This window comes from Oncorhynchus mykiss, chromosome 4, assembly GCF_057628025.1.
Source record: "Oncorhynchus mykiss isolate SJ-2025 chromosome 4, ASM5762802v1, whole genome shotgun sequence".
Taxonomy (NCBI): domain Eukaryota; kingdom Metazoa; phylum Chordata; class Actinopteri; order Salmoniformes; family Salmonidae; genus Oncorhynchus; species Oncorhynchus mykiss.
The window spans coordinates 46,370,914-46,508,858 of NC_143025.1; the positions used below are offsets into that span (position 1 = coordinate 46,370,914).

Here is a 137,945-nt window from a genome sequence, read left to right on the forward strand (position 1 = left end):
TAGGGAGGTCATACAGGCACGTGGAGGCCACACACACTACTGAGCCTCATTTTGACTTGTTTTAAGGACATTACATCAAAGTTGGATCAGCCTGTAGTGTGGTTTTCCACTTAATTTTGAGTGTGACTCCAAATCCAGACCTCCATGATTGATAATTTTTGTGTGATTTTGTTGTCAGCACATTCAACTATGTAAAGAAAAAACTATTTAATAAGAATATTTCATTCATTCAGATCTACGATGTGTTATTTTAGTGTTCCCTTTATTTGTTTGAGCAGTATATATATATATATATATATATATATATATATATATATATATATCATATTTTACCTTTATTGAACTAGGCAAGTCAGTTAAGAACAATTTACAATGACAGCGTACCAAATGGCAACCATAGCATGGCAGCAACACATGACAACACAGCATGGTAGCAACACAACATGGTAGCAGCACAAAACATGGTACAAACATTATTGGGCACAGACAACAGCACAAAGGGCAAGAAGGTAGAGATAACAATACATCACACAAAGCAGCCACAACTGTCATTACGAGTGTCCATGATTGAGTCTTTGAATGAAGAGATGAAGATAAAACTGTCCAGTTTCAGTGTTTGTTGCAGCTCGTTCCAGTCGCTAGCTGCAGCAAAATGAAAAAACGAGTGACCCAGGGATGTGTGTGCTTTGGGGAACTTTAACAGAATGTGACTGGCAAAACAGGTGTTGTATGTGGAGGATGAGGGTTAGACAGAGGAGGGAGGGAAGGAGGAAGGAAGGAGTTTAAAGAATCCCACTGACCCCTGGGATGGCCCACTCCCCACAGTCTCTCCTAATGATGGACACAAACTGCAGAACTGGCAGTTTGGACACTGGGCGTGACACTTGCTGTCCAGCTGATTCTCTCTTCCACCTGTAGGGTGGTGACACATACAGTAGAGACAGGATAAACTACGGAGACTACAGTACGGAAATCTACCCCTAACTCCATAGGCCAGGGGTATTCAACTCTTACCCTACGAGGTCCGGAGACTGATGTTTTTTTGTTCTACCTGATAATTGCACACACCTGGTGTCCCTGGTCTAAATCAGTCCCTGATTAGAAGGGAACAGTGAAAAAATGCAATGGCACTAGCTTCAAGGTCCAGAGTTGAGTTTGAGGGTCATAGGCACTTCTGAGAGAGATGTAACCAATATGGTGAGGACTCCACATAGCCTTTCAGAGGGCACGGTCATGGTGGAGCTACCTGGGTTGGGGGCCATTCCATTTAAATTCCAGTCAATCCAGGAAGTACACTGAAATTCAATTTTTTTCCCCCAATACATTTCAATTTGGAACATTTATAATTTGGTTTACTTTCTGAATTGACCACAACCCTGGATACTACCATATTGCTTACACAAATGATCTTGCCTAGGGGGTAGGAGTGGCCAAAATTGGGCACAGGAGTTGGTTCGACTTTAAAGAGAGTTTGTGGGAAGGTTCGGGTTTAGTTATCTGAAAAGTATGTGCATAGTTTAAGAGTTGATGGAATAAAGTGGGAAAGTTACCTGGTAGCATACGGGTCTGCTGCGTGATTGGGTTCTCACCTAGAGGGAGCCAGGGGTTAGGTTACGTAAATTATTTAAAATTGATATGAGGTCATATTCATGTGGAACTCAGTAGCAAAACACTACTTTTATTTTATTTGACCTTTATTTAACAAGGCAAGTCAGTTAAGAAAAACATATTTTTTTTAATGACGGCCTAGGAACAGTGGGTTAACTGCCTGTTCAGGGGTAGAACGACAGATTTGTACCTTGTCAGCTCAGGGGTTTGAACTTGCAACCTTCCGGTTACTAGTCCAACATTCTAACCACTAGGCTACCCTACCGCCCTTACTTACCCAGCTAGCAATGAGGAAGCGGCCCTCTTCCAGGGAGCCGGAACTGATTGAGTCGGCCCGGAATCGGGTGTCGGACTCGGTCCAGAATCAAAATGAATGACTGCCCAGAATCGTTTCTGTCTACAGGAATTCAGCCGACTTTGCTGGCATCTTACCAGAATCCCCCCAGAAGCGGCCCGATGCAAATTTAAATAAATGTATACAAAATTACCCGATTTAGTCATTTTAAATATTACTATTATACTTTTTATACATACAAATTATACCCATCCACACACAAAAAAAAGTGTCAGAGGAAACACCATACACCTGGTGATCGTGCATGTTCCTGGCCCATCACAGCTTGATGTGACAAGGGCATCCCGGCCGGCGAAACTCTCCCCTAACTTGGACGATGCTGGACCAATTGTGCGTCACTTCATGTGTCTCCCGGTCGTGAGACAGATGGTTTTGGCATGTGTAGGGGAGATGGGTGGAAATCTTAGAACATAACAATGTCACTGAGGGAGAGAGGTTCATGTATAACGTTTACATTATGTCAGGATATGTTATTGTTAGCCCTCAGGGACCCTCTGGGAGGTGAAGAGACACTGTCTAGTATCAATAACCATGACAGCCTTGAGTTGGGGAGGAGTGAGCGCTTTGGGGTAAAGGTCACGATAGAACATACAATATATCACAAAAACAGTATGAGGGAGTGTGAGAGCGATGACACCAAATTTAACACACCTGCTCCCCATTCACACCTTAGACCTTGTAACACTAACGAGTCACATGACACCGGGGAGGGAAAATGGCTAATTGGGCCCAATTTGGACATTTTCACTTAGGGGTGTACTCACTTTTGTTGCCAGCGGTTTAGACATTAATGGCTGTGTGTTGAGTTATTTTGAGGGGACAGCAAATGTACACTGTTATACAAGCTGAACCCTCACTACTTTACATTGTAGCAAAGTGTCATTTCTTCAGTGTTGTCACATGAAAAGATATACTCAAATATTTACAAAAATGTGAGGGGTGTTCTCACTTTTGTGATGTACTGTATATAACTAAGGTTCTGTCTACCAACAGAGATCTATTGGCTGTTCAGATGTGGAGGAGGAGACTCAACCTAGGAGAAAGCGTTAAATATTAGTGCTTCTGTGAAATGTTGTTTGTCTGAATGCAGGTGTATCGACCCTTTGGGAAGAATTAAAATTGGTGAAGCTTTCCTAGTGTCCGTGGATTCATTTACTCTTAAAATTAGAACCTAACAAGATTACATCAGCATCAACAGTATTAATACCTGCTAAAACTGATTTTCTTGGGGATCTCCACAATTTGACCCAAAAATGGCATCCTTGGCATATTTGAATGCTGTTGATGTTGACCTGTGAAAGACCTGTGAAATAATACAACATTGTAATAATACTTAATAATCATTAATATCAACTAATCAGTTACAACCAAATGTCAGTAAAACAGATGACAAAATTAATTTGTAACCCTCTCTCTCTCTCACACCCGATGTCCTGATCGGCCCATACAGGCTTGATGAGCACAGACGTGGCAGTGTAGCTCACTGGGCTGTACTGAGGCCAGTCGGTCTTCCAGTCCACTTTGTCATCAGGCACTGGGAACTGCTGTGTCTCTGAGCAGGGGTACTTTGGTCATCTGGCCTTGCTATGAGGGGCTGAGGAGGGCATGGTGAAGACACTGGGCGGTAGCACACAGACTACAGGCACTGGTACTGAGGCTTTTACTAACTCTGGCAGAAAACTGGTCAGGAGAGCATGAGGCGAGAGGCCTGGGGAGGGAGAGAGAGATTTAATATCTAAAAGTAAAATTTGAAGTAACCTCAGCAATGTATGACAATAGTAACATAAAACAGAGAGGAGCTACAATGCAGACAACAAGGCAATAGTAGTCTATAGAAGGTGAAAAGAACAGAAACTACCTAATGATATGAAAATAATGATCTTAGGTCTCCAAAATTACTTCAGAATGATTCCATACCTGATTCCTGAAATGCAGAGGCAATATGGAAATCCTAAAAGGGTAAGTTCTATTTGAATCGGCCCAACCCAGTTTCGTCCCACTCGTACCAGTCAGTCAACACAGTACAGTCCTGTATACACACTGATAATGATGCAGTAACCAGGCAATACAGTCAAAGCCTGCTGCTGCGCACCGAATCGTGTAGGAATATTTCAGTGTTGTTGCGGACGGCGCATTCAGAAATAATTTTGAAGCTGCCTTTGCTCATGTGATTCGATGTTTAATTCAGTTGCAACACACTTTACAAAAGACTTGTCTAACTAACCTCAGAAAGACCACAGCCTGTCGTTTCTAATAGGAACAAATGAGTCATAGTGGGCAGAACAAGCAAGGAGGGGGGAAGAGCCAAGTAGGAGATAGGGAGATCCTATTGTTGTGTTCTAGCATGCATTTGCATATTTCTGTTAGGGAACATCTACTCTGTGAAGTGCGCGTGTGCAATAACTCAATTAGCCCTTGCACTCCTAAACAACGCGATTTAAAAAATCTTTGGCAAAGGGTAAAATATACTAAACTTAGTCCACTCTGTTTGTAGCAGATTGTAGTTTTGGAAACAGAAAACTGTATTGAATTCAAATGTTTCATCGATGAGAAAATTAGCATAACGTCTGTCAAAATCCATCTCGTTCCATCTTCTCCCACTGCCGGCCACTGGGCTTCCTATCATCACCATATGTGGTAGTGAGTGGAAACGCTACCCGGATGCTTCACACCTGAGGTCATCTGCCTTTGGCCTAAAGAGCAGGAACCTGGACTTCAAAGAAATTGAAAATACAGACATTGTCATCATACAAGAATCATGATATAGAAGAGATGGACCCACTGGTTGCCCTCTAGGTTACAGAGAGCTGGTAGTCCCATCCACCAAACTACCAGGTGTGGAGCAGGGAAGGGACTCAGAGGGTATGCTAATCAGAGTAGGTATGTCATCAGGAGCAACGTGCTCTCTGGATATTCAGGCGAGTGTCTGTTGACTATTGGGCGTTGCACCATGATCCTTGTCTCCTTCTGGTTCCTCCAGGTTCCTACCTGGTGTATCAGCATCCTCTCCTTTCGTTCCCTCCGGGCTCAATGGTCATTCAATCTCCCTTGGAGCTTTGGTGCAGTGGTTTAGATGGTACCACGTGGTGCTTCCTTCCACCTGGACGGCTGTTTGTGTTGCTAGGACCACCTTGTAGGGACCCTCTTGCCATGGCTCGTTCCACTTCCTTCGGAACACACGGATGTAGACCCAATCTCCTGGTATCACTTGACAGGGAACCTCTGGTCCTGGTTCAGGTTCTCACCCTTTTTCCTGGAGATAGATAACTTTATGTATGGCAGTTAGTTGTCTCATATGCTTTTAACTCTATTTCTAATTGTTCTAATGGGGGTCCTTTTTAAGCCTTCGCTGCTGTACTACCTGTTTTACTGTCTTTTGAATAAATGCTGATCCATTGTCTGAACTAATTTCTGTTGGTATTCCGAACCTAGGTATTACTTCTCTGGTCAAGAATTGTATCACTGTTCCTGATCCCTGAGCAGTTGAGGGTACTGCTTCTACCCATCTGCTGAATCTGTCTATGATAGCCAGCATGTATCTTTTGCCATTCACTGGTTTTATCATATCCACATAGTTCATTACTAGGTGTTGGAATGGTCCTTCTGGGACCAGTATATGGCCTATGGGTGTGGTTATCCCTATCCTCACATTGTTTTGAGCACAGAGCTCACAATTCGCTAATGCATCATCCACCATTGCCTGTAGGTATGGTGACCAGTAGCCTTGCTTTTTAATCCTTTTTATCACCTCCCCCGTTGCGCAATGGTCCAACCAATGCGCATCAGCAATAAGCAAATTAAGCAATATAGTAGGTGCCACTATGTCCCCTTCATGGGATCTCCAAAATCCCCTGTCATCTTTGGTTGCCCCTCTTTGGTGCCACATGGATTGCTCATACAGTCCGGCACATTCCTGCATCCTAATGATATCATCCGACCTGAGGTATTGATTCAAGGATAACCATCGGTGCTGTTAAAATTGAAATAGTGTATTTAGATGCCTTATCAACCGCATTGTTTCCCTTAACAACAAAGTAATTTCCTGTTTTATGTGCCTGGCATGTTACTATCGCTAGTCTGGTAGGATACATCAATGCCATCATTCATTTTACAATTTGTACGTGATGTTGTATGTGGGTACCATCACTTTTCTTAAAACCTCTTTGTTTCCACACAGCTCCAAATAAATTGCATACTCTGTGTACATAGGCTGAGTCAGTATATATATTTACTGAAATACCTTTCCCTTTAACGCATGCTGCAGTAAGAGCCATTAGTTCTGCCAACTGAGCTGAACATGGTTGTGGATAGTATTCTGTTTTTTCCTCTAAAAAATATTATCCCTGTTTTCTTACTACTGCATATCCTGCATGGTTACCAGTATAGTCTTTGTAACAGGAGCCATCTACAAAGTATTCTTCTAAACAAGTCCTTCTCTGTCCTGTCCAGAAAAGGCGTAGACTCAAGATCTGGTCTTAGTTTGGTAAATGTTAGAGATACTGCTACACAATCATGAGTAGTTCCTTCGAATTCCAATGGAATTCTTTCAGCTGGATGTACTGTATTACATCGTTAATATAGACATCTGAATAATTTAGCAGTGTCATGTATTCTAAAGTTCTTGAATTGGTTAATACACATTTTGTGAGGAGGAGGTGTGTGAGGAGTGTTACTTGATATCCCAGAGTTATGGTTGAAGCTTTATCATATGCATACTGCAATGCTGCCACTCCCTGATAACAAGGAGGATATCCCTGGGCAACAGAGTCCAGTTCAGTACTGTAGTAAGCAATGGGTTGCTTCCGCCTTCCACTACATGTATTCTGCATAAGTACCGCTGCTACATAACCATCGCACCTGTTTACTACATATAACAAAAATGGCTTTGTGTAGTCTTGAGCCGCTAAGGCTGGTGCTGTTTCAAATGCAACCAGCGCATCATTGTTCCAGTCGAGTTTAGCCCTGAGATTAAGCTGACCTGCTCCTTTCATTATTTCTCTCAATGGGGCAGTCTTCACTACATATTCTTCTATCCAGTCTGAGCTAAATCCAGTCATTCCTAAAAAGGTCATCATTTGAGCTACTGTTTGTGGCAAGGGTGCTTTACTGATTCCTTCCAGCTGTTCTGGTGCTATTGCCTTGGTTCCATGAGCTATAGTTCTTCCTAGGTACTCAACCTGAGGCTGGCAGTATTGAAGTTTTGTTTGAGACTTTGTCCTCCCTCTGCCAATCTGTTTAGCACTGAGAGGCATAATTTGGATTTATACATGTGTAAGTGGCTCCAGTATCTATCAACATAGGTGTGCCTCTGTTATTTATTTGAACCTGCAGCATAGGTTCTTGATCAGCGCTTGTGGTCATTATTGGAAACTGCCCCTCCCCTGTAGGATTCTCTGGGCACCCCTAGTATCCCTGATTAGGCCCCGCCCATGGGTTCCTTTAATCAAAATCGGGTATAGCGTTCCATATCTTTCAGGTTCTTTCATCTTCTTATCTCTCTTTCATCGTCATAGATCATGTCCCAAAAACTGGCTATATCTTCTTCACTTTCCCCCTCTTGTATCCTACATGCCCGTTCTCTCCGTTTCTTTTCATTTGCTCTATCCCTTTTTTCACTTAAGCATTTTTCTATATTTCTTATTTCTCCATCCACTCTGCTGTTTCTTGCTTCTATTTCAGTTACTATGTCTTCATCCAGTGAATCTTCATCTACATCCTTTTGAACCTTCCTTTTAGCTAAGGCCTTACTTAATCCTTCATAACAATTAAACTTTTCTGGGTTCCTTCCTGCACCTTGCTCAATCTCCCCTTTCCATATCCTTTCTTCACTCTAAAGGAAGTATAGAGGAAACAACCCCCTCATCCTCTAATTCCACTTCCCCTTTTATTTCCACTATACCAGACACCAGCAGGAATTGTCCATTGGTGGAGGTTCTGTAAACCATTCCACCTTCTTCCTGTCTGATTTTTCATTGTCTTTCTCTAACATTCCTCCTCTAGCTGTCTTTATACTTTTTAACAATTCCTCACCTTCTACTTTAAACATTTGTCACCTTGCTTTCTCTAGCTCTTTTATTTTTACTTTTCTTTCCTGTGTCCCTTGCTTTATGTTTTTTTCATTAGAGTTTCCATTTCCTCACACACTGAGACATCAAATGTTCCCTCTGGCCATTTAGTACCCATTTTCCTGGTGCCTTTTTCCCCCATTTCTTAGACATTTCTATTAGTTATTTTTTGCATAAGGGATGTCGAGCGCTCAGGATGTCTACTGCCGCTTTACTCATTATTACGTCCTGAGGGGGCTCTGTTGGTTCCATCTTCCAGCACCCCCGCTCCGGAGCCCATGGAGTTGGAAGGGGCTGCGCATAGGGAGGCTGGAGGAGGGGCCATCACATGGACCATCTGTGGCCGCAGAGGATGAATGGAGGTCTGAGCCTGTGCATTCACTATAGAGGTCTCAATCAAATCACGGTGAGGCACAGTTACCCGCTACCTTTTTTAAAAATGTTTTATTTATTTACATTTTACCCCAATTTCGTGGTATCCAATTGTTAGTAGCTACTATCTTGTCTCATCGCTACAACTCCCATACGGACTCGGGAGAGACGAAGGCTGAAAGTCATGCGTCCTCCGATACACAACCCAACCAAGCCGCACTGCTTCTTAACACAGCGCGCATCCAACCCGGAAGCCAGCCGCACCAATGTGTCGGAGGAAACACTGTGCACCTGGCAACCTTGGTTAGTGTGCACTGCGCCCGGCCCGCCACAGGAGTCGCTGGTGCGCGAGGAGACAAGGATATCCCTACCCGCCAAACCCTCCCTAACCCGGACGACGCTAGGGCAATTGTGCGTCACCCCACGGACCTCCCGGTTGTGGCCGGTTACGACAGAGCCTAGGCGCAAACCCAGAGTCTCTGGTGGCACAGCTGGCGCTGCAGTACAGCGCCCTTAAACACTGCGCCACCCGGGAGGCCCTACCCGCTACCTCTTATCGCCACAGCGATTGAGTCAATACATGGGGTGCGCTTCTTCATGAAACTGGATCTCAGGAGTGCGTATAACCTGGTGCATATCCGGGGGAGGGAGACGAGTGGAAGACAGCGTTTAGTACTACCTCAGGGCATTATGAGTACCTCGTCATGCCGTACGGGTCGATGAATGCTCCATCAGTTTTCCAATCCTTTGTAGACAAGATTTTCAGAGACCTGCACGGGCAGGGTGTAGTAGTGTATATCGATGACATTCTGATACACGCGCCGAGCATGTGTCCTTGGTGCGCAGGGTACTTGGACGGCTGTTGGAGCATGACCTGTACGTCAAGGCCAAGAAATGCCTGTTCTTTCAGCAGGCCGTCTCCTTCCTAGGGTATCGCATTTCCACATCAGGGGTGGAGATGGAGAGTGACCACATTGCAGCCATGCGTAATTGGACGACTCCCACCACGGTAAAGGAGGTGCAGCGATTTTTAGGGTATGCCAATTACTACCGGAGATTTATCCAGGGTTTTGGTCAGGTGGCTGCTCCAATTACCTCACTGCTGAAGAGGGCCCTGTAAGGTTGCAGTGGGCGGCTGAGGTGGACAGGGCTTTTGGCCAGCTAAGAGCTCTGTTTACTTCGGCTCCCGTGCTGGTCCATCCGGACCCCTCTTTGGCGTTCATAGTGGAGGTGGACACGTCCGAGGCTGGGATAGGAGCCGTGCTCCGCACCTGTGCTTTCTTCTCGAAGAAGCTCAGCCCGGTGGAGCGTAACTATGATGTGGGGGACCGGGAGCTGTTGGCTGTGGTTAAAGCGTTGAAGGCGTGGAGACATTGGCTTGAGGGGGCTAAACCCCCTTTCCTCATCTGAACTGACCACCGCAACCTGGAGTACATCCGGGCAGCGAGGAGACTGAATCCTCGTCAGGCAAGGTGGGCCATGTTCTTTACTCGTTTTGTGTTTACCCTGTCCTACAGACCAGGTTCCCAGAATATGAAGGCAGACGCACTGTCCCGGCTGTATGACACAGAGGAGCGGCCCATGGATCAGACTCCCATTCTCCCGGCCTCTTGCCTGGTAGGGCCGGTCATGTGGGAGCTGGACACGGACATTGAGCAGGCGTTGCGTACAGAGTCCGCACCCCTCCAGTGTCCCATCGGGCGTATGTACGTTCTGTCACCTGTCCGTGATCAGTTGATCTATTGGGCACACATCACCCTCCTCTGGTCATCTGGGGATCGGTCGGACGGTGCGCTGTCTGACTGGTAAGTACTGGTGGCCCACCTTGGCTAAGGATATGAGGGTTTATGTTTCCTCCTGCTCGGTGTGTGCCCAGTGTAAGGCTCCGAGACACCTGCCCAGAGGTAAGCTACACCCCTTACCCGTTCCACAACGACCTTGGTCACACCTGTTGGTGGATTTTTTTAACCGATCGTCCTCTTTAACAGGGAAACGCTACGATCCTGGTCGTTGTGGATCGTTTCTCTAAGTCCTGTCGTCTCCTCCCTCTGCCCGGTCTTTCTACGGCCCTACAGAGTGCGGAAGCCCTGTTTACTCACGTCTTCCGGCACTATGGGGTACCTGAGGATATAGTGTCTGATCGGGGTTCCCAGTTCACGTCGAGAGTCTGGAAGGCGTTCATGGAGTAACGGGCAGGTAGAGAGAGTCAACCAGGATGTGGGCAGGTTTCTGCGGTCCTATTGCCAGGACCGGCCAGCGGAGTGGGCGGTGTTCGTGCCCTGGGCTGAGATGGCGCAGAACTCGCTTCGCCACTCCTCCACTAACCTCTACCCCTTTCAGTGCATATTGGGGTACCAGTCGGTTCTGGCGCCGTGGCATCAGAGTCAGACTGAGGCTCCTGCAGTGGACGACTGGTTCAGGTGCGCGGAGGAGACATGGCAGGCCGCCCATGTTCACCTCCAGCGAGCCGCGCTGCGCCAAAAGACCAGTGTGGACCGTCACCGTAGTGAGACCACGGTGTTTGCACCGGGGGACCGGGTCTGGCTCTCGACCCAAAACCTGCCCCTCCGCCTGCCCTGCCGGAAGCTTGGTCCGCGGTTTGTGGGGCCTTTCAACGTCCTGAGGAGGGTGAACGAGGTGTGTTACAGATTACAGCTTCCCTCTGATTACTGTATTAACCCTTCGTTCCATGTGTCTCTCCTCAGGCCGGTGGTGGCTGGTCTGCTCCAGGAATCTGAGGTGCGGGAGGTTTCTCCACCCCTTCTGGACATCGAGGGGGCCCAGGCGTACTCCGTTCATTCCATCTTGGATTTGAGGCGTCGGGCAGGGGGCCTTCAGTACCTCGTGGAGTGGGAGGGGTACGGTCCGGAGGAGAGGTGCCGTGTACCGGTTGCGGATGTTTTAGACCCCGAACTGCTGCGGGAGTTTCACCGTCGCTGGCCGGATTGCCCTGCACCTCGCCCTCGGGTCGTCCCCGAGACCGTTTGGCGTCACCAGCTTTCTAGCCATCGCCGCTCCATTTTTCATATTTCCATTTGTTTTGTCTTGTTCCATACACACCTAGTTTTCATTTCCTAATCACACTGAATATATTTAGTCCTCTGTTCCCCTCCATGTCTTTGTGTGAAATTGTTTTATGTTATGTGGGTATGGTCACTTTTGTTCATGTTCCGTGTTTTGGGCACGTTTATGTACTTACATGTATGTGCATTCGTTTGGACCGGAATAAAAAGTGTGCCTGATTTCGCCTCCAGTACACACCCGTAACAGTCAGACTGTCACGTTCTGACCTCTATTTCCTTTGTTTTTGTATTTATTTAGTATGGTCAGGGCGTGAGTTGGGTGGGCAGTCTATGTTTGTTTTTCTATGTTTTGGGGCAGTTCTATGTTTTCGGCCTAGTATGGTTCTCAATCAGAGGCAGGTGTCATTAGTTGTCTCTGATTGAGAATCATACTTAGGTAGCCTGGGTTTCACTGTGTGTTTGTGGGTGATTGTTCCTGTCTTTGTGTAGTATTCACCAGATGGGCTGTATTAGGTTTTGAGTTCCCACGTTTCTTGTTTTTTCGTTAGTTTGTTCATGTATAGTGTCGTGAATAAAATACAATGAACAACCACCACGCTGCGCTTTGGTCCGCTTCTCCTCCTCCTACAGACGAACGCCGTTACAGAATCACCCACCACAACAGGACCAAGCGGTGTGGTAATGGGCAAAGGAAAAAGCAGCAGCAGGAGCAGCGCGAGGAGGTATGGACATGGGAGGACGAATTAGACGGAAGAGGACCCTGGGCTCAGCCAGGAGAATATCGCCGTCCCAAAGAAGAACTGGAGGCGGCGAAAGCGGAGAGGCGCTGGTATGAGGAGGCAGCGCGGCGTCGTGGATGGAAGCCCGGGAGTCAGCCCCAAAAATTTATTGGGGGGGGGCTAACAGGGAGTATGGCTACGCCAGGTAGGAGACCTGAGCCAACTTCCTGTGGTTACCGGGGGGCTAGAGAGACCGGGCAGGCACCGTGTTATGCTGTGGCGCGCACGGTGTCCCCAGTGCGGGTGCACAGCCCGGTGCGGTACATTCCAGCTCCGCGTATCGGCCGGGCTAGAGTGGGCATCGAGCCAAGTGCCATGAAGCCGGCTCTACGCATCTGGTCTCCAGTGCGTCTCCTTGGGCCGGCTTACATGGCACCAGCCTTGCGCACGGTGTCCCCGGTTCGCCTGCATAGCCCAGTGCGGGCTATTCCACCTCGCCGCACTGGCAGGGCGACCGGGACCATTCAACCGGGTAAGGTTGGGCAGGCTCGGTGCTCAAGAGCTCCAGTGCGCCTGCACGGCCCGGTCTATCCGTCACCACCTCCACACCCCAGCCCTCCGGTGGCAGCTCCCCGTACCAGGCTGTCTCTCCGGCCCATCCGTCCAGAGCCTTCCTCCTCTCCAGCGCTGCCGGAGTCTCCCGCCTCTCCGGCGCTACCAGAGCCTTCCTCCTCTCCAGCGCTGCCGGAGTCTCCCGTCTGTCCGGCGCCTCTGCCGGAGTCTCCCGTCTGTCCGGCGCCTCTGCCGGAGTCTCCCGTCTGTCCGGCGCCTCTGCCGGAGTCTCCCGTCTGTCCGGCGCCTCTGCCGGAGCCTCCCGCCTGTCCGGCGCCTCTGCCGGAGCCTCCCGCCTGTCCGGCGCCTCTGCCGGAGCCTCCCGCCTGTCCGGCGCCTCTGCCGGAGCCTCCCGCCTGTCCGGCGCCTCTGCCGGAGCCTCCCGCCTGTCCGGCGCCTCTGCCGGAGCCTCCCGCCTGTCCGGCGCCTCTGCCGGAGCCTCCCGCCTGTCCGGCGCCTCTGCCGGAGCCTCCCGCCTGTCCGGCGCCTCTGCCGGAGCTTCCCGTCTGCCCGGCGCCTCTGCCGGAGCTTCCCGTCTGCCCGGCGCCATCGGAGCTTCCCGTCTGCCCAACGCCATCGGAGCTTCCCGTCTGCCCAACGCCGCCAGCGCCGCCCGTCTGCCCAGCGCCGCCAGCGCCGCCCGTCTGCCCAGCGCCGCCAGCGCCGCCCGTCTGCCCAGCGCCGCCAGCGCCGCCCGTCAGCCAGGAGCCGCCAGTGCCGCCCGTCAGCCAGGGGCCGCCAGTGCCGCCCGTCAGCCAGGGGCCGCCAGTGCCGCCAGTCAGCCCAGCGCCGCCAGTCAACCAGGGGCCGCCAGTGCCGCCAGTCAGCCAGGGGCCGCCAGTCAGCCAGGGGCCGCCAGTGCCGCCAGTCAGCCAGGGGCCGCTAGAGCCCCTCCGCCCGGAGCAGCTGTCCCTCTGTCCCGAGCAGCTGTCCCTCTGTCCCGAGCAGCTGTCCCTCTGTCCCGAGCAGCTGTCCCTCTGTCCCGAGCAGCTGTCCCTCTGTCCCGAGAAGCTGCCCCTCTGTCCCAAGCAGCCCCTCTGTCCAGTGGGGTCATTGAGAGGGGTGGGCATGGTGAGTAAGCCACGGAGGCGGACAATAAGGCGGACTGAGACAATGGCGAAGTGGGGTCCGCGTCCCGCGCCAGAGCCGCCACCGCGGACAGACGCCCACCCAGACCCTCCCCTATAGGTCAAGGTTTTGCGGCCGGAGTCCGCACCTTTGGGGGGGGGTACTGTCACGTTCTGACCTCTATTTCCTTTGTTTTTGTATTTATTTAGTATGGTCAGGGCGTGAGTTGGGTGGGCAGTCTATGTTTGTTTTTCTATGTTTTGGGGCAGTTCTATGTTTTCGGCCTAGTATGGTTCTCAATCAGAGGCAGGTGTCATTAGTTGTCTCTGATTGAGAATCATACTTAGGTAGCCTGGGTTTCACTGTGTGTTTGTGGGTGATTGTTCCTGTCTTTGTGTAGTATTCACCAGATGGGCTGTATTAGGTTTTGAGTTCCCACGTTTCTTGTTTTTTCATTAGTTTGTTCATGTATAGTGTCGTGAATAAAATACAATGAACAACCACCACGCTGCGCTTTGGTCCGCTTCTCCTCCTCCTACAGACGAACGCCGTTACACAGACAGGTGCTAATGACCCAGAGTACATATATAGTGCACCAGTTTTGCTGTCTCCTTCTGAAATAATTGCCACATATGTACTGAAAAATTCACAATAATATAGAGCAGACCTAACTCACTCTATTAAATTAATCAAAACATGAACATTTTACATTTGGATAGAAATTCAAAAGGAAATGATCTTAACAGAGAAAAATGTCTTCCTGTGTGATACCTACATCCCCCCACTAGAATCCCCATACTTTAATGAAGACAGCTTCTCCATCCTGGATGGGGAAATCATTACTTTCCAGGCCCAGGGACATGTGCTAGTCTGTGGTGATCTAAATGTGAGAACCGGACAAGAACTTGACACCCTCAGCACACAGGGGGATAAACACCTGCCTGGAGGTGAAAGCATTCCCTCCCCCATATGCCCCCCTAGGCACAACTATGACAATAACCAACAAAAATGGGTCACAACTCCTGCAACTCTGTCATACACTGGGTATGTACAGTACATAGTCAATGGTAGGCATCGAGGGGACTCCTATGGTAGGTACACCTATAGCTCATCCCTTGGCAGTAGTACTGTAGACTACTTTATTATTAACCTCAACCCAGAGTCTCTCAGAGCAGTCACAGTCAGCCCACTGACACCCCTATCAGATCACAGCAAAATCACAGTCTACTTGAACAGAGCAATACTCAATCATGGAGCATCAAAGCCAAAGGAACTGAATAATATTAAGAAATGTTATAGATGGAAGGAATGTAAGAGAGAATACAGTATATGGCATGTGTTCAAAAGTGATTGGTGATCTATTTTTAGTATCACGAGTTTATTGACATCCTGTTCGGATGTTCTCTCGCTATTGAGTGAGTGCTTATGTAACATGATAGTGCAGCTGTTTTGGTTAAAGCAAATGTTTGCAATAAAAATGTCCTGGTGATTGATGTGTATGACCTTGTTGAACTGAAAGAAAATTTGAAACTGTTGGGAAATTTTGTAGAGAAGTTATGGATCTGCTGTGTATCTTGTAAACCCCTTGTATATGAAAAAGTAATTTCCGGGGTAGGTCTGCCAGAGTATAATTAAGACCTGTGAACACTACAAGCAACAAGTGAGATAAACTACAGTACATAAAACATGGCTCTGGACCAAATCTCTGCGTATTGTGTGTTTTTAAAAGCATGCACAGAGGGCAACTATTTTGTGCCTGTCTTTGGCCTCAGGTGGGGAGATTATTCCAACAAGCTTTCTCTAACCTTAACCGTGTTCTGAACACCTCCAAAGCAAAGGTCATGTGGTTCGGTAAGAAGAATGCCCCTCCTCCCACAGGTGAGCTTGAGGTAGTCACCTCATACAAGTACTTGGGAGTATGGCTAGACGGTGCACTGTCCTTCTCTCAGCACATATCAAAGCTGCAGGCTAAAGTTAAATCTAGATTTGGTTTCCTCTATTGTAATCGCTCCTCTTTCACCCCAGCTGTCAAACTAACCCTGATTCAGATGACCATCCTACCCATGCTAGATTACGGAGACATAATTTATAGATCGGCAGGTAAGAGTGCTCTCGAGTGGCTAGATGTTCTTTACCATTCTGCTATCAGATTTGCCACCAATGCTCCTTATAGGACACATCACTGCACTATATACTCCTGTAAACCGGTCATCTCTGAATACCCATCGCAAGACGAACTGGTTGATGCTTATTTATAAAAACCTCTTATGCCTCACCCCCCCTATCTGAGATATCTAGTGCAGCCCTCATTCTCCACATACAACACCCGTTCTGCCAGTCACACCCGTTCTGCCAGTCACATTCTGCTCGCTATCATCCAGACGGCGAGCTCAGTACAGGTGCATCAAAGCGGGGACAAAGAGACAGAAAAACAGCTTCCAACTCAAGGCCATCAGACTGTTCAACAGCCATCACTAACATTGAGTGGCTGCTGCAGACATACTGACTCAACTCTAGCCACTTTAATAATGGAAAAATGTATGTAATAAATGTATCACTAGCCACTTTAAACAATACCACTCTATATAATGTTTACATACCCTACATTACTCATCTCATGTGTATATACTGTACTCTATACCATCTACTGCATCTTGCCTATGCCGTTCGGCCATCACTCATTCATATATTTTTATGTACATATTCTTATTAATTCCTTTACACTTGTGTGTATAAGGTAGTTGTTGTGAAATTGTTAGGTTAGATTACTTGTTAGGTATTACTGCATGGTCGGAACTAGAAGCACAAGCATTTCGCTACACTCGCATTAACATCTGCTAACCATGTGTATGTGACAAATACATTTTGATTTGATTTGTATGCAGTTTATATTACAACTTCTTGTGTTTTGTCTAAATGATTGTTCTTTAGTAAATAGGACACTCAACAGTGTGTTAGTCCGAGAAACATTAACTAGTTTTATGTTTGTGAAACCTTGAAATGTACACAATGTGAAGTGATTTTGTAACCATAGTTTTGAATGGGTAATTGTATCAAATATGTATCATTGTATGTTTGAATTGGCGTTCAACATAAACTCTTTTCCTCCCTGTCTTGTAAACCCATTCTTGTAAGTTGGAGCTACTGTACAGGATTTTCTGTGGCTGCTGTACAGTTTTGAGCACTTGACAAGACGTTGACATTTCTGGGTATGTCTCACCTGTAACATAATAATACTAATGATTATGATAATAATAATATTCTATATTATTTTTTTAATAATAATACAAATCTGTCAATCAACCAAATGTATTTCTTAAAAGCCCTTTTTGCATCAGCAGTTGTCACAAAGTGTTTTACAGATACCCAGTCTAAAAATCTAAGACCCATCAATGCATATGCTGAAGCACAGCATCTAGGAAACACTCCCTAGAAGTCCTAAACCAAGGATTAAGACTAGAGAGGAACCATGCTCTGAGTGGACATTTAACTAGAGAGGAACCATGCTCCAAGGGCTGTGCTGAGTGGACGTTTAAGAGTACATGTGCCCCTTATTGTTATTCAAGATGTTCCAACGTCCGTAGATGACCATTAGGGTCAGATAATAAACAGGTGGCTATAGAGTGGGCAAAAGTTCATCACTCAGCAGTCAATGTCATGTCTTTTGTCTTTTTCATAGCCTGAGAGAGAGAGAGAGAGAGAGAGAGAGAGAGAGAGAGAGAGAGAGAGAGAGAGAGAGAGAGAGAGAGAGAGAGAGAGAAGATCTATAACATAAAGTTATCACATACGCACACTGTAATTATATTAATAATTTCCTCAAAATTGTCTTTCATAACTGTTGCAAAACATTGAAACGGTGTTAAATATTTTACTCTGGTATACATTGCGAGAGGTAGTAGAGAGAGAGAGTAATATTACCCGGGTAAGTGTGATAAATATGTCACGTTCTGACCTCTATTTCCTTTGTTTTTGTATTTATTTAGTATGGTCAGGGCGTGAGTTGGGTGGGCAGTCTATGTTTGTTTTTCTATGTTTTGGTCTAGTTCTATGTTCGGCCTGATATGGTTCTCAATCAGAGGCAGGTGTTCGTCATTGTCTCTGATTGGGAACCATATTTAGGTAGCCTGGGTTTCACTGTGTGTTTGTGGGTGATTGTTCCTGTTTTTGTGTTTGCACCAGACAGGGCTGTTTTGAGTTCTCACGTTTCTTGTTTTTTTCCGTTAGTTTGTTCATGTATAGTGTCGTCAATAAATACAATGAACAACCACCACGCTGCGCTTTGGTCCGCCTCTACTTCACAAGAAGAGAATCGTTACAGAATCACCCACCACAACAGGACCAAGCGGTGTGGTAATGGGCAAAGGAGAAAGCAGCAGCAGGAGCAGCGCGAGGAGGTATGGACATGGGAGGACGAATTAGACGGTAAAGGACCTTGGGCTCAGCCAGGAGAGTATCGCCGCCCCAAGGAAGAACGGGAGGCGGCGAAAGCGGAGAGGCGCTGGTATGAGGAGGCAGCGCGGCGTCGTGGATGGAAGCCCGGGAGTCAGCCCCAAAAATTTCTTGGGGGGGGGCTAACAGGGAGTATGGCTAAGCCAGGTAGGAGACCTGAGCCAACTTCCTGTGGTTACCGGTGGGCTAGAGAGACCGGGCAGGCACCGTGTTATGCTGTGGAGCGCACGGTGTCCCCAGTGCGGGTGCACAGCCCGGTGCGGTACATTCCAGCTCCGCGTATCGGCCGGGCTAGAGTGGGCATCGAGCCAAGTGCCATGAAGCCGGCTCTACGCATCTGGTCTCCAGTGCGTCTCCTTGGGCCGGCTTACATGGCACCAGCCTTGCGCACGGTGTCCCCGGTTCGCCTGCATAGCCCAGTGCGGGCTATTCCACCTCGCCGCACTGGCAGGGCGACCGGGACCATTCAACCGGGTAAGGTTGGGCAGGCTCGGTGCTCAAGAGCTCCAGTGCGCCTGCACGGCCCGGTCTATCCGTCACCACCTCCACACCCCAGCCCTCCGGTGGCAGCTCCCCGTACCAGGCTGTCTCTCCGGCCCATCCGTCCAGAGCCTTCCTCCTCTCCAGCGCTGCCGGAGCCTCCCGTCTGTCCGGCGCCTCTGCCGGAGCCTCCCGTCTGTCCGGCGCCTCTGCCGGAGCCTCCCGCCTGTCCGCCGCCTCTGCCGGAGCCTCCCGCCTGTCCGGCGCCTCTGCCGGAGCCTCCCGCCTGTCCGGCGCCTCTGCCGGAGCCTCCCGCCTGTCCGGCGCCTCTGCCGGAGCCTCCCGCCTGTCCGGCGCCGCTGCCGGAGCCTCCCGCCTGTCCGGCGCCGCTGCCGGAGCCTCCCGCCTGTCCGGCGCCGCTGCCGGAGCCTCCCGCCTGTCCGGCGCCGCTGCCGGAGCCTCCCGCCTGTCCGGCGCCGCTGCCGGAGCCTCCCGCCTGTCCGGCGCCGCTGCCGGAGCCTCCCGCCTGTCCGGCGCCGCTGCCGGAGCCTCCCGCCTGTCCGGCGCCGCTGCCGGAGCCTCCCGCCTGTCCGGCGCCGCTGCCGGAGCCTCCCGCCTGTCCGGCGCCTCTGCCGGAGCTTCGCGTCTGCCCGGCGCCTCTGCCAGAGCTTCGCGTCTGCCCGGCGCCATCGGAGCTTCCCGTCTGCCCAGCGCCGCCAGCGCCGCCCGTCTGCCCAGCGCCGCCAGCGCCGCCCGTCTGCCCAGCGCCGCCAGCGCCGCCCGTCTGCCCAGCGCCGCCAGCGCCGCCCGTCTGCCCAGCGCCGCCAGCGCCGCCCGTCTGCCCAGCGCCGCCAGCGCCGCCCGTCTGCCCAGCGCCGCCAGCGCCGCCCGTCTGCCCAGCGCCGCCAGCGCCGCCCGTCTGCCCAGCGCCGCCAGCGCCGCCCGTCTGCCCAGCGCCGCCAGCGCCGCCCGTCTGCCAGGGGCCGCCAGCGCCGCCCGTCAGCCAGGGGCCGCCAGCGCCGCCAGTCAGCCAGGGGCCGCCAGCGCCGCCAGTCAGCCAGGGGCCGCCAGTCAACCAGGGGCCACCAGTGCCGCCAGTCAGCCCAGCGCCAGCGCCGCCAGTCAGCCAGGGGCCGCCAGTGCCGCCAGTCAGCCAGGGGCCGCCAGTCAGCCAGGGGCCGCCAGTGCCGTCAGTCAGCCAGGGGCCGCTAGAGCCCCTCCGCCCGGAGCAGCTGTCCCTCTGTCCCGAGCAGCTGTCCCTCTGTCCCGAGCAGCTGTCCCTCTGTCCCGAGCAGCTGTCCCTCTGTCCCGAGCAGCTGTCCCTCTGTCCCGAGCAGCTGTCCCTCTGTCCCGAGCAGCTGCCCCTCTGTCCCAAGCAGCCCCTCTGTCCAGTGGGGTCATTGAGAGGGGTGGGCATGGTGAGTAAGCCACGGAGGCGGACAATAAGGCGGACTGAGACAATGGCGAGGTGGGGTCCGCGTCCCGCGCCAGAGCCGCCACCGCGGACAGACGCCCACCCAGACCCTCCCCTATAGGTCAAGGTTTTGCGGCCGGAGTCCGCACCTTTGGGGGGGGGTACTGTCACGTTCTGACCTCTATTTCCTTTGTTTTTGTATTTATTTAGTATGGTCAGGGCGTGAGTTGGGTGGGCAGTCTATGTTTGTTTTTCTATGTTTTGGTCTAGTTCTATGTTCGGCCTGATATGGTTCTCAATCAGAGGCAGGTGTTCGTCATTGTCTCTGATTGGGAACCATATTTAGGTAGCCTGGGTTTCACTGTGTGTTTGTGGGTGATTGTTCCTGTTTTTGTGTTTGCACCAGACAGGGCTGTTTTGAGTTCTCACGTTTCTTGTTTTTTTCCGTTAGTTTGTTCATGTATAGTGTCGTCAATAAATACAATGAACAACCACCACGCTGCGCTTTGGTCCGCCTCTACTTCACAAGAAGAGAATCGTTACAAAATAAAAACATATACCAATTTCATTTAAGTACCAAAAAACTGACAGCTGTGCCATATAAATTGCAAAATAGTTGGGAAGAGAATTTTGATGTACCCATTCCATGGCACATGGTTAATGAATTGATATGCAAAACAACACCAGATTCAAAACTTCAAATTTTTATATTTAAATTACTATACAAAATTATTGCAACCAATGGAATGTTATGGACATGGGTGATACAATCTTTCCAGCTCTGAAGAGTTTGCTATGAGGAGGCAGAGTAATTAGATCATTTATTTTGGCATTGTCCATATGTAACTCGTTTTTGCACACAGGTCCAGGAATGGATGAAGAATTGCAACATTTGCCTCGAACTAACACTGCAGAAAGCACTACTGGGTGATTCAATAATATAATAATTAATTTATCAAAAATCTTTATTTTTAATTTACAATCTGTAGAAGCTATGAGAATAGAAAGGTTCAGTACTTTTGTGAAACATCACAGCACAGTTGAAAAATATACGCCAAATAGAAATCCAAAATGGATGGTGTTAAGAGATCGATGGGAGGGGTTGAATGGAGCTGAAGGGTGGGACTAATAACAAGATAACCAATGTAAAACATACGGTGTCTAAATGTATGTAGGTTCAGAAATGTTGTGAAATACCACAGTTACAAATAGAAATCAAACTGGATGAACATCAGAAATAAAGGAAGGACTAAAAACAAACAAAATATAACTATTGTAAAATAGATTGTGTCTGTAAAATGTGTATAAGATGTATAAACTGAAGGTAGAAGCCTAAGTGTTATTGTTTATTAGTTTACTCCAATTGGGGGAAGGGTGGTAGGGTTTGTGGAGAATAATAAAGGTATATTCTAAAAAAAAGTGTGTTTATCTATATAGGTATGTGTATGTATATGTGTGTATATGTGTAATCGGTGCTGTACTGCACCGCTGTAACTCTGCGTTGTGTGTGGTTGATTGAGACTATAGACGTGGACTTTGGAGATCAGGTTGTTTTAATGAATCAGAATTCACTCTCTGCATCCTGCATCCAGAAGAAAATAAAACAGTTGTAGAGCACCTATGTTCTGCGAATCGTCGCCTCTTTCTCTCATAGTGCATCAAAATGATTTTAGAATACAAAAATTAGTACAGCCTCTCCTTACTATGCATCAACACATAACATATATTTTACATAGATAAAACCACATATCTGCATCCAAAAACAAAATAAAACATTTGTAGAGAATATATGTTCTGCGAATCGTCCCCTCTTTCTACAACATATGCACAATACAAGGGACTGGGATCATTTGAGGTGCTAGCCATTGTTCACACATACAATAAATGGCCTGCTAATACCTTAGCTAGCTTTTACCCACATGTTGAATACAGAATGTTAATTTCATCCTAAAAAGTACAAGTACGGCCTCCCGGGTGGCGCAGTGCAGCTGTGCCACCAGAGACTCTGGGTTCGTGCCCAGGCTCCTTCGTAACCGGCCGCGAAACTAGGCAAGTTAGTTAAGAACAAATTCTTATTTACAATGACGGCCTACCCCAGCCAAATCCTCCCCTAATCCAGATGACGCTAGGCCAATTGTGTGCCGCCCTATGGGACTCCCGATCAAGGCCGGTTGTGATACAGCCGGGATCGAACCAAGGTCTGTAGTAACATCTCTAGCACAGAGATGCAGTGCCTTAGACTGCTGCACCACTTGGGAGGCCCTAGGTGAATGCAATAAGTGTAAGTAACTCTGGATAAGAACGTCTGCTAAATGACTAACATGTAAATGTAAAATGGGTTGTAAAAATACATGAAACATGCCCTGGGTGTGGGGAAAATGAGGAAATAAAGGTTTTTATCACAATCAACATCACATTGGATCACTTTTAAATGCGGAAGACACATTTCAGTTGAATACATTCAGGTGGAACTGACTAGGTATCCCCTTAACGGAAGACACATTTCAGTTGAATGCATTCAGTTGCACAACTGACTAGGTATCCCCCTTTCCCTTTCCCTTTTATTTGGGTTCAGTTTAAATTGTTCTATTCAGCCTGCCATCCAGATGGTGGCAGTAACGCATAGTTGGGATGTCAACCGCTGCTAAAATTCCAAAGCAAAGAAGAACTAGAAACGAATTCATTTACACAGTCTGGAGGGGGGCATTGAACGACTCGTATTCATCCGTCAACGAAACGAACCAAGGAAATATATTTAACAGTCCTATCAACCTGAAGTCATTTTTAGAGTTGCGCCAGGCCCCCTCCCAAATATTGACTGAAAATAGTAGATTTCTAGACTGAATCATGGCGGATTCGAGCAACAGTGCTGCTTCGACTGGAGCTACAGGCTCGAATACTGGTGCCGCCGGGGCTGTTGAGCCGGAGCGAGCTACTGGAGCTGCGGGGATCAAGCCCGTGTTGGAGATGGTAAAGGGGCAGAACTTTGACGTTGGACCCCGCTATGTCAACCTCTCGTACATCGGGGAAGGGGCCTATGGAATGGTTTGGTAAGAGAAAATAAACAATGTTCGCCGTAAAAACGTTGCCTTCAGTATTTATATATATATTTTAAACAAGCCAGCTAAGCTTCGCCTGAAGGCGTTGGCTAGCTCACTGCCTCCTCATATCGCCTAATAATTGACATATTGACAACTAACGTTATCTGGATGTAAACGCACAAGTCTGCACATACCCTTGTTGTGTATTCAATTGCACTTAACGTTACCACTGGTAGTGAAACTATTTATACGTAGTTAACTGGCTAGCTAGCAACAGATTGACAGCGTTTGGCTCACTTAGCTAGCTAACGTTACAGTAGTTAGGCTTGTAGGTAGTTACTAGCTAGCTACGCTGTGTGGTTTTACTATGTTTTGATGCCCACCTATTGTATCCCAGTAACGTGCATAATTGCATAAAACGAACAAGCTAGTTTCTACAAGACAAAGCATACGTCATTTGTAGTACATTGGGGCAAACAACGCTAGCAATCTAGCTAGTTTGCAAACTAACTAGCTATATTATAACCGCAACGCAGGCTAACTTGCTAGCTAAAAACGTTATCTTACAATTAGCTACCTAACTAGCTAAGTCGCTAATAGGCGTGGTTATTATGAGGCTGCCAAAATCTTTTTCAATACAGGAAGTGGGATGAAGTGATTGCGCAGGTCTTTGTAATCTTGATACATTTAAACAGTCCATCGTTACTAGCTAGTTAGTTACCGGTAGCTAACTAAACAGTTCGTTGGTTAGTTAACCAACCTCACTGATCGTACCACTAGTTTTCTAATAGAAAATGTCTCGCGAGGCTTTCTGTGCAACGTTGCATAGTGCACAAGGTGGGCGAGAGAATTGTTTAATTAAGCAAGATCAAAGATTGAGTTTAGCACGATTTCAGATGTTTTTATTGGTCCTTTTATGGTAAAGGAAACCATACTTTACAGCTATATGCAGTATCAACATTTTATCTACGTCTTGTAGGTGTATGGATGTCAAGTCAGCAAGGCAAGTTTTGACTTGTGAGTCAGGGCAAGCATTTCTGGCCTTATCCAAGTTATCTAAACAATGGGAAAGTGTTACACCATTATTTCATACATGACATTTTTGACCAAATGCAGAACTTCCTAGGGCACGCCATAGCAAGCACACTCTGAATGTAATCAAAACCGTGTATAGACTGAATATTTATTTTTAATGGCTCAAGAATGGCTTTTACATTTCCTTGACAGTTGTATTTACTAAGTTGTCAATTAGAGCCTAACCTTTAATAATTCAATATGAGCCCCTCTTCTGCAATGGTTCCTCTGGTTGTCTCATTGTGCTCATGCTCACGTGTCAGTCATCACTGTGTCACTATTATAAAGAACTGCCATGTCATATGCAATGTGCTGGGCTTATTGTGCAGGTTGTAACTGGAGCCCTCTCTTCCCCATCTCTCCCCCACATCTTTCTCTCTCCCTGTCTCTCTCTTACATCCCATCTCTCCTACCTCTCCCCCATATGTCTCCCTCTATCTTCTCTCTCCTCCACCCCACGCAGCTCGGCCAATGACGGCATGACAGATTCTCGCGTCGCCATTAAGAAGATCAGTCCATTTGAGCATCAGACGTACTGTCAGCGCACACTGAGGGAGATCAAGATCCTGCTGCGGTTCCGCCATGAAAACATAATCGGCATCAACGACATCCTGAGGGCCCGCCGCATCGAGTGCATGAGGGACGTGTATTCTTTTACCCGGAAAGGGGGATACCTAGTCAGTTGTACAACTGAATACATTCAAATGAAATGTGTCTTCCACATTTAACCCAACCCATCTGAATCAGAGACAAATGGGGAAACTGGCTCTCTCTCTGTCTCTGTCTGACAACAGAATAGGCCTAATTTAAATAATAGTAATAAAAGAACCGAAATATGCAGGGAAGAGCATGCCCAGAGCTAATGGCTGAACAGTACCCGGATTGAAATTGGACTGGGAGAGAAGGCCAACGTTGTTATTATTATTATTATTATTATTTTTTACATCTGCTCCACCCACCTGCAAAATTACACAAGCATGGCTCCTCGCTCCACTCAGCTCACATGCTCTGGTGTGGTATTAAAAAAAGATTCAGCTTTTCTCCACTCATATAAAATGACGTAGTATTGCATGACATGGGTTTATCAAAGGCTATTTTTTTTCTCAGACCAGCAAATACCTTGATAGATTTATGCAATTCATCCAGGCTGTATCACAACCGGCCGTGATTGGGAGTCCCAATTGTTCCTAACTGACTTGCCTAGTTAAATAGAGGTAAATAAATTTTAAAAAATGCTTTTATTATAAAGTTTAAAAAACAGTTTCTGAAACTGCATAGCTAAGGCTCTAGTCTGTCCAAGGAGTGAGGGTAAATGGTATGCATTTTCTCTGCTATCTACCTTGTTTTAATTATTATTTTGGGTATAGGGGAGGGTCCAAAAAAATTACATTTGTGGGAGGGTCTGGTACAAATATATTTTACTGAAGGGGGGGCCATCCATTTTCATTTAAAAGTTGTCTGAGTTTTCTCCAAGTATCCCTCATTATAAATGTGCAGTCCCTAAATGTTTTGCATGAGTGCAGTATTTCCTTGTTCCTAGGTTGATGACTTAACCTTTGTTTTCAGTGTTATAATTCCCTGCAGAAGCATTGTAAAATAAGCAAATTCATTGGACCTGCGCTGAAGCGAAAATTACTGGAAGTAAATGTTAGCAATACAGGGGGGACTACGCGATATTATTATGGGTGTGTAAAGGCCTTTATGTTTACTAAAACTCCACCAAAAATTCACACTGAATACAGGGAATTGTTTACGGTCAGGTTTAAATGGATATGTGGTTGTTGACCCGTAGTGCCTGTAACTGTCATATTCCTCCTCGTCCTCTGTTGTCTCTTTAAATGGCGCCTCCTGCTGGTTCCCAGCTATATAGTGCTGAACCTTATGGAGACGGACCTTTTCAAGCCTAGATCTAACAGAATAACATGGGTTATGGTTGGGTCCCCCTCTGTTCGTTAGGCTCCTTAACCCCTTGTTTCCCAGCTACATAGTGCAGGACCTGATGGAGACAGATCTGTACAAGCTCCTGAAGACCCAGATGTTGAGCAACGACCACACCTGCTACTTCTTGTACCAGATCCTGAGAGGCCTGAAGTACATCCACTCTGCCAACGTGCTGCACCGTGACCTCAAGCCCTCCAACCTGCTCATCAACACCACCTGCGACCTCAAGGTAATGATAACCAGAATACTACTACTAACCCTATCTACAATACTACTACTGCTAACTCCAACACTATAACTAACCCCAACTGTAACCTTAAGGCATGGTTAGCTACCCATTGGTCTAAGATTGGGGCTGATATTTATAAAACGTTTCAGTATAAGTGCTGTTCTATGCCTTGTATTGCCTTGTCAATTCTTTTTTTATTTATGTAGCTAGGCAAGTCAATTAAGAACAAATTCTTATTTTACAATGACGGCCTACCCAGGCCAAATCCTCCCCAAATCAGGACAACGCTGGGCCAGTTGTGCGCCACCCTATGGGACTACAGATCACTGCCGGTTGTGATACAACCCTGGATCAAACCAGGGTCTGTAGTAACGCCTCTAGCACTGAGATGCAGTGCCTTTGACCGCTGCGCCACTTGGGAGCCTTAACTATTGCCTACCACTGGGCGCGAACTCGTGATACTCAGTGCCGAAGCGTGTTGCTCAGACCACTGTGCTACGGCAGTTCACTAATGGACAGGAGGCACCTGATCCTAGATCAGCACTTTTTCTCTGAGACACTTATGAATATGCCCATGTTTACCTTAGCTATCACCCAATCATAACCATTAGAGAGTGGGGAAATCTAACCTTGGACCAGTGGTTAGGGTCTAACCAAGGTGTGAAGAAAAGTATATACTCTATAACCAGAAGAGGGCGTTGTGAGGATTTGCTGGCATGAACAGGCCCGTATTTATTCCGCCGATTCTGTTGCAAATTGTTTCTTAAGTTGAAGCTTTGCATATGTGTGTCTACATGCTTCTCTGCGTGTTTTAACAAGCCTCTTCCGTCAGATCTGTGACTTTGGGCTGGCACGGATAGCTGACCCAGAGCATGACCACACAGGCTTCCTGACAGAGTATGTGGCTACGCGCTGGTACAGGGCTCCTGAGATCATGCTCAACTCCAAGGTGTGTGTGTGTGGACTGTGCATTGATTCCATGTCTGTGGACCATATTTTCTCTGTCAGGGCTACGCCTAGTCCTTTGTGTATGTGAATGAATGTGTTTGTACTAACTCCGTGTGTTATTCAGGGCTACTCCAAGTCCATTGATATCTGGTCAGTGGGCTGTATCCTGGCTGAGATGCTGTCCAACAGGCCCATCTTCCCTGGGAAGCACTACCTGGACCAGCTCAACCACATACTGGGTGAGAGACAGGTTGTGATCCAAATGGCAGCCTAATCCCTATCTAGTGCACTTCTTTTGACCAGAGCCTTATGGGCCCTAGTCAAAAGTAGTACAATATAAAGGGAATAGGGTGTGACACTCCCTCAAACCTTTGCATGACTTGCTGTGTGCTCTTTTCTGAAATACCCTTTGGAAATATCCTTGACTTTGGCGTCTGTCTGTGAGAAGGGTGGACATGCTGAACTTGCCTTATACACTGAACAAAAATAGATCCTCAGTATCTTGTCACGGTATATCTATGCATTCAAATTGCCATTGGTAAAATTAAATTGTGTTCGTTGTCTGTAGCTTTTGCCTGCCCATACCATAACACCACCGCCACCATGGGGTTGACATCCACAAACCACTCGCCCACACAACGGCATAGATTCTTGTCTGCCATCTTCCCGGTACAGTTGAAACCAGGATTCATTGGTGAAGAGCAAACTTCTCCAGCGTGCCAGTGGCCATTGAAGGTGTGCATTTGCCCACTGAACTCTGTTCTGACGCAGAACTGCAGTCAGGTCAAGACCCTGGTGAAGATGACAAGGACGCAGATTAGCTTCCCTGCGAAAGTTTCTGAGAGTTTGTGCAGAAATTCTTTGGTTGGGCAAACCCACAGTTTCATCAGCTGTCAGGGTGGCTGGTTTCAGACAATCCTGATTCTGGATTTGGAGGTCCTGTGCTGGCTTGCTTCCATGTGGTCTGCAGTTGTGAGACTGGTTGGACATACTGTCAAATTTTCTAAAACGACACGGTAGAGAAATTAACATTAAATTCTCTGGCAACAGCTCTGGTGGACATTCCTGCAGTCAGCATGACAATTGCATGCTCCCTCAACTTGAGACATCTGTGGCATCGTGTTGTGTGACAAAACTGCACATTTTAGAGGGGCCTTTTATTGCCCCCAGTGCAAGGTGCACCTGTGTAATGATGATAATTCTGTTTAATCAGCTTTTTGATATTCCACACCTATCAGATGGATGGATTATCTGGGCAAAGGAGAAATACTCACTTAACAGGGAAGTAAACAAATTTGTGCACAAATGGATCTCCTGAAACATGGGACTAACACTTCACATGTTGTGTTTATAATTTTCGTTCAGTATAAATGTTATATTTCCATTTTCAAAGCATTTCAACTGTTTGCTACCTTGCGTCCTGCTGAACATGTTTAAAGTGTGTGATTGGTTGTGCAGGGATCCTGGGCTCTCCCACTCCGGACGACCTGAACTGCATCATCAACATGAAGGCCAGGAACTACCTGCAGTCTCTGCCTGAGAAACCCAAGGTCCCCTGGAACAAGCTGTTCCCCAAGGCGGACAGCAAGGGTAGAATACACATATACACACATTATTACATTATAGTAATTTATCTTACCCAGAGTGACTTAGTTCGTGCATTCATCTTAGGGTCACTAGGTAAGATCGTTATTGTAAGTAAAACTGTTCTTCAATAAAGCAGCTATTAGCTAAGTCAGTGCAATGTTTAGTGCAAGAAAGGCAAGTACAACAGCATTGTTTCATTATTTTTCACACATGCATGTGTACACACCTTCCCATGCTAACACACACAAAATGCATACATTCACAGTTTTTGCTTGCATTTGCAAGCATTACATGCATACACACACACTCACACTTCCCTTTTCCTAGCTTCACTATTGGTCCCTGTTTTCCTACTCATGTGTGAGCTTATGGGAATACTGGCTTTTGGTACACCGAGTAGACTTCAACCTAGTTCAAATGGTAACATTAGGTGTCTCCTTCCCTTTCATGTTGGATTGTGGTATTTATGGATAATCTATTGATTTTGGGAAGAACTATCCATTTAAAGGTCATGAACAGTAAAAATCCTGTTTTTCATTCAATTTGGATGAAACAAGATCAAAGTATGTTGACCAAAGTATGAAAATGACTACATTGATCAAGTTTGATCATAAAGTTAGTGGTCCCCTCCCCCATGTCAAACACTTGGATTCATGAGGTGGGATTAGTAAGGGGATAGGGTGACATCACCCTAACTAATTGTAATACACCAATGGTAACATAATATTCCCTTACCTAATTTAAATAAGTATAGCCTTGTAACCAACATTGGCGAAGGGTGCCAAACTGTGACTGTTGGGTGTCAGCAAATATATAATACAAATTTTACACTTCATCTATGGCAAAGATGTTTGTTTCTCCTTTCATCTGTGTCTGGTGTTAGCTAGTTACTGGCTAGCTAGGTCTTCAGCCAGCTTGAAACAAAAGGGGGGAAGAGTCATTCAGTTGTCAACACATCCGTCAGTGTTGCTGTGAACCGCATCCCAAGAGACATGCCAAACATTGATGCAATTTCGATGTGCTTTGAGTTGCTTTGTGTCTCACAAAATTAGCTTGAGATGATTTTACTGCAACACGGCCCCACTGCATCCAAGTTGATTTACACACTACTGGTCAAAAGTTTTAGAACACCTACTCACTCAAGGGTTTTTCTTTGTTTTTACTATTTTCTACATTGTAGAATAGCGTTGAAGACATTAAAACTATGAAATAACAGATATGGTGTTTTAAAGCTTTTGACCGGTTGTGTAGGTCTTTCAAAGAGCTGTCAGTCAAGGCGAGTTCATGAATGTAAGCTCCCCGGCCCACTCAGTATGTCTTTTCAAACTTCCTGGTAGTTAGCCATGAGAGGGGGGGGATTCATTTTTCTCCGATGTCGAGCATTTCTATCCAAAACAAATATTATAGCTGAGTAACTCAAAAGGCTTTTACATGGGAATCAGAATGCCTGTTAAAGACCTTTTTAACAACACCCGTCTCTCCCTCCTCTCCTCCCTCTAGCTCTGGACCTGCTGGGCCGCATGTTGACCTTTAACCCTATCAAGCGCATCACGGTAGAGGAGGCCCTGGCTCATCCCTATCTGGAGCAGTACTACGACCCCACTGACGAGGTATGACAGCAGCAGGCCGCCCTCACATACACTAGTGCCCTCACATACTGTAGTGCCCTGTCCAGAAACCATCGAAGGCCCTTTACACATATGAAATTCATTACTCTGGTTCAATTTCCTGAAGCGTTTGAGAATTCTACAAAATATGTTTTGCTTTCACAACGCCTAGAAATAGACCACATTTTACATGCTAGCTTTCTAACGGTCAAAAAGTTCCACGCGGCTCACGCTGTCAAGTCACAATACCTGAAACTTTGGTCCTGGATTGGGGTCCCACTACTCACGCAGGTCCAGGATTTGTTTCAGCCATGGTTTGTTTGCGTTTTGCACATGCGTTATAGCGTGGATCAGTAGGGATGCGCATCTTTCCCTCTCAAGACATTTCGATGCGTATCTAGATACATGGGCTCTGATGCCATACAAGAACGATATATTTTAGTTTGAAGCGATTCAGTTTAGAGAACAAATTGATGTGATACGATTCGATACATTAACATTTGTTGAATAAACACATTTTCCATTCTAAATAGAAATCTGCCGCTGGATCTCATGAGCTGGGCTTCTCTGAGCTGTATGTATGTGAGCAAGCCTCGTTCAGCAGGTATAGCCAGTAGCTTACTTTTATTCCAGTAAAACACTATTTTCAACAGCATATAGATGATAATACCCTAGCAAATTAGTTGAGTTGTCACTCGACTATAGTAATAAAGCCTAATATCGCGCAAGCCATTTTGGCATTTGAATGCTGAAGGTGCAGATGTGCAAGATTCAGGACAGGCAGCCTACCTCGCGTTGGTCAGGGTGTCAAGGCTGGGCACAGTGTGCAGTTTGGTTAGGATACTGATAGGCGTGTAAAGTTTCAACAAACCCACTGTAGCATTGTACTTCTCATAACCCACTCTGGGCTAATGTGATGGGCTGTAACTGCTAAGTAGCTCTCTGTTGCCCTGGCAGTCCGTCCATACAGTATGTAGTAAGTGCAACACATTGGATAATTCATTGATGACTTCAGCTTGCTTATATAGAGTGGGTACTACTTGTTTGCTGAAATGGGTATGAGAGGGCGAAGTTCATAAGCACTTTCAAGAGGTGCTGAAAACACCCTATTCTTCTCAACCACTGAGAATGGGTGCATATTTGTGGCTATAAACATACCAATCGCTCTTGTAATTTCTTTGGCCTGGTCAGAATCCACTGAGAAGGGCTGTTTGCTCCAGTGGTAGGAATACTGGGGTGATGTCGGCCCGTCAAAATGAAATCCAATTTTGGTGCCATACACATTTAGCAGATGTTATTGTGGGTGTAGTGAAATGCATGCGCGCGCGCACACACACAGCAATAGTTAAATAGGATGGCATTGACCAGAGTACAGTAATATACATGTGACATGAGTAAAACAGTATGCAAACATTATTAAAGTGACCAGTGATTCCATGTCTATGTACATAGGGCCTCCAAGGTGCAGGGTTGAGTAACCGAGTGGTAGCCGGCTAGTTACAGTGGCTAAGTACTAGGTGGTGATACAGCCCGACAAGATGCATCTGTAAAAGTTTGTTAGGGTCTTAGGGGCCAAGCCACATTTTTTCCTGATGTTGATGATGGAGAATTCTCCTGGTTTATCGACCCCACCACTCGCCATTGTACAGAACTGGATCCTGGCTGCGTATCACAAAAGGACAGCAATTGAGATTTTATTTTGGATTAAAATGTTTGCATGAGCACTAGTTGTTTCAACGGAATAGTCTGAAATTGTTTTTTTTCCCCCCCGGCTCAGATTGACTCGAGGCATACAACATAACGTAGGCATAGCCTAAAGGCCTAGTGTTTTTATACATTTTCTTGAATTTATTTATTTGGGTTCACAGTGCGGACCGAAACGAGGTCCCCGTGCTGAACGGTTCGGTACGAGATTTTCAGAAGGTAGAAAGTAATATGAGCAACAACCAAAATGTGAATCGGCAATTCTGAACGTTTGAATCTATTTTCTTTCTGACGATGCGAGCTGCATTTGGATCGGTTTGTTGTCCGTGGACCGATGCAGTCGTATCTTAAAAATTTGAATCAGGGACTGATGCGTGTCATGAATAGTTACATCCCTACGGATCAGGGTACCAAACGCTCCAGGATCATATGTGAAAGCGCCCTAAGGTGTTATGATTTCATGTACTGTAGCCTATTTGTTGTATACTGTTATTACACTTAAGAAAGTATACTTAGCAAAAATATAAACGCGCCATGCAACAATTTCAATGACTATATTGAGATACAGTTCATATAAGGAAATCAGACAAATTAAATAAATTCATTAGGCCCTAATCTATGGATTAAACATGACTGGGCAGGGGTGCAGCTATGGGTGGGCCTGGGAGGCCATAGGCCCACCCCCTGGGGAACCAGTCCCAGCAAATCAGAATGAGTTTTTCTGAACAAAGGGGCTTTATTACAGAGAAATACTCCTCAGTTTCATCAGCTGTCGTAGCTTTTGCCTGCCCATACCATAACCCCACCGCCAACATGGGGCCCTCTGTTGACATCCTCAAACCACTCGCCCACACAACGCCATAAACTCTGTCTGCCATCTGCCCGGTACAGTTGAAACCAGGATTCATCTGTGAAGAGCACACTTCTCCAGCGTGCCAGTGGCCATCGATGGTGAGCATTTGCCCACTGAAATTGGTTATGACAATGAACTGCGGTCAGGTCAAGACGTGGTTGAGGACAGCGAGCACACAGATGCGTTTCCCTGAGACTGTTTCTTCCTTGTGCTAACCCATAGTTTCATCAGCTGTCCGGGTGGCTGGTTTCAGATGATCCCGCTGGTGAAGAAACCGGCTGTGGAGGTCTCAGGCTGGCATGGTTACACGTGATCTGCAGTTGTGAGGCCGGTTGGTCATACTGCCAAATTCTCTATAGTGACGGAGGGGGCTTGTGCTAGAGAAATTAACATTCAATTCTCTGGCAACCGCTCTGATGGACACTCCTGCAGTCAGCATGCCAATTGCACGCTACCTCAACTTGAGACATGTGACATTGTGTTGTGACACAACTGCACATTTTAGTGGCCTTTTAATGTCCCCAGCACAAGGTGCACCTGTGTAATGATCATTCTGTTTAATCAGCTTCTTGATATACCACACCTGTCAGGTGGATGGCAAAGGAGAAATGCTCCCTAACAGGGATGTAAACTAATTTGTGCACAACATTTGAAAGAAATAAGCTTTTTGTGCGTATGGAAAATTCTGGGATCTTTCATTTCAGCTCATGAAACATGGGACCAACTTTACATTTTGCATTTCTACTTTTGTTCAGTGTAGTATTTTCATTGTGTGTGTGTAGCCTGTAGCAGAGGAGCCGTTCACCTTCACCATGGAGCTGGATGACCTGCCTAAGGAGAAGCTGAAGGAGCTCATCTTTGAAGAGACGCTCCGCTTCCAGGCCACCTACCAGGGCTCCTGAGACATAGAGGTACACACGCATACATACACTCACATCGCTCCATAACGCTTACTAGAGCTTTGAAAAAGATAGGTGGGCATTCCGCTCACACATGAAGACACTTTTAGCTGTGACGTTTTTTCTTTTGTCATTTTCCTCTCCTGTTCATGTGTTTCAGCGTTGAAGACAAGTGACAAAGCGAGTCTTGAAACAGGAAGACTCCAAACGACAAGATACAAAAACAACATATATACAGCATACAAAAAAAAAGGACCAGAAACATTTAACAGTTAGTATTTTCTTATATATATATTTTTATTTCTATCGCGGGGAAGTTGTTTTTTTTGGTGGGGGGACTGTTGTCTACTTAAAGGAAAGATTCACCCATTTTTGAATGTTATTTTGTTTATGTGCATCTCAGCGACGTTCTATTGATTCCTGGGTTATTTCATGTGTATCCTGAGCTATTGCCAATCAACCAGGCAGAAATTCGGATGGTATGTCGTAGCATTGTGATAAAGACACTCTCACTACACTGTAAGTTAATAGGAATTTGACTGTTATATCGCAAAAAACATCTATAATATGTCAGATTTGGAATACTGGCTGATGTCACATGGGAGGTTGTCTTCTCTCGAATGAGCCATTGATCATATTTTGGGGATTATTCCTACCTCGAAATGTGTAATTAAACAGAGGGTCCACCACATTTCTCCTATTTGTCTGCTCTTTAAGTTGATGATGCATTTCATGGTTCCATTGCGTATGTCAGACTCTGCTCTGCGAGGCACATCGAGCTGCAGGTTAAACATGGTGAGATTGTAGACTCCTAAATTGATAGTGATGTTTGTTTAGGCAATTTTACAACTAACTATTTTACATGCTGATATTGACTCTGGTGTTATTTTGTGTAGCTACATTTTGCTTGCCAGCCAGCCCATAAAGAGGGCATTGGATTGTGGGTTCCATTTTCACATGTTGCCACCAACCTTATTATAACAACAAAATGAAACATTTGTTCACAAATATATTGTTCTTACATTGACACTGTAAATTATAGGAATTAGTGGTTTTGGGTGGATATTTTCTTTAAGTACTACTGTGCTCATTTTAACCACCACCAGGATACTCTTCCCTCTATCTCTTCTTTAACTGCTTTCTGTGAGGAGTGTGTACTGTTTAAAAAGCAAGACCTTAATCTTACCCCCGTCTGACCGACTCCATTTTACCACTCTTCCCTGTGAGCCTTTGTTCTTTTTTCCCCTCTCTGTAAATCTGTGCTCTTTCTCTCCATCTCTTTCTCACTAGCCACAGTATGTGTTACTGTATTAACCAACACCTTAACTGTCTGTCTTGCTCCATGGAATTGTTGTTTGAGAAAAAAAGAGAAAGAAAAGATGGATGGGCGCCGGTTATATGTGTACATACATGGTTTTGTTTGAGTGATCTCGTGGCGGTTTGGTTTGTACACCATTATTTGAATGTTTATGATCAGTCAGGAGTCGTATTTGTATGTTTTGAAGTTTATATTTGACAATAATTTAATGGTTTTATTGGGGGGTGATTTTTAGACATTCTTTACTTGCAAAAACAAACATTCTATGTTTTACTGGCATGTTGAAGTTTTATATTTCGTTGTCTTTTCTTTAGAAATGATGTATGTTGTTCATCTAAATGAACATGCATACATTCTTGAAATGTACAAAAGTGGCAAAGGGAGAGTGGGATGGAGGCATGGAGAGACGAGAAATGGCTTGAATGGTCTTTGTACTGTAACCCACAGCTGGCTTTCTCTATCCACACATAAAGAGGACTTCAGAGTTTTCAGATAGAAATGCATGACCTAGAACAGGCAGGATTACCCCACATCTTAGACATGCTGATGTGATTTCCCTATTCTTTCTGTGCTAGTCTCTGACTCACTAACACCGATCAGCGACATGCCACAGACCCTCACCGGTCCTTAAATGGGAGGTTAAGAAAAAAACTCCAATCTTTGTTGGAGGGGTACCTATAGTATGTTTCTTTTTGCCCAAAACCAAATTCAACTTGAAATCAGCCTCCATATTAGAAAATGTTAAGTTCTCTGCCTGTTTGCCATTCCTCCCCCTCTCCTCCCTTTATGTGTCTGGTATCGTTTCAGGGAGGACAGTGATCTGTAAATACTGTTCATTTATTTAGTTGTGGAGGGTCACAGGCAGAATCAGCAGATTTCCGGCTGACATATACTTCAAGCTTGTGTTAAACTGATAATGGTTGCCACGGTTACTGTGTCTATGGTAATTAGTGGCTGATTTGCTCTTTGTTTTATGGTGATTGTTGCTCAGAGCTTAACGCATCGCTGTCAGATCCCAGAATGTCACATTTTCCACTCGCATCTAACAGTGGACTGCTCCATTTTGCCATAGCACATCCTCAGCCCCTCAGAAGCTATAAGCCTCTATTCATTGGTAGAAGTGGCCCTACTTTCAGATCTGGGATCAGTTTAGCCTCTCCTAATCCTTACATTTAGTCAATAGAGGAGGCGGAGAGTAAATCTGAGGCCAGGTCTGTGTTCAGTACATTCTGGAACGTTCAATTGAACGCAAGCAATGCTGTACTGAACGACCAGTTGATAAACAGGGAGGGGTTGGGTAACGCTGTCAGCATGGCTACTGCCCTTTTTAAAACGCTGTCAGTTATGAGCAAACACACATCAAAGTGTGTTCAAGAATGTTTTTGGGAAACGTGTCGGTCAGCACAAACCGTTCCGCAACGTAGCAAATGTTAAAGCGAACTGAACGCACCTCTGATCGATCAGTGCATATGTGCAGTATCATCCATTCCACATCCCTCGATTACCAGCCATGCTATACTCAAAGGGCTTTCCCTCTCAGGTCCCACCCACCTTACATTTATCTTGCTTCTGATTGGCTGAGACCTCCCAAACCACATCCCAGGTTGTGCTGCCATTTGTTGACTCATTTCTTTTTCTCTTATTTCCTCCTGTACATTTTTTTTTTCTCCTCTCTCGAACTAATTCCCCATCATGGCTAGAAATTACAGCAGATCCGATTTAAAGGTGAGGAGCCTTTCTTGAGTGACATCTGTCAGTCATGTTGGGGGAAGAGGGGTTACTTGCGTCAGCCATGTCAATCATCTCAATCACCGCACCTGCACTTTGCCACAGTAACCAAACTTTTTCCCCTTCTGTTTTTTTCTTTCTTGTTTTATTTTTTAACTGTTTCTCTTAAGTCAAGACATTGGCCTACTCTTTTGCGGTTACTTACATTTCTTCTTTTTCCTCCCTCTAATCTGCTTGCTTTTCTGGGCAGATTTTTCATGGAAGCTCACTGGAGCTCGTCACACTTTTTATTGAGTGTGTGCGTGTCAAGTGTCTTAACACACGTTTGCGGTGTCCCACCCTGGTCTGCACTGTTTCATGTGTGTGTGTATAGTCTGTGGTTGAAACACAGCAGAAACTACTCCAATCGACAGGATGTATGCATGTTTCTCTGCGTCTGTGTTTTATTGTTTTGAAACGCACTCCAGAGGCTTTCCCCTTACTTGTATCTGCATGTTTGGATTCTTGTGACTGTCTGTCGTTCTCTGACCAAAAGCTGCTTTACTATCCCCCAACCCCTTTTTACCCCCCTCCCACCAGCGACACGACCCAACTGACCGCCAGTCTCATCGGAGGACCATGCGAATGAACCAACGGGACCATGTTTGCAATACGCAATCACTCACTTTTTCACAGACACACGCATACACACATCCTTGCACACCACATATGCACACGCACGCAATACATGAATAAAACATGCATAGTCAGGCAGGTTTCTAAATAATGTCCTTTTTTAATTAAATGGCTGTTCTTATTATTGTTATAGTGAGTTGTTTATTTTTTTTATACAAGGGAGTTTTTTTTGTTTTTTATTTCTCTTTTTTGTTTCACTTATGGTTGTGCTATAACTAGTAGTGTTTTCACAGATATGAGCTATTGAGGGTTATCGTCTATGAGTATTATGAATTAAACAATTATATACATATAATAAATACAATTCCTGATACTGGTGAACTGTCTGGTTTTCTTTGTCTTATGGTCTGCCCTTGATGGTGGTACTGAATGGCAGTGTGGACAGCGTTCTAGAAATATCTTAGGATAACAGTGAATTTACCAGTAATATTCGCTGTTAACGTGTCACAACCGGCTAAAAAAAGAGTAATCTCCTCCCTCCTGTTCCAAGCCAAGTTGTCTGTCCTTTTCCTCCTTGGCATGTCTCTGCATGGGTTTGGTATTCTCCCACAGGGCTCAACCTCTGTTTACTTCATCAAGGTTTGGGAATACGTAAAGCACGACTTTAGTTTAATAGCTAATGCAGGTTTGGGTGACCGACTGCATTTGCTATACTGGTTGGTTACAGAAGGCAAAGGGCACTAGAACGTCTTACAATTTGCAGTACCTGCTTAAACTGGACCTTGGATGTGTGTGTGTGTGTGTGTGTGTGGCCTTGTCAGTTGAGGAAGGAATGCTATACTGGGGAGTGAACAATTACTTTTCCCTCTGGCATACATGCTATGCTTTTGCTTCTCTCCGAATATCTAGTTTCTCGTTTGCTACCTTTCAGCATTTGTATTGGTGTAAACAATGCTGTGCTATACAGTATTCTGCTGAAGTTGCATGCCTGCTTGTGAAAGTGCATTTACATCTATTCTTTGTTAAGTACACAATGTCTATGTGTGTGTTTGCGCCCGTGTGTGATTAAAAATGAGTTTACATACCCATCCTTTGTTAAAAGGTTCCTGACGGCATCGAAACCTGCCATGTATCAACGCTTGCTGACACGCTCTTTAACAGCCTATAGTGGTAGCTTTCTCTCATATCTGTTGCTAGAGGTAGCACCCATAATGTTATCATTACATTCATATTCCCACCCATAAATGCATGTTATTTGAGGTTTGCTTTTAATGTATTTTATAGCCGCACTTCGTGTAGGATAGTTCCATTTACATGATTACCTTATCACACACACAGTGAAAGAGAGCGTGAGTTTGTGTCACAAAAGGTAGTAACGCCTGAGAGAAGAACAATATATGCCACAGGGAAGGGAAAAAGAGGGGAAAGAGAGGTGTGGGAGGCCAGCTCCTACTGACGGACTAGTATTAACTGTAATTTTATGACTTCGTGTGGGTCCCAGTTACTCAGTGAGGGGGAACGGTAAAAAGGGAGAGTGCGAAGGAGATAGGGTTGACTACAAACAGAACCCATGGAGGGAAAGAGAGGAGCGTTGGGTGAGGTTATGAGTAAGAGTTTTGCTAAGCATTCGAGTGCAAGTTATGGGAGTAGGACCTTGTGGCACTTCCTTCGGATGCCTCCTTAGGTTGTACCAGTTTTTCAAGTCCTGTTTTTTTTTTTTTTTACTGTATGAAAGTTGTTACAACATTGTTGTAGGCTGAGAGGTGACCAATGGACTGACAGAGAGAGAAACCGAGTGATCAGAATAAAAGTAGGAGTAGTAAAGTGGAAGATAGAAAGAGAGAAGATAATTGTGTGAAAAAGAGTCAAGTGAAGTTTATAATATGACCAGATCAATTGAGTGTCTTTAGATGCACTTGAAGAGGATTTGGAGTGGTTTCTACATTGGCTGTTAGTTACCTATGTTATGAAGCAGCACGGTGGGCGATAGCTGAAAATATTTTATTACAACTTAAGGGACTCATATCTGGCAGGTTATTTTCCATCAGTACACAGCCTGACACTTGTAGGTGTTCTATTCATTTATTGTTAGAGTATCTAGGAGGATCCAAAGGCCTTTTGATACTGCGCCTAATTGCCTTCGGACACTTTTGAGGACCGTTTGCTGAGGAGAATTGATTATGGCCAGTTTCCTGTACTTTATCCTTCCGGCCCTAGGGGGCTACACCCTGACGTCGCTCTACCTGTTGAAGAACCCTCAGATCCTCCACAAGAAGAAACGGGCTGCCTTCCACTGCACCCACATCTCACACAGAGGAGGTAAGGAAGGAACGGTGGAGGGATGTGGTAGTTAACGTGCTGTTTCACTTTTCATCTGTAATCATTGATGTGAATGGACTGGACAAGTGAAAGTGGGATGTTTGGAGCCTGTGGTGTAGCTGCATGCAGGAATGCTGAGTGTCTATTGATTTGACCCAGAGTCACACTATATCTGGATAAATATTTGGCTCTGATTTGAACTATCCTGTTATTTCAAGTCAGTGGGGATCAAGGAAAAGCAGGCTAGAGAGCGAGAGTCTTGGAGCTGGATATGACAGTGATGTTCTCTGCTTTTCTGATCTGTCTTGGCAGGAAGCGGCGAGAGGATAGAGAGCACCATGGAGGCCTTCACACAGTAAGTGACCAACCCTAACCAAACCTGGCTTCAGATCAGTTACAGTGCGTATCATAAGTATTCACCCCCATTCGATTGCTTCACATTTGATTGTGTTACAAAGTGGTATTAAAATGGATTTAATTGTATTTTTGTTCAACAATCTACCTAAAGTCAATACATGTTAGAAACACCTTTGGCAGCATTTACAGATGTGATTCTGTTTGGGTAAGTCGCAGACGGCGATTTTTAAGTCTCGCCATAGATTTTCAAGCAGATTCAGTCAAAACTGTAAGTAGGCCACTCAAGAACATTCACTCATTGGAGGCTGCTCATAATGAGTCAATGGAGTGGTAACCACATGGAGTGGTAACCACATCTTTAATGTGTTTGATACCATTCCATTTACTCCATTCCAGACATTATTATGAGCCGTCCTCCCATCAAAGTTTATTTGTCATGTGAAATGAAACTTACAAGCCCTAACCAACAGTGCAATTTAAGTTTAAAAAAATAGGTATTAGGTAAACAATAAATAAGTAAAGAAATAAAAAACAGTAAAATTACAGTAGTGAGGCTATATACAGGTGGTACCGGTACAGAGTCGGGCTAATTGAGGTAATATCTACATGTGGGTATTGTTAAAGTGACTATACATAGATGATAAACAGAGAGTAGCAACAGAGTATAAGAGGGGTTGGGGGGGGTCTTGAATGGCAGGACACAATGCAAATAGTCCGGGTAGCCATTTGATTACCTGTTCAGGAGTCTTATGGCTTGGGGGTAAAAGCTGTTGAGAAGCCTTTTGGTTGTAGACTTGGCGCTCCGGTACCTACCGCTTGCAATGCAGTAGCAGAGAGAACATTCTGACTGTGGTGGCTGGGGTCTTTGACAATTTTTAGGGCCTTCATCTGACACCGCCTGGTGTAGAGGTCCTGGATGGTAGGCAGCTTAGCCCTAGTGATGTACTGAGCCGTGCGCACTACCGTCTGTGGTACTTTGAGGTCGGAGGCCGAGCAGCTGCTCTCGATGTTGCAGCTGTAGAACATTTTGAGGATCTGAGGACCAAAGCCAAATCTTTTCGGTCTCCTGAGGGGAATAGGTTTTGTTGTGCCCTCTTCATGACAGTTTTTGTGTGTTTGGACCATTCTAGTTTGTTGGTGATGTGGATACCAAAGAACTTGATGCTCTCACCCTGCCACACCACAGCCCCATCAATGAGAGTGGGGTGTGCTCGGTCCTCCTTTTCCTGTAGTCCACAATCATCTCCTTTGTCTTGATTACGTTGAGGGATAGGTTGTTATTCTGGCACCACCCTGCCAGGTCTCTGACCTCCTCCCTATAGGTTGTCTTGTCGGTGATCAGGCCTACCACTTGTCGTCTGCAAATGTAATGATGGTGTTGGAGTTGTGCCTGGCCATGCAGTCGTGGGTGAACAGGGAGTACAGGAGGGGACTGAGTACACACCCCTGAGGGGCTCCTGTGTTAAGGATCAGCGTGGCAGATGTGTTGCTACCTACCCTCATCACCCGGGGGCGGCCCGTCAGGAAGTCCAGGATCCAGTTGCAGAGGGAGGTGTTTAGTCCCAGGATCCTTAGCTTAGTGATGAGCTTTGTGGGCACTATGGTGTTGAACGCTGAGCTGTAGTCAATGAATAGCATTCTCACGTAGGTGTTCCTTTTGTCTTGGTGGAAAAGAAAAGTGTGGAGTGAAATAGAGATTGCATCATCTGTGGATCTGTTTGAGCGGTATGCAAATTGGAGTGGGTCTAGAGTTTCTGGGATGATAATAATAGTGAGCCATGACCAGCCTTTCAAAGCACTTCATGGCTATGGACGTGAGTGCTACCGGTCTGTGGTCATTTAGGCAGGGTACCTTAGTGGCAGGTTACCTTGGGCACAGGGACTATGGGGGTCTGCTTGAAGCATGTTGGTATTACAGACTCAGTCAGGGACATGTTGAAAATGTCAGTGAAGACACCTGCCAGTTTGTCAGCACATGCCCGGAGTACACGTCCTGGTAATCCGTCTGGCCCAGCGGCCTTGTGAATGTTGACCTGTTTAAAGGTCTTAAATCGGCAATGGAGAGCGTGATCACACAGTTGTCCGGAACAGCTGGTTCTCCAATGCATGCCTCAGTGTTGCTTGCCTCGATGCGAGCATAAAAGTGATTTAGCTTGTCTGGTAGGCTCGTGTCACTGGGCAGCTTGTGGCTGTGCTTCCCTTTTGTAGTCTGTAATAGTTTGCAGGTCCTGCCACATCCGACGGGTGTCGGAGCCGGTGTAGTACAATTCAATCTTAGTCTTGTATTGGCGCTTTTCCTGTTCGATGGTTCGTCGGAGAGCATAGTAGGATTTCTTATAAGCTTCTGGTTTAGAATCCCACACCTGGAAAGCGCCAGCTCTACCCTTTAGCTCAGTGCGAATGTTGCCTGTAATCCATGGCTTCTGGTTGGGGTATGTACATTCAGTCACTGCGGGAACGACGTCCTCGATGCACTTATTGATAATGCCAGTGACCGATGTGATGTACTCCTCAATGCCTTCGGCAGAATCCCGGAACATATTCCAGTCTGTGCTAGCAAAACAGTCCGTAGTTTAGCATCTGCTTCATCTGACCACTTTTTTTTATTGACAGTCATCGGTGCTTCCTGCTTTAATTTTAGCTTGTAAGCAGGAATCAGGAGGATAAAATTATGGTCAGATTTGCCAAATGGAGGGCGAGGGAGAGCTTTGTATGCGTCTGTGTGTGTGGAGTAAAGGTGATCTAGAGTTTTTCTCCCTCTGGTTGCGCATTTAACATGCTGATAGAAATTAGGTAAAACTGATTTAAGTTTCCCTGCATTAAAGTCCCCGGCCACAAGGAGCGCCGCCTAACGGTGAGCGGTTTCCTGTTTGCTTATTTCCTTTATGCAGCTGACTCAGTGCAGTCTTACTGCCAGCGTCCGTCTGTGGTGGTAAATTAACAGCCACAAAAATGTTTTGATTAACTCTCTTGGCAAATAGTGTGGTCTACAGCTTATCATGAGATACTCTACTTCAGGCAAGCAAAATCTAGAGACTTCCTTAAATTTCGTTCACCAGCTGTTGTTTACAAATATACACAGACCGCCCCCCCCCCCCCCCCCCCCCTTCTGATGAGAAAGCAGCCCCTGAGCACTTGGCTCGGGTAACCCCAGAACGAGGGTCCTTGGTACAGGTGTGAGCGACCAGTGCAACCCTCCACAAAAACATTACTTTGACAACAGTGCCCCCAAGTTTGGTTGCTGTCCAAACAAGGTACTACGTCAGCCCTTGCCAGATCCCCCTGTGCCCCTTAAGTGGTTGTTGGTAGCAGAGTTGAGGGAATTAGCAGGGTTGGACAGGACCATGCTATTATCCCACAAAGTCTCTTTGGTTGTCAAAAGTGGTGGAAAAATAAGTAATCTCTCCCGGTCCCCATGGTGGTTTCCCGACCCTTCAGATGGCATTTCACGGGAGTCTCACTGTCTGCACCAACCAATGGCGCACATACGCAGTGTCACCCTGGATCATACCAAAAGTAATGTTGGGGTACAGGCTACAATTTGTTGTGCATTCCCCACACTTCTGCAGCATCATCACTTCGACTGTTCCCGAGTCCTCGGCGCCCATTTTGAGGGAGGAAATATCCTCCTGTCTCCAGAAGCAGGTAATCCGAGTGGTTCCAATGTTGAAGATCCAGGACGGCTGGTACGGCTGGTATTTCCTGGTTCCAAAAAGGGACGGGATTGTACGTCCCATTTGAGACCTACGTGCCCTCAGCAAGCACCTCAGTCTACATATTCTGAATGTTCACAAGACGATTGGTATTACACACATCCATGCTAGTCCCATATTCAGTCTCTAGGCTTCATAATAAACCAGAAAAGAGCCGTCTGACTCCATCTCAGTGCATTCCGTTTCTGGGTCTCGAGCTAGACTCACTCGCCTATCACACTTTTCTATCCCCACGGAGGGTGTCTGGATTCCGTCTCTGCTTAGGCAAATTTTGGCTTCTGTAATGGAAGTCGTTCCCCTTGGGCTATTGTTGACGTGGCCCTTCCGGTGCTGAGTGCTAGCCACTCACCTCGATGCATCTCGCAGCCTAAGCTGGTTGCTTCAGGTGTCCCTGTCAGGCCAATGGGTCCTGGCCCGGTGGTGTGACCCTCTGCTATTGTCAGGGGGCTCCCATGGGCTGAGTTGTATCCCGCAAGGTGATTTATTTTTTATTTTACCTTTATTTAACTAGGCAAGTCAGTTAAGAACGAATTCTTATTTTCAATGACGGCCTAGGAACAGTGGGTTAACTGCCTGTTCAGGGGCAGAACGACAGATTTGTACCTTGTCAGCTCGGGGATTTGAACTTGCAACCTTCCGGTTACTAGTCCAACGCTCTAACCACTAGGTTAACCACTGATTTTCTGGATTTTTTTTCTCATTTTGTCTGTCATAGTTGAAGGGTACCTATGATTAAAATTACAGGCCTCTCTCATATTTTTAAGTGGGAGAACTTGCACAATTGGTGGCTGACTAAATACTTTTTTGCCCCACTGTACTTAAAATGTTAGCTAACCCTTCCCATAACCCTTTTAGCTAGCCCTTCCCCTCATTTGTTTTGATGATGTGACATCATGAAAGACAGAACCACATAACTGTACCTCTGTCTACACTTCTTAATTATGAGGTTTGCATCTGAATGTTGTATAAAAATAATGATTAAGTATCTGAATATTTTTGAAAAAATAGAAATGTGATTTGTCTTCTACATGAGAAAATGTTTTTTTTATGTAGTTTACCAAGTGAGTAACCACGCCCACGTGAGCACAGTAATTATGCGAAACGTAATGGAACGCCCTTTTTCCCCAATTGTTTAAAAGGACGCACTGAAGAATTAACATATTAGACCAGTTATGTTCAGCATCAGCTGAAAAGGTTACAAATGGTTCAGAAATCTACCACTCTATAGACCAAGCGTGAGCCGAATGTTGCAAAATGGTTATAAACTCAAACTATCGATCACTACAGAAGAAGCAAATCCTAGACGTCGCCTTATCAATCTGCAGGTGGAAGCATACGTAGCCTAGGATGAGAACATCGATAACCTCTGAAGCATTCTAACGAGATCAACTCTGAGAACTACTGTACAAGGTACGGTGAAGTATCCATTCTTACCACCACCACCATGACCAGTAGTTCTACCTAAGGACATGGTGATCTCTGGTGGTTGAACCAGAGTCGTACACCCAACATCTCCGTGACCAAGGATTTGGACGATCAAGGACAGCTCAGTCATAAATACATATATTGTGTTCTCTTTTCCCGACTGAGCGAATATTAGAGTGCTTAAGAGTTTGTATTTTGTGAGCATAGCTTCCCAATGTCCAATAGAGTAACTCCTTTGTCTCCTCGCCACCGTGTTATACCCAAACGGTCCTGTTTTGCTAGTCTTCGAGAGACAATTTACTGTATAATGTTTGTGTATTCTGTAATTGTTTAATTAGTTAGTAAATGAATAAATAATTGAGCTGATTCATCAATAAAGTAGGGTTAGTGCAGACGTCAAGAAATTACGACGTTCAGAATGACTGAGGTAATAATACATTAATAAGTGACTGTAATCGATAAGACATGAAAATATCTGAAGAGTTCAATTCGGGAAATAGTGACTCTTTAAACTTTTTCCCATGGTGCCACGACGACTTAGTTCATTAATGTTACAAGATTAGTTTAATTACGTAATAATAATTACACAGAGAATTGATTTGATATAACAGTCTTCACATTAAGCAGAAGTCACGACAGTATGCTTATCATCAATAAGGACTGGGGAGAATTTCAGGATAAAAAAAGATACAGAATTGATCTAAGCACAGGCAAAACCTGGTTCAGTCTGCTTTCCACCAGACACTAGGAGATTAATTTACCTTTCAGCAGGACAATAACCTAAAACACAAGGCCAAATCTACACTGGAGTTGCTTACCAAGAAGACAGTGAATGTTCCTGAGTGGCCAAGAAGACAGTTTTGACTTAAATCTACTTTCAGGCAAAACCTGAAAATGGTTGTCCAACAATGATCAACAACAAATTTGACAGTTTGTAGAATTTTGAAAAGAATAATGGGCAAATGTTGCACAATCCAGGTGGGGAAAGCTCTTAGAGACTTACCCAGAAAGACTCACAGCTGTAATCAATGCCAAAGATTATTCTACAAAGTATTATACAACGGGTGGGTCTAATATCTTGTGTTTCACTGAGTCATGGCTGAACGAAGACACAGATAATATTGAGCTGGCTGGGTTTTCTGTGCATCGGCAGGACAGAACAGCTACATCTAGTAAGACGAGGGGTGGGTGTGTGTGTCTATTTGTCAATAACGGCTGGTTTGTGATGTCTAATATTAAAGAAGTCTTGAGGTATTGCTTGCCTGAGGTAGAGTACCTCATGATAAGCTGTAGACCACACTATCTGCCTAGAGAGTTTTCATCTATATTATTCGTAGCTGTCTATTTAACCAATACAAACCGATGCTGGCACTAAGACCTTACTCAACGAGCTGAATAAGGCCATCAACAAACAAGAAAATGCTCATCCAGAAACTGCGCTCCTTGTGGCTGGGGACTTTAATGCAGGCAAACATAAATCCTTTTTATATCATTTCTACCAGCATGTCACATGTGCAACCAGAGGGAAAACAACTCTAGACCACCTTTACTCCACACACAGAGATGCATACAAAGCTCTTCCTCGCCCTCCATTTGGCAAATCTTACCATAATTTTTTCCTCCTGATTCCTGCTTACAAGCAAAAGCAGGAAGTAACTAGTGACTCACTCAATACTGAAGTGGTCAAATGAGAAGACTGTTTTGCTAGCACAGACTGGAATATGTTCCGGGATTCATCCAATGGTATTGAGGAGCATACCACCTCAGTCACCAGCTTCATCAATAAGTGCATCGATGACGTTGTCCCCACAGTGACTGTAGGTTGTCGTGGAAATTTCCTGTATTACCAAATCATGAGAGAGCAAACCACACAAGTCAGTTATCATAAAGTCCATCTGTAATTATATGAGCTTCACCATAGCCGTGTGACTCAGATCAATTCAGTGTCTATAAATGAATTCCCTGAGAGTGTCAACATAATGGCAACTGAGATCCTTTATAGCAAAGATCCACTCCCTAGTCGACATGACAAACCACAGGTCTTGGGAAAACTGCAGAAAGGAAGAATTTTACTTGAGAGAGGAGTATCCCATAGCCAGACAGTATTGGCTATAAATTATCGTTCAGTTTGGTCTCCTAAACAAAGTTTTATCCCGTTCTTGGGACCACTTAGGATCAAAACATAACCTCATCCAATGGCATATACAGTGGGGAGAACAAGTATTTGATAACCTGCAAAATCGGCAGTGTTTCCTACTTACAAAGCATGTAGAGGTCAATTTTTTGTATCATAGGTACACTTCAACTGTGAGAGATGAAATCTAAAACAAAAATCCAGAAAATCACATAATGATTTTTAAGTAATTAATTTGCATTTTATTGCATGACATAAGTATTTGATACATCAGAAAAGCAGAACTTAATATTTGGTACAGAAACCTTTGTTTGCAATTACAGAGATCATACGTTTCCTGTAGTTCTTGACCAGGTTTGCACACACTGCAGCAGGGATTTTGGCCCACTCCTCCATACAGACCTTCTCCAGATCCTTCAGGTTTCGGGGCTGTCGCTGGGCAATACGGACTTTCAGCTCCCTCCAAAGATTTTCTATTGGGTTCAGGTCTGGAGACTGGCTAGGCCACTCCAGGACCTTGAGATGCTTCTTACGGAGCCACTCCTTAGTTGCCCTGGCTGTGTGTTTCGGGTCATTGTCATACTGGAAGACCCAGCCACGACCCATCCTTCAATGCTCTTACTGAGGGAAGGAGGTTGTTGGCCAAGATCTCGTGATACATGACCCCATCATCCTCCCCTCAATACGGTGCAGTCGTCCTGTCCCCTTTGCAGAAAAGCATCCCCAAAGAATGATGTTTCCAACTCCATGCTTCATGGTCTAAACTCAAGATGGTGTTCTTGGGGTTGTACTCATCCTTCTTCTTCCTCCAAACACGGCGAGTGGAGTTTAGACCAAAAAGCTCTATTTTTGTCTCATCAGACCACATGACCTTCTCCCATTCCACCACTGGATCATCCAGATGTCATTGGCAAACTTCAGATGGGCCTGGACATGCGCTGGCTTGAGCAGGGGGAACTTGCGTGCGCTGCAGGATTTTAATCCATGACGGCGTAGTGTGTTACTAATGGTTTTCTTTGAGACTGTGGTCCCAGCTCTCTTCAGGTCATTGACCAGGTCCTGCCGTGTAGTTCTGGGCTGATCCCTCACTTTCCTCATAATCATTGATGCCCCACAAGGTGAGATCTTGCATGGAGCCCCAGACCGAGGGTGATTGACCGTCATCTTGAACTTCTTCCATTTTCTAATAATTGCGCCAACAGTTGTTGCCTTCTCACCAAGCTGCTTGCCTATTGTCCTATAGCCCATCCCAATCTTGTGCGGGTCTACAATTTTATCCCTGATGTTCTTACACAGCTCTCTGGTCTTGGCCATTGTGGAGAGGTTGGAGTCTGTTTGATTGAGTGTGTGGACTGGTGTCTTTTATACAGGCAATGAGTTCAAACAGGTGCAGTTAATACAGGTAATGAGTGGAGAACAGGAGGGCTTCTTAAAGAAAAACTAGCAGGTCTGTGAGAGACGGAATTCTTACTGGTTGGTAGGTGATCAAATACTTATGTCATGCAATAAAATGCAAATTAATTACTTAAAAATCATTCAATGTGATTTTCTGGATTTTTGTTTTAGATTCCGTCTCTCACAGTTGAAGTGTACCTATGATAAAAAAATGCAGACCTCTACATGCTTTGTAAGTAGGAAAACCTGCAAAATCAGCAGTGTATCAAATCCTTGTTCTCCCCACTGTATCAATTGTCAATTCTAGACACTCCCATCTCAAATACAATCCCTCCTGGACAAGATCACGGAGAGGAGTGACTGGCACACAGACATTGTGGAGCCAACTAACTGGTTCCCCTTTAATCACGCCATCCCTTCACCTGGTTTAGAAATAGTTACAGACACATTCACAGATAAGACTAACCTGACCTCTCCCCTCTCTGGACCCCAAGTAACTGAGCCCTAGCAGAGAAGGGATAACTGCACACTGTCAACAGTATTTTTCAAAAAGAAGACATTCTAATGACAATAAATAAGATAAAACATCTTATTTATCTATGTTACCCAACTAATTCTGATTTTGCTATCCCAACCAGAAGTCATGGATTACAGGCAACATTCGCACCGAGCTAAAGGCTACAGCTGCCACTTTCAAGGAGCAGGACTGTAATCCGGACGCTTATAAGAAATCCTGCTATGCCCTCAGACAAACCATCAAACCCTGCAAAGCATCAATACAGGACTAAGATTGAATCCTACTACACCGACTCTGACGCTTGTTGGATGTGGCAGGGCTTGCAAACTATTACAAACTACAAAGGGCAACCCAGCCGCAAGCTGCCCAGTGAGGCGAGCCTGCCAGATGAGCTAAATGCCTTCTATGCTCGCTTTGAGGCAAGCAACCCTGAAGCATGCATGAGAATGCCAGCTTTTTCGGATGACTGTGTGATCACACTCGCCGTAGCTGATGTAAGCAAGACCTTTAAACAGGTCCACATTCACAAAGCCACGGGGCCAGACGGATTACCTGGACGTGTACTCAAAGCATGTGCGGAACAACTGGCAAGTGTCTTCACTAACATTTTCAACATCTCCCTGACCGAATCTGTAATACTTATGTGTTTCAAGCTGACCACCATAGTCCCTGTGCCCGTGAAGGTAACCTGCCTAAATTACTACCGCACCGTAGCACTCATGTCGGTAGCCATTCAGTGCTTTGAAAGACTGGTCATGACTCACATCGACACCATCATCCCGGAAACCCTTGTCCCACTGCAATTCACATACCGCCTCAACAGATCCATAAATGACGCAATCTCAATCGCACTCCACACTGCCCTTTCTTACCTGGACAAAAGGAACACCTATGTGAGAGTGCTGTTTATTAACTACAGCTCATCGTTCAACACCATAGTTTCTACAAAGGTCATCCCTAAGTTAAGGATCCTGGGACTAAACACCTACCTCTGCAACTGGATCCTGAACTTCCTGACAGGCTGCCCCCAGGTAGTAAGGGTAGCAACAACATGTCTGCCACACTGATCCTCAACACTGGGGCCCCTCAGGGGTGTGTACTTAGTCCCCTCCCGTACTCCCTCTTCACCCACAACTGTGTGGCCAAGCACGACACCAACACTATTATTAAGTTTGCAGATAACTCAATGATGGTAGGCCTGGTCCCCGACAATGATGAAACAGCCTATAGGGAGGAGGTCAGAGACCAGGACAACAACCTCTCCCTTAATGTGAGCAAGACTAAGGAGCTGATCGTGGACTTACATGAAAAGTAGGGCCGAACAGGCCCTCATTAACATCAATGGGGCTGTAGTGGAGCGGGTCGAGAGTTTCAAGTTCCTTGGTGTCCTCATCACCACAAACTATCATGGTCCAAACACAACAAGACAGTCGTGAAGAGGGCACGACACCTTTTCCCCCTCTGGAGACTGAGGATTTGGCATGGGTCCCCAGATCCTCAAAAAGTAATACAGCTTTGCTTTTACACTGATGCTACTCGCTGTTTATTATCTATGCATAGTCACTTTACCATATTACCATATTACATATTACCATATTACATATTACCTTCAACATTTCAACATTGTTTCAATATTCAAACTCAATCTCAAGCTGTCCCATAGTTATGAAAGTGTCGGGAGTCAGGATGAGACAGACAGGCAGGCAGCATTTCTCAGCCAGTCGAAATCATGAATCAGCTGGCATCATTTTCATGGATATATACAAAGAAATATCAATTGAAAAAAGATCAAATGAAATGAAGTCCGACTAGTTTAAAGTCTATCCAGCTTCAGTTTGAAGTGTTTGTGTTAGCTGTGTTTTTGGCTAGCTCCTCTGAACAACAGTGTCCTGATGAGAGAGCACATTTTCTATGCCAGGAGAAATCGCGCCTCATTAGCATTGTATCCAAATAGATTACACTAGAAAGCAACTTAAACAGATGCAAATTAAGCTACTTTGCTGTTATTTTGGCTGCACTGTTTGACGTGACTGTAAGTTAGCTGTAGTTGGCTAGCTAGAATTCAAGGGATAAAAATGTTGCCAGCCAGTATGGGTATGGAACATTTAGAACGAATGACTAGAACAATTTAGAACAAAAAGACTGAACAACTGGGTTGAGTCTCTGGCAAACGAACCGGCTTGGGGTGCAACCTTAGATTTGTGTCAGGACTATATCTTGTGGAAGGATGAAATAATTTTAATAAATTCATCAAAATATGTCAATCGTTATTTGAATATGTAGGTAACCCTCTTAGCCGGTGTTTGAAGGGTATTGGCACAGTTTGCCGGCCCTCCACGAACACCCGTGCCAATATATCCTCCAAACACAGGCTTCTCGGGCATTATCACTTAATTGAATCAGGGGTGTGAATACAGTACTTATGTAAATTCGATATTTGAAAAGAATAAATGAAACATCTTTTAACTTTTATGTGTGACAAATTTATTTAATCCATTTTGAATTCAGGCTGTAACACAACAAAATGTGCAATAAGTCAAGGGGTATGAATACTTTAGGTCCATTGTTATTTTGACATACTTTCGATTTGGTTTTAGTCATTTTAAAGTATGTTTATTTGATTTTTTTGTATTTTTTCTCAAACCACCCTAAAGCTGGATTGGACCCCCTCACAGGCCAGTATGTTTGACACCTCTGAGCTAGATTCAATCAGATCAAGCATTGACATGCGCTAACCTACACCTGCATAGTTGGTGTTTCAAATCGGTGAGCAGCTGCTTGTGTGGTCATTGTCACAAAGCCACACCCATCCCACTCACGTTAGAAGTTCAGAACTAGAAAATGTAGGCTATATAGAAATAATGAAACTCAAATTAAAAATCATTAAACAAAATATTTCAGCCTAATCGATGTGTAGATTGTATCACACATTCCAGTGTTGGAACTTGTAAACATGGCTACATGGGATTACTACTAATGTGCCAATGTCTACAATAAGTATGATGCCGGGAGCCACTTGTGGATTGACAGCTCTAATGCAGTTCCACCTACGACACGTTCAAAACAACAGTTATGCGGGTGTCGGCATTTAATCTACCCCCCCCCCCCCCCCCCCCCTCCCCCTCAGTGCGGTGGAGCAGGGTACAGGAATGCTGGAGCTGGACTGTCACCTGACCCGGGATGGTCATGTGGTCGTGTCACATGACGAAAACCTCCTGAGGCAGACTGGCCATGATGTCACCATCTCCTCCCTAAACCTAGAGGTTAGAGGTCAAATGTATATTAAAACCATAGAATATAAAACACCCCTTGATTGTTGCTTGAACTCTTTGTTACCATAGCTATTCTGACCTTAATGTGTTTGTATTATAATGTGTATACATGTAGGCCCCTTTTATAATGTTCCATAAACTGTTTTAGCTTTTATAAACTGTCCCATACAGTAATGAGACAGTTCATTCATTTTGTAGTATAAAATATTAATTGTGTTTTCTTTTCAGGACTTACCCTTGTATAAGGACAGACTGGAGGTCACATTTAATGCAGGTCGGGCAAACATTTAATTCCAAAATCAATGGCATTAATATGGAGTTGATCCCCCATAGCTGCTATAACAGTCTCCACTTTTCTGGGAAGGCTTTCCACTAGATGTTGGAACATTGCTTCAGTGACTTGCTTCCAATCAGCCACAAGAGCATTAGTGGGTTTGGGCCTCGCTTTGTGCACGGGGGCATTGTTTTTCATTTTAAACCTTTCTTTTTTTTTTTTTATTATTAGTTAAAAAATATATTATCCTTTTTTAACCCCTTTTTCTCCCCAATTTCGTAGTTAGTCTTGTCCCATACGGACTCGGGAGAGGTGAAAGTCGAGAGTCCTCCGAAACACAACCCAACCAAGCTTCTTGACACAATGCCCACTTAACCCGGAAGACAGCCGCACCAATGTGTCGGAGGAAACACCCTGACTGTGTCAGCGTGCACTGCGCCCAGCCCGCCACAGGAGTCGCTAGTGCACGATGGGACAAGGATATCCCTGCAGGGCAAACCCTCCCCTAACCCGGACGACACTGGACCAATTGTGTGCCACGCCATGGGTCTCTCAGTTGCCGCCGGCTGCGACAGAGCCTGGACTCGAACCCCGAATCTCTAGTGGCACAGCTAGCACTGCGATGCAGTGCCCTAGACCACTGTGCCAATCGGGAGGTCTGCACGGGGGCATTGTTATGCTGAAACATGAGGGCCTTCCCTAAACTGTTGCCACAAAGTTGGAAAGGGGCAAGCACAGAATTGCCTAGAGAATGTCATTGTATGCGGTAGCATTAAGATTTCCCTTCACTGGAACTAAGGGGCCTAGCCCGAACCATGAAAAACAGCCCAAGGGCATTATTCCTCCTCCACCAAACTTGACACTTTGCACTATGCAACTACCTCTGCAACTCAATGCTGCAAGGCAAACGCAGCTTTTCATTGGAAATTCGTGTACTTCTGGTGTACCAAAATACAACGACGTTGTCAGCCTAATTAAGGCACACACACAGAGACACACACACTCATCCACCATACTTCTCTGACAGAAGTGGGTCAATGGCATAGACAAATGCTCTTTGTGAGGTTTCGCACCAATGTGTGTGTGCGTATATGCGTGTGCGTGTGTGTGTGTGTGTGTGTGTATTATCATGACATTCCCTACCTCACCCTTCTCCCTCCCTCCCATCCCCTCCCTTTCTTCCTTCCTTTCCAACACCAGGCCACTACAGCACCGGTACAGACAGGAAGTTCACCCTGTTGGAGGAAGTGTTCAGGAAGTTCCCTAAGATGCCAGTCAACATCGAAATCAAAGAAGACAACAGCTTGCTGATGGAAAAAGTACAGGACTAAGCTAAATCCAATCAAATTCAACTTTATTTACAGAATATACTTTATAAATATAGCAGTGAGCAGCAATGAACGGGGTTCACAGGAAGACAGAAAGGACACAAGATAGTTGGATAGCAAAGCAAGCACTATATCATGTAGGAACTATCTTCCTTTATGTGCAATCAGTGAAAGCATTACCATGGTTCTCTCTCAATACCACAAGGATGACGACATCTATAATGCCACCAACTGGTCCAGTGCAGCCATTTCAGGTTGCAGTGACTTTATCACACAGCTTCTAAGGACATATACATTGGTTTACATACCAAATTTCATGGCCCCATGTCTATCGGTTCAGTTCTTATAGCCCTGGTGTTATATGGTGCCATCTAGTTGTGTGACGTGGCCGACTTTGAATGCAGCAACTAATCCTTCTCCAATTCATTACAGGCTAATTCATTGAGTCTATACCAAATCTGGAGTCAATATGATTTATGTTTCATGAGAAGATTTGTGTTTTTAGCATTAGCATATGCTAACGTGCAGGTTACAGTGCAGCTATATTTGAATTTAACAACTAAAACCATTAAAGACTGATGTCATGAGTAAATAAAAAATCTGGACATAATCTGACATATGGTTCATGAGAAGATGATTGCAGATGTTTTTGAGCATAAGCGTTCCTTATGAAAATAAGTTGTTAAGTTCTCTTTTTTGAGTAATCAATAGCAATTTCAGTTTCAAGTTGATAGGCCATTGTGAAGTGGATTTACAAAAATGGACACAAAAAATCAGATTTTTTGATTTGTCATTAACCAAACCCCAAGCTTGGTGTTATTTGGACTTGTTTTCTAAAATTCTTAAGATGGATGAAAAAAATATCCTGACAGGCCTTATGGGTCCTTGAGGCAAATTTGTTCAGCATGAGGAAAGACACCTACGTGGATATGAGGGTTTAAGTGAGACCGCTTATAACATTGCCACCTATAGGACAATCGGTACCATTCTTTTTGACACATTTTACTCATGGTCTTTGTGTGCCAAATTAGGAAAAAAGTTACCAATCTATGCTTGAGTTATTTGACTATGTCAGGGAAAAAAAGAATCTAACGATAATAGGTTTCACAGCTTCACTAAATGTTTTAGTCACAGACAACGAATAACTCCCCTCTCCCTTTCTGCCCTGGTCTCTCTCTCTCAGGCGTCCAACATGGTGAAACAGTATGATAGAGAGAACCTCACAGTGTGGGCGACTGTAGACTCTACCATTATGAAAAAGTGCCGCAGATCTGTAAGTGTCAACTAGGGGAAGATACAATAAACTGAACCAGGGGTCTAACTCCAACTCCTGTCCTAGGGAGAGATATTTCCTTGCACTCTCTCAACCCAGCCTCTCTCTTCCCTGTCCCTCCTGCTCTCTTCTATCCCGTTCCTCCATCTCTCCCTCTCTCTGCTCTCCCTCTCTCCTTATAGAACTCCACCATGCCCTATAGTTTCAGTATGAGACGAGGGCTGCAGCTGCTCCTCCTTTACTACAGCGGCCTGCTGCCCTTTGTTCCGCTGGGAGAGAGCTTCCTGCAGTTCTACCTGCCACGCATCATTAACAGGTGTGTGCGTGTGTGTGGGTGCGTGTGTGTCATGTATGTTTTTCTGCGTATGGGTTCCAAAGTTTATGTGCTGATACAGTACCCATCTGACTTCACCATCATCTGTTATGTCTGTGCATGGATGTGTGTAGTCACATGTTTATCTTTGAGTATAGGTGCAGACGGATGTGTGGTGACAGAGAGCTTTCTATTGTTCTTTCTCTGGCAACCCTGTGTGTGTATGTCGTAAAGTGTAACTATCAAATAATCTCTTTCTATTTCTGCAGAACATATATTCCTGAGGAGCGTCTTCTGAAGAACAGAATGGTCATCTATCTGATAGAAAAGTGGGTACATTTACTACAGTAACAAAGCAGTTCCCTTTCCCTACTAAAACCAACAGACCATGTACAAGCTTTGATAAAAGATTAAACCACCTGCAAAACGTTAATGTTTTTCCAGATTAACGATGAGGAAGAGTCTATTCAAACATCTGGCCAACAGAGGAATTCAGGTACAGAGCAACCGCCATCATTACTATTATCATCATAATTGTTACTGCCATCACTTCCTAGCCCCTTCTGCTAACCGCTTCAGTATGTCATGGCCCATCAGTAGGGTCAGCAGAGCTCCTGTTACATCCCTCTTTCCCTTATCCAGCCCTTTAAGAACTATAGACACTGAGTGTCTAGGGCAAGGAGCAAACATAGGAGTTCCAATCCAGCTCGATTTTAGTGGAGTTTCTCTGTTCTACTGATCTATAATGGGCTTTTGGATGATCAGTGGGCAATGGCTGGCCTACCCCACCAAGATGGGCCGGCCCAGTTCTGATAGACTGAGGTCATGCAAACTCACATTCAAAGTCAAACGCGGCATCAGTAAAGAGACCTGCTCCAACTCCGTCATCAGTTAGTCAGTCAAGATCATGGGTGGTAAAAAACGGAAAGGGTGCCTATAAACTTGGAACACATTCTACATTGTCACCTCACTCAAAACATCCTATTTTTGGGGTGGCTAAAACTATGATTTGGTCAAACAGTAAAGTGCATTATCCTAATGATTCCTGTAATGAAAAAGAGGCTGCCCTCCAAATGTGCCTGTGTCCTCACTGGGGCCTGCTGATGCAATGAGCAAGCCACTCTCCTCTCCCCCCATGCGCTCGAGAGAAAAATGCTTTCTAAACGTACAACAAGCTTCATCCCCCTGTCCCTGTCGGAAGAGAGGAGGGTCTCAGCTTTCTGTAGGTATACTTATTTATTTCCCAACTCTCAATGTTTAGCTCAATCACAACTATTTTACAACCAAGATATTTTATATGGGTTTGAGATATGGAGCTCATGGGTAGTAGCCTACAAATGTGTTTTTTAGCACATAACATTTAGTGTTGGATTAATACATGGCTACTAGCAGTGGGTATTGTATTTAGAGTTAGAAATTTAATTGTGCTTTTTTAATAGCTTCCACTTCTACAGGTGTTGAACCCTACATTAATTAGCCTATGATATTAGTTACTGCACATTAAGATGTATGTAATTCATCTCTATAGAACAAAAATAAATCTGTAAATCCTGGAGTCCTATTTTGACAGTAAAATATAGCATCTATAGTTTAATTTTGAACCCCAAAATTCATGACAATCACTGGATTAGCACATAAAAATATATTGAAACATGCATTCCTGCTTGGGTGTGAATACCTCCGTAGTCTATTATACTTCTTAATAAAGTACTACAAATGACTTATAAGATGATTACTCGTGATTTGGGTCCGACCAAATCATGGGCTGGTGCCACCAACTGTAAAAGTAAGTGACACCAGTGGAAAATGACAGTCTGGAGGCCTGTAATAGAAACGAATAGGGTAGGTGTTGATTCAGGGGAACACATATGATAGGCACTTGTTTGAAACATATCTTAAAGCCTAGATTCAATCAGATCAAGAGTTAACCAGCGATAGCTGCATTGCTGATGTTTTGGCGGTGTTGGAGCTGTCAAATCGGTGAGCAGCTGCTCTTGATTATTGTCACAAAGCCACACCCCTCCCACTCGCGTTAGAAGTTCAGAACAAGAAAGTGTAGTCTATATAGAAATAATGATGCTCATATTGAAAATCATTCAACTAAATAATGAGGATTTCTATCAGCCCAATCGATGTGTAGATTAATATCTCAAACTGAGTTGGCGGCACGAGTAGTGGTGTGGGCTCCCAGTCCACCCCTGCAGCCCAGCTCACTAATAATCACCTATATTTTGACAATTTTTAGTGCAGCGCTCTTGACCTTGTTGAAGACCGAATGCACACCCGGGTCAAAATGAGTTTGACACTCCTGGTGAAGGGACAGGTGACTGAAATGGAACCAGGGTCATGTTCATTCAAGAACACCATAGCAAAATGTTGCGCAACAAAAAATGTAACTCAGCATTTCACATTCAATGTTCAGATAGTAACTCCCTGTTTCACTTTGTTTTGTACCTAATAAGCACAACCCAGCCCTCTCACTCATATCCGCCAACATGGAAAATACTATAGTAATTATTGTAGTGTTTTTGCGGATTTTAATATACTGTAGTGTTTTTATGTAGAGTTTTTGCATAATGTACTATACTGTAGAATTTACGGTAGTGCTTTTGCAGGCATTACTGTAGGATTTACTATAGTGTTTTTGTTTTATTATCTTTGACATAGAAGTGGAGGCTTTCTCCTTCAGGAAACCTACTGGAGAAATACTAAAAAAGCAAATTTGACATAACCTGTAGGTAGGTAGGACTGGAGTCAGAACGAATAGTTCAGAGCTTCTGCTCTTTTCTATAACCTGTAGGGATCACGATATATGGTCCATACTTAGCATGTAGATGTCTCACTTACAGTGCATTCAGAAATTATTCAGACCCCTTCACTTTTTCCACATTCTGTTATGTTACAGCCTTATTCTAAAATTGATAAAATTGTTTTTTTCCCCTCATCAATTTACACACAATACGCCATGACGATAAAGCAAAAACAGGTTTTTAGAAACTGAACTATCACATTTACAAAAGTATTCAGACCCTTTGCTATGAGACTCGACATTGAGCTCAAGCGATCCTGTTTCCATTGATAATCCTTGATGTTTCTACAACTTGATTGGAGTCCACCTGTGTGGCACAAAATGGGGTGAGGGGAATGGGCAGGGTATATGCAAATGGTATACTATAGTTCCTCATCACCTCTTTGAAGTCACATAGATGGTATCCAGAGAGTTAGGAAAATCAGCCTTTAATTTCCTTGCACCTTACTTGTGGCATGATCTACAATACACTTTATAATTGGTGGAATTTGTGCCTCTATGGTATTTCAGACGGTTGTTAGGGGACCTTTTTACTGAAGATTGTCTTTTCTGTTTTTCTTTTTGTGTATATGAATGTGTTTAGATGTGTATTTTGGTGCTTAATACAGGGCTCATCTGGAAAAGTGACCTTGGTCTCAGCATTGACTACTTGTCAAAATAAAGGTTAAATTAAAAGAATGGTATTTACTATTGTTAAATAAGTGTAGTGTTTTTGCAGACATTACTGTAATATTTACCTCACTGCTTATTTTTGCTGATAATACTGTAGCATTCTACAACATTCTAAAGTACAAGTACAACACATGATCAAGGGATACTAAAGTGTGTAGTACAGTATACAAAAGTTTACTATAGAATTCTTTAGCACGTACTGTAGTATTTTTCTCATGTGGGATAACTGACGTCTGGCCCTCTCTGTCCTCAGGTGCACCTGTTCGTCTGCAACGAGGATCCTGACATCGAGGCGGCGTTCGAAGCAGGAGCCACAGGCGTCATGACAGACTACCCCACCCTCCTGACTGACTACCTACACAGACACAGGAGTCAAGACTGACAGCCCAAACCTCCAATCAAACTACTAATTCACAAACAGGTTCTTAACTGACAGCTCGAGCTACCTATCAATGTACGAGTGGAAAGAACCACACTGAAATCGCAATTTTCGGTCTCTACCGATGAGCAGAAGGACAGCTCTGTGAAGAAGTTGCCTTAAAAAGCACAGATCCAAGACCAGCGCAACTTTCCGAAATCCCAACCTTAACCAATAGAGGGAAAAACACATAACCAATCTCTGATCAATGTCTTTAGGCAACTTCATTCCATCTACACAAAAGTATGTCACTTACACGTACTGTCTTTTGGTTAATGGATTGTGGCCATATATTGAGACACTGTTCACCTCTCTCTGCAACCCTCCCAAACCCTAATGGATCTATCAGTGAATGTCTGGATGTTGTTGGGAGGAGAAGTGATTTCTTTAAGTATATATCCTTGATGTTCTCTCATGGTATTATGACATTTACATAATGGAACTGACTTTTGGGGTATTGACATGCTATACAAATTGTATGTTTATCAATGCAAAGATGATTTAAATAAATACTTGTATAGTTAAGCATTCAAGGCCAACTTCCATTTGTTTATACCACTGGAAAATAACGGCTTCCAACACACACAGTATTTATGTGTTTACTTGCTTCACTTCCTCATTCTCTCAGCCCAGGCCATGGTCAAAGTCCGTTCACAGTTCTTAACAATAATCTACCAGCCAGTCAGGTCCCAGTGGGAAACAAAGGCTGCACTTCCTGGTTCTCTGTGCATTGGATGCAGTATAGCAAATAGGTTAAAATAATAAGTAGATAAATTCAAACAACTCTTTAGAGACGTATTAAGAGATTAAGACCTTGTCCTTTAGAATTCGGAGAAATAAGCCTTCTGTGACACACACAGCAGCCACAACGAATAAGAGCTGAAAACACAGGGCACTGGACTGGTTCATCTAAATCTATATAAGAATTTCAGACTTGAGAGTTGAGCACAAGTCAGATCTTTAGCTAATGTACATTTCTAATCATGTTCATGTATAATGATTTAATTATGTTTTTAGAACAATAATTTGCCCCATTGTTTTCATTTTTGTTTGTGGATTTGATGGTATGCCATCTAACAGTGGCTATATTAGTAGGCCTACTGCCAATGTTATGTGTCAATACTACTGCCTGTGTCTAAGTTTAACTTAGAGTGGATGCGAATGTCTGGTGCCTGGTGTGGATGTAGGTCTGGGCACCACTCCCCCCGTGGTGGGGGTGAGATGCCGGCACGAGCAGTGGTGTGGGCTGGTATGGATAAAATGCCAAAGTCGAATTCTTGTCCCAGTCCACCCCTGCAGCCCAGCTCACTAATAATCACCTATGTTTTTACATTTTGACAGCGAGGACATATAACCAATTTTCAGTGCAGAGCTCGTTAATCCAGTTGCTTTATTAGGCCTACAGTTATTGTGTTATGTAGCAAGTAAACTGTAGCTAGTATACGGTCTTGAGCTGCAGTATCATATCCATAGAATTAGAATAATTTTATAGGATCTCTGATCTTTCTCATGCGTGACCAAGGACAACATGGACAGGATTCAGATGACTTCTACATAGCTTAACCTATGAAACTAGTTCCCCTACATACGGGTCTTGACGAGAGAAAAAAAACTTGTCGGGGGAGGTTCTCTTCTGCACTGTTCAACCAATCCAGTAAATGTGGAGGAGAACAGATGGCGTGTCGCCATAGAAAGGAGTCGCCCTACCTCAGTGGAGTAGCCTTGTTAACGTCCAAAAGAGGAAGTTGAGTCACAGGCTCTCTTTCCATTTCCCCTGAAAACCGGAACATCTGGTCGTTGGGGACTCAGCAGAGATACTTAAAGTAGGAGATAGGAATCTCAGTGGCCAATGAATGGTAAAACATATAATGCCCCACTAACAGACTTTTGACCAATCGTGTTCACGTTGTCATTCTGCGTCATGCAGTTGCTAAACTAATCATCAAGCAATCCCTTCTAAAAGTCAGGGTTTGACGCCACATTCATGTGCAAGTCGGACCTAAGAAACTCTGACATTTCCGACTTGCTAACTGGTTGTAGTTATATACCACGTTCAGCAAGTCGGAAATTTCTGTGTTTCCTAGATCCGTTTAGCATATGAACAGTACCACCGTATGAGTCATAATATCCATAAAACCTTGCAGTGAAACGGTTCCAATCATTTTTCCCATAAGCGAGTTTAGAAATACTTAAAATAAGGTCTGTGTATTGTGCAGTGGTGAATAGTACTTAAGTAATTTTGTGTGGTATATGTACTTTGATATTTCCATTTGACAACTTTTACTTAACTACATTCATAAATAAAATTATGTTTAAGCTATATAAGCTAGCTAAATTTAGTAATTAATAAATTGGCTACATTTCTTTAAATTGACTATTCTGTGAACTGGCTTGTGCAAGTTTTAAAATGGTCACAATACCTGTTAGCAATGGTGTCAGCTAGAGATGACATGCAGGGATTTGTAATCTTGCACAAAGTCTACTTTGATGCTAATTACTATTTTGGAATCTGAGGGTAAATAGAGACATATGTCACCTTATCCAGGAGAGATTTACATAGTTATCGAAACATCATGCCAGGGTAAGCCCACACCAAACACAAACCTTATTTTAAAATCCCTTATGGGAGAAATGAATGGTGGAAAAACGATATTAACCATTTTCCTGTTTGACAGCTAGGTTTTATGGGTATTATGACACCTCCGCTGTGGGGCTCTATGTCGAGAAACCTGACTAGGTAATCTCACGATTTAAAAGCTATATGACATTACAGAGAGCAAGTTAATCGTTTCACATTTCAGAAAATATTTGTAGTTGAACTTGTTCTTCACAGGAGGCTGCTGGGGGGAGGACGGCTCGGCTGGAATTGCAAACATGGAAGGACAAACATGGAATGGCATCAAATACATGGAAACCATGTGTTTGATACCATTCCACTAATTCCGCTCCAGACATTACCACGAGCCCGTACTCTCCAACTAAAGGTGCCACCAACCTGCTGTGGTTCACGTAATTCGTGCTAATGTTGAGTTTTTGACCTAGTGCCCAATTGACTTCCATTCCCTCCTTGATGGAGTGATCTCCTGTCCGAGAATGCACCGAGCTGCCCATTGACAAAGCATTTGCAGCGTACACAATGTGCGTAAATACGATTCCAATTGAGCTTCCTTCCCATCTCCTCAAAAGTATCCTTTTTTTTTTTTTTTCTCCTCAAAAGTATATCTGGACTCGGCAGAGGCTAATGGTTCCAGCAACCTGGAAACTTGGGAAAAAACGAGCTCCGACTAGGAAAAATCGTTTTGAAAGGTCATCCAACTCGGAATTACAATTCGGAAATTTGGGCATATTTCTAGAGCTCCGATTTACCGACCAGAAGATCACTGCCGTCACGATTTTTTTAAATTACCTTTTTCCCGAGTTCCCAGTTGTCTTGAAAGTACCATAACTATGGCATTGTTCTATTAAACTGGCCCGGGTTAAATGTGCCTATAGCCCGTCGTGTGACTGGGTGAGCGCGAAGCGCCCTGCTCAAATCGAACAAATCTGCACCGCTTGGTTATGTTGTCAACAAGGCAGCATTGTTCATGCTTCAGAAACATGGCTCACAACCATGCCTGGGAATCGAATGCAATAAACTTTCAGCCATGCCTACATGGCGCCCGGTCGAATCTCCTCATTGAAATGAGTACAAATTCAATTTAAAACTGTTCGACCTACATTCCCCCCAGTCAATCTGACGATTCCCATTGGTCGTAGGGGATTGTTTTGTAGCTGGTGACGTGTTTGGTTCCGCCTCCTTAACCAGCTTTGTAAACAAACACTGCATAATATTGCAGTTTGTCCGTCACCACGAAAATATCCTATCTGCAAAAAACGTAGTCGGAGTAGCTATTGTTATTTTAACTACAACATACACGAAACTGTTTCATCTCCGATGAAAAACGTGTTCCTGTTGTCAAGTGTGAGAGACCGAGAGAAAATCTGCACCACGATTCTTCTTGTTTGTTTGGATCCATCTGTCCGATGGTTTCTTGCTGAAGAAGTGACCCAACAAGCTATCTCCTAGACGATTTAGCAATTTACTGATGCATCTTAGTTGACCATCTTAGTTGCTGGTCATATCTTCGTTCAAATTAGGTCTTCCACTGAAACCCCGATAACTACTTTAGGTGAGTCCAGGGCTATTCTATTGTGCTTGTATTTCCTTCCATGTAGGTTGCTAGCTAAACCTGAAATGGCGGGTTTACAGTAAACATTATCAGCGTCTTCTCTAAACTCAGATTATGGTTCAGTTGCTAGCTAGCAAGTTAACGTCAACATGTTAGCTAGTCTCTCACGATAGTTGGCTAAAATGGATAGCTAGCTACAGAGGAAGGCGGTCGATGAATAATTCACTGTATGCATCGTTTTGGGGAATTATTGGCTAGCTGCCTATGTAACAGTAACGTAAGTTAGCTAACGTTAGCTAGTTGCTTTGTCAGAATGTGGGGCGAGTCCGCCAACGTTATCAGGCCAGCAAAATTGCAAGGATCAGAGTGATGTTTTGCTTGTTCTTGTGTATGCCGTGGCATTAATACCGAGGCGTTATTTTGAAATTACTCTAGCTACACTAATGGATTTTCACACGGACATTTAACCGTTTTAAATGACATAAGACTTGAGTAAAAAGTAACACATTTTCCTCATCCATCTGTGGAGCGCTTCTAACTGACCATACATCGTCGGGTTTAGCTGGTACAGTAAAGTAGGTCAATGCATGTTGTGTTCTGTCTGGTGCAATGGTCAGAGTTATTGGGATCCTTGCGACGTCCCTACCCAAAACTTAACCCCTAACCGTAAACCCTTACTTAAAACATATCAAATGCAAACTTCAATAGGTAGGGACGTTCCAAGGATCGCTTGATAGCACGGACCCTGCTGTAATTTTACCAGGAAGTGTGCTGTGAATTAGACATGCATATGGCTTAAAATAAAGTCACTAATATGCGCCCAGACCTGTTTCCCACTCCTAATAATACAGTTAGTTAATTATTGTGTGATTCCTTCTGACATTTTTTGACACTCAAGGTGTCATGCCTAAATGGAGGAAATTAACAGTTGAGTGCATGCGTTTTCTACAATGCTGGCATTACTGGACAGGACAGAGGACAGACAGCCAACTGTTATTGAACTTGTTTCTTTCTCTTGCATTTTTCAGTTGAAAGCCATGGGAATCATACGTTTTTTGTTTGTGTTTACCCAAATTTGCCTAACCCTATTTGGCAAATAAGCTTATAAAATGGCATTTTCTCATAGTTACTACACTTCACAAATAGTGAAATTTAGGGTTTACCACGATCACATTTAGGAGTAGCCTAGCGTTAGGAGCCCCAGGAATGCCCAATATCCTCTCTGTCTCTCCTGTTAATCGCTAAGTCTCTCTGTTTTCTTCTCTATCTCCTCAGACATGGTGAAGCTGACGAAGGCTAAGACGTTCCAGGCATACCTAGACTCGTGCCACCGGAGGTACAGCTGTGTTCACTGCCGAGCACACTTGGCCAACCATGATGACCTCATCTCCAAGGTGAGACTACAGGGACCGTTTATGGCCAGTGGGTTAAATTCCATATAATTGTGTTGGATGCAGGGGTTGGAACCCGGTTCAGGGAACAGAACAGAAAACTGGAAAATGTCATTTTTCAATAACAGATACAGAACGAAAGTGATCCATACTGCTCCATAAGAGAACCATTATTTTAAAAGCATGAAAACCAGTTAATGTTATTTTATGTTCCAGGCATTTTTTTCCTAGTCCCACAAATAAAACGCAACAAAGCGCCTATGCAAAACCCTCTCTATCACTCAGAAACATATTCCAGTGTCTGTCTGCAAGCTGAAAATCTTAGACTAAACACACACAGGCGATCTGCCCCTCCCCCCTCTGAAGCATAGGCTACTGTACTGATGTTAGAAGCATAAGAAGACTGGATAGACATTTTTAATTAGCTAGAGAATAATGGATTTACTTTTTCAATGTCAGTTAACTGCTTAGTTATCACATTTCACGTTGGACTTATTTTTTATTCTGGTGCCGTTCTGCAAACACAAGTGTTAGCTTGCTAGTTCAAAGTTCCCTCATAGAAGCTGCTCCGCCTAGGTATAATTCTGTGGACCTAATTCAGATAATGGATGTCATAGCAAGATGCCTAGCACTTCAAGCCTGCTCCTCAACCCTCTCTCCTGACCCATAAGATTTCAGTCACACCTTGCGAAATAGGCTACACTTGTCTGTCCATCACGCATGTAAGCAACTAGCTTTCCTGCTCTATCCGCACTGATTGGGAAATCATTTACTGAGCTAAATGTAGAAACTGTTGATTTCACAGGTAAGAAAATAAACAGAAAGGAACTACATAAACCGGTACTTTTTTTGGGTTCAAAACTGTTCAGAGTAGAGGTCGACTGATTATGATTATTCAACACCGATACCGATTATTGGAGGACCAAAAAAAGCCCATACCGATTAAATCGGTCGATTGTTTTTATACATTTATTTATTTGTAATAATGACAATTACAACAATACTGAAACACTTATTTTAACTTAATATATCAATAAAATCAATTTAGTGTCAAATAAATAATGAAACATGTTCAATTTGGTTTAAATAATGCAAAAACAAAGTGTTGGAGAAGTAAAAGTGCAATATGTGCCATGTAAAAAAGCTAACGTTTAAGTTCCTTGCTCAGAACATGAGAAAGCTGGTGGTTCCTTTTAACATGAGTCTTCAATATTCCCAGGTAAGAAGTTTTAGGTTGTAGTTATTATAGGACTATTTCTCTCTATACCATTTGTATTTCATATACCTTTGACTATTGGATGTTCTTACAGGCAGGCACTATAGTATTGCCAGCCTAATCTCGGGAGTTGATAGGCTTGAAGTCATAAACGGCGCAATGCTTGAAGCACAGCGAAGAGCTGCTGGCCAATGCAGGAAAGTGCTGTTTGAATGAATGCTTACGAGCCTGCTGCTGCTTACCACCGCTCAGACTGCTTTATCAAATATAAAATCATAGACTTAATTAAAATATAACACACAGAAATATGAGCCTTAGTTCATTAATATGGTCAAATCTGGTAACGATAATTTTGAAAACAAAACGTTTATTCTTTCAGTGAAATACGGAACCGTTCCGTAATTTATCTAACAGGTGGCATCCATAAGTCTAAATATTGCGGTTACATTGCACAACCTTCAATGTTATGTCATAATTATGTACAATTCTGGCAAATTAGTTATGGTCTTTGTTGGGAAGAAATGGTCTTCACACAGTTCCCAACGAGCCAGGCAGCCCAAACTTCTGAATATACCCGGGCTCTGCTTGCACAGAATGCATGAGAAGTGACACAATTTCCCTACTTAAAAGAAATTCATGTTAAAGGCAATATTAACTAAATATGCAGGTTTAAAAATATATACAGTGCCTTGCGAAAGTATTCGGCCCCCTTGAACTTTGCAACCTTTTGCCACATTTCAGGCTTCAAACATAAAGATATAAAACTGTATTTTTTTGTGAAGAATAAACAACAAGTGGGACACAATCATGAAGTGGAACGGCATTTATTGGATATTTCAAACTTTTTTAACAAATCAAAAACTGAAAAATTATACATTTCTTGCATTGTCGCTCTCCCTCTCTCTCTCCCTGTCTTTGTGGCACATTTGAGTTCATTCTCTTTTTTCTGTCGTCCAGTCTTTTCAGGGAAGCCAGGGACGTGCTTACCTTTTCAACTCTGTGTGAGTATCTTTACATGTCATCCAGTGTATTGGCCATATAGCCTACACAGTGTACCCATAACTAATGAGCAAAATAGTATCCCTTTTAGGTCCCTAAAACACAGTCCCACCTTAGTTACCGCTCAAGCCTCAGTACACTGCCATTATCATGCATCTGCCAGGTTCTCCTTATGCCACTTTAGTGTGTTTACTCTAGTCCTGTAAGCCATACAAGACAGTTCACTATTCTAAAAGTGAATGTCACGTACTAGTTACCTTCTGTTTGCTGTAGTTTGAATTCATTTTTTAAACTAGGCAAGTCAGTTAAGAACACATTCTTATTTACAATGATGGCCTAGGAACAGTGGGTTAACTGCCTTGTTCAGGGACAGAATGACAGATTTTTACCTTGCCAGCTCGGGGATTCAATCTAGCAACCTTTCGGTTACTGGCCAAACGCTCTAACCACTAGGCTACCTGCCGCTCCATTTGATAGTTAGCATGTCATTTCTCAGCTGGTGCATAGCAAACACCCTCCGATTTGGGGCTAAATATTAGGTTCTGGATAGCATTATCACATTTCTTGTTTTAAAAAAATATATATAAATATATATGCTTATCTGGCTGGTCACCAGAAAATCTGATAGGCTTAGGTCAGGTCACAAAACAGACATTTGTGGCGGGGAACCATGTCGGTAATTAACCTGTGGTTCTTGTTCCGGATGTTTTCAGGGTGAACGTGGGCTGTGGTCCTGCCGAGGAGAGGCTGCTACTCACCGGGCTCCACGCTGTGGCAGACATCTACTGTGAGAACTGCCATACCACACTGGGCTGGAAATACGTAAGGACAAACACACACACACATACTATGCTACTTATCTATGTCTACACACTGTAAAATAACTCATAATATCCTCAATCCCCAATTCTCAAAAAATGTGGATGTCTTTTAAGCTTGTCTACTATGCACTCCAGCCTCTTATCCCCCCCACCATCTCTATCCCTACAGGAGCAGGCCTTTGAGTTGAGTCAGAAGTACAAGGAGGGGAAGTTCATCATTGAGCTGTCCCACATGATAAAGGACAACGGCTGGGACTGAGAGGTGAAGGGAGATGTTTTCATTGATGTTTCATCCCTCATCCATTGTTCTTCCTGGCCTGAATGTGTGTCCCCTCACCCTGCGTAAGGGCCATCGGCTCTGCCACTCCGTCACTTCATACAGCTTTGCCAAGAGTAGCATGTGATGTTTATATATATATATATATACACACACACACAGACTATACCAAACATTAGGAACACCTTCTTAATGAACAGCCTCAATTAGTCTGGGCATGGACTCTACAAGGTGTCGAAAGCGTTCTACAGGAATGCTGGCCCATGTTGACTCCAATGCGTCCCACAGTTGTGAAGTTGGCTGGATGGCGGAACATTCTTGATACACACAGGAAACTGTTGAGTGTGAAAAATCCAGCAGCGTTGTAGTTCTTGAAACAATCTGATGCGCCTGGCATCTACTACCAAACCCCATTCAAAGGCACTTAAATATTTAGTCTTGCCAATACACCCTCTGAATGGCACATATACACAATCCATGTCTCAATTGCCTCGAGGCTTAGAAGTCCTTCTTTAACGTGTCTCCTCGCCTTTATCTACACTGATTGAAGTCGATTGAACAAGTGACATCAATAAGGGATCATAGATTTAATCTGGATTCACCTGGTCAGTCTGTCATGGAAAGAGCAGGTGTTCTTAATGTTTTTGTATACTCTGTGTTTGTGTGAGATATATACATACATACACACACTCGTAGGTTTAATGAGTTTCATATAAAACCTACCCCAGTTACGGGAGCACCTTTGTCAATATCCCAATGTTTAGTTTTATTGTGGTAGAGAATTAGCGAGTACAGGCTGTGTGTGTGAGCGCGAGCGAGAGTTTGTATACACTTGGGCATGTGTGAGTTGTGTGTTTACGAGTGTGTGTGTTGCAGTGCGACCACCTTAGCAACCTCACTAAATCCTACTCATGTAATCCGTGCGTCTGTGTGGGATTGCAGTTATCAAAAAAACGAAATTCTCTCATTAAGTGCAATTCACAGGGTTGAGACAAAGCGCCCTGAAAGCTGTTCCTTTTTTTGGAGTTTAGGTGAATGAGTGAAAAAGCAAGTTATACCTTGCTTTGTGTGTGTGTGTTTTTTTTTTAAACTTCATACTTAATGTTTGATGGTGCAAGCAGAGTTGGAAAAAAAGTAATTATGTTTAGTGCTGCTCTGTCATGTTACTGTTGGAGTATGAAGTGCAATACTGTAGGGTGTGTCTGCGGGGTTAAAGTTCACTTTAAAATGTCATCAATATAACATTGGTCATGTTTTTTATCCTTTAAATGGCAATCAATGTATTCCGTTGTTAATAATGTCAAGGGCTGCAGCATTACAGTTTGTAAGTGTTTCTGTGCGATTGACCCATGTGAGTTTGAATACTGTGTGTAAATGTTTGGCGTATGGGTATTCTCTCTGTAAGCTGCCTGTGGGTATGCATTTTATGGTATGGTGGGTGTTTATACAGCGTGTAAGAAGTGTGAGTGTAAGATTGTATGATCAGATACAGTACTTTCTAGACAGTTAGCAAATACTTTAGTTTGGGGGTAAAATCTATTGTTTCTGATGTAATTGGATATCCATTTTTACATTATTTCCATTTGAGATCAAGCTTGTAAATACAGCTTAACACTGAGCAGCATGTACATAAGCATTTATTTGATAATATTAGAGAGCAGTGTGTAATATCAAACAGGATTGATATATCTACAATTATGTAGCAGATGGTGACTATGTAAGCTTTTCATTGAAGTGTTTTATTTGAACCTGAACTTGCAACATTAAAGTATGTGGTAAATATACATGCCTGTTGTTTATTACAGTAGCTATGTTTCCATCCAATTGGTGAAAGATTTTATCGAATATTTCAAAATCTTGCATAAACCAAATATTCACATTTTTCCACCAAATGGACCAGTTGCTAATAAAAAGCAGTGCGTTATGACGTAGTGCATAATAAAAGGTACTTTTTCGCTTAAGTTGTCATGTACCGAATAAAATCGAAAGTTCTCAATATATTTTCAACTCGCAATTTCAACTCTAGCAATAATTTTGTCACAGCTGTTGCATTAAATGGCAAATGTGCCACTCCGGTCTTGGCACGTGCGCTCTAGACAACAGCTCGCACATATAGTGCGGGTAAGGTTTGCCTACATTATAAGATTATAATGGATAAGAGCGACATATGTGTGTAATATATATATTTGTTTTATGTCACCCAATCCTCGATCATCATGTAATCAGAATAAATTCAAACACCACGCTATCACCGCACGGAACTAAAAACTGTCACTTTCTCTTTGGAAGAGCGGGGATAGATTGCCTTGTAAAACCACGCAGTGCGCCTTGTCGGATTTTTGAGGATAGTTAGTGGGTGGTCCAAATGATTAGCCAAGCAAGGGAGGTTTGCAGCGTTAGTCCCTCAGCCCTCGTTTTTAGTCGGCTTTGCGAGTGTACAATTAATTATGTTCACTCCGGGACCTGAAACTCCCCATAATTCACTTCTCGACGATTGTACATCCGCTAAGAAAAGTCCGCGAAAACAACATCAATAGACATACAAGTAAGTAAAAACGAATGCAAATAAGTTTAAATGTTGCTACGACGTAAAAAGTAAATGTTTTTGTTTTGTCTTTTGGAAATTGTAGAAATAAAACATTTTCCTTCTTCGGGAGTTCCAGCTAGGCAGAGTAACATTAGCAAATTGGTTCGCTAGCTATCATACAGTAGGTGTAAATTAATAAGTATATATTTAATATAAGTATACATGCACTCATAATTGACTGTAGCGCATATAAAGCTACCCGTGGCTGAAAATACAATCATCGCGGAATTAAAGAGTGACGTTTATTTCCGGCCAAAGGTGGACCATTTAAAAATCATTCCTTCCTCCCTTACCCTACAAGTGTATATGTAACAGTATAGATTCCGTCCCTCTCCTCGCCCCTACCTAAGGCTCGAACCAGGGACCCTCTGCACACATCTACAACTGCCTCCCACGAAGCATCGTTACCCATCGCTCCACAAAAGCTACTTCAGGCTCAGAACTAGTGACGTCACCTATTGAAACGCTATTAGCGCGCACCCGGCTAACTAGCTAGCCGTTTCACATCAGTTACAAATACTCGTCAGACGTCATGGTACGTCAAATCAAATTTGATTTGTCACATACACATGGTTAGCAGATGTTAATGTGAGTGTAGCGAAATGCTTGTGCTTCTAGTTCCGACAATGCTGGAGAGACGCTATCCGAAGCGGTGCAGCCAACGGGTTTCTCCACACATCGCGCTGACAGAAACAAACATCTTTCTGGGAAGAAGAGGGGCGGGGGCGTATGCCTCATGGCCAACGTGACATGGTGTGATGAAAGAAACATACAGGAACTCAAATCCTTCTGTTCACCTGATTTAGAATTCCTCACAATCAAATGTAGACCGCATTATCTACCAAGAGAATTCTCTTCGATTATAATCACAGCCGTATATATCCCCCCCCAAGCAGACACATCGATGGCTCTGAACGAACTTTATTTAACTCTTTGCAAACTGGAAACAATTTATCCGGAGGCTGCATTCATTGTAGCTGGGGATTTTAACAAGGCTAATCTGAAAACAAGACTCCCCAAATTTTATCAGCATATCGATTGCGCAACCAGGGGAGGAAAGACCTTGGATCATTGTTACTCTAACTTCCGCGACGCATATAAGGCCCTGCCCCGCCCCCCTTTCGGAAAAGCTGACCACGACTCCATTTTGTTGATCCCTGCCTACAGACAGAAACTAAAACAAGAGGCTCCCACGCTGAGGTCTGTCCAACGCTGGTCCGACCAAGCTGACTCCACACTCCAAGACTGCTTCCATCACGTGGACTGGGAGATGTTTCGTATTGCGTCAGATAACAACATTGACGAATACGCTGATTCGGTGTGCGAGTTCATTAGAACTTGCGTTGAAGATGTCGTTCCCATAGCAACGATTAAAACATTCCCTAACCAGAAACCGTGGATTGATGGCAGCATTCGTGTGAAACTGAAAGCGCGAACCACTGCTTTTAATCAGGGCAAGGTGTCTGGTAACATGACCGAATACAAACAGTGCAGCTATTCCCTCCGCAAGGCTATCAAACAAGCTAAGCGCCAGTACAGAGACAAAGTAGAATCTCAATTCAACGGCTCAGACACAAGAGGCATGTGGCAGGGTCTACAGTCAATCACGGACTACAGGAAGAAATCCAGCCCAGTCACGGACCAGGATGTCTTGCTCCCAGGCAGACTAAATAACTTTTTTGCCCGCTTTGAGGACAATACAGTGCCACTGACACGGCCTGCAACGAAAACATGCGGTCTCTCCTTCACTGCAGCCAAGGTGAGTAAGACATTTAAACGTGTTAACCCTCGCAAGGCTGCAGGCCCAGACGGCATCCCCAGCCGCGCCCTCAGAGCATGCGCAGACCAGCTGGCCGGTGTGTTTACGGACATATTCAATCAATCCCTATACCAGTCTGCTGTTCCCACATGCTTCAAGAGGGCCACCATTGTTCCTGTTCCCAAGAAAGCTAAGGTAACTGAGCTAAACGACTACCGCCCCGTAGCACTCACATCCGTCATCATGAAGTGCTTTGAGAGACTAGTCAAGGACCATATCACCTCCACCCTACCTGACACCCTAGACCCACTCCAATTTGCTTACCGCCCAAATAGGTCCACAGACGATGCAATCTCAACCACACTGCACACTGCCCTAACCCATCTGGACAAGAGGAATACCTATGTGAGAATGCTGTTCATCGACTACAGCTCGGCATTCAACACCATAGTACCCTCCAAGCTCGTCATCAAGCTCGAGACCCTGGGTCTCGACCCCGCCCTGTGCAACTGGGTACTGGACTTCCTGACGGGCCGCCCCCAGGTGGTGAGGGTAGGCAACAACATCTCCTCCCCGCTGATCCTCAACACTGGGGCCCCACAAGGGTGCGTTCTGAGCCCTCTCCTGTACTCCCTGTTCACCCACGACTGCGTGGCCACGCACGCCTCCAACTCAATCATCAAGTTTGCGGACGACACAACAGTGGTAGGCTTGATTACCAACAACGATGAGACGGCCTACAGGGAGGAGGTGAGGGCCCTCGGAGTGTGGTGTCAGGAAAATAACCTCACACTCAACGTCAACAAAACTAAGGAGATGATTGTGGACTTCAGGAAACAGCAGAGGGAACACCCCCCTATCCACATCGATGGAACAGTAGTGGAGAGGGTAGCAAGTTTTAAGTTCCTCGGCATACACATCACAGACAAACTGAATTGGTCCACTCACACAGACAGCATCGTGAAGAAGGCGCAGCAGCGCCTCTTCAACCTCAGGAGGCTGAAGAAATTTGGCTTGTCACCAAAAGCACTCACAAACTTCTACAGATGCACAATCGAGAGCATCCTGGCGGGCTGTATCACCGCCTGGTATGGCAACTGCACCGCCCTCAACCGTAAGGCTCTCCAGAGGGTAGTGAGGTCTGCACAACGCATCACCGGGGGCAAACTACCTGCCCTCCAGGACACCTACACCACCCGATGTCACAGGAAGGCCATAAAGATCATCAAGGACATCAACCACCCGAGCCACTGCCTGTTCACCCCGCTATCATCCAGAAGGCGAGGTCAGTACAGGTGCATCAAAGCTGGGACCGAGAGACTGAAAAACAGCTTCTATCTCAAGGCCATCAGACTGTTAAACAGCCACCACTAACACTGACACTGACTCAACTCCAGCCACTTTAATAATGGGAATTGATGGGAAATGACGTAAATATATCACTAGCCACTTTAAACAATGCTACCTTATATAAATGTTACTTACCCTACATTATTCATCTCATATGCATACGTATATACTGTACTCTATATCATCGACGGTATCCTTATGTAATACATGTATCACTAGCCACTTTATACTATACTATACCACTTTGTTTACATACTCATCTCATTTGTACATACTGTACTCGATACCATCTACTGTATCTTGCCTATGCTGCTCTGTACCATCACTCATTCATATATCCTTATGTACATATTCTTTATCCCCTTACACTGTGTACAAGACAGTAGTTTTGGAATTGTTAGTTAGATTACTTGTTATTACTGCATTGTCGGAACTAGAAGCACAAGCATTTCGCTACACTCGCACTAACATCTGCTAACCATGTGTATGTGACAAATAAAATTTGATTTGATTTGATGCAGTAGTAACCAACGAGTAATCTAACCTAACAATTCACAACAACTACCTTATACACACACGTGTAAAGGGATGAAGAATATGTACATAAAGATATGAGTGATGGTACATACGGCATAGGCAAGATGCAGTAGATGGTATCGAGCACAGTATATACATATGAGATGAGTAATGTAGGGTATGTATCCACTTAATTTGTGGGCTGAGGGGATAGGGTGTGTCTTTTAAGTGTTTGAACCGTCGTTATGGTAATGTTTATTCATATATGTTAATTGCACGCAAATAAAGGTTGATAAGCTACCGCACCCACAACGGAAGCACTGTCATGGCCTCGGATTCGAAGGTGTTAGAACAGACCAGGGGAGAACTACTGCGCCTCATTGAAGCCACAGAGGTTCTAGGGTGACCGCGGTACTGCAGATATTGTTAGCAGAAAAAAGGATCCACCATTATAGTGAATGGAAAAATGTCAATCTTCATGTAAATAAAGATGTATGTCCTTGAACTGATTATTTTAAAATCGAACACAGGATATAAGGATAATTTAGTGGCTAATGGCAGCCTGCAGTACTCCGGTCAGCCTTTTAAAAATATTTGTATTTATTTAACCTTAATTGAACTAGGCAAGTCAGTTCAAAATTCTTGTTTACAATGACAGCCTACCCCGGCCAAACCCAGACAATGCTGGGCCAACTGGGCGCCGCCCTATGGGACTCCCGATCACAGCCGGATGTGATCTATTCTGGAATCAAACCAGGGACTGTAGTGACGCCTCTTGCACTGAGATGTAGTGCCTTAGACTGCTGCGCCACTCAGGAGCCCAAAAATGTTGTTCCTCAATGAGAGGGTGCAGCACTGAGTTAGCCTGCAACGTCACTTGCTGGAGCAGCTCAGACTGTGCATGTCTCAATGAGATACCATCTTAATCTTAACCAACTTAATTTGGCTTCAATGCGCTATTGAGTCTTAGCATAAGAATGAATGGTGTCACATGATTGATGGCTTTGTCCATTTATATACAGTACCAGTCAAACGTTTAAACACACCTACTCATTCCATCGTTTTTCTTTATTTTGACTATTTTCTACATTGTAGAATAATAGTGAAGACGTCAACACTATGAAATAACACATATGGAATCATGTAGTAATCAAAAAAGTGTTAAACAAATCAAAATACATTTTAAATTTGAGATTCTTCAGAGTAGCCACTTTTTGCCTTGATGAGAGCTTTGCACTCTTGGCATTCTCTCAACCAGCTTCATGAGGTAGTCACCTGGAATGCATTTCAATTAACAGCTGTACCTTGTTAAAAGCTCATTTGTGGAATTTCTTTCCTTAATGCGTTTGAGCCAATCCGTAGTGTTGTGACATGGTAGGGGTAGAAAGGAAGACTCAAAGTTACCTCTGCTGCAGAGGATAAGTTCATTAGAGTTACCAGCCTCAGAAATTGCAGCCCAAAAATAATGCTCCACAGAGTTCAAGTAACAGACACTTCTCAACATCAACTGTTCAGAGGAGACTGCATGAATCAGGCCTTCATGGTCAAATTGCTGCAAAGAAACCACTACTAAAGGATACCATTAAGAATAAGAGACTTGCTTGGGCCAAGAAATACGAGCAATGGACATTAGACCGGTGGAAATCTGTCCTTTGGTCTGATGAGTCCAAATTTGAGATTTTTGGTTCCAACCACCGTCTCACACGGAATAGAATAGGTGAACGGATGATCTCCGCATGTGGTTCCCACCGTGGTTCCCACTCTGAAGCATGGAGGAGGAGGTGTGATTGTGTGGGGATGCTTTGCAGGTGACCCTGTCAGTGAATTCAAGGTACACTTACCCAGCATGGCTACCACAGCATTCTGCAGCGATACGCCATCCCATCTGGTTTGCGCTTAGTGGGAGTATCATTTGTTTTTCAACAGGACAATGAACCAACACACCTCCAGGCTGTGTAAGGGATATTTGAACAAGAAGGAGAGTGATGGAGTGCTGCATCAGATGACCTGGCCTCCACAATCACCCAACCTCAACCCAATTGAGATGGTTTGGGTTGAGTTGGACCTCAGAGTGAAGGAAAAGCAGCCAACAAGTGCTCAGCATATGTAGGAACTCCTTCAAGACTGTTGGAAAAGCATTCCAGGTGATGCTGGTTGAGAGAATGCCAAGAGTGTGCAAAGCTGTCATCAAGGCAAAGGGTGGCTACTTTAAAGAATCTAAAATATATTTAGATTTTGTTAAAACACTTTTGGTTACTGCATGATTCCATGTGTTATTTCATAGTTTTGATGTCTTCACTATTATTCTACAATATAGAAAATAGTAAAAATAAAGAAAAACCCTTGTGAGTAGGTGTCCAAACTTTTGACTGGTACTGTATATACACACAAATTAATGGATTCAAATGAATGGATTCTGCTATTTCAGCCACACCCATTGCTTATAGGTGTATAAAAATTGATATTCCAATACAGCCATGCAATCTCCATAGGAAAACATTGGCAGTAGAATGGCCTTACTGGAGAGCTCAGTGTCTTTCAGTGTGGCACTGTCATAGGATGCCACATTTCCAACAAGTCAGTTCATCAAATCTCTGCCCTGCACTAGGTGCCTCAGTCTCAATGAGTGCTGTTATTGTGAAGTGGAAACGTCAAGGAGCAACAACGGTTCTGCCGCAAAGTGGTAGGCCACACAAGCTTACAGAACGGGACCGCCAAGTGCTGAAGTATGTAGCGCGTAAAAATCATCTATCCTCAGTTGCAACACACACTCGAGTTCCAAACTGCCTCTGGAAGTAACGTCAGCACAAAAACTTTGTCGGGACTTCCTTAAATGGGTTTCCATGGCTGAGCACCCGCAAAAAAGCCTGTAAAGCCTGTAAAGCTCGCTGTCATTGGACTCTGGAGTAGTGGAAACGCAGTCCAACGGACAAATCTGGGTTTGGCCGATACCAGGAGAACGCTACCTGCCTGAATGCGTAGTGCCAACTGTAATGACAATGGCCCCTTGCACAAAGCGAGGTCCATACAGAAATGGTTTGTCGAGATCGGTGTTGACTTGACTGGCCTGCACAGCACAGAGCCCTGACCTCAACCCCATCGAACACCTTTGTGATATATTGGAATATCAATGCCCAACCTCAATAATGCTCGTGGCTGAATGGAAGCAAGTCCCCGCAGCAATGTTCCAACATCTAGTGGAAAACCTTCCCAGAGGAGTGGAGGCTGTTGTGGCAGCAAAGGGGGGACCAATTCCATATTTGGAATGAGATGTTCGACGAGCAGGTGTCCACATACTTTTGGTCATGTAGTGTAGTGTAATACAGTGTATTCGTATCCAAACCTCTTGACAAAGTAATGAGTAAAGGGTCTGAATGCACGTTTGAATGTACGTTTATTTTTAATACATTTGCAAAAAAATCAAAACCTGTTTTCACTTAGTCATTATTGATGAGATTATTATTTTTTAAATTCATTTTAGAATAAGGCTGTAACGTAACAAAATGTGGAAAAGGGGAAGGGGTCTGAATGCACTGTATGTATCTGTCGTGTCTTTGGCTATGCCGGATTAAGTGATATGAGATGCTATTCTATAAAATCCTTTCTCTGTAATTCATATTAGCTGATTGGGCTAATCATGTAAATGTAATTAACTAGAAAGTCGGGACACCACAAAATAATATTTATAGAGCTTTTATCTTCCGAATAAACTCTTAAAGACCTAGTAATATTTTACATCAATAGCAGTCAATATTAATCGTCACCTTATTTCAGTCTCTCTTGGTTATATTCACGAACCCTGGCTAACAAGTTGAATCAGCAATACAAAAATTGGGTTTAATTATTTATTTACTAAATACCTAACTAATCACACAGAATTACATTAGCACAGAATTAATCATACCTTGATTACAAATTACGGCATAAAGGAAAACGTCCCAAGCGCGCAGAACAGATATGACAGCTGGTTACCCAAAGAAAAGGGTCTGGGTTTGAGTGAAAGAGCGGGAAGACTGAGGAACAAAGGGAGAAGCGATGTCTCTATCGTAAATACAGTATCTTATGCATTCTAAATTACCGCTCATTTGGAAAAGGAAAATGCAATAAATATTTACTCTGAGCTGCGCTTCGGTAGGTTGGTGGTAGATGGAAGGCCGTGTTGCCCAACTGAGTCCTTTGTCCTTTGAAGAATGTATCTGGTAGTAAATTGGATACGTTGTAGTAACGTCGTTGTGTGGTAGACGGGATCCTCTGTCTGTTCTTTCCTAGCCCACGTTTGCAGCTGCTGTTGCTAACTCAACGGCTAGGAGGTATCACTTCTGTAGTGAATAAGAGTTCAAGTTCATACCATTCGCAACCAAAGCTCACGCTGAGGTTGGCTTAGTTCTGTAGTTGACATGTTAGTCCTTTTAACGTATGGACCGTCGTCCTCACATCCTCGGAACAGGAGGTTACATTTTCGCCAAGGCTTTATATAGTGGAGCGAGAAGGGTGTGTTTGAAAAGTTTTATAACCCATGTCTCTTCACATGGGCAGGCCACTGATTGAGCAGAGCCCTAACCTTATGAAAATCCAAATCTCTCATTTGGAAGCTAAAATTACATTTAATCTCTTCACCAATCATTTTTTATTAAAACATTTACATTGAACAACAATTCCATGTGAATCCGATAACTACAATGTGCAGACTTTCCACTGTAGAGTTTGTAATCCTATCATTGATGAGACTGTCTCAGATGACAAACGAACTGACATCATATTCATTAAGTACCACCACATATGTTCAATTGGTCGGATTACCAGAAATAGTTCATTTCCCCCCACCTTCTGATGTTCCCAGAACCTCTATGTTAACCAAGGGATTTTCAAATGTCACATCAGTAGGGTAGAGAGAGGAAAAGGGGGGGGGGGGTATTTATGACTGTCATAAACCTATCCCCAGGCCAACGTCATGACACATCTGTTGGTCACAGATACCGTAAAAAAAAGTAGAGGAGTGGATCAGAAAACCAGTCAGTATCTGATGTGACCATCATTTGCCTCATTCAGTGAGATACATATCCTTGTCATAGAGTTGATGAGGCTGTTTATTGTTGCCTGTGGAATGTTGTCCGACTCCTCTTCAATGGCTGTGAGAAATTGCTGGATATAGGCGGGAACTGGAACACACTGTCATACACTTCAACTAGAGCATCCCAAACATGCTCAATGTGTGACATGTCTGGTGAGTATGCAGGCCATGGAAGAACTGGGACATTTTCAACTTCCAGGAATTGTGTACAGATTCTTGTGATATGGGGCTGTGGGATCTCATCACAGTATCTCTGTGCATTCAAATTGCCATCGATAAAATGCAATTGTGTTTGTTGGTAGATAATGCCTGCCCATACCATATCGCCACCATGGGGCACTATGTTCAATGTTGACATCAGCAAACCGCTCGTCCATACGACATCATACACATGATCTGTGGTTGTGAGACCGGTTGGACGTACTGTCAAATTCTCTAAATCGACAAAACAACGGCTTGTGATAGAGAAATTCATTTTAAATTCTCTAGCAGCAGCTCTGGTGGACATTCCTGCAGTCAGCATGCCAATTGCACGATCCCTCAAAACTTCAGTCATTTGTGGAATTGTGTTGTGTGACATAACTGCACGTTAGTGGCCTTTAATTGTCCCAAGCACAAAGTGCACCTGTGTAATGATCATGCTGTTTAATCAGCTTCTTGAAATACCACACCTGTCAGGTGGGTGGATTATTTTGGCAAAGGAGAAATGCTCATCATATCAAGGATGTAAACACATTTGTGCACAAAATTAGATATGTAACATTTCAGCTCATGAAACATGGGACCAACACTACATGTTGCGTTTATATTTTTGTTTTTTTATGCCATTATAGCATCTGTGACAGCATAGACAGGTTGGACGCGTGCACATGGGGTAAAACAGATGAGGTTGATGTAGATTGTTGACAACACGTGTAAGCTATATTTAGTCTCCAATGTTTATTTTAAACATAAATGGAAGCACGTACATCGTTTTCGTGACATTGTTAGCCAACCTGTCTATGTGCAGCGCCATTGAGGCAATCTCCATTTTAAAGTAGTACGTTTTGCGCCCAACTCATAGGAATCCCCACCCAGTTGACTACTTTAAAATGGTGGAAGCCCTCAATGGCAATGTCCATGCTAAAATGGGTTATATTCATGATGAGTCCTATTATCAATGGATCAGTGACATAGCTTTTTTTCTGTGAAGGTTATAAAACTGTCATGAAAAATGCACTGTGCCAAATTGATGTAAATGTGCATACTATGTTTATTTTTTGTAATTCATTTATTTAGTTGTCACACTTTACCAACCATATCTAGCTAAAGTAGGGCAGTCTCATAGGCTTTTCCAATGGAGGAAAGATATCAAGGCACAAGGCGAGACCCAGATGCAGAGGCAGATGGTTGGAGTCTTACAATGTTTATTAATCCAAAAGGAGTAGGAGAGAGAATGGTCGTGGACAGGCAAAAGGTCAAAACCAGATCAGAGTCCAGGAGGTACAGAGTGGCAGACAGTGTCACACCCTGACCATAATTTGCTTTGTATGTTTATATGTTTTGTCATTGTGGGTTGAGGGTGATTGTCTATGTTATGTTGCTTGTTAGCACTGTGTTTCAGTAGCGTCACGGTTGTCACTTTGTTGTTTTGTTTTTGAAAGTGTTCAGCTTTTCTATTAAAAAATCACGAACACTTACCACGCCGCATCTTGATCCTCCTCTCTATCTCCAGACGACAACCGTGACAGAATCACCCACCACAAAAGGACCAAGCGGCGTGGCAACGGGCAGCAGCAGCGATGTCAGAAATTCTGGACATGAGAGCGAGATCTGGACTGTGTCACTACTTGGGAGGAGATAGACAGGTGGGTGGTCGACCCAGGGAGAGTGCCGGAGCCCGCCTGGGATTCTCTGGAGCAGTGTGAGGAGGGATACCGGCGAATGGAGTCAGCACGGTGGCGCGGTAGGAAGCCAGAGAGGCAGCCCCAAAAATGACTTGGGGCTTGGGGGGGAGCACCACAGGGAGTGTGGCGAAGCCAGGTAGGAGACCTGTTCCAACTCCCCGTGATTACCGGAGAGCGAGAGGGACCGGGCAGGCACCGTGTTATGCTGTGGAGCGCACGGTGTCCCCGGTGTGGGTGCATAGCCCGGTGCGGTACATTCCAGCTCCTCGTATCGGCCCGGCTAGAGTGTGCATCGAGACAGGTGCCATAAAGCCGGCTCTACGCATCTGGTCCCCGGTGGGCCGGCGTACATGGTCCCCTTGGGCCGGCGTACATGGCACCAGCCTTACGCATGGTGTCCCCGCTTCACCAGCACAGCCCTCGCCGCACTGGCCTGGCTACCGGGAGCATGCAACCAGGTAAGGTTGGGCAGGCTCAGTGCTTAAGAGCTCCAGTGCGCCTGCACGGTCCGGTCTATCCAGTGCCACCTCCACGTACCAGCCCTCCTATGGCAGCCCCCCGCACCAGGCTGTCTCTCCGTCTTCTGCCTACAAGTGCTTCCTCCTCTCCAGTGCTGCCAGAGCCTTACTCCTGTCCTGAGCCGCCAGAGCCTTCCTCCTCTCCAGCGCTGCCAGAGCCTTCCTCCTCTCCAGCGCTGCCAGAGCCTTCCTCCTCTCCAGAGCTGCCAGTCTCCCGTCTGTCCAGAGCTGCTAGAGTCTCCCATCTGTCCAGAGCTGCTAGAGTCTCCCATCTGTCCAGAGCTGCTAGAGTCTCCCGTCTGTCCAGAGCTGCTAGAGTCTCCCGTCTGTCCAGAGCTGCTAGAGTCTCCCGTCTGTCCAGAGCTGCTAGAGTCTCCCGTCTGTCCTGAGCTGCTAGAGCCGCCAGTCTGTCCTGAGCCGTCAGTCAGCTAGGAGCTGCCAGAGCCGTCAGTCAGCCAGGAGCTGCCAGAGCCGTCAGTCAGCCAGGACCTGCCAGAGCCGTCAGTCAGCCAGGACCTGCCAGAGCCGTCAGTCAGCCAGGACCTGCCAGAGCCGTCAGTCAGCCAGGACCTGCCAGAGCCGTCAGTCAGCCAGGACCTGCCAGAGCCGTCAGCCAGCCAGGAGCTGCCAGAGCCGCCAGCCAGCCAGGAGCTGCCAGAGCCGCCAGCCAGCCAGGAGCTGCCAGAGCCGCCAGCCAGTCCCGAGCTGCCCCTCAGTCCGAGCTGCCCCTCAGTCCCGAGCTGCCCCTCAGTCCCGAGCTGCCCCTCAGTCCAGTGGGGCCCTTTAGTAGGGTTGCCAGTCCTAGGTTGGCGGCGAGGGTCACCGTTCCTAAGGGGCCACAGAAGCGGATTAAGACTATGGTGGAGTGGGGTCCACGTCCAGCGCCAGAGCCGCCACCGCGGACAGATGCCCACCCCGACCCTCCCCTATAGGTTCAGGTTTTGCGGCCGGAGTCCGCACCTTGGGGGTGGGGGGGTACTGTCACGCCCTGACCATAGTTTGCTTTGTGTATTTATATGTTTTGTCGTTGTGGGTTGAGGGTGATTGTCTATGTTATGTTGCTTGTTAGCACTGTGTTTCAGTAGCGTCACGGTTGTCACTTTGTTGTTTTGTTTTTGAAAGTGTTCAGCTTTTCTATTAAAAAATCACGAACACTTACCACGCCGCATCTTGATCCTCCTCTCTATCTCCAGACGACAACCGTGACAGACAGGCTCATAGTCAAGGCAGGCAGAATGGTCAGGCAGGTGGGTACAGAGTCCAGAAACAGGCAAGGGTCAAAACCGGGAGGACTAGAAAAAGGAGAATAGCAAAAAGCAGGAGAACGGGGAAAACCGCTGGTTGACTTGGAACATACAAGACAAACTGGCACAGAGAGACAGGAAACACAGGGATAAATACACTGGGGAAAACAAGTGACACCTGGAGGGGTTGGAGACAATAACGAGAACAGGTGAAACAGATCAGGGTGTGACGAAAGAGATCAATTTTATATTAGGGACCCCCTGTACTTAGGTTACGCAGGGCTCTGGTACTTGGAGTACTGTTATCCTGTTTATTCCAATGGCACCTAACAGAAATATAGTAGGGTGAATTCAGAAGAAGTGGAACTTCTTAAATCCTCAATATTATCATCTATATTATTATCATATAACAAATTGTAAATTACATTTTCAATGAGGTACAATTAGGACTATTTAGTATTTTGTTATTTTATTAGGATCCCATTTAGCTGTTGCGAAAGCAGCAGCTACTCTTCCTGGGGTCCACACAAAACATGAAACATTACATAATATAGAACATTAGACAAGAACAGCTCAAGGACAGAACTACTTACAGAAAAAGTATGTGAACCCTTTGGAATTACCTGGATTTCTGCATAATTTGGTCATACAATTTGACCTGATCTTCATCTAAGTCACAACAATAGACAAAGACAGTCTGCTTAAACTAATAACACACAAACAGTTATACGTTGTCATGTCTTTATTGAACACACCGTGTAAACATTCACAGTGCAGGGTGGAAAAAGTATATGAACCTTGGATTTAATAACTGGTTGACGCTCCCTTTGCAGCAATAACCTCAACCAAATGTTTTCTGTAGTTGCGTGTCAGACCTGCACAACGGTCAAGAGGAATTTTGGACAATTCTTCTTCACAAAACTGTTTCAGTTCAGCAATATTCATGGGATGTCTGGGGTGAACCGCCCTCGAGGTCATGCCACAGCGTCTCAAATTGGGTTGAGGTCAGGATTCAGGACTGGGCCACTCCAGAAGACGTATTTTCTTCTGTTGAAGTCATTCTGTTGTTGATTTACTTCTGTGTTTTGGGTCATTGTCCTGCTGCATCACCCAACTTCTGTTGAGCTTCAATTGGTGGACAGATAGCCTTACTTTCTCCTGCAAAATGTCTTGATAAGCATGGATTTCATTTTTCCGTCAATGATAGTAAGCTGTCCAGGTCCTGAGGCAGCAAAGCAGTTCCATATTTTACAGTTGGGATGAGGTTTAGATGTGTGGAGAGAAGTCACTGCACACCAACATAGTGTTGCGTGTTCTTTCCAAACAACACAACTTTATTTTAATCTGTCCACAGAATATTTTGGAACATCCAGGTGCTCTTTTGCGAACTTCAGACGTGCAGCAATGGTTTTTTTTTGGACAGAAGTGGCTTCTTCCGCGGTGTCCTCCTATGAACACCACTCTTGTTTAGTGTTTTACGTATCGTAGACTCGTCAGAGATGTTAGCATGTTCCAGATGTTTCTGTAAGTCTTTAGCTGACACTCTAGGATTCTTCTTAACCTCATTGAGCATTCTGCACTGTGCTCTTGCAGTCACCTATGTAGGACGGCCACTCCTAGGGAGAGTAGCAACAGTGCTGAACTTTCTCAATTTATAGACAAGTTGTCTTACCGTGGACTGATGAACATCAAGGCTTTTAGAGATACTTTTGTAACCCTTTCCAGCTTTATGCAAGTCAACTATTCTTAATATTAGGTCTTCTGAGATCTCTTTTGTTCGAGGCATGGTACACATCAGGCAATGCTTCATGTGAATAGCTAACTCAGATTTTGTGAGTGTTTTTCATATTGCAGGGCAGCTCTAACCAACATCTCCAATCTTGTATCATTGATTGGACTCCAGGTTAGCTGAGTCCTGACTCAAATTAGATTTTGGTCATTAGCCTAGGGGTTCACATACTTTTCCCAACCTACACTGAATGTTTAAATGATGTATTCAATATAGACAAGGAAAATGCAATAATGTGTGTGTCATTTGTTTAAGCACACTGTTTGTCTATTGTTGTGGACAGATAAAGAAAGATAGAGGAAGATCAGATCAAATGTATGTAGAAATCCAGGTAATTCCAAAGGGTTCACATACTTTGTCTTGCAACTGTACATAAAAAAAAGTACACAGCCTACATACACAAACTATCTAGGTAAAATAGGGGAGAGGCGTTGTGCTGTGAGGTGTTGCTTTCTGTTTTTTTTTAAACCAGGTTTGTTGTTAATTTGAGCAATATGAGATGGGAGTTCCATGCAATAAGGGCTCTATATAATAATGTACGGTTTCTTGAATTTGTTCTAGATTTGGGGATTGTGAAAAGACCCCTGGCGGCATGTCTATTTGGGTAAGTGTGTGTGTCAGACCTGTGTTTAAGTTGACTATGCAAACAATTTGGAATGTTCAACACATGAATGTTTCTTATAAAAAGAAGAATGGTGTCCCACAAACTGAAAATATGGTTTTGGCTCAGTGTACACAAATGGGTGTCATGCCTCCTGTGAATTTTATATCAACATTTGCCCTGATTGTGTCATTAAGAAACATCTTGAGGATTTCATAAATGTATCATATGTTGGGCTAATATAGATAGATGTGAGAGAAAAAATGACAAGATTATGTTTAATACTGTTCATGAATCGAATAGCTATGGCGAGTACTCTCATCTGTGACTGAGTTGGGCCTCTGGAGCTTGAGCTGACAATTGACAATGACTGATAAAAAACATACAGTCGGCATTCCATAGATATGATGTGGTGTGTGTGACCCGAGATAGAGATAGCCTGGAAAAGTTATAACAATCCCTCATTGTCTCATCTTCGTCCTGGCATCTGGGAAACTAAGCCGGGTTGGGGGTAAAACAACATTCTGCGCGGATAACCAGGAGATGAACCCTGGTTGGGGTTCATAATGTGGCTTATGATGCCCATGATCAGCATGGGAGGGGTGGAACCAGCCCTGGCTAAGAATTTTTAGGTCTTCTGTATAAGATCTGTTTTTTCATTATCAGTTAAGCTCTCGGCAGCACACTGCAATAATGAATCAATATTAAATAAAGATGATTGTTTGAAGAAATGACAAAGTCTCTTGATTAGAATATTCCACAACAATATCGAAAGAGGTTAAAGAAGACGGAAATGCTCTGTCCCACTTTTTCTGAATTCACCCTATGTAGCCTACACATATCAAACAAGCAAGGCACAGTGATTTAATGTTATTTTTTCATCGTCATTGCAACATTGGCTAAACAGAAGCTGGCTATATGGCAGCATAACTATAAAGATGACATCAATGCAATGTGTAGACTGCGTCCTGCTTGTGCTATGACAATATCCGTTACAACAGACAGAGAAGGTTGTAGTCTTCATATATATTTTTGGAACGTTCGTTCAAATTGCAGCTGTTCAGAAATATCAGGCAGAGAGATAGGCTACATCATCATATTGATCAAATTGGTTGAGTGTTCAGAAGAGGGTGAGTAAAAGAGAGAAATGTGACTCCAATGAAAAATAGCTGCTGCTGTGGCAGAAGCTAATGGGGACCTGCAAGGCGGGTGCAAAACCTTTGTATTCGTAGCCTCAGCCTTTTTTTATACAGTCGGACTTTACTTGAATAAAAACTGGACGGAATTTTGGTTAACTACATTTTAGACACCGTTCTGGACTGGTAACAGCACAAATACATAGTCCATGAATACAGCAATTAAAGTTAAAGTTCAAATCGCTATTGTCCATTCTATTTAAGAATGGACATTTGTCTTTGGCTTCCAGGCCTGTGCTTCATACACATAGCAAACATACAGACAGAAAACATAGAAACAGTAGTTTCACCATACTTTCTGCAAAATATGACTGATTATTGTGTTGAGGCTTGTGAAAAGCCTTAGCCTCACAGATCCAGCGTTGTTCATGGTTGAAACAGGACAGGTAATTTCAGCTCTCCAGGGGGTCTAAAGGATTGACCAAGATCTCCACCGAGTCCTCCTCCACCTCTTCGCAATGGTGGAAAAAGTACCCAATTGTTATACTTGAGTAAAAGTAAATATACCTAATAGAAAACTACTCCAAAACAATGACCCAGTAAAGTACTACTTGAGTAAAAGTCTAAAGGTATTTGGTTTTAAATATACTTAAGTATCAAAAGTAAAAGCATATTAATGGCGCTGAAGGGGATGGCTGCCGTTTTATGGGCTCTTAACCAACTGTGCTATTTTTGTTTTGCATTGTTTGTAACTTATTTTGTACATAATGTTGCTACTACCATCTCTTTTGACCGAAAATATCTCCTGGGCATCAGAACATCGATTACACACCTTGAACTGGATGAATCATTTTTCTTTAATGAGTCGGACGAGAGGGATTTACTCCAGACGAGGCCATCATCCCCGTCATTCACAGGAGAAAAAGACGGCGATATTGAGGAAGAAGATCGGGGTGCCTTGTAAGGATCCGGCGACGAGTGGCTAATCTGCCTTTGCCATCGGTACTATTGGCCAACATACAGTCGCTGGATAACAAAGTGGACGAACTACAAGCATGTATACCCTACCAACGGGACATTAAAAACGGTAATATCTTATGTTTCACTGAGTCGTGGCTGAATGACGACATGAATAACATATAGCTGGCGGGTTATACACTGTATCAGCAGGATAGAACAGCAGCCTCTGGTAAGACAAGGGGTGGCGGTCTATGTATATTTGTAAACAACAGTTGGTACACGATATCTAAGAAAGTCTCAAGGTTTTGCTCGCCTGAGGTAGAGTATCTCATGATAAGCTGTAGACCACACTATCTACCAAGAGAGTTTTCATCTATATTCTTCAAAGCCGTCTATTTACCACCACAAGCCGATGCTGGCTCAAAGACTGCACTCAATGAGCTGTATACGGCCATAAGCAAACAGGAAAACACTCATCCAGAGGCGGCGCTCCTAGTGGACGGGGACTTTAATGCAGGGGAACTTAAATCCATTTTACCTCAATTATACTAGCATGTCAAATGTGCGACCAGAGGGAAAAAAACTCTAGACCACCTTGACTCCACGCACAGAGATGTGTACAAATCTCTCCCTCGTCCTCCATTTGGCAAATCTGACCATAATTTTATCCTCTTGATTGCTGCTTACAAGCCAAAACTAAAGCAGGAAGCACCAGTGACTCGGTCAATAAAAAAGTGGTCAGATGAAGCAGATGCTAAGCTACAGGACTGTTTTGCTATCACAGACTGGAATATGTTCTGGGATTCTTCCGATGGCATTGAGGAGTACACCACATCAATCACTGGCTTCATCAATAAGTGCATCGATGACGTCGTCCCCGCTGTGACTGAACGTAACATACCCCAACCAAAAGCCATGGATTACAGGCAACATCCGCTCTGAGCTAAAGGTTAGAGCTGCTGCTTTCAAGGAGCAGGACTCTAACCTGGAAGCTTATAAGAAATCCCACTATGCCCTCCAACGAACCATCAACCAGGCAAAGCAGCAATACAGGACTAAGATCGAATCGTTCTGCACCGGCTCCGACGCTCGTCTGATGTGGCAGGGCTTGCAAACCATTAGACTACAAAAAGGAACAATGGCCAGTAATGGCTCAAGCCTACCAGACGAGCTAAATAACTTCTATACTCACTTTTAGGCAAGTAACACTGAAACATGCATGAGAGCATAAGCTGTTCCGGACGACTGTGTGGTCATGCTCTCCAAAGCCGATGTGAGAGACACCTTTAAACAGGTCAACATTCACAGGGCCGCAGGGCCAGACGGATTACCAGGACGTGTACTCAGAGTATGCGTTGACCAACTGGCATGTGTATACACTGACATTTTCAAACGGTCCCTGACTGAGTATGTAGTACCAACATGTTTCAAGCAGACCACCATAGTCCCTGTGCCCAAGAACACTAAGTTAACCTGCCTACAGTAAATGACTATGGCACTCTTTAACCATGAAGTGCTTTGAAAGGCTGGTTATGGCTCACATCAACACCATTATCCCAGAAGCCATAGACCCACTCCAATTTGCATACCGCCCCAACAGATCCACAAACGATGCAACCTCTATTGCACGCAACACTGCCCTTTCCCACCTCTGGACAAAAGGAAGACCTACGTGAGAATGCTATTCATTGAGTACAGCTCAACACCACAGTGCCCTCAAAGCTCATCACTAAGATAAGGACCCTGGGACTAAACAAACACCTCCCTCGGCAACTGGATCCTGGACTTCCTGGTGGGCCGCCCCCAGGTGGGAAGGGTAGGTAACAACCCTTCCCCTCAGGGGTGTGTGCGCAGTCCCCTCCTGTACTCCCTGTTCACTCATGAGTGCATGGCCAGGAACGACTCTAAAACCATCATCAAGTTTGCAGATGACAACAGTGGTAGGCCTGATCACCAACAATGATTAGACCGCCTATAGGGAGGAGGTGCGAGACCTGGCCGGGTGGTGCCAGGACAACAACCTCTCCCTCAACGTGATCAAGACAAAGGAGATGATTGTGCACTACAGGAAAAGGAGGATAGAGCACGCCCCCATTCTCATCGACAATGCTGCAGTGGAGCAGGTTGAGAGCTTCAAGTTCCTTGGTGTCCACATTACAAACTATCATGCTCCAAACACACCAAGACAGTCGTGAAGAGGGCATGACAAAGCCTATTCCCCCTCAGGAGACTGAAAAGATTTGGCATTGGTCCTCAGATCTTCAAAAGGTTCTACAGCTGCGCCATCGCTGGTTACAGCACTGCCTGGTATGGCAACTGCTCAGCCTCCGACCACAAGGCACGACATGGGTAGTGCGTACGGCTCAGTACATCACTGTGGCCAATTTCCTGCTATCCAGCACCTCTATACAAGGCGGTGTCAGAGAAAGGCCCTAAAAATGGTCAGACTCCAGCCACCCAAGTCATAGACTGTTCTCTCTGCTACCGCATGGCAAGAGGTACCGGAGCACCAAGTCTAGGTCCAAAAGGCTTCTTAACAGCTTCTACCCCCAAGCCATAAGTTTCCTGAACAGTCAAAGGGCTACCCAGACCCCTTTTAACCTTTTAAGCGCTGCTGCTACTCATCTGTGCATAATCACTTTAATAACTCTATCTACACTACCGTTCAAAAGTTTGGGGTCACTTAGAAATGTCCTTGTTTTTGAAAGAAAAGCAAAAAAAATTGTCCATTAAAATAACTTCAAATTGGTCCGAAATACAGTGTAGACATTGTTAATGTTGTAAATGACTATTGTAGCTGGAAACAGCTGATTTAAAAAAAATAAAATAATAATGGAATATTTACATAGGCGCAGAGGCCCATTATCAGCAACCATCACTCCTGTGTTCCAATGGCACGTTGTGTTAGCTAATTCAAGTTTATCATTTTAAAAGCCTAATTGATCATTTTAAAATCATTTTGCAATTATGTTAGCACAGCTGAGAACTGTTAAAACTGGCCTTTAGACAAGTTGAGTATCTGGAGCATCAGCATTTGTGGGTTTGATTACAGGCTCAACATGGACAGAAACAAAGAACTTTCTTCTGAAACTCGTCAGTCTATTCTTGTTCTAAGAAATGAAGGCTATTCCATTCGAGAAATTGCCAAGAAACTGAAGATCTCTGTGTACTACTGCCTTCACAGAACATCGCAAACGGGCTCTAACCAGAATAGAAAGAGTGGGTGGCACAAATGAGAGGACAAATACATTAGAGTATCTAGTTTGAGAAACAGAGGCCTCACAAGTCCTCAACTGGCAGCTTCATTAAATAGTACCCGCAAAACACCAATCTCAACGTCAACAGTGAAGAGGCGACACTGGGATCCTGCCTTCTAGGCAGAGTTGCAAAGAAATATTCTTATCTCAGACTGGCCAATAAAAAGAAAAGATTAAGATGGGCAAAATAACACGAACACTAGACAGGAACTCTGCCTAGAAGGCGAGCATCCCGGAGTCGCCTCTTCACTGTTGACATCCAGCTAAAATGATTTGATTTGGAAATGTGATTTTATTTATCCGATATTTTCCTAGCCAAAAAAAACGATACCGATAACCTTTTAAGCATTCTAATACAGTTAAATAGTAAACACACACGCGTGGACGCAGTGGTCTAAGGCACTGCATCTCAGTGCAAGAGGTGTCACTACAGTCCCTGGTTCAAATCCAGGCTGTATCACATCCGACCGTTATTGGGAGTCCCATAGGGCGGCGCACAATTGGCCCAGCATCGTCTGGGTAGGCCGTCACTGTAAATTTGAATATAATTTGTTCTTTAACTGACTTGCCTAGTAAAATAACGGTTTCACACACACACCACCCAAAAAGTTATTTTATTGGCATTTACGTATGTCCCCATTACCATTGTCCCCGTTTCTTTCATTTACTTGCTGCGCTGTTTCATTTGTCATTTGTTCAGTCGTTTCGTTCTCAACCAGGATTTCTATGGAACGCCATTTGGGTGTTTAAATGTCTAAAAATAAACACGTCAAATAACACTATTTGACATGTCAAATAAGCTTGTTGAGCAATCAGGACCTGAATATGACTACCCGTCACAGCATTTAATGCATTCATTAATTGTTTACGTAGTTATTACACATTGATTACACTATCACCCGTATTTCGTATGTCACAACGATTCGTCGATATGTATGCTATAATGCTGGTAAAGTTGTCTCGCGCACCTACAGTGCTGGTGATAAAAATAAAAAACAGCTAGCTAGCTCGTATGCAAACAATTTTCTTCCCCAAAAACTTAGCAAAAGGACAATCTGTTTCAGTAGCTATATTTAGCTGGATAAGTATATAGCTAGGTGTCATCTAAAATAAGCCTAATTTATAAGACAGTTCTTATTTGATTAATGGTTGTCAGTCCCATATGTGAAGCTAGCCACAATAAGGATTAGCTACAATAGTGGACTTTGCGGGTTAGCCTTCAAAATAAAAGTATGTCATTGACAATGATGCGAACACATACAAATAGTAGAATTATGCCATAATTGAATAGACCATGCTAAACGAGGTTGGAATGTTATATAAAATCAACAAAATACAATTTGTTTGACAAATCTGTTAATCACTCTGGATGTATTATACTTTAGAATTACATTGGGGGCATACTTATTTCACTGTACAGCCTTACCTATTGATTGTGGATCAATGACATGGGATATCAGTTTACTCAGTGACACCCAGAGAACATTAGCATCGTAACTCTTATTGCAGGACTCTGAAACAACAGTGAATTAGCCACATTTTTGTCAACCTATGTGTACTGAACACTATTCAGAGGAAAAACAAACTGCATGGATGTTTGAGTCTGATAACTCTGAGGAGGACATTGGGAAAATATATCTTTGGTATTGAGTAGACTGATACCCCATTTCATAGATCCCCAATCCTAAGGTAAAGCTGTACAGTGCAATATGAATGTCAATACACACAATAGGCTGACTGGGGAGGTGATTTCTCACAGTCCCATGATGAGATGCTAATATTTGTGTAAACTCTTCAGTTGTGTTCTGTTGGTGTCACCGAGTACACTGGTAACCCATTTCAACCCAAATCAGTAAACACGGGCACCCTCATAGATGTCATCCTAACTAATTCGCCCTCCAAATACACCTCTGCTGTTTATGTAATAAGCTCACATAGTTGCTATCACAATCTCCAAACCACAGTTGTCACTGACTAGTTGGATATTAATTTCCCACTGAGGAAACAATTTCTGTAATTACAGCATTCATAAAAATATTTTTTTACCCGTTTTTAAAAGAAATGTTCATTTGAGTAGAATTTAAGTGCCTTTGAACGGGGTATGGTAGTAGGTGCCAGGCACATCGGTTTGAGTGTGTCAAGAACTGCAACCCTGCTGGGTTTTTCACAGTCAACAGTTTCCTGTGTGTATAAAGAACGCTTTCGACACCGTGTAGAGTCCATGCCCCAACCAATTAAGGCTGTTTAAGGGGGTGCAACTCAATATTAGGAAGGTGTTCCTAATGTTTTGTAATGAGTTTTCAGAGTAAATAGAAACTTAACTTTGTATCTTTAAAATAGTCTCAGAGTTAATAATTTAACTGCGTACACATACCTGAAAATTAGTGACAGTGAGAAGCTACAAATGATTATATAGCTCAAACTATATAAAGAAAATAAACATTACCATATTCTGTATGTTGAGTAACAATATACGATAGAAAGAATAATAGCCACATGTCAGTGTGTATATGTATATATGTGTGTATGTATCTATACATAAATGTGTGTGTATATACAGTGTCTTGCGAAAGTATTCGGGCCCCCTTGAACTTTGCGACCTTTTGCCACATTTCAGGCTTCAAACATAGAGATATAAAACTGTATTTTTTTGTGAAGAATCAACAACAAGTGGGACACAATCATGAAGTGGAATGACATTTATTGGATATTTCAAACTTTTTTAACAAATCAAAAACTGAAAAATTGGGCGTGCAAAATTATTCAGCCCCCTTAAGTTAATACTTTGTAGCGCCACCTTTTGCTGCGATTACAGCAAATCGTATATCTATCAGTTTTGCACATCGAGAGACTGAAATTTTTTCCCATTCCTCCTTGCAAAACAGCTCGAGCTCAGTGAGGTTGGATGGAGAGCATTTGTGAACAGTAGTTTTCAGTTCTTTCCACAGATTCTCGATTGGATTCAGGTCTGGACTTTGACTTGGCCATTCTAACACCTGGATATTTTTATTTTTTAACCATTCCATTGTAGATTTTGCTTTATGTTTTGGATCATTGTCTTGTTGGAAGACAAATCTCCGTCCCAGTCTCAGGTCTTTTGCAGACTCCATCAGGTTTTCTTCCAGAATGGTCCTGTATTTGGCTCCATCCATCTTCCCATCAATTTTAACCATCTTCCCTGTCCCTGCTGAAGAAAAGCAGGCCCAAACCATGATGCTGCCACAACCATGTTTGACAGTGGGGATGGTGTGTTCAGCTGTGTTGCTTTTACGCCAAACATAACGTTTTGCATTGTTGCCAAAAAGTTCAATTTTGGTTTCATCTGACCAGAGCACCTTCTTCCACATGTTTGGTGTGTCTCCCAGGTGGCTTGTGGCAAACTTTAAACGACACTTTTTATGGATATCTTTAAGAAATGGCTTTCTTATTGCCACTCTTCCATAAAGGCCAGATTTGTGCAATATACTTGTTGTCCTATGGACAGAGTCTCCCACCTCAGCTGTAGATCTTTGCAGTTCATCCAGAGTGATCATGGGCCTCTTGGCTGCATCTCTGATCAGTCTTCTCCTTGTATGAGCTGAAAGTTTAGAGGGACGGCCAGGTCTTGGTAGATTTGCAGTGGTCTGATACTCCTTCCATTTCAATATTATCGCTTGCACAGTGCTCCTTGGGATGTTTAAAGCTTGGGAAATCTTTTTGTATCCAAATCCGGCTTTAAACTTCTTCACAACAGTATCTCGGACCTGCCTGGTGTGTTCCTTGTTCTTCATGATGCTCTCTGCGCTTTTAACGGACCTCTGAGACTATCACAGTGCAGGTGCATTTATAAGGAGACTTGATTACACACAGGTGGATTGTATTTATCATCATTAGTCATTTAGGTCAACATTGGATCATTCAGAGATCCTCACTGAACTTCTGGAGAGAGTTTGCTGCACTGAAAGTAAAGGGGCTGAATAATTTTGCACGCCCAATTTTTCAGTTTTTGATTTGTTAAAAAAGTTTGAAATATCCAATAAATGTCGTTCCACTTCATGATTGTGTCCCACTTGTTGTTAATTCTTCACAAAAAAATACAGTTTTATATCTTTATGTTTGAAGCCTGAAATGTGGCAAAAGGTCGCAAAGTTCAAGGGGGCCGAATACTTTCGCAAGGCACTGAATATAACTTGATAACCCTTCAGAAGGTAGATGATTTACCATAAACTAATGAACAATGTGACCACAGCGAGTCAGGATTTCAGGAGACATTAAACTCTTATTTACAATATGTTTGCCTTTTCTTTGCTTTCTCAGTGAAGTGGTGCACCAACATCAGTTCCGTCTCTTACTCTCTACGCTAGTTACCTCACACAACTTAACTGTAAATCAGACACAATGTCAAGTAAAATGGCAACCACTATCTTAGTGGAACAGGACCTCTTCAACTGTCCCATCTGTCTAGACATGAAGGATCCGGTGACTATGCCCTGTGGACAAAGACACTGTATGGGCCGTATCCAGGGATTATGGGAGAAGGAGCTGTTGGATACCACCAAAATCACATTTTATTGGTCACATACACATGGTTAGCAGATGTTAATGCGAGTGTAGCGAAATGCTTGTGCTTCTAGTTTCGACACTGCAGTAATATCTAACAAGTAATCTAACAATTTCCCAACAACCTAATAAACACATCTAAAGGGATGAATGAGAATATGTACATATAAATATGGATGAATGATGGCCGAGCGGCATAGGCAAGGTGCAATAGATAGTATAAAATAAAGCATATACCTATGAGTATGAGTAATGTCAGATATGTAAACATGATTAAAGTGGCATTATTTAAAGTGACTAGTGATTGGGTCTCAGTGTAGGCAGCAGCCTCTCTGAGTTAGTGATTGCTGTTTAGCAGTCTGATGGCCTTGAGATAGAAGCTGTTTTTCAGTCTCCCGGTCCCAGCTTTGATGCACCTGTACTGACCTCGCCTTCTGGATGGTAGCAGTGTGAACAGGCAGTGGCTCGGGTGGTTGGTGTCTTTGATCTTTTTGGCCTTCCTGTGACATTGGGTGCTGTAGGTGTCATGGAGGGCAGGTAGTTTGCCCCCGGTGATGCGTTGTGCAGACCGCACCACTCTCTGGAGAGCCCTGTGGTGCAGTTCCCGTACCAGGCGGTGGTATAGCTCAACAGGATACTCTCAATTGTGCATCTGTAAAAGTTTGTGAGGGTTTTGGGTGACAAGACAAATTTCTTCAGCATCCTGAGGTTGGAGAGGCGCTGTTGCGCCTTCTTTACAACACTGTCTGTGTGGGTGGACCATTTCAGGTTGTCAGTGATATGTACGCTGAGGGACTTAACTTTCCACCTTCTCCACTGCTGTCCCGTCGATGTGGATAGGGGATTGCTCCCTCTGCTGTTTCCTGAAGTCCACGATCATCTCCTTTGTTTTGTTGCCACACTCCAAGAGCCCTCACCTCCTCCCTGTAGGCTGTCTCGTCGTTGTTGGTAATCAAACCTACTACTGTTGTGTTGTCTGCAAACTTGATGATTGAGTTGGAGGCGTGCATGGCCACGCAGACATGGGTGGACAGGGAGTACAGGAGGGGGCTGAGCATGCACCATTGTGGGGCCCCAGTGTTGAGGATCAGTGAAGTGGAGATGTTGTTTTCCACCTTCTCCACCTGGGGGTGGCCCGTCAGGAAGTCTAGGACAAAATTGCACAGGGCGGGTTTCAGACCCAGGGCCTCAAACTTAATGATGAGCTTGGAGTGCACTGTATATATACAAAAATACAACCAAGTATTAGACAAATAATTTTTCAAAGAAGAAGCAGGAAGGGTAATAGGAATATATACACATTAGGAATATGTTGAATTTTTAAGTGGTAATGCCCTCGAAGGCGGTGTTTGGAGGATATAATTGGCACAGGTGTTGTTAGGCCCGAGACAAAGTTGGCGGCAAACCGTGCCAATATATCCTCCAAACACTGGCTTGTAATTCATACTATTTCATCCTTCCACAAGATATAGTCCCGACACATCTAATGTTGCTACCCAAGCAGGCTGGTTGTTCGTTATATCGGTTTGGTTGCTTGAGACATGACCTAGTCGTTCAGTCTTTTTCTTCTGTATCTATGGACGCGACCCTGTCATTTGTTCTAAATGTTCCATTGCCATACTGACTGGCAACATTCTTATCCCTTGCTTGCTAGCTAGCCAACTACGGCTAACTTACAGTCACGTCAAAAAGTGCATCCAGACTAACAGCAAAGTAGCTGCGTTCGCATTTGTTTAAGCTATTTTCTAGTGAGATTTATTTGGATACATCAATAACAATTAGCTAACGAGGTGCGATTTTGCTTGGCATAGAAAATGTGCTCACTCGTCAGAACACTGTTGTTCAGAGGAGCTAGCCAACAACACATCTAATGCAATCACTTCAAACTGAAGATGGAAAGACTGCAAAACATTCACCTTATTCTAATTTACATTTCTTTGTACATATGCATAAAAATTATGCCAGCTGATTCATGTTTTCGACTTGCTGAGAAACGCTGCCTGCCTGTCTGTCTCGTCCTGACTCCCGACACGTTCATTACTATGGGACAGCTGGAGATCGAATTTGAGTATTGAAACAATGTTGCAAATGTCGGAGAGACAGACAGCAAGGTTTATACAAATCTCCGTTGTTGAAAACTAAATGTTAGTCTAAAAGTAATGTGTGATAATGTCTAGATGCTTTTTATAGTAGAGATCAAGTTTATAAATTGCTGGGCTGATGAGACAGTGGATTGCGCAATCAGATGGAACAGAGTAAATAGGCATTTTATCAGATTAAGCCTGTGGTAACTTGTGGAATAGACATCTGCTGGAATGCAGTTTTAACCAATCAGCATTCAGGATTAGACCCACCCGTTGTATAATCTTTGTATGAAATATACTATGACTACTACAGAAAATGCTGGGATGTGCAATAAAGTAAATAGTATTGACCGCGTGTGTGTGTCAGTGAGTGTGTCTCTCTCTCTCCGTGTTGTTGTCTTCCTACCTCCACTGCACTCTGCTGCAGCAGCTGAGCTGTCTGTACTACGTCTAGCATCACTGGGACCAGAAGATGAGGGGACCACACTGCCTGTACTGGGCCCAGCAACATCCTAGTTGTGAATGAATAAACACATACAGATTAGACAAATAAGAAAATTACTGAAGGCATTTAGCCTTATAGATCAGTGGTTCTCACATGTGAAACTCAGCAGCATTGCAGTTCTTAACACAAACCGTTTTTTAACTTACCCTTTATTTAACTAGGCAAATCAGTTAGGAACAAATTCTTATTTTCAATGACAGCCTAGGCACAGTGGGTTAACTGCCTTGTTCAGGGGCAGAACGACAGATTTTTTTAACCTTGTCAGCTCGGGGATTCGATCTTGCAACCTTTTGGCTACTGGTCCAACGCTCTAACCACTAGGCTACCTGTCACCAGCGTACCTGGCACCTACTAACATACCTCTTCAAAGACACTTAACCCTCCTGCTGTACTCTGGTCGAATTGGTCCGATTTTCAAGTTCTCTCTCTGAAAAATATAGTTAATTTATTCTGATTGTCATAAGGTTCCATGACTTTGTCCACACAGGGCATCTGAACACACAAAATACATTTGGATGATTTTCATTACATTTTGGGTGTTTTATTTAACTTTTATACACCTGTGGTGTTCCTGGTCAAAAACGACCGGTCACTAGAAATGAATGGTTGAGACTACAATTAGTGTAGAAAATTGAGTTCAGGCACATGCCCATTCATCAGATGGACACACTTCCTCTCCCAGACCCCCACATGCAGGTGTGTTTGAACACACACACACACACACACACACACACACACACACACACACACACACACCTCACTCGCCTTCTTGGCTTCCATGGCAACCCCCACAGGAACCTTTCCCCAATAGAATCTTTCCCCCACGGGAACCACATCTGTCGGCATTCTCACAAGCAATCGCAACATTGTTTCAATAATATATATAACTTTTCTTGCATATAGAGCTTTTTTGGTATATAGCTTTTTTGAGGCCTTGCTCACAATTCATTCTGTGGCAGCACAATGACCAAATTATATACTGTATGTGAGGCTCTTGATCATATCTTTGATCATGATACTGGTGAGGAGAGAGGCCAGGAAACTGACAGTGAAGACGCATTAGAGGAGGAAGTGTCAGAAGTTGAAGACAACACAGAATATGATCCAGACCAAGAGACAACCGATATGGAACAATTCAGTAATGAGGAAGAGGGCCCTGCTGAGGTTGTTGTTACATTCCGGTCAAAGAATGGGAATTTGTCATGGTCTTCATCCCCACCTGAGAGGAGAGGTCGGTTGTCGGCTGGAAATGTTATCAGGATGATCCCAGGGCTAACGAGATACCCCATATCCTGAGTTGATGACATAAAATCCTGCCACTATTTAAGCATTAGAAATGGTTTCAAAACGAACGTCCTTGTTAAACTTTGACACAAATTAGTCTGTGATAAATAACATATGTTTCATCTGAGTATTTGTTATAGTCAAAATAATCCATACATTATGCTTTTTTTACTAAAAAGCGAGTTGTATGAGCTCAGTTCAATGAGGCCTACAGGCCATAAATAGCAAATAATGGTTCAGAACTTGTAATGTTCACAAGAAGTTAAGTTGATAAAAAGATCTAACACAACATTAGGTGATAATATATGTATTATTTTCGATTTATAATTGATAATGAATAATGATAATGATAATAATAATAATAATAATGAAACGAACACAACAGGAGAGTTAAATCTTTTGTCTTGCCCATTCACCCTCTGAATGGCACACACACAATCCATGTCTCAATTGTCTCAAGGCTTAAAAACCTTCTTTAACCTGTTTCCTCCCCTTCATCTACACTCATTGAAGTGGACATCGATAAGGGATCATAGCTCTCACATGGATTCACCTGGTCAGTCTACGTCATGGAAAGAGCTGTTCCTAATGTTTTGTACACTCAGTGTTTATCTACTATATACTGTATATACTGCTGTTTTGGAGTTTGACTGACGGGGATGGAGTTCATATATATGTTCAGCTTACAATGAGGAACCCTATTGCGCTTGCCTGAGGGGAGAAGCTGAAGCTCTGGGTGGAGTACATGGGAGGGTTATGACATTATTTTCTTGGCCAGTCTCATGATTGTTTGTTCATAAGCACAGTCTGCAATGTAGAGCTACCTCACACCTACTGTATCACCTTCATGGCAGTCTGGACCAGGTGATTGATTTGTTATTTTAAGGTAACTGACAAGGTGCCAAACCAGGCTGAAATGCCATAGGATAGAATGCTCTCTATGACAGCCTGGTAGAATAGGATCATGCCCTTCTGTTTGACTCCACAAACCCTGAACCTAGGCAGAAAATAAAGGTGTTTTTGGACACTAGAGCATTTGTAAGCGTGGAGTACTGAGTATTGTCCACATTATGGGGCGGCAGGGTAGCCTAGTGGTTAGAGCGTTGGACTAGTAACCGAAAGGTTGCAAGTTAGAATCCCCGAGCTGACAAGGTACAAATCTGTCGTTCTGCCCCTGAACAGGCAGTTAACCCACTGTTCCTAGGTCGTCATTGAAAATAAGAATTTGTTCTTAACTGACTTGCCTAGTAAAATAAAGGTGAAATTAAAGGTTGTCCACATTGTGGACCACCACAGGTGAGTGGTCACCAACAGATTTGGGGTCAAAAAACATTTACGCAGTTTGCTGGACATTTAGGATGAGGTGGTGTTCATCACATCACTACACAAACCTTTGTATCTCTGACATATACACAGTAGTGTCAGTCTCTGTAAATTAGACAGAGAATGGCAATATTATCAGAAAACTGGACAATATAGTTATCAGGGTGTCTACTTGTACATTCATTTGTATACTGTGTGAATAGGATGGGTGAACTCTCAGCCTTGGGGGGCACCTCAATGACCTTGGGCTCCAGTTGGTCAGAAATGAGTGATACCATCTGATGGTATAGAGTTTGACTGACATCTGTCTGAGTTTACTGAAGAGGATGTGTGACTGCAAGATGTTAAATGCTGAACTAAAATTCACAAATAGCAGCCTTGGGGTTCTCCAGATGTTGCAGGATGAGATGCACTATGCTGAAGATTGCATCATCAGTGCCACGCTTGTATTTGTAAGAAAACTGATACACACCATGATCTTTTCAAGACAATTCATTACAATGGAGGACAGAGCAACAGGTAAACAGTCTTTGTTTTCTTTGGGAGAAGGCTTTTGGGAAAGAGGGGTGATGATTGTTTTCTTTCACCGAGGTGGAACCGTGTGGGAATGTACAGACAGAGGTCTCAACTTTTTTTGTACATAATGCTTCTGTCATCATTTCCTATGACCGAAAAGAGCTCCTGGACATCAGAACAATGATCACTAACCTCGGCAGCGAAGGACATACTACTCAACCGGGACCAGGCCCTTATCCCTGACACTGAGAAGAGGAAAAGACGAGCTCCGTTCGAGATTATTCTATTAATGGGACCTGAATTACCATAACTCATGCGCTGACCAGCTGGCAAGTGTCTTCACTGGCATTTTCAAAGGATTATTCCACCAACTCCATGGGCCTTTTCTACAGACAGCATAGGTGTAATTTCCGCAGCCCCATCATTGGGCTCCTGAGTGACGCAGCGGTCTAAGACACTGCATCTCAGTGCTAGAGGTGTCACTACAGACCCTGGTCTGTACAGACCCTGATTCCAGGCTGTATCACAACCGGCCGTGATTGGGAGTCCCATAGGGCGGCACACAATTGGCCAAAGCGTCGTTAGGTTTTGGCTGGGGTAGGCCGCCGGTTTAAATTTGAATTTGTTCTTAACTGACTTGCTTAGTTCAATAAAGGTTAAATAAATGTACCTTATTGTAAACCAGGTGGAAGGAATGCTGAAATTACAGATTGTGCCTTTAAATGAACAAGATAACCTGAAAATACAAGGGGGCTGTCATTCATGGCATGGACAATATGTCTTCACATTAGGCTACTCATACAGCAGATAAACTCATACTCAGGGTTGTTGTTACTTGTGGCATCAAGTCAACAAGGTGAAAAGTTTATACACCAATAGGTGTAGTCGGCCATAAAACTTTGAAGAAGAAAATTATTAATGGGAAACATGGGAAATGCAGTTTAGACGCGGAGTCTGGGGTCGCCATCATCATGCGTTTTTTCCCCCCGATGTTCAGCCAGTGACGATATCAGCAGGCATTATGTGTTTGTTTTACGAATAAGTACTTGAAGTAGATTTATTTTTGTTTCTGTTGTCGTTTTATTTAGGCTTTTGCCAGTGTATTTGCTTCCCTTCGTCGTCTCCGTTCGCGGGGATCTCAGAGGTAACGTTCGCTATTTGGTTAAGTATGCTAAATTGGCTTAATAGTTATTGCCAGCTACCATGCGGGGATAACATATTTCGATATCTAACGTTAGCTAGCTGACAAAAAAAGATATAATGACCTGACTGCTGTCCAAATAATGTTAGATAACGTTACCTATATTGTTTTTGATGCATTCCACAAGTGTACAGCGCACGGTAGCTAGCTACGCTAGTTGCTAACTAGCCTATATAGAAGGCCGATTTGGGCCAAAGTTTGGCCCGTAAGGCAGGGGGCTCGTTAAGCCTCGGGTTCGATCACTGAGGGGTAGGGCTCGCACAAGAAGTGTGTGTCAACGTCGTCATCTTTATAAGTGCAGTAACAAGCTAGTCAGGTAACGTTAACAGTTTAATTTCGACGTAATGCCCGCTGACGTTAGTTATTTCGCTAGATATTTCATTGTAGACGAACTACCGTAGCCGGTCATTTGTCCCTACTAATAGTTTAGTGCGTAGCTAAAGAAGCTAGCTAGCTATCTCCGTTTCTGACACATCTCATACTACTAACGTTAGCTAGCTAGGCTTGTTTCTCTTTCCTGCTGCGAAGTGTTGTGGGGTGGTACGTTATAGTAGCTAGCTAGTTAGTTGGTTACCTAGAAATTGTTGGGTTCAAAGGCAGGTCACTGTTTTTTTTTTTACTAAACCTTAGCTAGCTATCGGTGACTATATTCTGTTCTACTAAGGTAGCTGTTGCAACGTTAGCTAGCAATCTGTTTTATTTAAGAAGTAAACATAATTTCAAATCCCAAATGTTTATCATAGATAAGCATTTGGGAGAATTGAAATTGTCATTGTCGTTTACTTCCTGAATTAAAACATTATTGACCCCAACCTTGCCAACTAGTTTGTTTATTTATAAGCTGTGTTTGACAGTGTGGCCTAGTTTGGAATCTCTTCTATATCATCAATATGGTTTATAGGGGAGGGTTATTATAATTACCTATTTGTGCATTGTACCTACCCAATACACTCCCAGTTTAGTATTTATTGGCATGCCTAACTCCATAGTGCATGGCTTAAGATACTATGGCCAAATTTTTTTTACAACGGCGTCGTGGTCAATTAATATTTTCAGTTTACTTCCTAAATTGACCCCAACCCTGGTCTGCCAGCCTAACGTGGTTGATTTTTGTGACCTGGTTGTAGGCTATGTTTGTTTTGTTCGGGTCTGACTAATAGGCCTACTACCCTCAACCATTCCAGTTCCAATCATTTTAATACTCACACTTATCTGACCTTTGTCCTTTTCCCTCCCGGTCCACAGAGGAGCTATGTACAACGGCATTGGCCTGACCACGCCGCGAGGCAGCGGCACTAACGGCTATGTGCAGCGTAACCTGTCGAGCGTGCGTGCAAAGCGTCCACGGGACGAGCGCGGTGGCGAGCGGGACGAGAAGGACCGTGAGAGGCTGGAGAGCCAGCTGAACCGTCAGCCCAACGCAGAGATCCTGGAGCACCAGAGAAAGAGGCAGCTGGAAGTCAAGTGTGCAGAGCTGCAGGACATGATGGAAGAGCAGGGGTGAGAGAGAGCGAGGGATGGGTGGATAGGTGTAGGAGGGAGGGATGGGCAGGCAGGGGGTGGGGTGGAAAGGAGAGAGGGGATTTAATTAAGCTGGCCCGGGTTGCACTGGGCTATGGCCCGTCACGTCACCGGACAAAGCCGGTGAGGTAGGTGTGCCCTGCCCAAATTGAATGGTAATCTGCACCACTCTGTCATATTGTCAACAATGCAGCATGTTGAGTTGTTTATAAATATAAAATATATGTTCACATTTTCAAACTAGCTTCCATTGGGAAGGCAGATGAAGCAATCACTTTCGTATGCGAACACAGAATCCTAAACATTACTCCACATGCTTAACCAACGTCACTTTTTTTGGGGAGGCGATGTTGGCCAGAGCGGGGCCCCTGGTTCAAGCCCGGGAAGCAGCCTGGTTCCAAAACGAATGCAATCACTTTTCGCCCAGTGCAAACTCCAGGCAGGTGGGCCATTTTAATCAAATCCCCTCAGAAGAGGATGTGAGGGACAGAGATTTGGAGAGAAAGGGTGAAGATATGGGGTGCTGAAGGAGAGCGTTCGGTGTCTTAACTGCTGAGCCGTGTGTGTGTGTTGACAGGTACTCAGCTGAGGAGATTGAAGAGAAGGTGAACAGCTTCCGCATGATGCTGCAGGAGAAGCAGGAGCCGCCTTCAGCCCCTACCGAGAGACCATCGTAAGTACACACCACCACAGATCACTATAGAGTAGTGTGATCACTAGGGACTAGTGACATTTCTACTGCAGACCACCACATGGCTGCACAAACTTTTAAATGAACTACAATCAAGCTTTATTTATGCGGAACATTTCAGACAAGGGGAAAAAAAACTACGAAAATCAATGAAAATAAAAACTGAAATATTTACTAAACAAAGTAAAATTATTAAAAAACAAAAGAATAACAAATAAATATAAACTGAATGACTAAAAAGCACCCTAAGGAAAGTAAAGCTAAACATTTTTTTTAAAAGATCTATTTTTAAAATGTCAAACGTTTCGACCGCCTCAGGTTCTCAGGCAGACTATTCTAATGGCTGGTGGCATAGTAACTAAAGGCTGCCTGGTCATGCCTCTTGGTCCTAGGCTTTGGGATTGTTAAAAAGTCAGTGCCAGAGGACCTGAGGGACCTACTGGGTACCTAACTTAAAAGCATGTCTGACATGTATTGGGGTGCACAGTCATGGATTGATTAAAAAAATCTTAATCTTAAAATGTTTTTTAAAACTCACAGGCAGTCATTGCAGAGACCTTAAAACCGGTGTAATGTGTGCTCTCCATTTGGTCTTGGTCAGTACCCGTGCTGCAGCATTCTGTGTGTTTTGCAGTTGACCAATGGCTTTCTTGGGTAGACCAGACATTACAGTTGTCAAGACTGCTTGTAATAAAAGCATGAATGTGTCTCTGTATCAGCCTGAAAGAGAAATAGCCGCACCTTGGCACTGTTCCTCAGATGGTAAAAAAATATTGTGGTCACATTCCTATTGTGTGATTTGAAATTGAGAACAATTGAAAATAACACCAAGGTTTTTTTACCTGGTGTATTACCTTTATTGCCCCTGAAAAAAAATGTGCAGCCAGATACATTCTGTGCTTTGGCTCCAAAAATAAGTACCTCTGTCTTGTCTTGGAGCTAAAATCCTTGGGTGACACAAATGGAAAGTAGTCTAGTCTGCGTAGCAGTGGAAATCAATGCTGTGCTTTCTGATAATGCAGCCAAGGGGTTATAGATAGATAGACGGACCGGACCCAAAATCAAACCTTGTGGAATGCTATCAAGTGATATGTAAACTCGGCAACAACTAAGACATAAACTGAAAAAGTTCCACGGAAATTGAATAATGTGTCCCTGAACAGGGGGGGGGGGGGTCAAAAGTAACAGTCAGTATCTGGTGTGGCCACCAGCTGCATTAAGTACTGCAGTCCATCTCCTCCTCATGGACTGCACCAGATTTGCCAGTTCTTGCTGTGAGATGTTAGCCCACTCTTCCATCAAGGCACCTGCAAGTTCCCGGACATTTCTGGGGGGAAGGGCCCAAGCCCTCACCCTCCGATCCAACAGGTCCCAGATGTGCTCAATGGGATTGAGATCCGGGCTCTTCGCTGGCCATGGCAGAACACTGACATTCCTGTCTTGCATGAAATCACGCACAGAATGAGCAGTATGGCTGGTGGCATTGTCATGCTGGAGGGTCATGTCAGGATGACCCTGCAGGAAGGGTACCACATGCGGGAGGAGGATGTCTTCCCTGTAACACACAGCGTTGAGATTGCCTGCAATGATAACAAGCTCAGTCCGATGATGCTCTGACACACCAGACATTGACAGACCCTCCACCTCCAAATCGATCCCGCTCCAGAGTACAGGCCTCAGTGTAACGCTCATTCCTTTGACGATAAATGCGAATCCGACCATCACCCCTGGTGAGACAAAACCGTGACTCGTCAGTGAAGAGCCATTTTTGCCAGTCCTGTCTGGTCCAGCGACGGTGGGTTTGTGCCCATGGGTGATGTTTTTGCCGGTGATGTCTGGTTAGGACCTGCCTTACAACAGGCCTACAAGCCCTCAGTCCAGCCTCTCTCAGCCTATTGCGGACAGTCAGCACTGATGGAGGGATTGTGCGTTCCTGGTGTAACTCGGGCAGTTGTTGTTGCAATCCTTTCCCGCAGGTGTGATGTTCGGATGTACCGATCCTGTGCAGGTGTTTTTACATGTGGTCTGCCACTGTGAGGACGATCAGCTGTCCGTCCTGTCTCCCTGTAGCTCTGTCTTAGGCGTCTCACAGTACGGACGTTGCAATTTATTGCCCTGGCCACATCTGCAGTCCTCATGCCTCCTTGCAGCATGCCTAAGGCACGTTCACGTAGATGAGCAGGGACCCTGGGCATCTTTCTTTTGGTGTTTTTCAGAGTCAGTAGAAAGACTTCTTTAGTGTCCTACGTTTTCATAACTGTGACCTTAATTGCCTACTGTCTGTAAGCTGTTAGTGTCTTAACGACCGTTCCACAGGTGCATGTTCATTAACCTCTCTGGGATATGTGGGACGGTAGCGTTCCACCTGGCCAACATCCAGTGAAAATTCAGAGCGCCAAATTCAAATAAATTACTATAAAAATTTAACTTTGATGAAATCACACATTCAATATACCAAATTAAAGCTAAACTTGTGAATCCAGCCATCGTGTCAGATTTAAAAATGCTTTACGGCAAAAGCAAACGATGCTATTATCTGAGGATAGCACCCCAGTAAACAGAGAGAGAAAATCATATTTCAACCCTGCAGGCACGACACAAAACGCAGAAATAAAAATATAATTCATGCCTTAACTTTGACGATCTTCTTCTGTTGGCACTCCAATATGTGCCATAAACATCACAAATGGTCCTTTTGTTCGATTAATTCCGTCGATATATATCCAAAATGTCCATTTATTTGGTGCGTTTGATCCAGAAAAACACAGGTTCCAACTTGCGCAACGTGACTACAAAATATCTCAAAAGTTACCTGCGTGCATTGTCCAAAATACTTTAGTAATACAACTTTAGGTATTTTTTTTTTACGTAAATAATCGATAAAATTGAAGATGGGATATACTGTGTTCAATACCGAAGGAAAACAAAGTGAAGCGGGCTTTCAGGTCACGTGCCTCTAACAAAGAGTGCACATCCCTCGAGCCTCATTCTGAACATTGTTACTTCATTTCTCAAAGGAAAAACCTCAACCAATTTCTAAAGACTGTTGACATCCAGTGAAAGCGATAGGAACTGCAGGGAAGTCGATTAGAAATCTGTATTCCCAATGAAAACATATTGAAAAGAGTGACCTCAAAAACCCAAAAAATCTGAGCGATTTTTTTTAAAATTTTTTTATTTTTTTAAATATTTTGTATGTGTATGTATGTGTGTGTGTGTGTATATATATATATATATATATATTTATTTATTTTTTATTTTTTTATTTTTTTTTTCCTCCTCTGGGTTTCGCCTGCCAAATAAGTTGTGTTATACTCACGTGATTCAAACAGTTTTAGAAACTTCAGAGTGTTCTCTTTACAAATCTAGTAATAATATGCATATCTTAGCTTCTGGGTCTGAGTAGCAGACCGTTTACTTTGGACACGCTTTTCATCCGGATGTGAAAATACTGTCCCCTGTCCCAAAGAAGTTAATTGTTTATGGTTCATTGAACAAGCATGGGAAACGGTGTTTAAACCCCTTACAATGAAGATCTGTGAAGTTAATATGTAAACATCCCAATATCTTTGAACGACACGGTCCAGAAAAAGGGATGTTTATTATCAAACTTCTCATCAGGTCTTGCCTGACTGATACCCAGACTGTTTATCTCTGAAATATGCCGCAAACTCATCACATTTCGATGTTGAAGAAACTTCATATAGGATTTATCAGGCCACCTGGTCGAGAAGAGCAGTCTCAAATTTATTCTGATTCAGTGATCAAGTTAGAAAAGTTTCCTCAACTGGCATTGCTAATTGCCTTGTTATATATGCCAAGTTGCTCTCTCAGAATATCATAATGGACCTGCAACTTTGACTTTCTCCAGTTCTGCTCTGCCTTTCTGCAAATTCTCTGAAATGTATTAGTTTCCATAGTCATCCAGCGGGCTCTCCAGTTGGATGTGACCTTTTTCAACTTTACTGGAGCTATGGCATCAATGATTGCCCTTTAATTGCTATTAAAGTTGTCAACTAAATCATCACAAGAGGAAGGCAGAATAGGTGGAGTATTGTTCATACACTCAATAAAACCTTAAAGCGTTTCTTAATAATGCGTTCAGCATTACTCTGTTATGGGCAACAAGGTAGTCAGCTGAAGCAACGTCAACAATCGAGGATATGTCAATAGAATGCTCCTTGGTAATAATCAGGTCCAGAGTATGGCTGCGGTTATCGGTCGGCCCAGTAACATGTTGGATGAAGTCCATAAAGCTCAAAAGATTCAGAAATTCAATATCCTTGGAGTCACTCTTTGTCAACATGATTATTCAAAAGGCACTCGCACATCTGAGCTATCTATTTTGCAGGTGCATGGTAACAGTTTAATAAAATGAGAGAAAATAAGAAACTCAAACACTGCTCTTGATAGTATCAATGCTCTTTAACTTCTTGACGCAACCCATCCCGTTAGCGGGATAATTGTCATCAACAACCGCTGAATTGCAGAGCACCACATTCAAATAATATTACTACAAATATTTATATTCATGAAATCCCAAGTGCAATATAGCAAAACACAGTTTAGTTTTTTGTTAATCCACCTGTCGTGTCAGATTTTGAAAATATGCTTTACAGCGAAAGCAATCCAAGCGTTTGTGTAAGTTTATCGGTCACTAGACAAAACATTATGAGCACCTAGCATCAAAGTAGCTTGGTCACAAATCAGAAAGCAATAAAATTAATCGCTTATTAATCGCTTACCTTTGATCTTAGGATGTTTTCACTCACGAGACTCCCAGTTACACAATAACAATAAATGTTATTTTGTTCCATAAATACCTCAGTTTGTTTGGCGCGTTATGTTCAGAAATCCACAGGCTCGAGCGGTCATGACAACGCAGACGAAAATTCCAAATAGTATCCGTAATGTCCACAGAAACATGTCAAACGTGATTCATAATCAATCCTCAGGTTGTTTTTAAAATATATAATCGATAATATATCAACCGGCACTGTCTCCTTTTCAGTAGGAGAGGGAGTCAATGGCTCCCCCACTGTGTTGCGGAAGCAAAACTCATGCGAACACCCAGCTATCCACTGACGCGATGTTATCTTTCTCACTCATCTTTCAAAATAAAAGCCCGAAACTATGTCTAAAGACTGTTGACACCTTGAGGAAGCGATAGGAAAAGGAATCTGGTTGATATCCCTTTAAATGGAGCAAAGGCAGGCTATGGAACATGGAGCTTTCAAAATAGAAGCCACTTCCTGGTGTGATTTTCCTCAGGTTTTTGCCTGCAATATCAGTTCTGTTATACTCACATATCAGTTCTGTTATACTCGCGCTAGCGTCCCACCTGGCCAACATCCAGTGAGATTGCAGAGCGCCAAATTCAAATACAAAAATACTCATTATTACATTTCAGAAAAGATACAACTATTTTACATTGGTTTAAAGATTAACTTCTTGTGAATCCAACCACGGTGTCATATTTCAAAAATGCTTTACGGCGAAAGCATACCTTACAATTATTTGAGAACATAGAGCAGACAAATCATTACAAACAGTAACCAGCCAAGTTGAAGAGTTACACAAGTCAGAACTAGAGATAAAATTAATCACTTACCTTTGATCTTCATATGTTTGCACTCAGAAGACATTAATTTATTCAAAAATGTTTCCTTTTGTTCGATAGTCTCTCTTTATATCCGAAAACCTCCGTTTTGTTCGCGCGTTTTCTTCAGTAATCCACAGGCTCAAACGCAGTCACAACAGGCAGACAAAAAAAATAAAATTGTATCCGTAAAGTCAAACAATGTTTATATTCAATCCTCAGGTTGTTTTTTGCCTAAATAACCTATAATATTTCAACCAGACAATAACGTCGTCAATATAAAAGGTAAACAAGAAAGGCACTCTCTCTGGTCGTGCGCATGAAAAAGCTCTGACATGGCAGAGTCCACTCATTCAGACTGCTCTTACTCCCTCATTTTTCAGAATACAAGCCTGAAACAATTTCTAAAGACCGTTGACATCTGGTGGAAGGCATAGCAACTGCAATTTGAGTCCTAAGTCAATGGATACTGTAATGGCATTGAATAGAAAACTACCCCCCCAAAAAATGTCTTACTTCCAGAATGGATTTTTCTCAGGTTTTTGCCTGCCAAATCAGTTCTGTTATACTCACATTATTTTAACAGTTTTGAAAACTGTTAGTGTTTTCTATCCAAATCTACTAATTATATGCATATCCTATCTTCTGGGCCTGAGTAGAAGGCAGTTTAATTTGGGCATGCCTTTCATCCAAAATTCCAAATGCTGCCCCCTACTCTAGGAGAAGTTAAGATGTATGGGCCACTCTTCACCTGCCTAGAGGTAACCAATGGAGTAACAACCAAATTATCGTTACAGCCATGTTTTCTGACAGTCTCCAATCTATCAGACTGGTAGGAGATGAGTTTGTATAAACTCACTGGAAAGCAGATAAAGGAACATAAATTAGGTTGCTCGCAATAACCAAAGTGGCCATTTCTATAGGAGTTGATATGGTTTCCAAGTCCTTTATTGCTTCTAACAGGGAGAACTGGAGTACTACCAGACCCTGTCTGTCAGTCTCTAAAACAGTTTGTGATGTTGCTGGAAATTGGAACCCCTGCGCTTAGGGGTAATCATATCTCTTTTAAAAAGTGCTGGTTGCGCACACAAAAAGACATTCTTGTCATTGCAAAGTTTCTTCAGGTGCTCGTTTAGGGCAAAGAGTCGGCTGAAAAGTTCCAAACCCCTTCGGTAGCTCAGGAGGGGGCCAGAGAATTATCTAACCTGTGCCAGCGAGGGTCGTAAAAATAAACTCCTAAAATGAAGGTTGTTTAAACTAGAGGTCGACCGATTGATTTTTCAACGCCGATACCAATTATTGGAGGACCAAAAAAAGCCAATACCGATTTTAAAAAATATTTTTATACATATATATATATATATATATATATATATATATATATATATATATATATATATTGTAATAATGACGATTACAATGATACTGAATGAACACTTATTTTAACTTAATATAATACATCAATAAAATCAATTTAGCCTCAAATAAATTAAACATGTTCAATTTGGTTTAAGTAATGCAAAAACAAAGTGTTGGAGAAGAAAGGAAAAGTGCAATATGTGCCATGTAAGAAAGCTAACGTTTAAGTTCCTTGCTCAGAACATGAGAACATATGAAAGCTGGTGGTTCCTTTTAACATGAGTCTTCAATACTCCCAGGTAAGAAGTTTTAGGTTGTAGTTATTATAGGAATTATAGGACTATTTCTCTCTATACCATTTGTATTTCATATACCTTTTGACTATTGGATGTTCTAATAGGCACTATAGTATTGCCAGTGTAACAGTATAGCTTCCGCCCCTACCTGGGCTCGAATCAGGAACATATCGACAAAAGCCACCCTCGAAGCAGCGTTACCCATGCAGAGCAAGGGGAACAACTACTCCAAGTCTCAGAGCGAGTGACATTTGAAACGCTATTAGCGCTCACCCCGCTAACCCGCTAGCCATTTCACATCGGTTACACCAGCCTAATCTCGGGAGTTGATAGGCTTGAAGTCATAAACAGCGCTGTGATTCAAGAGCTGCTGGCAAAACGCACGAAAGTGCTATTTGAATGAATGCTTACGAGCCTGCTGGTGCCTACCATCGCTCAGTCAGACTGCGCTATCAAATCATAGACTTAATTATAACATAATAACACACAAATACGAGCCTTAGGTCATTAATATGGTCGAATCCGGAAACTATCATTTCGAAAACAAAACGTTTATTCTTTCAGTGAAATACAGAACTGTTCCGTATTTTATCTAACGAGTGGCATCCCTAAGTCTAAATACTGCTGTTACATTGCACAACCTTCAATGTTATGTCATAATTACGTAAAATTCTGGCAAATTAGTTCGCAATGAGCCAGGTGACCCAAACTGTTGCATATACCTTGACTCTGCGTGCAAAGAACGCAAGAGAAGTGACACAATTTCACCTGGTTAATATTGCCTGCTAACCTGGATTTATTTTAGCTAAATATGCAGGTTTAAAAATATACTTCTGTGTATTGATTTAAAAAAAGGCATTGATGTTTATGGTTAGTTACATGTTGGAGCAACGACATTCCTTTTTCGCGAATGTGCACCGCATCGATTATATGCAACTCAGGACACGATAGATACACTAGTAATATCATCAACCATGTGTAGTTATAACTAGTGATTATGATTGTTGATTGTTTTTTATAAGATAAGTTTAATGCTAGCTAGCAACTTACCTTCTTACTGCATTCGCGTAACAGGCAGGCTCCTCATGAGGAGCGTTGGACTAGTTAACCGTAAAGTTGCAAGATTGAATCCCTGAGCTGACAAGGTAAAAATCTGTCGTTCTGCCCCTGAACAAGGCAGTTAACCCACCGTTCCTAGGCCATCATTGAAAATAAGAATGTGTTCTTAACTTCTTATAACTGCAATCCCGTTAACGGGAGCAATTTGACAAGAGCCAGTCAAAGTGTAGGGCGCCATTTTCAAAACATCAAAAATCTCATAATTAACATTCATTAAACATACATGTGTCTCATACCATTTTAAAGCTATTCTCGTTGTTAATCCCACCAAAGTGTCCGATTTCAAATATGCTTTTCAGCAAAAGCACCACAAACGATTATGTTAGGTCTCCACCAAACCACAATAAGCACAGCCATTTTACAGCAAAATATAGCATTCACAAAAAAACGAAAGAGAAAATTAATCACTACCCTTGAATTATCTTCATCAGATGACATTCATAGGACTTTGTTACACAATACATGCATGTTTTGTTTGATAAAGTTCATATTTATATACAAAAAAACTCTGAGTTTACATTGGCTATTTAGATTCACTAGTTCCAAAAACATCAAGTGATTTTGCATAGCCACATCGTTTCAACAGAAATACTCATCATAAATGTAGATGATAATACAAGTTATACACATGGAATTATAGATATACCTCTCCTTAATGCAACCACTGTGTCAGATTTCAAAAAAAGTTTACGAAAAAAGCCAGCCATGCAATAATCTGAGACGGAGCTCAGAACAGAAGCCAAATTAGCCGCCATGTTTGAGTCAACAGAAACCAGAAAACACATGATAAATGTTTCCTTACCTTTGATGAACTTCATCAGAATGCAGTCCTAGGAATCTCAGGTTCACAATAAATGCTTGATTTGTTTAAAAATGTCAGTTATTTATGTCCAATTAGTTACTTTGGTTAGCGCGTTTGGTAAACAGTTCCAAAGTCACAAAGCACGTCCACTATAACGTGACGAAATGTCCAAAAGTTCCGTAACAGTCAGTATAACATGTCAAACGATGTACCGAATCAATCTTTAGAATGTTGTTTACATATATCTTGAATAACGTTCCAACCGGAGAATTAGAATGACTTCAGATGACCGGTGGAACGCAGGTCCTTCCCCTGTGAACGCGCATAGTGAAAGCATGGTCAACTCGTGGCAGTGGTGACTATTTCCTGTCTCATTCGACCCCCCCCTTCACATTAGTCATCAGACAAAGTTCTATTGACTATTGACAGGAAGAGGAATTTCTCAGGTTTTTGCCTGCAATATGAGTTCTATTATACTCACAGACATAATTCAAACAGTTTTAGAAACTTCTGAGTGTTTTCTATCCAATAGTAATAATAATATGCATATATTAGCAACTGAGACTGAGGAGCTGGGCACCTTTTCATCCAAGCTACTCAATACTGCCCCTGCAGCCATAAAAAGTTAACTGACTTGCCTAGTTAAATAAAGATGTAAAAAAATAAAAATAAATTGGCAAATATACAGATTTCCGATTGTTATGAAAACTTTAAATCGGCCCTAATTAATCGGCCTTTCCGATTAATCGGTCGACCTCTAGTTTAAACCTACGTGAGTGACGATGGTGTCAATATTGGAGTAGTTGACCAGAACTGTAGGCAGGAGAGTTGATGTCATGGACACAGGCTCCTGGATGACAGTGAACCTTAGTCGGTCCACAGGCCGTAGGCAGGCCAAAATCTCTCACCATCGAGCTGCCCACAATGATTGTGAATCCGATAGGGAAACAACCTGCTGAACTGTGATGGCTGTGGGGGAGGGTGCCACTGGGCCCAGCATGCTTTTGGTATACACCCATGGTCCGTGCTGACTGCTAGGTCCGTCTCAAGTGGGGAAAAGCTGTTTGCTAGCTGGATTGGATCTTCTCAGATAGCTGGGTGGCCAGACTTCGTCCCCGATCTCCTCCACCTGTGTACAGTCTCCCATGGGCCGCTGAGTTGAGCTTCACATCTGTCCGTTGGATTGGGACAGATCAACGCTGCCCGACTCATCATTAGCTTTGCTATAGGAGGCATTTAAAACATATTTGGTTTGCCTGGGTTACAGCAAGGTTGGTGTACTTAGAAAGTAGATGTTTATTTTCTCGCAGCCGAGCTAACAGCCGGGGGATCTCTTCCCTAAGATGTTTGATGGTGGTGCATTTAGGGCAGACAAATCCCTGTCCATTTTCCAGTTCCACCTTATCTTCATCTTGTGATTGTGTGGAAATCATCTCACACCTGAAGCATTTGCGCCCAGCCATGAATGGAAACACTGGTGGGCTAGCACGGCCAACGTTTGGATACTAGGACCTATTGAACTATGGTCCCCCTCCTTCAGGGCGACAGAGACTCACGCCCTGGCTGCAGCCAATCAGCAGAAGAACGACCGGCTAAAGGCGGCATTCGGCATCGCCACTGACTACGTAGACGGCTCCTCCTTCCACCCGGAACGCAAGGAGCGAGAGAAGGAGAAGAGGGAGCAGGAGAGGCTGGAGAAAGAGAAGCAGCAGAAATACGTGTGAGTCGAGGGGAGGGGAGGGTTCTCCTAGCTAGACTTACTCGTGTAACTCTGATTTTCCTTTGTTTATCTGTTACTTACCATCTCTTTCTCTCCCCCTCCGTCTCTCTCAGGCTGGTAGAAGAGTCAGAGGACTCGGACTCACCAGCCCGAAAGCAGAGCCGTAAGAAGAAGAAAAGGAAGAAAAACAAGAACAGAGACAGGTGAGGGAAGGGAGAAAGTCCTATTTTGTGTGCATGCATAAAAATAATGCATAGCTTGTTTGATTGACAGATAACTTTACTCTCTTCTTCAGCTCAGAGAGTCCCTCCCCCTCTCCTACACGGGTGAAAACTAAAAAGAGGAAAAAGAAAAGGTTTCCATTCATTTTTTTCCATTTTGCAGACAGTGAATGGATTTCATGTCCAGCGTAGTTTCATAACATTGGTATTGTTATTTCAGAACATCTAAATTGAAGTGGATCAGAACCTCTTGTGTAAGGGATGTGCTAGCTTTTAGTTTGCTAGCGAGGACTCATACTTAGCACCTCTGAATGTAATTTGCCTACCGATGTTTACGTGGAGAATCACGTGAAGAAATGACATCTCCAGCAGGCGTTCCCCCCCAAAGCAAAGCATGCTGAACGATCAACAGACAAACACTAGATTCCCGTTCGGTGTGATGTGTGCGAGCCTTTTACCTTTTTCAGCTTAATGAACAAAGACTTTGTTCTCTGTTCTAGGGACAGGCTAGAAAAAAAGGGTGACACAGACAGGTGGGTCCTACAGAAAGTGGTTCATAGTGTGTGTGTGTACTAAAATACTTTGTTTTCCCTCTCAGCTCCTCAGACGAGAAGCAGGCGTCCAAGAAAAAACGCAAGAGAAGTGAAAATGAGACTCCGCCCCAGGGTAAGACACGGCGCCATAGGAGTGGGTCCTCAAGCTCTGCTCACAGGTACTTCCGGGTCACCAGAGGTCATGACTCACAATTTGGGGTTGTAACTTCCCCTAAAATTCCCAGGTTTTCCACAAATCCTTGTTGAAGTTACCGAAAATGTGCAACCCTATTCATAGTTACTCAATTCCTAGTCATTTAATAACTTAAAAGTCAAGGCAGAGTTTTGAGTTGCACCCCATGCTGTTATTCCATCTCTCATGCCTTGTCTCCATCAGCCAATCCCCTCCCCTGCTGAGAGAGAGGCAGCAGAACCAGCCAGTCAAGAGAGCAGAAGAGGGGAGAAGGGGGCTGGCTCCTGACAGGAGGGGTTGTAGTCGTGAGGACGGGAGTCCACAGCGTCCTGGAGGCAGAGTGGTAAGACCACCTGTGATTGGTCCGGTGATCAGATCTCTACTATTTCAAAACCTTCTCTCCTGTTTTGTGACAATTCGGCATAATCAATGGCCTTCAGCACTCTCACTCATTCTCCTTTTTTTCCTCTCACCTCACTCTCCTTACCTCCTTCTCTCCCTCTCAGAGATCTCCCAGGTATCACAGCTCCCCTGAACGCCAACCGAGGGCAAACAAGGAAAAGGAGAAGGAGCGACTGAAGGACAAAGAGAAAAAGAGAGAGAAGGAGCGTGAGAAAGTGAAGCCTACAAGAAAGAGACACGACTCCTCTTCCCCCTCTCCTCCTCGACTGGAACGAGAGAAAGCCAGGCGCTCCAGAAGTGGAGAGCGAGAGAAGGATAGAGGAAATCAGAGAACAATGCTGCAGAGGAGCAGAGACGACTCTTCATCCCCCTCTCCACCCCCGAAACAACCGGACACCAGGAAACAGAGGAGCGGAAAGGAGGACAAACCACAAAGACGAGACTCCTCTGTGTCTCCATCACGAGAAAAAGAGGGAGCAAGGAGTGGAGAGGGGGAGCGAGGAAAGGAAAGAAATGTCCCCCCCCGAGCCCCAGCTGACAGAGAGAGGGGGAGAGGGAATGAGAAAGGACCTCTCCCTAGTCGGAAAAGCGATGGAGGGAGGGGTAGAAACTCATCCCGCGACTCCACATCCCCTGTCCCTCAATCACCTCTCGCCAATGGACGACAGAAAGAGAGGGAGCGTGAGGGAAGGACAGAGAACGAGTGGAAACCGGAGGAGAGGGGTAAAGGGAGGGAGAGGGAATTGAACGAAGAGAGGCAGAAACAAGATGAGCGGAGGAAGCAGGAGAGTGAAAGGGAAAAAGAGAGTGAGCGAGACCGAGATGGAGGGAGAGAGCGCGAGAGATCTGGCAGATTGTCTTCTACTCAACAACATCCGTCTATCTGTTTGTCTGAAGACCTCCCCGTGGAGCGAGTTGGGGAGAGGGGGACAGTCGAGAGGGAGCGAAAAAGACAAACTGAGGAGGACACCAGGCGGGAGAACAGAGACCAAAGCCTGTCGGAAAAGGAGCAAGACAAGGAGAAGCCGAAAGCGAAGGAAAGCAGCAGCAGTAGCAGCGGGAGTGACAGCGACAGTTCTTCCTCATCCTCCTCTGGCTCATCTTCTTCATCCTCCGACGAGGAAGAGAAGAAAAGGGAAACCATGGCGAAGAGCAGCCCGGTGAAGAAAGCCCTCCCCTCCCTCATCGCTCCTCCCGCCCTAGGTGCCGCCTTCCAGAGGTATCTGGCCAATGGGGACAGAGGGAGCGCTTCGGAGAGTGACGAACAGAGAGCTATAGGGAGAGAGAAGGAATGTGAGAGAACGGGAGGAGGGGACAGGGTCATGCTCTCTGAAAGGGAACACCCGCCCCCTGCCGCCCAACGCCCCCCTGCTGCCGAACGTTCCCCCCCCACAGACAGAGAGAAGGAGCGAGGGAGGGGACAGGAGAGGTACAGCCCAACGGAGGTAGAGAGCTCCAGCCCTCCACCCTCTCCTCCCAGAAGAGGAGCCCCCCAAGGCAGAGGCGAGAGGTACGCCCCCACTGAAGTGGAAGGAGAAAAGGAGCGGGAGAAGGAGAAAGAGGGAGGGGTGAAGAGCCAGGCCAGGAGGGCAGAGAGGCACAGCCCCTCTGAGCAGGAGTGGGAGAGGAAGAGGGCGCCCTCCCCAAAAGCCCCCGCAATAGCAGTTGTCCCGCGGCCCTCCCCCCCTCGCCGCACCCCACCACGGCAGTACCAGGACCCCCCCAATCACTCCCCCAGCCCTCGACGACAAGCCAGCACCCGGAGAGCCTCGCCCCCTACCCGCTCCCCGACTCGCGCCTACGCACCACGGCGGAGCCGCAGCCGGGAGCTAGAGCACAACCGAGAGAGTCAGAGAGCGAGGGATAGAGGGGGAAGGGATTGCTCCAGAGACAGAGGAGCCTGGAGGAGCAGGTCGAGGAGCCCCAGAAGACGCAGTCCCCTCTACAGGTACGACCAGGACCTATTCACAACAAATCAAACACAACTCAACTATACACACATCAAACATCACACACAGTGGGGCAACTTCCTGCGTACATAAATCAATAATAACTCAATTCAAATCTGCCAAGACCTCAGAATGCCAAACCGGATTCTAAATTGTTTATTTAATTTGTGTATTTATTTTCTCGCCCCTCAGGTCTTGGCGATCCCCCTCTCCCATTCGAGGAAGTAGAAGCAGCCTCTCGCTATCCAGAGAAAGGCGGAGAGACCAGGAGAGAGAGAAGAATAGAGAGCTGGAGAGAGCGAGGGAAAAAGAGCGGCAACGTGAAAAAGAGCAAGAGAGGCGAGAGCGTCAACCTATTAAAGAAGTCCCCCCACCCCGTCGCTCTTCCTCTTCTGGTTCTTCTTCCTCATCCCCCTCTCCGGCCCGAGAGAGGAAGGAGCTGCCTGTAGAAAAAGTGATGAAACCAACGGTGGAGAAAGACCGAAGAAGTGATAGAGACGAACGAGAGAAAGGGGGAGACAGAGGAAGGAAGGCTCGTTCCATACCCTCACCGCTCCACTCCAAGGAGACCAGTCCCCTTCCCAGCCAATCAGAAATCAGAGCCCACCCCAAAGAAACACGTCACTCTGACCCACCCCACTTCAGGTCACCACAGGCCCTCAGCCATTCAGAGACCAGAGTATCTCTACGAGACACCTCGAGGACCCAATCTCCTCTCCCCTCACGCGGCGCTACTGATCCCTCAGACCGACCAGTCAGGACTGAAAACGGTGTGAGTGAGAAGGGGGCCAAAGAGAAAAGGAAAGGAAAGTTAGGCAGCCCCAGCTCTTCATCTTCTTCTTCCTCCTCCTCATCTTCCTCTTCATCAGACAGTTCTGACTCTGATGCAGAGCAAGGAAAAGCGTAAGGAGGGGTGTTAAATGATTGACATGTTTTACATTTGGATCACATTGTGGATAGAAATGCCGTAAATGGAGCTGACATAATTCCTCTCTTTACAATATCTCCCTCTCTCTCTCCCAGAGGTGACAGGATAACGGCTGCCCATAGCTCCTCCTCCTCCTCCTCTTCTGAAAGTGAGAAGGAAGACAAGAAAAAGTGGTAACCAAAAAGACTAGGACCACCAGAATTGTTGTTAATGTTAACTATTTGTTAACTATTTGTCATAGATCTATTATTTCCATTGGTTCTTGACCCAGAACTCTAGTTATGGAAATTACAATATTATTAATTACCTAATGTTATTCAAAAAGTCTGGAAAATTCTGTAACATACAGGAACCAGTTGATATTTGACACCTCTGTCATCTTTTCCAGCCCAGCGCAACCTCAAAGAGTGCCAGCTGATTCGCTGAGAGACTCTCGCTCCCTCAGCTACTCTCCACCCAGACAGAGGCGACCTGCACATTCTCCACCCACCCGCAGGTCAGTAGTCAACTAGCCAATTTGAAGGCAAACATATTTTTCTGTGTTCCTATAGGACAAAACAGACTAATCTTTAAAATGATTGACTCCAACAGAAGGTATAGGTTTTGAGAAATAAAGTAAATGTACTTGCTACAACAGGTGATTTTCACCTTGCCATCTTAAGATGTATGCACTAATTGTCAGTCGCTCTGTATAAGAAGTCTGCTTAAATGACTAAAATGTAAACAAACTATTCTAGCAACTACTGTATGTAAATAATTATTGTGGAGTTATCAGTACTGATTGTATTGGGTTATTCTCCCCCTCTTTTCTAGGAGTGGCAGCAGACAGTCCCCAAGCCGATCGCCAAGCAGTAGGAGAAGAAAATGATCCTTCGCTCTGAAGTGTAACTGCCACTTTCCCTCCCCCTTCCTCCATCCAAACACTTCTGGGCTGGATTGAACTGGACTGTATCATTTGGATATTAAAGGGAGGGGAAGTTAAGGACATTTGATCTGTGAATGACTGAGTGAATTAAGCTTTGTTGTTGATTCTGTGGCATGAGGATAGCACCACAGGAAGAAAACGTTGGCAGAATTTGAATCGCAACAGAGACCAAGAGGTCTGCTTTTAGTCAAGGGGTTTTGTACATTTTGTTTTATGCTGTACTGTAAGGAAGAAATGTAACTGTAAATGGTAGGTGGAAAAGCCCATGGTAGGAAAGTTAAGCACAGAAGCTTTCCAGACTCAAAACACTGTGCACACCCACACAGTCCTATTCAATCATCTCAAAACAACAAAGTAACATTCACTGTGCATTTTCTTCCCCTCTGTATTTGTGTTGATCAACATGTAGATATGACCCATCTGTGTTTTGGTTATCGCTGAATTATGTGATGTTTCCATGTTGATTAGAAACTGCAACTCATGGTTTGTTTCTCTTTGAAAATAATGAATAATAATAAAAAAGTTGTATCATTTGTGTTGGCAGTGATTAATTTTCAACCATTCAATTGTTTGTAAGTAATCTCTGCAACATTGAACTAAAATGTCGTGCCATTAAATGCGGATTTATTTGTAAGTAAAAACAAGTGCAATCACTAACTAACCATGTTTCCATCCAACCTTTTTATGCGAGGAGTTAAGTACATGACAGGCCTGATGGAAATAACATTTGTTGGTAAACTTTCCAAGTGTAGTGGGAACGCTTTTATGCACAAATATCGATATAGCTAAGTAAACTTGGGAGTCAGGCGAACGTGTTGTCGGCTCGCTACGACTAGTCGCGATCATCGCGCAGGGTGTAATTGCGGCATGCAATTCTGGGCATGTACAGGAAACCCTCTATATTTAGGTTTGTCCATTTTTAATATTGGACAGGCGGGGGCAGTACAGTAGGTGGCGTTAATGCACAATAACGTTGGATGCCAGCCACCGCTAAACTCCATAGGAGTGCACTGTTTTCCCGCAGCAGTATGGGGGGTGATGAAGGTCATAAATAATACTCGTGAAGCTACTGATACCTCTCACGAAGTCACCTAAAGTACCGCAATGAATTAACATCGACTGTCAAAGGAGACGTTTTTTTTTCTAAGGCGTCAAACTTCCGACACGTTCACGTCCTGTAGACGTATCGTTCACGTCGCATAACGTGGCAATGGCACGTCACGTGTCAGTTTGGGTGTAAGTTCATGGACGAGCTTACCGTGAACGCCTTAACGTCTACATATGTTCTTGGTCACGTGTTAGTTTAGTTTATTATTAAAGATCTCACCATTAACCATGTACATGATTTTGCAAAAAATATATATTAATTGCCAGAGTAATCTAATCAAATTCATTAGCAATTTCCTCATTAGCAATTATATTATTTTAGCTAAATCGACAATCACCTCAACACAAAAATGATTAGGCTAGTTGATATCACAGCCAGCCACCATTACTGTGTAGATATGCCTATTTCTCACATCAATACAGACACAAGGGCTCCTTTGTTGGACGTAGCCCTACTCAGAAACAAGAGGTAGCCTTGGTCTTTAGTGGTGCATTAAAAACAACTTGGAAGTCAGCAATCTCTGACTTCCGACTTCAGTGCGTTCAAGACAACTGGGAACTCTGGAGAAAAAGGAAAAACGAGCTACCTGGGATTTTCAAATATTTTTTAACAGTCATCCAACTCGGAATTCCAATTCAGAAACTCTGGCATCTTTCTCTGATTTGACCTCTTTTTCCCCACTTCCCAGTTTACCGGATTAACTGTCACCATGCAATCCTTAGGCTATACATATATGTGGAGATGTCTTATGGTTAAAAGCAGGGTTCGAATTGAGGGAGTATGTGATACTGTTTATGATATCTGAAAATGTGCATGTACATCCTGGCTTATCTACAGTTGCTAGCCCCAATTCTGACTTGTGCTCTGATATCTGCTTCACTGATTTCTGCTCTCTTAAAAGCCTGGGTTTTTTGCACATTAACACTAGAAGCTTATTACATAAAATTGATCAATTGAAAGTGTGGGTTCAAAGCTCCAATCCAGATGTGTTGGTCATTACTGAGACGTGGTTAAGAAATAGTTTCTGGTTATACCTTTTTTTCGGAAAGACAGATCTTCCAAAGGTGGGGGAGTGGCAATCTTTACCAAGGACCACCTTCAGTGACTTTCAAATAGCTCTTTGTTGACTGTTGCTGGGTGCTACCGTCCTCCATCAGCACCGGCCTGTACCCTAAACTCTCTCCTGGCCCCTTACACTAAGTCTGAATATGTCCTGCTAGGTGACCTAAACTGGGACATGCTTAAACCACCTGACCAAGTCCTAAAGCAATGGGACTCCCTAAATCTTTCTCAGATTTTTACCAATCCCACAAAGTATGACTCCAAACACCCAGAAACGGCTACTCGTCTTGATGTTATCCTCACAAATAATACTGACAGGCATTAGTCTGGTGTTGTCTGTAATGACCTTAGTGATCACTGTTTTACAGCCTGTGCTCGTAATGGCTGCTCAGTGAAACGAACTGTCCTGATTTGTCATAGACGCTTGCTAAAAAACTTGAATGAGCAATCCTTCCTTCATGAACTGGCCTCTGTAAAATGGTATAGAATCAGCTTGATCCCTTCTGTCGTAGATGCTTGGACCTTCTTTTTTGATATTTTCAGTGGTATTGTTAACAAACACACCCCCATAAAGAAAATGAGAATTAAAAACAGGTTCAGCACCGGGTTCGACCGTGATCTTGCAGAGTTACTCCACCTCAAGAATTGCATTTGGCGAAAGGCTTGGCACACGCTTACTCAAGCTGACTGGCTATCATTCAGGAAAATGAGAAATAAGTGCACTCAGGCTATCTGCAAGGCCAAAGTTAGTTACTTTAAGGAGCAGTTCTCTCTATGTGGGTCTAACCCCAAGAAGTTCTGGAAAACGGTTAAAGACCTGGAGAATAAACCCTCCTCACAACTACCCATGTCTCTTGATGTTGATAATGTGGTTGTTACTGACAAGAAGCACATGGCTGAGCTCTTTAATCAACACTTCATTAAAGTCCGGATTCCTATTTGACTCAGCCATGCCTCCTTGCCCGTCCAACATTTCCTCATCTCCCACCACTTCTAATGCGACTGTCCCTGATGCTTCTCCTTCTTTTACCCCTGCCCCGCTACAAAGTTTCTAGCTGCATGCAGTCACTGAATGCGAGGTGCTAAAGGAGCTCCTTAAACTTGACCCCCAAAAGAATGACCCAGATGGTTTGACCCTTTCTTCTTTAAGGTTGCTGCCCCTATGTCCAACCTTTTTAACCTGTCTCTCCTTTCTGGGGAGTTTCCCACTGCTTGGAAGGCAGCTACAGTTCGTCCTTTATTTAAAGGGGGAGATCAAGCTGATCCTAAGTGTTATAGGCTAATTTCTATTTTGCCCTGTTTGTCAAAAGTGTTGGAAAAACTTCTCAATAATCAACTGACTGGATTTCTTGATGTCTATAGTATTCTCTCGGGTATGCAATCTGGTTTCCACTCAGGTTATGGATGTGTCACTGCAACCTTAAAGGTCTTCAATTATGTCACCATTGCCCTTGATTCTAAGCAATATTGTGCTGCTATTTTTATGGACTTGGCCAAAGCTTTTGATACGGTAGACCATTCCATTCTTGTGGGCCAGCTAAGGAGTATTGGTGTCTCTCAGGGGTCTTTGGCCTGGTTTGCTAACTACCTTTCTCAAAGAGTGCAGTGTATAAAATCTGAAAATCTGCTGTCTCAGCCACTGCCTGTCACCAAGGGAGTACACCAAGGCTTGATCCTAGGCCCCATGCTCTTCTCAATTTACATCAACAACATAGCACAGGCAAAAGGAAGCTCTCTCTCATCCATTTATACGCAGATGATACAGTCTTGTACTCAGCTGGCCCCTCCCCGGTATTTGTGTTTAATGCTCTACAACAAAGCTTTCTTAGTGTCCAACAAGCTTTCTCTGCCCTTAACCTTGTTCTGAACATCTTCAAAACAAAGGTCATGTGGTTTGGTAAGAATAATGCCCCTCTCCCCACAGGTGTGATTGCTACCTCTGAAGGTTTAGAGGCTGAGGTAGTCACCTCAAACAAGTATTTGGGAGTATGGCTAGACGGTGCACTGTACTTCTCTCAGCACACATCAAAGCTAAATCTAGACTTGGTTTCCTCTATCGTAATCGCTCCTCTTTCACCCCATCTAACACTGATTCAGATGACCACAGATGACCACTGATTCAGACTACCCATGCTAGATTACGGAGACATAATTTATAGATCGGCAGGTAAGGGTGCTCTCAAGCGGCTAGATATTCTTTACCATTCGGCCATCAGATTTGCCACAAACATCACTGCACTATACTCCTCTGTAAACTGGTCATCTTTGTATACCTGTCGCAAGACCCACTGGTTGATGCTTATTTATAAAACCCTGTTAGGCCTCACTCCCCCCATCTGAGATTTTTTTTTTTTTGTATTTTTACCCCTTTTTCTCCCCAATTTCGTGGTATCCAATTGTTGTAGTAGCTACTATCTTGTCTCATCGCTACAACTCCCGTACGGGCTCGGGAGAGACGAAGGTTGAATGTCATGCGTCCTCCGATACACAACCCAACCAGCCGCACTGCTTCTTAACACAGTGCGCATCCAACCCGGAAGCCAGCCGCACCAATGTGTCGGAGGCTACACCGTGCACCTGGCAACCTTGGTTAGCGCGCACTGCGCCCGGCCCGCCACAGGAGTCGCTGGTGCGCGATGAGTGCGCCAATTGTGCGTTGCCCCACAGACCTCCCGGTCGCGCCGGTTACGACAGAGCCTGGGGGCGAACCCAGGGACTCTGATGGCACAGCCAGCTGTGCCATCAGAGTCCCTGGGTTCGCGCCCAGGCTCTGCAGTGCAGCGCCCTTAACCACTGCGCCACCCGGGAGGCCCCATCTGAGATTTCTACTGCAGCCCTCATCCTCCACATACAACACCTGTTTTGCCAGTCACATTCTGTTAAAGGTCCCCAAAGCACACACATCCCTGGATCGCTCGTCTTTTCAGTTCGCTGCAGCTAACGACTGGAACGAGCTGCAACAAACATTCAAACTGGACAGTTTTATCTCAATCTCTTCATTCAAATACTCAATCATGGACACTCTTACTGACAGTTGTGGCTGCTTTGTGTGATGTATTGTTGTCTCGACCTTCTTGACCTTTGTGCTGTTTGACTGTGCCCAATAATGTTTGGTGCTGTTACCATGTTGTTAAGTTGTATTGCTACCATGCTGTGTTGTCATGTGTTGCTGCCTTGCTATGCTGTTGTCTTAGGTCTCTCTTTATGTAGTGTTGTTGTCTCGTGATGTGTTTTGTCCTATATTTATATATTTTTTAAAACCCCAGGCCCCCGTCCCCGCAGGAGGCCTTTTGGTAGGCCGTCATTGTAAATAAGAATTTGTTCTTAACTGACTTTCTTAAAGGTTAAATAAAAAATAAATACAAAATAAAATGTGAGGATATTGGCCTATCCCTTGTTATGGAGACGGGCAAAATGCATATGCATTTTGCTTAGCCATGGGAAAAGCAACGGTCCAGATTATATTAAGTGATCTAGGCAATAACAATGATTAATTCCACGATTATTTCCGCAGTCTGTTAGCCTATCGAAGGTCTTACTCAGCCTCAACATCACAAGAAAATGTGGTTGGTTTATTAAATGCCTACCGCAAAATAACAAAAAGTTAGAATCAGTATTGGTATATGCATAGACCGAACAGTTTAACAGATTCAGGAGAATCCCATTGAATCAGGCTATTAATTTCAGTGCAGTTGCAGTTTTACGCATATCCTTTGATCACAGATCATGAAGCCTGAACATGTCAACTGTTTGTCATTGATTTAGCCCACAGATTTGATACGCATCTTTTAAAAAATCTGGATTTGACAAACGCTTGACTAGGATCCACACATTGGTACTTACCTTACAGATCACAAAGTCAGCTAAGTTCCACTCCATTCATATGCAAATACATTTGCATATACACTGGCTGGTCTGGCTGGCATGTTTTCATTTTAAACAGGCCCTCACTTATCTACACTGAAATAATATTAGTCCTCAAAATGATTTTTAAAATCATACCTCATTAGTACACCCTTGTGGTTGAACATATATATTGTATGTCTTCAACATTATTCTTTGCACATGGCAGTCTCGTTGGTCCGTTCATCCAAACGTGGAGTCACCATACATCTACACATTCACATGATATAACTCACATTTATATATATATATATATAAAATAGATATGTGGCAATTTCGAAAAAGCTCATTTTTTAAAAATATATATATATATTTAAAAAAGTAAACCATTAGAAACCTAGCCTAACTACATTACTTACAATGGGGAAAATACCAACTAGTTTTTCACATATTCCTTGAACACCATCAAACTCATGAACTATGTAATTAACCATGTTACATCAATAATTTGAGTCATATTGCAATTTTGCACATTTACATACCTGAATTTATAGGGTTAATTGATGAGGCGGGGGAAACGTTCGTTTTCAGAACTAGTCATTCTCCAAGAATGAAGAAGAAATGTCCAAGATCTCACAAATGCACTCCATTGACGTCACAGCTTCCTCTAGCGGCAGTAATTATATAAATCAATTAAATGCAAATACCAGGGAGGCCTAGAAATGGCTCCATAAAATAACGAAATAAAATGACCTTACATATACACATGGCATATGTTTGGGTACCACTTTAACATCTCTGATCTGCTTGCCTCAATAAACGAATGCTAGAACATTGGTAGCCAGGATTAGCTATTTGTGTCTAGTCTCTTAATAATTGCACAATGGTGCAAGTTAGACATGTTATCATTTGTTTGCATGTGAGCATGTCTTTTTTGTTGGTCCTGTCAATGTTGAGTGATCACACATGCCTCAGCTTAAAGTGGGGATGTTTCATAGTATTTCTGATCATCTTAACTCACCACCAATGAATTACATTTTTTTACAGAAAACCACTGAACCACCACTGCAATATTGGCCTACACTCAGATAAAAAAAAGTGCTGTCTGCAAACTAACAGGATTCTTCTTCTATCCCCATAGAACACTTTTTGGTTCCAGATAGAACCCCTTCTGTGTCTTGGTAGAACCCTTTTGGGCTCCATTCCACAGAGGGCTCTACATGGAACCAAAAATACTTCTCCTTTGTTAACAGCCAAAGAACCCTGTTGGAACCCCTTTCTCAAACAGCGTGCTCAACAAGTTTAGCCTGTTAAGTTTACACCATTTCATTCTGTACTCAAACATCAGCCTGTTTAAAATAACACGCAACAAAGCACCACCACCTTTTGAACGTTTTCGTCAACATCCGCTCAGACTTAAATCGCAGTGTTCCAAGAACCTCCACCAGGGGTGACTGTAGTATCCTCAGACAAAAAGGAGACAAGAGGCACCTAGCACTCATTTTAGATCCCAAGGAGTCTTTATTTTCATACTGTATGCTCTCACTCTCATCACCATCTCCTCATGTCTTTACTTAGAACTCCATCCATCCACACACATACACAAACTACACTATAGCATCTTGCTTACATGTATCACATTTTAGGCATCCAGCTGAGGCCTTGGATGGATCATGTTGCACTGAGATGGACACAGGAGAAAATGTACAGTCATTTTTAGTGTCGTGGCAAAGTAATTGAACAGGAGAAGAGGATGTGGTTACTTGTGGAGGGAGAACAGTGAGGGTGGTGGGTTTAGCAGCTGATTGGTTGCTCTGGCTACTAAAAGTAGGAGATTTAGAAAGAGATTTAGAAATTAGTTCGACATTGCCATAGTTCAACAGCCGTCATTAACACACTCCCAGAGATTGCAATACATTCTGTATTCACTGAATTATGTAGCCTACCCATCCCCATTTACAATTGTATTCATCAATGATAAAAATTATACTAGAGCACATTCAATTACATTATTATTGTAGACTATAGACTACTCTTGTATCTACCTTGTACAATACTGTAATCATTGAATGAAGTAGCTTACCCATCCACATAATACTAGCACACAGTTACACTGTTGTAGAATAGGCTACTTCTGTATCCGCACTATATTAGGATACCGTTGTGATTTTGTCAGGCATGATTTTAGGTCTTCGATCAAAGTTGCATGTTGTACCTCATTTCCCTTCTTTAGTGAAAAGTAGTTGTGTCCCCCATTCAATTCAGTTCGAGTGTGAATGTGTAGTAGAGGTCGACCGATTATGATTTTTCAACGCTGATACCAGATAATTGGAGGACCAAAAAAATCTGATACCGATTAATCGGATGATTTTTTATTTGTAATAATGAAAATAACAATACTGAATGAACACTTAACTTAATATAATACATCAATAAAAATCCATTTAGCCTCAAATAAATAATGGAACATGTTCAATTTGGTTTAAATAATGCAAAAACAAAGTGTTGGTGAAGTAGAAGTGCAATATGTGCCATGTAAAAAAGCTAACGTTTGAGATCTTTGCTTAGAACATATGAAAGTTGGTGGTTCCTTTTAACATGAGACTTCAATATTCCAAGGTAAGAGGTTTTAGGTTGTAGTTAATATAGTATTTATAGGACTATTTCTCTATATACCATTTGCATTTCATATACCTTTGACTATTGGATGTTCTTATAGGCACTATAGTATTGCCAGTGTAACAGTATAGCTTCCGTCCCTCTCCTCATCCCTACCTGGGCTCAAACCAGCAACACATCGACAACAGCCACACTCGAAGCAGCGTTACCCATCGCTCCAGAAATGCCACAGCCCTAGGGGAATAACTACTCCAAGTCTCAGAGCGAGTGACATTTGAAACGCTATTAGCGTGCACCCCGCTAACTAGCTAGCCATTTCACATCGGTTACACCAGCCATTAGGCTGATAGGCTTGAAGTCATAAACAGCGCTGTGCTTGCGAAGAGCTGCTGGCAAAACACAAGAAAATGCTGTTTGAATGAATGCTTACGAGCCAGCTGCATACCATCGCTCAGTCAGACTGCTCTATCAAATCATAGACTTAATTATAAAATAACACACAGAAATACAAGCCTTTGGTCATTAATATGGTCGAATCCGGAAACTCTGTCACGTTCGCCGTAACGATGAGATCAAGGCGCAGTGTGATTTGAATACATTCTTCTTTATTTACAAAGAACACTAAACAAACGAACAAAACAAACGTGACTCTAATAATAACAAGTGCTGACAATAACCCACCAAACCAAAATGGAAAATGGCAACCTAAATAGGATCCCCAATCAGAGACAACGATAAACAGCCGTCTCTGATTGGGAACCAATTCAGGCCACCATAGACCTACATTTACCAAGACAATACCAAAACCCCATAGATATACAAAAAACCCTAGACAAGACAAAAACGCACCCTGTCACACCCTGACCTAACCAAAATAATAAAGAATACAAAGATAACTATGGTCAGGGCATGATACTATCATCTCGAAAACAAAATGTTTATTATTTCAGTGAAATACGGAATTGTTCGGTATTTTATCTAACGGGTGGCATCCCTAAGTCTAAATATTATTGTTGCATTGCACAACCTTCAATGTTATGTCATAATTACGTACAATTCTGACAAATTAGTTCGCAATGAGCCAGGCTGCCCAAACTGTGGCATATACCCTGACTCTGCGTGCAATGAACGCAAGAGAAGTGACACAATTTCACCTGGTTGATATTGCCTACATGATGGTGTGTATACCTGATAGTGTGTTCCAACCTCCATGATTGATGACATCCCCACCTCTCTCTCTCTCTCTCATGTGAATGACATTGTTGCTGGGGTACAGCAGTATCAATCACCACTATTGGACAACCTCAGGAAGCAGATGGAAGCAGTGCTAAAGAAGCATTCAGGAAGCACATCAGGTCAACTTGAAAAAGATGCAATGGATATATTTGACAATTTCATTGACCCTTTTGCTGGCGTTGCAACAACATTTAGACAGGACAGTGGTATTAAGAAGCTGTTTGGATGCAGAGGAAATTCCAATTGCTCGAACCATATGCAGGATGAAATGTGGAGGATCAAAATACATTTTCATCAAAGATAAATTATTTTATTATGTACCATTAGTCAAAAGTCTAGAACAGTTCTTATCACACCCAAGGATTTTGTCTATGGTTGAAAAGGGACCCCAGATGTGCAGGGAAAGTTTTTTCATGACATGGTTGATGGTGCTCTTCTAAAATCACATCCCTTATTTTCAGAGAAACCAAAGGCATTGCAGATTGTTCTGTACACGGATGAAATAGAAATCTGTAATCCACTAGGTCCTTTGCATCAAAAAACAAGTTAATTGTGTACTACACCCTAGGAAATATAAATCCAAAATACAGGTCTAAACTGGCTGCTATCAGGCTACTTGCCATGGCTAGATCAGCAGTCCTCCGTCAATCTGGTGTAGATGTAATATTGAATAGAATCAAGGAAGACATGGATGCAGTGTACAGTGGGTTAAAATGCTAACTGTTAACGGAGAGAAAATTATATATTGTGCCATGGTTTCTCTGTGGAGACACCCTGGCACAACAGGGTTCAAAGAGGGTGTGGGCTTTGCCTACAGTAAGTGCAGACACTGTGAGTGTTCTTTTGAGGGCATGCAGTCACTCTTCAATGAGGATGGATATACTAAAAAGACATTGGAGAAGCATGTCAGTGTGATGAAATAGAAAAGGCACAGACGGACTTGCTTCGCAACAGCCTGAGAACAACATATGGGATCAATAGAAGGAGCAAGTTTGTTGAATTCCCAGCCTTTGATATCATACAAACTCTGCAAGACATTATACATGTCATTCTGGAGGGCATAGCCCCATTGGAAGTCAAATGTGTTTTGAATCATCTCGTTGTGTCAGGACAGATTGATCTGGACTCAGTGAATTCTGCTATTCTTGGTTTCCCTTATTCCCCTCTGTTAGAGATCGGCCATCCCCAATTTCTGTTTGTACATTAAAGTCAAGTGATGGTAAACTAAAACAATCATCTGGGCAAATGCTTGTCCTGCTAAGGATATTGCCATTTATTTTTGGAGAGTTTGGAAGTCAATGCATATATACAACTGATAATTGAGCTAATAGAGATAGTACAGATAGTATTTGTACAGATAGTATTTGCGCCTGTTCTTTCCATTGTGACTGTGTCTAGGTTGAAGTTACTAATTGAAAATCATTTGAAGCATTGGAAGGCGCTTTTTCCAGACTGCAATGTTACACCTAAACAGCATTATATGATACATTTGCCATCACAGATAAAGTCATTGGGTCCAATGGTTAGACATATGTGTATGCGGTTTGAGTCTAAAAATTGTTTCTTTAAACAATGGGCTTCCAATGGGCTTGGGCTTTGCAAGTCTTTGATCAATCAGAATCAAATATATGAAAGCTGCCAAAATGTTGACAGTTCAATGCACCCAATTTTTTCAAATGAAAGGGAGATGGGACCTGTATCAGAGGTTAAAGATCTACAATATTTACGTGGAAAATTGTGGGACTTCCTAGGTTTCAATGAAGTAAACCATGCTGTATCAGGCAAAAGGCTTGTAATAAATTCTAATTTGCCAATGTACTGAATGGTAATATGCCAGAATTTGGACTGGTCAAAAACATATGTTTCTTCTTGATTCTAGGCTTTATTGTTTGGAATATCAACCATTTCAAACTATACGCTTTGATAGAAACGTCATGGCTTATCAAGTTGAGGTCCCACACCTTGCACAGGCCACTGAGTTAGTAGGATGCTGAAAAGCTGGTTGATTTTTACATCTTAGTACACAGTTAGCAACAAGAGCCAAACTTATGTACAAGTCAAATACCATCTTGGGGATGTAATAGAACAGTTCAAATGCCTCATAGTGTGTTCCCCAGTACTGTATTTTGTCTACACGATTGCTGTGTGTAAGATTGACAATGAAACAGTGAATTCCATTTGGTCATTATCTGTTCTTAATATGTGAAGAGATGAAAAGGATAAGATGCTTGAAATAAGAAATTCTGACTTTGACAAAGCAGTTTTGTACTTGTCAGTGTTGATCAAACAGCTTTATAATTCTGGTAATTCTAGTTTTGAGTATTAAGTTACTTATTAAGTTACTTACTTGACTATAAACTTTTATACTAATGTCACCAACCTGAGTTAAAACGATATGTAATCCCCCCCCAATTTGATGTGGTCAAAACATTAGCTTGTATAGTTGGGTAATATACATTTTAATTAGATATGGCAAAATAATTATCTTAATTTAGGATGATAGTAAATCAAGCAAACTAAATTATTTTTTTCAACTATCACAGATTTCTCACTAGTTTAATGATTTTGTGTTGACAAAATGTTAAGGGAATTTTTATCAATGATGACTAATTATGTATACATTTCAATCAGGACTGACTAGTCCAAATGCTATTATGTACTGTACATATATGAATTTGCTCTCTTGCTCCCATTCCCATTTGTATATAATCTAGTCAGGAGTTTAGTAACAATGACGGTCTGTTCCTTTGTACAAATGAATGAACTATCTCCAGATGGCAGGGACGGACTATCTCCAGACTGTCTGGAATGCTGATTTACAGTGACTGACCTTGGCTTTAGGAGAGGAGGGAAGGCTCGAGAACTATAGGGCCTCTCTACCGGTGTCATGAAAGAGATAGAACATTTAGAAAACGCTGACATCATTTTCAGTTTATAACCTGTGGTAAAATGTGTATGTACCCAGTACTCTCTTGAATTAAACGCTATTACCTGACTTTTAAGACTGGTCTCGATCTATTTCATGCATAATATGATAAACTTACAACTTATCACGAAATAGAGAGAGTGTTAATTTGGTTTTGGCTACAAAACATATAGGAATTTAGAATTCCTCTAACACAAAACACTCCTTAACATAATTTAACCCGAAAGGCGGTCTACACTAGAACCTGCATAGGGCCTGTGCAGCGGGCTGAATGTTTGACATCCCTGTCAAATCAAATTGAATTAGTCACATGCGCCAAATACAAAAGGTGTAGACCATACAGTGAAATGCTTACTTACGAGAGCCCCTAACCAACAATGGAGTTTAAAACAAAATACAGATAAGAATAAGAAATAAAAGTAACAAGTAATTAAAGAGCAGCAGTAAAATAACAATAGCGAGACCTATGTACAGAGTCAATGTGCAGAAGGCACCGGTTAGTTGAGGTAATATGTACATGTAGGTAGAGTTATTAAAGTGACTATGCATAGATGATAATAACAGCGAGTAGCAGCTGTGTAAAAGAGGGGGGGGGGGGGACAATGCAAATAGTCTGGGTAGCCATTTGATTAGATGTTCAGGAGTCTTTGACAATTTGTAGGGCCTTTCTCTGACACCGCCTGCTATAGAGGTCGTGGATGGCAGGAAGCTTGGCCCCGGTGATGTACTGGACCGTTCGCACTACTCTCTGTAGTGCCTTGCGGTCGGAGGCCGAGCAATTGCCATACCATGCTGTGATGCAACCGTGCCTGGCCGTGCAGTGCTCTCAATGGTGCAGCTGTAGAACCTTTTGAGAATCTGAGGACCCATGCCAAATCTTTTCAGTCTCCTATTCCCCGAATAGGCTTTGTTGTGCCTTCTTCACAACTGTCTTAGTATGTTTGGACCATAATAGTTTGTTGTTGATGTGGACACCAAGGAACTTGAAGCTCTCAACCTGCTCCACTGCAGCCTCGTCGATGAGAATGGGGGCCTGCTCGGTCCTCTTTTTCCTGTAGTCCACAATCATCTTGTTTGTCTTGATCACGTTGAGGGAGAGGTTGTTGTCCTGGCACCACACGGCCAGGTCTCTGACCTCCTCCCTATAGGCTGTCTCGTCATTGTCGGTGACCATCGGTGTCATTGGCGAACTTAATGATGGTGTTGGAGCCGTGCCTGGCCGTGCAGTCATGAGTGAACAGGGAGTGCAGGAGGGGACTAAGCACGCACCCCTGAGGGGCCCCTGTGTTGAGGATCAGCGTGGTGGATGTGTTGTTACCTACCCTTACTGCACGGCCAGGCACGGTTGCATCACAGCATGGTATGGCAATTGCTCGGCCTCCGACCACAAGGCACTACAGAGAGTAGTGCGAACGGTCCAGTACATCACCGGGGCCAAGCTTCCTGCCATCCACGACCTCTATAGCAGGCTGAGGGGCCCCTGTGTTGAGGATCAGTGTGGTGGATGTGTTGTTACCACCTGGGGGCAGCCCGTCAGGAAGTCCAGTTGCAGAAGGAGGTGTTTAGTCCCAGGGTCCTTAGCTTATTGATGAGCTTTGAGGGCACTATGGTGTTGAACGCCGAGCTGTAGTCAATTAATAGCATTCTCACATAGGTGATCCTTTAGGTGAGAAAGGGCAGTGTTGCGTGCAATAGAGATTGCATCATCGGTGGATCTGTTGGGGTGGTATGCAAATTGGACTGGGTCTAGGGTTTCTGGGCTAATGGTGTTGATGAGGTGTTCTCCTCAATGCCATTGGAGGAATCCTGGAACATATTCCAGTCTGTGCTAGTTAAACAGTCCTGTAGCTTAGCATCTGCTTCATCGGACCACTTTCTTATTGATCTAGTCACTTGGGCTTCCTGCTTTCATTTTTGCAGGAATTAGGAGGATATAATTATGGTCAGATTTGACAAATGGAGGGCGAGGGAGAGCTTTGTATGCATCTCTGTATATGGAGTAAACGTGGTCCAGAGTTTTCTTTCCTCTGGTTGCACATTTAACATGCTGATAGAAATTTGGTAAAACGGATTTAAATTGCCCTGCGTAAAATTTTCCGGCTACTAGGAGTGCCGCCTCTGAGTGAGCGTTTTCCTGTTTGCTTATGGCGGAATACAGCTCATTCATTGCTGTCTTAGTGCCAGCCTCTGACTGTGGTCAGAGCTATGAATAAACAGCTATGAATAATACAGATGAAAACTCTAGGTAGGTAGTGTGGTCTACAGTTTATCATGAGATACTCTACCTCGGGCGAGCAATAGCTCGAGACCTCCTTAGATGTTGTGCACCAGCTGTTATTTATGAAAATACATAGTCCGCCGCCCCTTTCTGCAGATTGCGTAACAAAATACACATCATAATTCAAACAATCATAATGCTTCTACTCTTTCTCTCTTCTCTCACTCCCTCTCTTTCTAGGAATGCCCACGCCCTCAATATGGCAAGTGGATCAGCTGCCTGATGACCGACTCTGATTGGATGGTGAGGAAGGGCAGCCCTTGCAATTTAGTTTTTTCCCATAAGTCAACGGTCCCTTCCCCCATAGGATGAGCACTCTCTTTCTAGAAATTGTCCTGACTTGTTCAGTACCTCAGTCTGAAATGCGGCACTTATGTTGTTATCAGTGTGGTTGCCATGGCGATACATTAGAACAGTCGCGAAGGTCGACTCCACCTGTGGAATGTCTTGCGCTGTTATCTTTTAGTCCTTCAGGATGAAAAGTCGAGATGCCTGAAATGTTTTTTTGCAATGCCGATACTGTAACATTACTCAGCGTTTCCTCCTACAATTTGATCTCCTTTTAATGTAGTTAAATAATTCTGTGCCTTATTTTTCCCCACCATCTCTGTGGAGGAGGCCCATCCGTTTCCCTCTGGCACCTCCGCTCCATGTCACCCACCTCCATCTTCTCTCTCTCCGGATGCCAGCGACAAGCCAACTTTTACCAGGACATGGTGAGACGTGTGTGTGGGTCAGACTGTGTGTGGAAAGGGAGAAATAAAGTTTGTGTTTGTCTTTCTCTAACTGCAGACAGTGTATGTGTGTGACCCCTCCCCCGTCTGTAGATCTTGTCGGTGGGTGAGGGCCAGTGTGTGTCCCACTGTCTCCTCGGGGGAGAGGTAAAGGCTCAGATCCCCTGCACCTCCCACTCCCTCAACACGCTGGCACTGAACCTCAACAGCACTGTCATTAGACAGACCATCTGAACACTCCACATTACTCATCCAACCCCTCAGGTTAAATTTCCTTCTTTGATCGTCCCGCTTGTTTTCTTCCTGTTCTTGTTCATAAGTCCTGTGTGGCTCAGTTGGTAGAGCATGTTGCTTGCAACGCCATGGTTGTAGGTTCGATTCCCATGGGGTACCAGTACGGGAAAAAAAGTTAAGTAATTATGCACTCACTACTGTAAGTTGCTGTGGATAAGAGCATTACTAATGATTACATTTTTGTCCACATCAAAGCTTCAGTACATTTAAAAACATTTTTTTATTAAACCTTTATTTAATTAGTCAAGTCAGTTAAGAACAAATTCTTATTTACAATGACGCCCTACCCTGGCCAAACCCGGACGACGCTGGGCCTATCGCCGCCCTATGGGACTCAGTGATACAGCCTGGATGATATTATTGATATTCAGTTTAGATATGGTTTCAGTTTTGATATGGTCTCAGTGTTGATATGGTTGAGTTTTGTTGAGCAGAGACTGTGGTGGTTTTTGGTGTATGAAGGAAGTGGTTGTGATGTCTTTGCTTTTCCAGGTGCTGACAGTAGGTGGAAGCAGTCACCAGATGGACATATTCACCAACCTGTCACACAGAACCTTCTCGCTGTCTTTCTGAGGACACACACATAACCCGATTTGAGCTCATAATGTGCTATTCCTTGATTAATTGTACTATACTATTGTGTACATAACTCATGCCTCT

The 137,945-nt window shown here is 43.8% G+C and overlaps 4 protein-coding genes, 1 long non-coding RNA gene and 1 other non-coding gene across 11 annotated transcripts; 5 read left to right on the forward strand and 1 right to left on the reverse strand.

Annotated features, from left to right (window-relative positions):
• The first annotated feature begins 22,614 nt into the window (after positions 1-22,614).
• LOC110521892 (mitogen-activated protein kinase 1) lies at positions 22,615-38,090 on the forward strand. The gene is made up of 9 exons (XM_036969400.2): positions 22,615-23,215; positions 24,744-24,926; positions 26,261-26,450; positions 27,283-27,399; positions 27,523-27,637; positions 28,857-28,988; positions 30,486-30,595; positions 33,932-34,060; positions 34,209-38,090. The coding sequence occupies exons 1-8, from the start codon at positions 23,013-23,015 to the stop codon at positions 34,049-34,051; spliced, it is 1,170 nt and encodes a 389-aa protein (XP_036825295.1). The 5' UTR covers positions 22,615-23,012; the 3' UTR covers positions 34,052-34,060; positions 34,209-38,090.
• A 990-nt stretch (positions 38,091-39,080) lies between these two features.
• On the forward strand, positions 39,081-60,456 carry LOC110521893 (lysophospholipase D GDPD3). Its single transcript, XM_021599834.3, has 10 exons — positions 39,081-40,028; positions 40,341-40,383; positions 52,697-52,832; positions 53,070-53,115; positions 54,316-54,434; positions 55,627-55,716; positions 55,899-56,032; positions 56,299-56,358; positions 56,474-56,525; positions 59,764-60,456. The coding sequence occupies exons 1-10, from the start codon at positions 39,890-39,892 to the stop codon at positions 59,890-59,892; spliced, it is 948 nt and encodes a 315-aa protein (XP_021455509.1). The 5' UTR covers positions 39,081-39,889; the 3' UTR covers positions 59,893-60,456.
• Positions 58,701-58,754, reverse strand: LOC118945902 (U7 small nuclear RNA). Its single transcript, XR_005041057.1, has one exon. It is a non-coding gene; the product is annotated as a U7 small nuclear RNA (small nuclear RNA).
• A 2,496-nt stretch (positions 60,457-62,952) lies between the features above and the next one.
• LOC110521895 (protein yippee-like 3) lies at positions 62,953-70,585 on the forward strand. Of its 4 annotated transcripts, none has more exons than XM_021599836.3 (5): positions 62,953-63,066; positions 65,373-65,491; positions 67,662-67,705; positions 68,417-68,525; positions 68,694-70,585. In XM_021599836.3, the coding sequence occupies exons 2-5, from the start codon at positions 65,375-65,377 to the stop codon at positions 68,781-68,783; spliced, it is 360 nt and encodes a 119-aa protein (XP_021455511.1). In that variant the 5' UTR covers positions 62,953-63,066; positions 65,373-65,374; the 3' UTR covers positions 68,784-70,585. The 4 variants fall into 4 exon arrangements, with proteins under 4 accessions (XP_021455511.1, XP_021455510.1, XP_021455512.1 ...); XM_021599835.3 differs by having other exon boundaries at positions 62,980-64,097; XM_021599837.3 differs by lacking the exon at positions 62,953-63,066 and adding an exon at positions 64,160-64,374.
• Positions 70,586-71,064: 479 nt separating this feature from the next.
• LOC149984033 (uncharacterized) lies at positions 71,065-83,646 on the forward strand. The gene is made up of 2 exons (XR_016495297.1): positions 71,065-71,346; positions 81,799-83,646. It is a non-coding gene; the product is annotated as an uncharacterized LOC149984033 (long non-coding RNA).
• Positions 83,647-102,464: 18,818 nt separating this feature from the next.
• LOC110521896 (uncharacterized) lies at positions 102,465-121,718 on the forward strand. Of its 3 annotated transcripts, none has more exons than XM_021599839.3 (13): positions 102,465-102,870; positions 104,173-104,427; positions 105,026-105,121; positions 115,855-116,034; positions 116,148-116,237; positions 116,330-116,389; positions 116,854-116,967; positions 117,186-117,324; positions 117,488-119,331; positions 119,525-120,235; positions 120,356-120,433; positions 120,649-120,756; positions 121,074-121,718. In XM_021599839.3, the coding sequence occupies exons 2-13, from the start codon at positions 104,180-104,182 to the stop codon at positions 121,126-121,128; spliced, it is 3,723 nt and encodes a 1,240-aa protein (XP_021455514.3). In that variant the 5' UTR covers positions 102,465-102,870; positions 104,173-104,179; the 3' UTR covers positions 121,129-121,718. The 3 variants fall into 3 exon arrangements, with proteins under 3 accessions (XP_021455514.3, XP_021455517.3, XP_021455515.3); XM_021599840.3 differs by having other exon boundaries at positions 102,665-103,243; XM_021599842.3 differs by lacking the exon at positions 116,330-116,389.
• Positions 121,719-137,945: the final 16,227 nt, after the last annotated feature.

Bases quoted from the DNA above. Each gene is read 5' to 3' on its own strand.
- LOC110521892 (XM_036969400.2), top strand. From the start codon at position 23,013: ATGGCGGATTCGAGCAACAGTGCTGCTTCGACTGGAGCTACAGGCTCG. The intron at 23,216-24,743 runs GTAAGAGAAAAT...CACCCCACGCAG, and splicing joins GGGGCCTATGGAATGGTTTG to CTCGGCCAATGACGGCATGA. The intron at 27,638-28,856 runs GTGAGAGACAGG...TTGGTTGTGCAG, and splicing joins CCAGCTCAACCACATACTGG to GGATCCTGGGCTCTCCCACT.
- LOC110521893 (XM_021599834.3), top strand. From the start codon at position 39,890: ATGGCCAGTTTCCTGTACTTTATCCTTCCGGCCCTAGGGGGCTACACC. The intron at 56,359-56,473 runs GTGGGTACATTT...ATGTTTTTCCAG, and splicing joins GTCATCTATCTGATAGAAAA to ATTAACGATGAGGAAGAGTC. The intron at 56,526-59,763 runs GTACAGAGCAAC...CTCTGTCCTCAG, and splicing joins TGGCCAACAGAGGAATTCAG to GTGCACCTGTTCGTCTGCAA.
- LOC110521895 (XM_021599836.3), top strand. From the start codon at position 65,375: ATGGTGAAGCTGACGAAGGCTAAGACGTTCCAGGCATACCTAGACTCG. The intron at 65,492-67,661 runs GTGAGACTACAG...TCTGTCGTCCAG, and splicing joins ATGATGACCTCATCTCCAAG to TCTTTTCAGGGAAGCCAGGG. The intron at 67,706-68,416 runs GTGAGTATCTTT...GGATGTTTTCAG, and splicing joins GCTTACCTTTTCAACTCTGT to GGTGAACGTGGGCTGTGGTC.
- LOC110521896 (XM_021599839.3), top strand. From the start codon at position 104,180: ATGTACAACGGCATTGGCCTGACCACGCCGCGAGGCAGCGGCACTAAC. The intron at 104,428-105,025 runs GTGAGAGAGAGC...GTGTGTTGACAG, and splicing joins GACATGATGGAAGAGCAGGG to GTACTCAGCTGAGGAGATTG. The intron at 116,390-116,853 runs GTTTCCATTCAT...TTTCCCTCTCAG, and splicing joins AAAAAGAGGAAAAAGAAAAG to CTCCTCAGACGAGAAGCAGG.